This window comes from Emys orbicularis, chromosome 2 (genome assembly GCF_028017835.1).
Source record: "Emys orbicularis isolate rEmyOrb1 chromosome 2, rEmyOrb1.hap1, whole genome shotgun sequence".
NCBI lineage: Eukaryota > Metazoa > Chordata > Testudines > Emydidae > Emys > Emys orbicularis.
Genome location: NC_088684.1, coordinates 294,154,153 through 294,297,960, shown reverse-complemented (window position 1 = coordinate 294,297,960; position 143,808 = coordinate 294,154,153). Strand labels below are relative to the sequence as shown.

The 143,808-nt window shown below is 48.6% G+C and overlaps 1 protein-coding gene across 1 annotated transcript; it reads left to right on the top strand.

Annotated features, from left to right (window-relative positions):
* Positions 1 to 45,394: 45,394 nt before the first annotated feature.
* CCDC12 (coiled-coil domain containing 12) lies at positions 45,395 to 129,395 on the top strand. Its single transcript, XM_065398488.1, has 8 exons — positions 45,395 to 45,529; positions 92,810 to 92,880; positions 120,375 to 120,454; positions 124,228 to 124,289; positions 124,413 to 124,447; positions 125,968 to 126,044; positions 128,255 to 128,338; positions 129,038 to 129,395. Exons 1-7 carry the CDS (start codon positions 45,395 to 45,397, stop codon positions 128,332 to 128,334), a joined length of 540 nt encoding a protein of 179 aa, XP_065254560.1. The 3' UTR covers positions 128,335 to 128,338; positions 129,038 to 129,395.
* The last annotated feature ends 14,413 nt before the right edge of the window (positions 129,396 to 143,808 follow it).

The following is a 143,808-nucleotide window of genomic DNA, read 5'->3' as shown; positions in this document are numbered from 1 at the left end:
AGGGGAGCCCGGGCTGGGGACACCCAGAAGAGCAGAAGGAGAATGGTCAGGAGGTCCAGGCAATGGATCACGACTTGGAAGATCTGGGTTCAGCTGCCAGTAGCTGGTGTGTCACTTCCTCTCTCCAGGATTCGGTTCCTCCACTATAAAAATCTTCCATCCATCTTGTCTATGTAGCAGACGGTAAACAGTGAGGTAGGCTCAGTGTCTTACGAGGCGTACGTGCAGTGCCTTGCACACTGGGGCCCTGAGCATGGCAGAGGCCTCCAGTGCTACCAGAATACAAACCGTATTCAGAGAGGACACCTGTGAGAGGAAAGTGGGGGGCTCAGGTTTTCAGCCCATCTTAAAAGCAGGTGTACACCTGTGCACACCCACTCACTCTGCACCTGTATGGAATGTCCTTGTCTAGGGGGCAGGGCCCTCTTCTCCCCAGGTTACTAATCCAACAGCTGCATTTTGGACGGTGCCTTTCCAAGTGCTGCAGCAGCACCTAGGAGCTGCAGCCGTGGGCCACCGTGGGCTGCTGGACGGAGTTAGGAAGTTTGTGTCTAAGCAGATGAAGTTTTGAGGGCTGGTGTCACTTCACTGATAAAGTTACGCCCACGGCGTCCTTCATCCCTTTATGAGTTCTAGGTACAGCCACCCTGTGGCAGACACCGCGGGGCAGCCAACCCATGCACCGCCCCCCCCCCCAAAGGGAGTCCCACGCGAAGGAATTCTGGCTTCCGACCACTGGTGGTCCCCGCTCATCAGCCAGTGGGTCAGTAACCGCCCTGGGGCAGTGCTCCCAGCCCCCTGCTTTATCGTCCCCCAGAGCGGAACAGTTTCACTTACGCCTGGCAGGTAAGCCAGCTCCTTTCCCATCACCCCGGGGCCCTGGCAGGCCGCCCTGCTCTCCAGGTCTACCAGACAACCACTTGGGCTGAATCCCAAGAACTACCTCCTGTTTCCAGGCCTGCCCTTCCCTGAGCTGGGAGCACTCCTTCCCCATGCCCAGCAGGCAGCCATGGGACTCAGTCACTTGTCCTCCCCCCACAATATTTCCAGCTGGGTCGGATCCTCTCCCCAGTCTACCAGCTCCAAACACTGGTTCTTAAAGGGGCCACACCCCAAGCACCCACAGCCCTTAAAGGGGCAGACTGCCCTATTCCAGTCTTGAGATACTGTTCCCCAAAGGAAGGGTCAACCACTACAGACAAGCATGCCCCCTGCTCGCCCATCCACGGCGCTCTGATGAGCGGAATGAAGGGGTGGGGGTTACTTCATTTTAATTAACATACCGGGGGTGCCTCTGCTCTGCTGTCACGGCCGCACCGGGATCCTCATTTAGGGAGTCAAGACAGGGCTGCAGCCCCCTGGGTGCGCAGCGGGGATTCTAGCTGGCGCTCCAGGAAGTCTGCCCATTGCACAAAGCTGGCTGGAGGGCACTCCGAGGGGGAGAGCCAGGCAGGCACTCGGGAGGGTGTGTAGCACGTTTCTCGGTAAGTCTGGGCGGGCAGGGGAGAGGCAACGCCATGCCAACGCGCAGATACGAGTGTCCAAAGCAGTCATCCTTAGCGCTTACGGCGAGGATAGCAAAGACCGCTATCCACCCCCCATGTGTTTAGTTAACGGCGGCAGTGTTTATAGAGGAATGACATGGTCCATGGGTTTTTCCTGGGGACATTAGAATCTTTCCACTAATATTTGTGCTGCAGACTCAGAGAGCTAGTCCCAGGCAAACACTACCACCCCAGGATGGTTACCCCCTGTCCTTCAGCTGGCTGTAGAGTGGGACCTTTGCTATCTCCATGCAAGCAGCTGCCCTGGTACAGTTTAGCAAGCCAAAGGGATCCACCCACGGCTCACTGTAATGGGGACAGTTACCAGGAGCGGGATAAAGGGTGACCACAGTTTAGGTTGATGGTTTCCTGGATGGATGAAGATTGATGATTTATCAAGACAGGTGGATTTTATTTCAGTTTAAACCCCTATTTTTCTTTTTAAAAGAAAACCTCTACGTTTTTAAAATGTGGCACTCAACGCCGTTCTGAATGGGATGAAACCTTGTTATGGGTTGAGTTACATCCTCACGGCAATTAAATTAATGTAAATGTACAGTTAAGCCCCCATCTAAGACAAAGGACTCTCTGAACTGGGCCAGGAACTTTTGCTGAGGATTGTTTTGGGTAGGGATATGAGTGAGGGAAGGCAAAACGCAGAGGACAGAAGAGAAACAGACAGCCTGAAGGGGCAGCTGAAAGCCAGGTGTCTGACCCTGGAAGAAACCTGCAGAGAGGTTTCTGAGCGAGGGGCGTAGGCTGCTCGTGGTGCTGAGCGCAAAAGCAGCGGTTTTCCTGCTATTTGATTCCCTCCATATTCAGAGACACGGGAGTTTGTACATTCTTTGTAAATAAAGAAGATTGCAAAGAAATACCCAATTATCACCAATTTCTTTTCTAACTAGAACATCTCCAGGGCCCAAAACTTTGGCTAGCCACTTGGGTAACAGAAGGGAAACAATATTAAGGCCCATCTAAAATATTCAAGGAGGACATGAAAAAGTCAAGCCATCCAACTGGTGGAAGTCACTAGCTAAACCGATGGACCCAGAGTTTGCTGAAGGACTAAATGAACTTTTGACAGCAGTAGCCTCTTCTGCGGGTTCAGATGGAATATTTTCTTCATTTCCGTTTAAGTCATCTAGTTCAGTTCAATGATTGAACTCTGAAAGAACTAAAAACCAATTGGGAATTAAAGCAGGAAAGCTTGTTTTCCTCTTCCAATCTAGGAATAAAAACAAGGTGTAAAGATGAGATCTATTAGAGCTAAAACCTTACTGGACATATGACCAGAAACAACCTGTTCAATTCACTAGCTACAGATATTTCCTTTAATAATCAGCTTGAAATGCAATATGTTTGGATAAACCTTATTCTTATGTATCCAGCACATTTAAGATCGTTTTAAAATGCTGTGTGTTTACTTGAATTCCAGTTTCCATCCAAATGCAGCTTGACACAAGTCACTAGTAAAAATCTAGTCAATAGGAAGAGTCATTTGAAATTTTCTAAACATCGTAAATGTAAAAATTAAGAACCTGGACAAACAAATTAAGCTACATAACTGCTTAAATGTGTATAGATCTCCAGCGTATCCTCCTGTTTAGCAAGTCATAGTACCAAATTTAGCGTAAAAGCTATATTTAATTCCAAATTCACGTGTCACCAACCAAATGAGAATCAACATCTCTTTAGGAAAATCAAGTACAAATGCAAAACCAGATGAACTGCATGATTTAAATCAAGGTTTCCTACTTGCTGATTGAAGCCAGCATTTGAAGTCAATCCACCCGTGGGCTCTGACCTGCAATGTCTGATGAGGTGTCAACACTGTAATGAGTTGGCAAGTGGCTCAGCATTGCCCGTTGCTGGATGGAAGCAGCACTGATCAGTTGCGTGCCATGGGCCTTACACCAACAGCAATTATGCTTTAGCTCAAGTGGCAGGGACCTGGGCTTTTCCAACAGGAGGATGCAAATTCTAGACCCACTACTCCCATGCAGTTCCTGTGGCCATCAAGCACAGCCCAGTGATAATCCGACATCGCAGGTGGCCGGTGATTTCCAACACCAGTGGCACATGACATTTAAGAGCTGCCATTTTAGATGCCCATCTGTTTCACTCCAATGGCCGAGCCCCTCCCCCTCTGGGAGCAGGATCTGCCCGTTCACGTGCTGCTGTGACACCGCCTGATATAGATTTGGCTCACAGGCCTGACGCCGGGTCGCTTATCGGGCCTGGAACGACAGCATTGGCGTATACCCCGTCTGACTGCCCCCACCAGTGGGAGCAGGAGGCTGGGATCTGGACCCATTCAGTGGGGCAGGAACCAAAATGTTCCCAGGACAGACACTTCTCTTCCCATTAGCATCGCGGAGGGGACCAGAGGCGCCAGCCAACGCCTCCTTGCAATAGGCACTGTACAAATGTAAGGATACGACAGCTTGTCCCAGAGAGCTTACCGTCACCTTTGTTCTACTCCTGCCCCGCTGGCGTCCCCCCGCCTAGCCTGCTCCAGCCCTCAGCACCGAGACGGGATGCAGAGGTACCAGCCCGACCTGGCACCTAAGGAGCGAACTCAGGGGCCCAGGCTAGAAACCAAGCAGGAGAGCAGCAGCTGCTCCAGTCTGATGTTTTGTGTCCCCCTGTCTGGCGATACAGAGTGGGCTGGCGTGCATGGTGCAGAGCCGCTGCCCGGACTGAGGAGACCATCACACGAACAGGGGAGGCGGGTTGGGAAGAAGGGTGCCGCATCAGGTCCCACTAGGCCAGTGGTCCCCAACCTTTTTCGTCTGGCGGGTGCCAGACGACGAGCCACCGCGGACCGTGGCCAGTGGACGAGCATCCGCCGAAATGCCGCCGAGAAGCGGCAACGTCAATAGGCGTCGCCGCCGAAATGCCGCCGACAAGCAGCGTCATCCAGAGGCGTCGCCGCCGAAATGCTGCCGATTTTCAGCGGCGGCGGCGCCTCTGGATGACGCTGCTTGTCGGCGAATGCTCGTCCGCTGGCCAGTACACGGGCGCACATAGATGCCCCGGCGGGCGCCATGGCGCATTGGGGACCACTGCACTAGGCCATCTCATGAGGACCAGGAGGAGATTGGGCCAGGCAGCCTTTTCTCTAGTGCCTGGTCTGGTGCCACATTTCTCAAGGGTCTTTCTTGGGAGCTTGACTGTCAATCTGGCAGACACCACCGCTGGGACCTTTTTATAAAGCCGAGCTCTTCTTAATACCTCATCACTGCCACACTGCTTGGACAATCGCTCACCTCCTCAGCCTGTACAGGCTACAAGAGCCTAATGCTATACTGTCACCACCATGCTGGTTAGTTGTTTCCCTACAGGCCTTTACACAGCGCTTGACGCCCTGGTCCCATAACACCGTGCGGTCCAGCCAAGCCAGACTTGGATCTGTTAGTCTTCCCATGTCCCGGACGGTGCTTGAGTGTCCTGCAGCAGGGGCAGCTACTTAAAACCACTTATAAGCCAGGCCTGCTTCGCATCCGTGTCACTGGGAGCGCAGAGCAAGTCCTCTGCCTCGCTGCTATTTGCGGTATAAACGCCGGAAGCAGAAGAAGTGAATCAGTGTTGGGCCCTCACATGCCAAGAGGAGAGTGCAGATGAGCTTTTAAAGCAAGCGGAAAGAGGAGGACCAGGGGGATGACAGATGCAGCACCAACGTAAGAGGGGGGCAGCCGGCTCATGGGATGAGCACATGCAGTGGACTCCGGGGCGTTAAAAGGTGAATCAACTCCATGGAGACACGAAGTCAGGATAGCGATTGTGACCTGGACAGGTGTTTTACCAGCAGGCATATTCCACAGTCACCCCTTGGGGGAGAGGGGCTAAAACAGGTTGGGGGAGAATTAATGGACTGGCGTGGTTATGGGAACTTGGCTTTTAGTCTCATCCACCAGAACCGCCAGGCACCAGGAAACACGCTCCCTTAGCATTCTTCTAATTAAGTGTACTCTCCTGGCTGTTTCCCTAGCGTTTTGTCACAAGGCCCATTCCTAGAAAGCTACTGGGGACAGACAGGAACTTCTGGAGGAGGAGACCAATTCCCCAGTATCGTTATCAGAGCGGTGGCAGGAAAGACCGAGGGACAGGAAGCAGAGACTACTTGAGCATCATCAAAAACCCAAAGGGCAAGAGAGTCAGCAGCAGACAACTCAGGGATTCAGTCTTGCCCCTAAAACTAGCTTCCTGGTTTTCAGCATGAGTGACCTTCCTGGAGAAGCGGAACTTCAGAGAGCCGATGCCTACATAAACTCTAGGTAGCATGGACTTGAGGGGAAAGGCCACCGTGGAGTTTGGGCACTGGACTGGGACTCAGGAGATCTGGGTTCAAGTCCCAGCTCTGCTACAAACTTCCTGGGTGAGGCCTTGAGCCAGGTCACTTAGGGCTCGATGCTGCAACATGCTCTGGCTCTGACCCCACAAAGCACGTGTGCACTCCCATTGACTAGTCGAACGCTCGAGAGACATGCATGGGCTGAAGTCCAATGCTGGATCAGGCTCAGTGTGCTCAGCCCTCTGCAGGATTAAATCCTTGACCTCTGGGTCTCAGTCTCCCCATCTATAAAATGGGGATTACAATCCTCCCTTTGCCTGCCTTGTCTAGTCAGAGTAAGTTCCTTTGGGGCATGGATTGTCTCAATATGTTTGTACAGCGGCCGGAACAAGGGGGAACCCAATCTCAGCTAAACCATTAGGTGGAAGTACTGTAATACAAATGTGTGGCTAGATAACCCTGCATTTCAACATTCATAGCTGTTAAGACCAGCAGGGACCATTGCGATCATCTAGTCTGACCTGCTGTCTAACCCAGGCCAGAGGATTTCACCCAGCCTTTCCGGCAGCAGGCCCATCTCTTGAGGTCGAGCTAGAGCAGGTTTTTAAAAAAGGAAGCCAGCCTGGACTGAAAGGCTTAAGTGACAGGGAATCTACCACAGCACTCAGTAAGTTGCTCCAGTGGTTAATTACCCTCACTCTGACTGGAGCAAGGCGGATGTTAGAGAGCTGGAGAAGCGCTCGCTCAATGGACTGATAATGCTCTGCCCTCAGAGAAGCAGCACCAAGGACAGTCAGCATCCACGGGGCTCTCATCTAAAGAAGCAGGCAGAGTGCGTCTCTGAAGCAGAAAGCTAGAAAGAGCTGCCACCCCGTAGCTCAGGAGAAGGGGACAACCCTAGTGTTTACAGCACAGACAGCTTCCCACGCGCACACACAGGTTACACCTCTGTATGTGCACCACCATGGGCAGATGGGCGACACGTCAGCCATGGCGGCAGCCAGGCAGAAAAGTCACGGTGGTTTCCGCATACCAAAAAACTCAACAAGCCACGAAGGGTCCCCAGCCAGCTCACGTCATTTCATGGTGGGGGTCACCAGGCTCCCAGGCACTACCAACTGTCCTCTCTTCCCTGAAAAACAAATGGGCTGCGAGTGTGAACGGTGGAAGGAGTTTATTGCTAAGGCGCTGAGTTCGGGTTCTATTCCAAGCTTTGCCCGGCTCACCTACCCGGACACAGGCCAAGTCATTTCATCTCTGTGCCTCATTTCCCAGTCTCGGGCTGGTATGGCAGGCTCCCACTCTTTTGTCCACAGCTGTGTTATTCCTATCGTAGAGCTCCCGGCAGCCCTCGTCATGGACCAGAACCCCATTGCGCTAGGTGCTGTCCAGACACTAGCCAGACCTTCCTACACACTGTATGGTGGCATTGTTAGAGCAGTGACTTGCGTGGTCAGACAAGGTCTAAGGAACAGACCTGAAGAGTGTACAACGTGTAAATACTGCACCTAACAGGAGGCCCCAGTTCGGTTTGGATCTCTACTGCAATACAACTAAAAATAACCAGGTAAGAGAAACAAAAGTCCATAAAGTCAACTATGGGCTTCATTACACGATGATGCCATTTACGTGCGCAGCACGTCCTCACCAGTAGTAAAGAAAACCCTTAGGTAGAGAAAAGGCACAAAACATTGTTCCGTTTCCTGATTAAGGGTCACCTTTAACTCTTGAGATGGGGCTACACACTGCAGCCACTTTCTTGGCAACAGCCAGCCCCGTTCCACTCCCCGGCCACACACACGCCCAAAATCTCTGCTAATTCCCACAATTCTCTCCTGGTCAAATCTTTGTTTTCATACGCCACTTGCTTTGCCAATGACATAGTAACCTGGACAGCAGAACCCCGATTTTATGAACAGCAATCTAATGAATGACCTATCATATGAACCATTTTTCTGCCACCCAATGGGACTTCAATCCTTCAGCCAACTTTCAAGCAGCTGTACTGGTCTGAACAGATTGAGCAGTTTGGCAGCAAAGACTAACCAGACACTATACATGTGTAACTATTTGCTATGTACTCTGTCACTGAGCAATAAATTAACTTGTGCACTGTACCCACTGCAATTTTGAGATGTTCAATTTCATGTTGTTAGCACCTCAATCTCCAATTAGTTCCTAAAATAGGGATGCTGCTGTATTCCTAGTGCACAAAAAAATGGGGAAGCAGTTCTGTTATTGATCCAAATATCAAGTAGTAGCTGTCACTATTCAGAGGGAGCATAATTGAGACAAGCAAAGTGTGCAAAATCCCCATTGGATGTTTATGCTACATTTTCGTGCTAAATCTGTTCATTCAAAGCCTGCCTGTAGCCATTATGGTACAATTCCCTTACATTGTAAAGCTTTTTTAAGAACTACACCTGAGAAAGAAGTTTTAAACTCTTTGGTTCGGTACTTGACAAGTCTTTCTTGGAAGGATCTGAGACATGCGCATCCAGTGCTGATGAAGACCACCACATGATGAGGAGTTAGATATATGCCTAGACAGATCTGCAGGCTAAGTTCATCATAGGCTGCTAATCTGCAAGCTTCAGAACCACTGCACATTGGGACCCCAAATATCAGACCTAATTGGGACTGCAGTCAGATCAGATAACCGAAAATCTGGAGCCCCCAACCGCCTGGGGGCTGACAGCCGGAGCCCCCAACCGCTGCCAGCCCCAGGCAGCTGGTGATTCGGTAAATACGGAGAGCCAGATAATGGAGGCTCGTTAAACGGGGTTCTACTGTACTTCCATCCTGACCTAGGGGGGAACTTGAGGGCTAAATGGGCCTAGAGAATGGTCTCTGTTAAGCTTGACAAGGGGCCAATTAATGCCAGTTGTGAGACTTTTTTCCTGGTCTGTGGACAATTGTCCACTGGGGAGTAACCCAAGACTAAATGAACTTTGATTGGTTCATTATTCAAATGAGGTATTCAGCACTGACTTAAAATACACAGCATTTTGGGCAAGATTCTAGCTGATGGGGCTGCAACTCTCAGACATTAAATAAGTCTGGAAAATAACGCAAGCGGTACCAAAGTCAATGAATCGGTTTAAATAGACTTACAGAGTGATCAAAACAAAGCAAGTCCGGCAACACGAAATGGCATTTCATCAACAGATGAGAGACAGTGGTGATGGCTTACAAAAGCCGATGTAGTTTGCGGAGTTACAGAGCAGCTGCACATAGAAACCAGTTACAAGAAGGGCACTTACTAAAACACACCCACCTTGCTGGACATGTACAGTATTTGTCTAACCACGCTTACAGCACAAGCCGTAAGTTTAGACCAGGACTTACAGCAAGACCCCTTTACACTAGTTTGACAGCATGAGGGGATCTGTAAATGGGACGAAATGTAATTCACATGTACTAAGTCCTCTGTACACTGCTTGCTTTAGTTGCTACCATCATCTCTGGTAGCCTTGCAGAGACCCCATGGCACTAGCAGAGCACGTTCAGTGCCAGGCACAGCGCATTCGGCACTGTCCGTACAAACCGGAGCCTCTGGAGTGCTTCCTTTTTCAGCACCAGCCACGGCAGCAAACCAGTCCTTCACTGCTCCGTCGCAACACGGGACACGAGATCCAGTGTTGTTTGAAGGAGCCTTGGCATATCTGTATGACGCACGCACTTCGTCCCTGGTGCTTGCGTCCCTCTTCACCTGGAGGGACATGGGGCGGCCTCAGGTAACAGAAACCTCAGCTCCAGCCCCTGGGGTGGTGAGGAGATCCCAGGAGATGGCACAAGAATCTGCATCTCCTCTCCACTCCCCCAGAGCAAGAAGAGCTGTAGCTCAACTCCCACCTGTTGACATCACTAGACAGGTCCTCCAGAGACCTGGACCTAAAGCCTGCAACCAAGAGAGGAAAGCCAGGCTCGGGGGCTATTTTGCGTACATGAAGGGGGATTGCTGATGGTGGGAGAAAGGCCTAAGGAAGCACTCAAGTATACAAACTGTGGTTTTGAGCTGCAACTCATCTTGACGGTTTGCCAACGGGGCTGCTGCTGCTACAGCTCCAGCCGTACGTTTCTGTACTCTCCGGGCAAGGGAAAGGTTACCAAGTAAGGGTTCTTTGAAGCAAGGATCCCTTCCAAAGAGCAAGCACAAGACACCTGCACCCAACCCAGGAAGCTCTCCAGTTTACTTCGCCCAGCAAAGAGAGCAATGCTGGGAACACCTGCAGCAAGCTGGCCAGAGCTTACAGGTATGCTTATGCACAACACACTACAGTTGTGCCGCTGCAGCACATCCGTGTAGACACGCACTACAGCCATGGGAGGGCTTCTCCCATCACTGCAGTTAATCCACCGCCCCGAGAGGGGGGAGCTTGGAAGAATTCTTCCATTGGTCAGTACAGCTATGTCACGGGGGAAGGGGTGTGAGTATATTTTTCACACCCCCGAGAGATGTCGCTATGCCCATGTCCGTTCCCAGGATGGACCAGCCCTAAGTCCTGAGGCCACTGAGGCTGGTCTCCGCTGGCTTCTAACTGACATCACACAGCTGCACCTCCACTAACAGGAGGAACAAGCCAGCAACTCCAGCCAGTAGGAGCAGCTACACAAGCTGCTGATGCAGGCACTGCTGCACTAGGAGAAGGGGCCTAGCCAGGGTCACACCTCTCAAACCCAGGACTGAGTAGGGCAGACCAACCCCCCTGATCCCCCCTTCCCCCCAAACCATGCAGACTTAAGGAAAAAACGGCAGGAAGGCCCAGCCGGAAGGAACAGCTGCAGAAGCAGCCGGAGAAGGGACCTTCAGATAACTTTCTACAGCTTTGACTGGACTGACTTTGCCTTGTGCCGATTACCTGTTTGTACCACCTCAGCTTCAATCCAGGCCTTGCCTCTTAGTCCCTTCTCCTCTGCCCTGTCATCCTCACCCCCTTCCCATTTAGCTGATTTCTCCCTCTTTCCTGTAACTAAACCCACCCACAGAAATCTCAGAACTAGCATGCCATTTGTCACAGGTGTGTTCTACCCCTTCCCACACCCTGTGTCTGGAGCCCCGATCTGGGTTGGTTCTTCAGCACCGCTGTGATAAACATGATTATTACCACTACTAATAGACAAGCCACTTGAACTTTAACCAGTGCCACACTCAGGCCATGTCTATGCTACACAATGACGTCGACCTAACGTACATCGGCACACAGCCACCGCGGTTATTAAATCGCTTGTGCGCGTGCACGCTCGGCTCCTTGTGCCGGCGGTGTGCATCTCCTCGCCAGGAGTGCTTGTTCTGTCAGCGGGGGGCATTGCGGGACAGCTCCTGAAAGCCGGGAACAGTCGACGCAAGCAATGCGGTGTCTACACTGACACTGCGCCGACCCGACTACATCGAGCGGGACTCTCTGCCACTCAGGGAGGCGGTGTTGCTAAATCGGTGCAGAGAGGCACTTATGCCGGTGGGAGCCAAAGTTAACGAAGACATTTCCACAGCTAAGTTGACGCAGGGCAGCTTATGTCAACCTAACCATGTAATATAGGCCTAAGACTTCTCAGAGCTGGCCGAGGCGACGCGGTTAGACTGCCAGACACCACTAGCACCTTGTTCATGTTCGCCTTTACACATGCTACCGCCGGGGAGCTGCACTAGTGCACAGATGGGAAACCAGAAGGAAAATGCTTGTGCAAACGAGGCCTAGATGAAGGGGAGGGTGTCTGGGAAATGGGAGCCGTGATAAAATAGAAACACGCTCTGAAGACATTCAGAGGAGAGGGCTCGGCTGAGGATGCTGTCACCCCCTGAGCCCGCTTCAGCTGCCTGACATCCCCAGACATTGTGCACGCCGAGGCTTGTCTGTGCCTGCCTGTCCACTGTATTATTGTCAAAGCTGCATAGCTCCCTTGGTGGGTGGGGAAAACGAACAAAGCCAGCCCAGCCCTGCAGTGTCAACAGCAGCAGGAAAACTCCTTTAAAGAAGCAAGATCTGGTTACCAAGTTCTAAACAAACCCGGAGCAGACAGACCTGGCTGATCGGACACTTGATTGGCCCACCTTAACAGAAGGTACACGCATGCAGTCATTTAATAAGAGCTGCCAGTGGCTGCAACAGGCTGTGAAAAGGAAGAGTGGAGTTCTGCCATGAGCCACGGAGAGACCTGCAGCTCCAGAAAGGTTTCCTCTTTCAAAAGGAGACTGCATAGCCCCGCGCACCTCAAGGCTTTCAGCAACTCCCGACGCTCAGACTAGCTGGGAGCCAGAGGGGCATTCTAGGGTCCTAGTCAACGCCTTCTAGTCCATCACCAGAGTCTAGCAGCCCCACAAAGAGACACTTTGGATGTCCTCTTCTCACCATAAGCCTCCAGGCCAGCTGGTGCATGGAGATGGCCACACACCTAGTTCTAAATGGAAAAGGAAGCTTAGCTCAAGTTCTCCACGGTTCTTCAAAACGGGCAGGCCTTAGCCCAGTTCCAAGGCGTTCATAGGGCAAGCTGTTATACGAAGCCAGAGCCCTCTCCTCACCTAGAGTAAAGGCAGACCTGTGGTTAAGACACTGGACTGGGACTGAAAATCTGGATTCTATTCCTGGCTGTACCACGGACTCTGTGACCCCCGCCCCATGCCTCAGTTTCTCATCCGAAAGATGAGGCTAATACTTCCTTTCTGCTGGGAATGGGCGTCAGGGGGTGGATCACCTGTTCTGTTCATTCCCTCTGGGGCACCTGGCATTGGCTGCTGTCGGAAGACAGGATACTGGGCTAGATGGACCTTTGGGCTGACCCAATATGGCTGATCTTATGTTCTCTGTTTAGATGGAGATGCACTGTCTTTCTGTGCAGCACCTCGCACCATGGAGGTGCGAGGTGATCTCAATGCCTCTAGGCACTACTGTAATATTAGTCATGTCACTACAGAACATCAGAAGTTGGGGTTTTGTCAGGTGGTCAGCGGGCTGGAAGAAGCTCACATCCTCCCCAAAGGCCACTTACTTCTAGTCCCATTTCACTACGCTGCAGTGATGTGTTTAATTAATGGCATGATACAACATAAGTGATCATTTTTCGCTCCCCAGTACTTAACGTACTTAACAGAGAAAGCTCAGAGTGAGGATGATTAATAAGAATACTGAAGATCCATCATCTGCTCAATAAGGCTTTAGTATGATCGGTTAAAGAACTCACACAGCTCATGAACAAAGGCATTTTTACAAGCTGAGAAGCCATCAGCAACGTTAATTATTCTTTAACAGGAAAGAATCAATTTACTGGTGGGTTAGTAGACACACATGGCATCTTCGCTGATCTCCATCATCATGTTGATTTTGTCTCCCTAGCCTCCTAACCAGCCCCCTGGATTTTATTTTAAATTTTTCTGACACAATGAAGGACAATGCAAGAGAAACGGACTTCTGTGCTGCATTTGATATTCAGCCCAAATCGGATGATCAAAGCGAGCAAGCCATGCATTCCATTAGGATGTTAAAAGAGAGATAACGATATCTCTGCATGATTCTTGTCTTTGCCTTTCAAACGCAGTTGCCAGAAGACAGGGCCGGCTGTTGCACTGACCGGCCTACATTCCCAGCATTAGGTTCAGACCAGAGTCCTAGCCAAAAATAGCAGCCCCCAGAGATTTAGTAGGGGGATTTTTCACAGGGCACCGTGGCTGGAGTAAATCTTCACGATCAGAGGACTCCTGGTGGGGAAAGCAATGCTCCCAAGAAGAGCAGTTGGTGTTTTCACGTAGCAAACATCGTAGGAACAGGCAAAGGGGTCAGACACAGGTGTACAGACATTCTTAGAGACTTCAATTGCAGGTATTCGTAGACATAAAAAGCAGGTCATGCCGTAAAGTATGAAGGCTGTGGGTAGAGAAATCCAGTATTAACAGAACGAATGGCATAGCCTCCTGCAGGCCCTTGAAGAGTTGTATTTGCACATTAGTGACACCTCCACTGCAAACCGAAATAGCATTTTAAATTCAGTTTCCAGCTCTCCTTGTTATCCAGCATGAGGTCTCAGATGCCCGCAGGAAGAGCTGTTAATGCCTATTAACACAGTGCAGGGTAATGGTGACATATCCCGGTTAAGCAGAGATCCTACCCCCACGGGATATTGGTGCTTATCACGGAGAAGATGCCATTGCAACAATCTAGATTGATACTCCTCAACAAGATCCAACATAATCAATACATCTCCCCCAGTAAGGCACAGGTACCATACATCCCTCTGTCCCCAGACATCCAGGCCTTTACTTATTCACTTATCTCTCTGTCCATCTCCCTCCTCTCTTCCTCCATCAGGTACCCAAGTCAGATAACTCTGAATAGCGCGCACACACCCACACCACACACACTTCTGTGATTCATAACTACCTGGTCTCTTGAGATAGCATCCACTCCCCTTTGTTTACAAAGGACATTGTGTGCATCCTTCCAGAATGTTAAGTGTGATTTTTTGCTTGGAAGCAACTCTTATCACAGGGAATCTCTACTCATTTCTTAAAGGTTGTTGGTTGGGGGGGGGGGGGGAAGTGTTTGTTTGTTTTTAAGAAAAACTGAAGTCAACTGTAATATCCCTCCCTCTGACATTCTGCGGCATACACACATCACCCTCTTTTGGTTCTCGGGGACGAGCCTAAGCCCGCACACTTACCAGCGGTCAATTTACCTTCTCACTCCAGTTCAAGTGCAAGATTCAACACAGCAGGAAGAGACAGAACAATCCTCACAACGGGAAAGGCAGATACAGAATGAAGGCTTCAATCCTGCTGTTATACCGTAACTGTTCAGATGGGTGCAAGTGAACCACCAATCTTAGCTCTGGTTCATCAAGTTCTCAGGGTTAGAGGGTGGTAACTTTCCCCAAAGAATCAAGCTAGTGCACTACAATTCCTCTTTACAGTCAATGGACTCAGGATTAAATTCTACCTTTGGAAAAAATCGATTTCAGAACTGGGAATGTTTTGTTGTTGCTGCTCTCATCTCCCCAACTGGCTCAATCTTTTTATTCCATACAAGCCTGCGCCTTTAGAAAAGCAAGAGGCGGCAGAGGAAGGCAAAGGCCATATGATTTTGCATTACAAATGATTTCTTTGGATGACGAAGTGACAGTTTGTTATCCCGTGTTCCCCCATGACATTGAACTGACTTTATCAGTATGCTAAAAGCTGAGAAAACTTCCTTTTCAGAACAAAAGAGGAATTCCCCCAGCTGATGCCATATTTACGGCACTAAAACAAATCTCTGCTGTAAGGGGCCGGGTGTGCTTGTTGGAGCTGCACTAGCAGAATAAAATAAGGCACACATCAGATGTAATCATCAGTGCCAGCTAGTACCAAAACAAGAGAGTTCTGGGAAGACTCAGACATTAAACAAGAATATAACCCACATGCCTCTTGTTGACATGAACATACAATGCCTGTCTCCTCTTTACAAAACCGTGTTCTACAGGCAGAGATCAAAATTAATTTTAAAGAGACAGTTTAAGTGTCTCCTACTCCAAATGTCATTTAAAAGGACATCAGCAGCTCAAATCTGGACAGCACTGTGAAAAAGAATGTTTACAAAACAAGAGAGCAACAAAAACATTTCATCTTTTAAAAAAAAACTCTAAAAAGGAACCAGCTTAGCAAATAAGTATTCCTGTAGAGCACTTGCAACTCAAACATTATCAAAGCACAACCAGGATGCATGGTGCCTGGCAGACAAAAAGTCAAAGGGAAGTGCTAGCAAAAAGCAGTGAAACTGGCTAGCCACGTTTCATCGTCTAGCCTGGGTGAAGTGCAAAAAGCAAACAAATGTAAATAGCAAATTTAAGATCTTTTTAAGAAATTGCCCTTTTAATTTAGCAGGTTACTTGCAACCTACACGCTCAAACTTTGCAGTTAACCTCCCCAAGAAGCAAGCCTCCTGCTTTGAAAAAGTTTTACTCTGGTCAAAAGCACCATGACTGTAACTGGAGAGAGATTAGGACATTTCCCTCCCCCGTTTTCCTGTGTATCCGGCTGCACTGTGTGTCCACCCAGTTTCCCTTGTGTTTGCTTAGCGTCTTTCACACACAGCAACAGCAAAGCGTGCTGGTAAAACCACGCCAATTGGCAAGGCGAGTCAGAGGCAGGTGTAGCATCAAACAGCGTTCACCATGACAGTTTATAACTGAGGCACAAAAACAACAAGGAGTCCGGTGGCACTGAAGAAGTGAGGTTTTTTTACCCACGAAAGCTTATGCCCAAATAAATCTGTTAGTCTGTAAGGTGCCACCAGATTCCTGGTTGTTTTTGTGGATACAGACTAACACGGCTACCCCCTGATATTTAACTGAGACACGTTACCCCCCGGATTCCTTTTAAACCGATAACCCGAGGGTACTCTCCTTCCTTCTCCACCTGCAAAGGACCTCACACGTGCAAGGCTTTGCCAACGCCTGATTTCCCAGGCACTTGACCTGACCCTGCCTAAACTTCCCCGCGCTATTGTGTTACCAGGAGCTCGTCTCTCCTGCACACACACAAGGTAACAGTTGCTAGGGCCTGCGGCACAGGGGCCAAGAGTCCAGCGGCAGCCGAGGCAAAATAATCATTCCAAACAAACAAGCGCCCAGGAAGTGAGCGAACGGCTCCCACGGCCCCCCGGGCTGCCTGCTCCAGTCGGGGGCTGGCGCTGGGGGGCCTGCCCCGTTGTTAGCAAAGCACCGACACCAAACTATTGCCAAGCCGGGGGGGGGGGGGGGGAGGCTTCCTCCTCCAGGGCAGGGGGGCGGATTCTCCCCGCGGCCGGGGAGGCGAGCTCAGGGCAGGGGGATGCGCACACAGGCAGCGGGGGAGCCGGCACCTGCTGCTGCTCCGAGCCCATCCCGGGCGAGCTTGGGGGGGACAGGGGTGCGGCCGCGCCCCGGAGAGGAGGGCAGTTAACAGGTGCGCCCTGGGCAGGTGTGACAGGTGCCCCCCCGGGACAAACGGGCGGGGAGGGGGTGTTTGCAGGCGCCCCTCCCCAGGCAGCGGGAGGGGGTGGCAGGCGCCCCCAAGCGGGGGGGGGCTGGTGGCAGGCGCCCCCCGACCCACACCTACCTTGGCGAAGTAGAGCATCCACAGCTCGTAGAGCCGCTCCTTGGAAGCCATGCTGCTGCCGCCGCCGCCCCCGCCGGCTCCCTCCTTATCTCCGCCGGCCGCTGCCGCTGGCTGTGCCCGGCCCCCAGCCCGTGCGCCCGGCGGGCATGGCCCCGGGCAGGGCAACTTTCCGCGCCCCGCTCCTCCTCCTCCTCCGGCGGTGCGCGCTCCGCTGGCCGGCTGGCTCGCTACGCCTCCGCCATGGCTGCTGGGGGGCAGCGCAGCGCGGCTCGCCTGGCGGCCGGGCTCGGCCCCTCCTCCGCTCGAGCCTGATTAGAGAACAGCCCCGGGCCGGAGCACGGGAAGCCGCCCCCAGGTGCGCCCTGGCCCCGCACCCAGCCTGCACGCTGCGCTGCGCTCCCGCGGCCTGGGGAAGCGGAGCGGGACACGCCCCGCCCGGCCTCTCCTCCCCTCCCCTCCCACCCTGGGTGTTTGTTCAGCCCATCGGGATGGGTTAGCAAAGGCGGGGTGCGCAGCTCTGCCCGGGGGCGGCTGCTGGGCAATTCATCCCCACGGATTGAGCTGGCAAAGACACGTGGGTGACTTTAGGCGGGCAGGGGCCCCACTGGAGTCGGTGGCTTGACTTCCAACAGGTGCAGCCGGGGTCCTGGGCCCCACGAACAGCCCCTAAAACCGGGCTGAGAACGGCAGCGGCCGGGGGAATCCAAAGGGTTATGGGCCTTTGGGCCAAGGGTTTCAAAAGTGGCCCCTGATATTCAGTGCCTTGATTTTTGGAGGGACCCGGGGCCTCATTCACAGAGGCATCGAGCTCCCTCAGGGCTCCCATGTGACCAGACAGCAAGTGTGAAAAATCGGGACAGGGGGTGGGGGGGTAATAGGAGTCTATATAAGAAAAAGACCCAAAAATCGGGACTGTCCCTATAAAATCGGGACATCTGGTCATCCTACATTCAGCTGGATTCCTGGCTGCTCAACGCCTTCTGATCATCAGGCCCGGCCTGTTTCAATGGGACACCCCCCAAAGAAGCTAAAAAACATTTGCAGATGGCGGCCTTAGTGTGTAAAGCCTCAAGGGGCTGGATTTCTGAAAGAATGTTAGAAGGCACCTCGTGGGATTTTCAAAAGCAGCTAGACCTGCTTGCAAATCCCACTACGAGCCTAAATACCTTTTAAAAATCTGGCTAGAAGTACCTAGGCTACCACAGGATGGGCCTTTTATAAATATCTCTAGCAGGGCGCAAACATGCGGGTGCTTAGCTATAAGCATGGGGGTGGTCCCAGTTATGTGTGCCAAGTTAAGGTCATGCTTAAGCGATGGCAGATAGATGAGATTTGTAATTGACAGATAAATTGTCATGACAATCTTTAGGTATCTTTTATACAGCACTTTACAAGTCATGGCTCTGGTCCTGCATTAGGATCTGCTCCCTCCAACACCTGTGCCTCTGTGGTATTCCCATGGGTGAGGTTTAGGGCATGGGGAAATAGCAAATGCAATCAGGTTGGTCATTTTCGCTTTTGTTTACAATCCATTTTCCTTTCTGGTTCACATACTAGATGCTTCCAATGCCCATCCCCACCCTTAAAAAGAAATGAACAGCACAACCCACAAGAACACAATAAAAGGATTCAGAGTAGCAGCCGTGTTAGTCTGTATCCGCAAAAAGAACAGGAGTACTTGTGGCACCTTAGAGACTAACAAATTTATTAGAGCATAAGCTTTCGTGGGCTACAGCCCACTTCTTCGGATGCATCCGATGAAGTGGGTTGTAGCCCACGAAAGCTTATGCTCTAATAAATTTGTTAGTCTCTAAGGTGCCACAAGTACTCCTGTTCTTTTTACAATAAAAGGAGTAAATAAGAACTAGCACCATGAGGCCGTATGACAAATAATTTCGTGACCTTCTGTAAACCTTGTCCTTTCCTTACCAACCCTCTCCCCCAATCTGATGTTACTCTCCTCACTTTACCATGTCGAATGTATAGATCCCCATTCCACGGCTCCTTGCACGCAGCCGCAAAGTGTAGGGAAGGGGCAGTTACAGGTGTAAAATGCCATAATTCCCATCTGGTAGCATCTAAGGGCTTGTGTACAGGGGAGACTATTACTAGTTACATCAGTACAATGATACTGGTATATTAAACCGCTATAGTTATACCGGTATAACTACCCATGTAGACACTCCTGCAATAAGAAGGCTGTTTTCCAGTGTAGCTTAACCATCTGGGAGCATAATGTAATAAAATCTCATTCTGTGGGCAGGGTAGTGATAGAAATGTAAAGGAAGTGTCATTTTATTTGTAAAAATCTACAGAATCATAATTACAATGGTGTCACCCTCTGCAGTGTGGTGGGGGGATTCACTGACCTCCTCCCCCACCCCGCATGGTCCCAGCTCCAGGTCATCCTGTTGGTGAAAATATTGATAACCCAATGTCATTGGAAATGGATTGAGTTGGGTGTCATTAGAAAGCCTTTTCAGAAAGTGTTCAGTCAAATCGCGGCAGGTGTTCACAGTTTCTGGTTTGTCGAGAGCTTGTACATCAGCCATACCACCTATGATTGCTACGCTGAAAGGCGTCTGCTGGTGTAAGGTACCAGTCACGTTGTCAGTAGGTGCTGGTTTAGGAAGAGCATGCAAGATGTGCGTTAGTTTACTTTTCGCCTGCACGTATATCTTGTTCTGTCGCATTCAAACGTCCATCATGGTACCATGGAGAACCTGCACTTTCCCAAAGTCTCACATAAATCAACACTAAGCTGAGATCTGGACACTACCAGGAGATAAGCATCAGCTATGAAACTCCCACATCCTGCAGGACAATACGCTTTTACATAAAAATGTAGCAGCTGCAGACTGAGTCTCCATGTTACTGTTGACATCAGCGCTTTCTTCCTCTTTTGATAGTGCCACGTCTTTTGCAGCTTTTAAAGATATGGGCTGTGATTCATTTCTGCGGATAGGATTGCTAAAAACTATACCCATATCCAGCAGTACATCTTCAACACACGCTTTAAGAGCCTTTGTTCCTCTTTAATCCCATTCAATGCACATATTTCTCTGCTCTTTGCCTCTTCATCAGTCTTCACCACCACTTCCCATCCATTAGCGCCTCTGCAGGCAACTCACGAACTCCGGCTGAGTTCCCTTCACTCCCTTCACTCACCTACGGAATTACATCTGCTCCAGAACCAAAATCCCTTGCAAGGTGACGTCAGCAAAACTGAAAAAAAGGCACTCTTTGACTGGAATAAGAGTGTCCACATGACAGGTTGTAGTGGTATAAATTCACACCTTAGCTTGCACTGGTATCACCTTCCCATGTAGACAAGGTACAGGGCAACAAGAGTCTCCCATCTGTATCTTGTAACCAGGGCCGGTGCAAGGAAGTTTCGCGCCCTAGGCGAAACTTCCACCTTGCGCCCCCCCCGACCCCCCAGCCCTGCGGCAGCTCCCCGTGCCCCCCCCCCGCCCTGAGGCGCCCCCCGCGGCAGCTCCCCCCCCCGGGGAGCCGTGCGGCAGCTCCCCACCCCAGCTCACCTCTGCTCCGCCTCCTCCCCGAGCACGCCGCCCCTGCTCTAATTCTCCTCCCCTCCCAGACTTGCGGCACCAAACTGCTGATTGGCGCTGCAAGCCTGGGAGGCGGGAGAAGTGGAGCGGCGACCACGCGCTTGGGGAGGAGGGAGCGTAGGAACGCTGTAAAAAAAAAATTGGGGGCACCACTTTTTGGCACCCCCAAATCTTGGCGCCCTAGGCAACCGCCTAGTTTGCCTAAATGGTAGCACCGGCCCTGCTCGTAACCACTGGAAGCTCTCCCAGATCAGAAGGGCAGTGTTTCACACACCCCCTCTCACTCACTTCTCACAGCTGTATATGACAACACACAGTGGAGACTGGGGAGGTCAGGCGCATCATTCATAGCCAGGCAGCACCCCTGAAAATCCAAACGAAAGGCCATCTTTATTATCATATTAAAAATCAGTTTAAAGCCCATGATGTGGTTTTTCACTTTATTTAAACTCCCTGACAGCCCCCATTTAATTAAATAGGAGACACTTCCCCAGTGATTTGCTAAATATATTGGGCCAGATTCTCCGCAGCAGCACCACGAGTTTAATTTTCACTCATTAAGGTATACCGGCTGTCTCCTCCGCAGCTCGGAGTGCGTTTCCCCCCTCCCCTGGGAATTTCACCCTGGTCCTGCAAACACTTACACATGCGGGTAAATTTACACCCATGGATCATCTCAGGCTGTGTCTATGCTACAGACTTCTGCGCCTGTTGGTCAGGGGTGTGAAGGGGGGTGCCAAAGGCTAAATGATTCGGCCAAGGTCGCCTGTGGCTGGACCAAGAATCAAAGGCAGCTTTCCTGAAACCCAGCCCACTGGCTTAGCTGGGGGACAATACTTCTGCCAGTGCCTCACACCCTCTGCACCATTAGGTCACATCAGTGCACACCCCACTGCCAGAGGCTACCCACATTGACTAAGCTGAGTCAGGTGACTTGAAGCAGATTACTGATTGGACACCACTGAGCATAAAGCTTCCTGCTGCATGCTGTCCCACCCTCTTTTCTGAGCAGCTAGTTGCTAGGCTTGCTGCGGTTGAGACCCCTGTTCCTGCCTCCCCTTTTGCTGGGCTCTTGCTCCTCTTACTGCCCCTTGTTCCTAGCTCCTGCCACCATGCCTGGTTTCCATGAGTCGATCCTGCTACCGCTTCTGCTTCCTCACCCTAACCCCAGTGGCTGACTCCAGCTTGTCCCTTGGTTTGACTTCTGACTCCAATGCTGACTTAATCCTTGGTGTGGCTTCCAACTCTGGCACTGACCCTTGGCGTGACTTCCAGCTGTGACCCCGATTCCATCCCTGGCTCTAACTGCTAGGTCAGACTGCCTGTTATGGGCCCTGACAGCGACCCATAGGTCACTCAGTGTTCTAGCCCCACAATTGCCTACTGCTCTTTCCGCAGCCTGCAGGGCTCCAGGAAACCTCGTGGCTACCCAAAGTAATTGCAGATTCATTGGCCTGCCCCCCACTCCACAAATCCTCTGCATCCTGCCCAGAGAGCCTCTGGAAAGCACTGTTCCGTGGCACGCAGGGGGGAGTGTAGTGTACTGAAATCTGTATTAAAATTGTAAGCTACCACTTTAAATGCTCAGGAGTTTTTCCTGCTTGCAGGCTAGGGGGTTCTGTAGGGAAGCATGCAATCAGGGGCTAGCAGAGTCAGTTCTGCAGATAGGCAGCCTACAGTAAGGTGGGGTGAGTTGTGCCTTGCTGTTTTAAGGAGCAGGCTGTTTTGTCTCTTTCTGGTTTGGTTCTTGTGTGTTATTGGTCTGGATTCTAAGAAATAAAGTCATGCTACATTGCAACCTTCTGGCAAGAGTGTTTATGGGTTTTTTTAAATCTGGTGTCTGTGTGTGTGTGAGTTTGTGCTGTGAACATAACAGGGAGGAGATCCCAGGATCCTGCCACCTGGCTATTGAGCTGTGGAGCTGCTCTAACCCCGTTTCCATCAGGGATCTCCCAGGATACAGAAGGGGAGGGCAAGTCTTGACTTAAATATTGGCTTTCCTGGCCCCTGCTAGACTCATTCCCAAACTGTGCTTTATGCTGGGTTTGTAGAGCGCCTCTCCAGCCATCTGCTTCTGTGGGGCCAAAGCCTCCACTGGCGTAAATTGGCACATCCCCACTAAAGTCACCAGCTGAGCCTTGTTCTGCATGAGCAGGCCTGCACCTTGGCTGATGTATTATGAGTACTCCTTGTCATGCGCGCCCCTCCCTTCCTGTGACATCAGCCTGCCACACTCCCCTCTCTGGGAACGTGTTGCTTGGCACAGTGCGGTAAGACGCCTGCTCAGGAAGCATCTAGTCCTGGAGGTCAGGCCATCCAGATCCTTGCCAGGCAGAGAACCAAAGTTCATCTAAATGGGTTACATAAATAATCCAGTGCCTGGCAGGGGCCCTAGGGTAGACTACGAGTTCTTTGGCTCTCCCAGACAAAGGGAAGTATGTTTTATTTTGAGGTCACTCATCCTGTGCGGAGCTTGTAACTGTGTCTCTGGGCTGCCGCCTCCCTGTCCCAGGCAGCGCTTGGACTGGGGGGGGCAGCCAGAATTTTCTGGGGGGCGGGGGGGGGGGCAGGTTACCTGCCAAGTAGTGCTGGCCCAGAAATGGAAGAGGTGGAGGAGGCAGCCTGGAGTTCTGGGAAGCTGGGGGGAGAGAGACCGGCTGAAACCTCTCCCCCATATCCTACTGGGTAGTGTCTATGGGGGTGGGGGAGGCCTAGACCTCTTGAACCCCCCCACTGCACTGCTGGCTTGGACAGCAGCTAATTCAGGGTGGGTTTTGTACTGCTGACCACTGACAGCGCTGGAGAGTGACCTCTGCTCCCGGCTTGCCTGGAACTCAAGTGATGGGGGCTCTCTCTGTGTCTCTGCTCGGGCCGGTCCCTTCCCTTCTCTCAGCCTCAGTTCTGTACCTGTAAAATGGGGATGGTAATTCTGCCTTTGTCTCAGCTGTGTCTAATGGGCAGCTCTTTGAGGTAGGGACTGTCTCTTCCTCTTATAGCCCAGTGGGGCTCCAGTAGGGTGACCCGATGTCCCGATTTTATAGGGACAGTCCTGATATTCAGGGCTTTTTCTTATATAGGCGCCTATTACCCCCCACCTCCTGTCCCGATTTTTCACACTTTCTATCTGGTTACTTTAGGCTCCAATCCCAGGTGCTATTGTCATCCAAACAGGGACCCCAACTGCAGCAGCGCACATGGGAATATCCCCTCCAATTCCTCCCTAGGATTTTGGACCATCCAAAGAAGAGTCTGTTCTCCAAGAGGCGCATCCCTGGGTTTTCTGCAGAAACCTCTCCGTGGCCCCACTCACACCCCTCCTCTTCCCCCCGAGGCCCTGCCCCCGGCCAAGCCAGAAGCTGGAGTGGGGCCGGTGAGCCCGGGCCCCTCCACCTGCCCGGGGTCGGGAGGCCCAAGAGCAGTCCCCAGCCTGTGTCCCCGCTCCCCAGGCAGGTGGAGGGTCTGCGGCTCCCTGACCGGGCTCCAGTTGCCGGACTGGCCGGGGGGAGGGGGGAGAGGGTAAGAGGCGGGGCCAGGGCGGGGCCTGTGGTGAAAAGTGAACGGGCCAGGCCCGTCCACTATCAAAAAGTGGGAGGGCCATGGCCCCCTGGCTCACCCCGGTTCCGGCGCCCCTGCCTTAGGGGCTTGGTAAACGTTACCCAAAAAGTCAGGGGGAAGGACAGTCTCCTGGCTGGGCACTAGACTATGTGTCAGTCACCTGTACTCTATGGAGGTATCTTCCATACAGCTGTCATTGTGGTATCTGAGCCCAGCTAGACGGTGGCATGGGGTAGCTGTAGCTGGTAGGTCTCACGCGACACACGAGCTTTCAGCAGGGTTACCGTAAGTCTGGAAAGGCAGCAGGAAACAAAGGGAAGAGGGTAGGGGGGTAGATTATCCCACTTCTGCTGCTGCAGGGTTCTTACGGCTTCCTCTGGTGCCATCCGCTGGCAGAGACAGACTACGGGGCTAGATGGATCTCAGGTCTGATCCCATCTGGCAATTGCTGTGTTCCTAGCTGGGAGCGGGATTGTAGACAGCGAATACTGAAATACATAAAACAGAGCATGGTCTGGTATCCCCCACTCCCTGCATGAGAAATAAACAAGCCATAAAATGTGCTGTGATTGGTCCTCTTTTACCTGCCTCCGCATTGACACTTGCTGACCACTAGTGGAATAACTGCACTATCTCATGGTTAGTGCAGGGGAACTAGCCGCAGGACTCCCGTTATTATCTATATCACCAAAGTGCCTAGCGCTCCTAGCTGAGATCGGGGACCCATTGTGCCAGGGGCTGTATTGCCACCCAGAGAGAGACAGGCTCGGCCTCTAGGTGCAGACAAGGCAGGAGGGGAAAAGGGATTTGCTCGAGGCCTCACCGCAAAGGACACAACACCTGGCTCCAGACTCCCAGCGTGGTACCCTAGCCACTAGACCTTACTGCCTTCTACACTGGCCTCGGGGACTAATTCTGTGTTCCTCTGTGCAATCCATACAACTGCTCCGAGGCGACTCCTCCTCTCTTGGTTACCCTGAAATCGGTGGGGCTCACCCAGGGTGAGAGAGAGGAGAGTCCAGCCCATCGTGATGACAAACCAAAGGCAAGTGCTGATCACACCGAATAAAATCAACACTTGCCAGGAGCACGAGAGCACTGTCAATAGCGCGAGTGGGAACGGCACAGCCCTCGAAACCCAGGTGGGTGCCACATATCCCGCCCCACCTCCTCTTCTGCGATCGCGCCCACACACATCATGTTGTTATCCTTGTTTATTATTTCTATTATTCTTCTAGGAGCCGGTCGAGGGCAGGCCCCTATTGTGCTAGGCGCTGTACGAACATAGAATAAGAGCCAGTCCCTGCCCCAAATTGTGTACGACCCTAAGGACAGGACAGGGGAAAGGAAAGGGACAGAACATACAAGCAGCGTGGCGAGGGGGGAGGTTGAACCCACCTAGGGGAATCATCATGCCAGGTTGCAGCTGTTCCCAGCAGATCTCAGTTTCCATCATGTAATGTGACTTCATAGATTCATAGTGACCATTTGCTCATCTAGTCTGCTGGAGGACAGAGACCTGGTCCCGAGCCAGCTGCAGATCCTCAAAGGTAATTGGGTGAAATCAGTGGGAATTAGGTGTCTATCTTTGAGGATCTGGGCCCTCGCTCTCCTTGCTTGTTTCCCATGCTCCTTGTGTAACCCACGCTACACCACGAGTCTTTGGCCCTGTCTTCTGGCTGGTCCCCATCAGAAGCTATGAGTTTGCTTCAGGTCAGAGTTATTTCTGTAGCTTGGACTTATGCTTTTATGGCTGAGGGACCGAGGTTCTAACCTTGCCTTCGACCCAAGCAGGGCTGGGTATGCAGGGCCGGCTCCAGGCACCAGGCAACCAAGCACATGCTTGGGGCGGCACCTGGTAAGGGGCGGCCAATCTTGGGGTGGCGGGGGGCGGCGCGGCGCGGCATTCCACGGGGGGGGGCGCTCCGGCGGCGTGGCATTCCACGGGGGGGGGGGCGCTCCGGTGGCGCGGCGTGGCGCTCGGCGGGGGGGGGCGGCACGGGGCGCGGCGCTGGGGGGGGCGGGTTTCCGACGGCGCGGCGCTCGGCGGGGGGGCTCGGGGGGCGGCGCTTTTTTTTGCTGCTTGGGGCAGCAAAAAAGTTAGAGCCAGTCCTGTGGGTATGGGCACCCGTGCTAGATGTTTTAGCTTGTTTCCATTCTTCTAAGGGATCGTGTGTCACCCAGCCTCCTCGGGATGTGACCTCACAAGCTGAGCTGGGCCACTACCTGCATTCCTTCCAGGGAAACCCAACCCACGGAGGAGTTGCTATTGAGGATTCAGAAGGTGGAGCTCTTCCCTCTGGGGCAGTGCTGAACGGAAGCCCTAGGGAAAGACGTGCTGCTGGACGTGGTGTCTTTTGGAAAGGGTGGGAAGCCCAGGTCCCGAACGCTTCTACTCAAGATCCCCGGGCGCTATCTGGCCTTGTTTATATCTGCCTCGTTGGGAAGCTTTTTCTAAGCATGGAGCCTGGTTCTCAGTCATTCCTTTCCTGCGCATGGGGCAGGGACGGAGGGGGAGGTTAGGGTGGCTTTAATCACCTTTGTGCTCCCTGTACTTTGAATCCATGCAGCCGGTGGTGTAAGTTAGAGCAGCTTCAAGGCTGCTGTGGCTTAAACTTTCCCCTGTGGGCCGTGGGAAGCAAATAGCCCAGCCACATTCCTGTCGTCGCTCTGATCCATCCCCTACACCGGGCACTGGGAGAAGACATGTGTCCCTGCTGCACAAGTTGGCGAGCTCTCTGCGCAGGGGGTAGTCTCGTGGGGACATTCCCGCTCACTTGGAGGTCCCTATACACTGCCAGATCAGCCTACAGGTAACATAGCCTCAGGGACTGCAAGACCAGATGTGGTTTGTATACCCCTTGTCTGTTAACACTTTGGTGCTGGCCAGGGTAGCTAGGGCAGAAGTTTGTTAAAGCCAGTCTGGAGAGAAGGTAGCTATACTGTGCAGCTGCTGCATTCCACCCCAGAGCTGGCTGCATGTTAGTGGCGTGTGAAGTCCTTTCCTATTATTTTTGCTGAAATAATACTAAGGTCTTATCATAGCCTGACTCCTGACATCTGGTCATTACTATGTATTATCTGTATTAGAGTAATGCCCAGAGATCCGAAGCAAGATAACATCCTAGGGTGACCAGATGTCCCGATTTTATAGGGACAGTCTCGATATTTGGGGCTTTTTTTATATGGGCTCCTATTACCCCCCCACCCCATCCCGATTTTTCACACTTGCTATCTAGCCACCCTATAAGGTCCCATTGTGCTAGGCGCTGTACATATACACATGGAACAGGGGAGCTAGCCCATTACATGGACCTGGGCTCAACAGTCCTGTTCCAGTTCAGGCGCTCCTAGCTGGGCCAGTTAAGAGGGTGGTATGACCCTAAACACCCTGTATTCACACCCCACACACTACTTGTACAAAATATGCCTTGTGAGGTATCATTTGAAAATTAAGAGCACGCTGGTCATCGCTACCATTGTCAAATGCATGTGTTACCCTTAGACGCAAAGTTAGGAATTTCCTCTGTATAATGTGATTAGCGCAGTTACCTCAATGTACATATTAGCTATAAACAAAGCCATCAAGTAAAGCAGCGGGGGGTTGAACTCGAGAGACAGAGAATGAATATGGCTGCTGCCCCCCAGAGAGAGAAAGGAGACTGATGAGCCACAGGCCTTTCTGACTTTGAGAACAAAGACAATTCTTTGGGAATATAAGGGCCAGAGAGAGACTCCATCTTTAGCTGTCACCTATGAAGACAAGGGAAACCAGCAACTCATACTGCGGTGGAAGGACCTGACTGAGAGGCAGCGAGCTGGGCTGGACCAAGAGTAATTGGGGAGCGAAACCATCTTAAAGAAGGCTGTACCTTGCTAGATGAAGTGTTAGCCTTTCCGATGCACGTTCTCACTTTTCTTTTCACGTAACCAGCTCCGTCTTTGCTTCTTTCACTGGGCATCACTTAACCTATGTCCTCCTGCTAACAACCCTGTTTTATTTCAATCCAAACCAACCCAGTGCAGTGCTCGAATCGAAGTATTATTATTATTAACTCCAGTTCATGTGGTGAGCTGCTGGGTAGCATCTCTTTAAAGGAGCAAATAAACCTTATTATTTCTCCAAGTTGTCCGGGAGGGGGCTGGACACTTCAGGGCAGGCAGTCTGGGGGAAATTCGGGACTGGAAGTGGGCTGGTGCCATCTTGCCAGGTGTAACCAAAGCTGGTGGAGAGCAGGGTGGGGTTGTTGTGTAGAAGGCAGGCGGGCTCGGAAGCGCTGATCCTAGGCTGTGCAGCTCCCAGACACTCAGGATGCAACGTGCTTGTCTGCTGGTGTCTGGGCGTGAGCCACGCAGCAAAGCATTTAAGGCCCACAGGGCAGGCAGCGTCACAAGCCCTTGCAGGTCTGGGTTGCACTCCAGAACGTGACAGGCAGGGCATCACCTGGGAAGCTATAAAAGGGCAGTCAGGAAGAGAGCTGCTAGAGGCCGAAGGTGGTTCCTAGGAGAAGGTTGAAGGCAGCAGAGCAGTAAGAGGGGTTTCATTGCTGGCATCCCTGAGCCATGGCTAGAGGGCTGAAGGCAGGGGAACAGCGAGGCCAGCGTTTACCCTCTGATCTTTCCAGCTGAACCTAGAGGAACAGTGAGAGGGCCAGAGGGAGTGAGGGATGCTCCTAGCAGAGAGGCTGGGGCTGCACTCCAGAAGGAAGGGTAGGGGTGGATGTCCTGGCAGAGGGATGGAGGTGTGGCAGAAGACACTGGAGGATGGGGAGAAGGAAGCCAGGTTGAAGGACTACCTGTATGGGGGTGGTCTGGATTATGGCTTGAGAGACTTGGTTATGGACTGGCTGCGCTATGCTTTGTTAATAAACTATGTTGCTGGGCTAGAGGACAAACTGGCATAGATTTACCGGAGACCACAGAGGGAAACTGAGGCAAAGGGCCATTTGCAGACCTGCTCCGAGGGGGCTCCTGGGAAGATGCCACTGGTTTACATCACAGTGAACAGAGAGTCCCTGCCCAAGGATCTTGCAGTCTCAATAGGAAGGACAGACAAGGGTTGGAGGGGAAACAGCCAGGCTGTCCTCTGTGAAGGGCCACCGTTCCAGCGGGATGCTGCCACGGCAAAGCCAAGGCCACGCAGGCACAGCCGGTGGTGCTATCACAGCCCTGCCGGGAACCTCCTTAAAACGCACGCAGCACCTAACCAGGCCACAACAGTGTGGGCTGGCGTGGATGGACCCGACCAGCTGGGGTGATCATCACACTGAAGGACCCATTCTGAGCAGTGCTGAGAGGGGAAGGATGGCCTGATGGGTATGGCACAGGCCTGGGACCTAGGAGATTTGGCTCTGCCACTGACTCCATGAGCATCCTCAGGCAAATCACTTAACCTCCACTTCCCTACCTGTAAAACGGGGATAGTAATTCTCCCTTCCTCCCACCCTGCGCCTATCTTGTCTATTTAGACTGCAAGCTCTCTGGGGCAGGGACCGTCTCTGACGAGGTGTCCAGGCAGTGCCCAGCACAATGGGGCCCTGATCTCAGCTGGGCCTCTGGATCTTACTGCCACCTAAAGCAGCAGCAAGAATGAGAGCGGCACCTCGCCCAGCACGTACACCTCCTCCCCCAACGCCTGCTCGAGCGCCTGTGAACGTTCCTCTCTTGGCAGAGCCCTGATTCTGCAGAAAGTCCAGGGCCATCCTGTCAGACATTGCAATGCAAGGCAGCATTTGCTGGGCTAACAACGCAGGGGAAATGCCAGCCAGGGGATTAGTCAGGGATGTTTTCAACAGCAGGGTAGTATTTTTCCTCCCGGGCTTCATAAACTTTCCACCTTCCAGGAGGAAAGGAGGACGGGGGCGGGGGAGGGTGGGAGAGCAGTGAGTGGCCTCGGGGTTGAAGCAGCAAATTACCACCCACTCCTTCAGTAAAGGGTTTGGGGAGTGGGTGGGGGGGACAGCAGAACCAACTCCTCCCCCATCCGTTTGGTGCCTGACTGAACCTGCGTGTGTCAAATTCACAAATCGTTTCAGGTCCGCCAAACGGCTTTGCGGCAAATAAACGATGCGTCCAAAAAAAAATGTGGCCCAGCTCTACTCTCAAGCTGGCTGCAGCTCTCATGCATTTGCACCCCGGATTCCCTCCCCCCCACCCCCCCACGCTTGTTTTGTGTGTGTGGTTGTAGCTCTGTCTTTCGCACCCCAGCGAGCTTGCTCCACTGATCTGGCTCACCTCCCTCCGGACAGCCCCAGGGGCTATTCTTGGCAGGGCCGGCTCCAGGCACCAGCCCACCAAGCATGTGCTTGGGGCGGCGCCTGGAGGGGGGCGGCGCCTGGAGGGGGGCGGCATGGCGGGGCCCCGTCCGGGCTCGCGGCCCTCCCCCCGGCGCTCCGGCCGGTCGGGGAGAGCCCCAGCTGGGCTCTCCGCCCTCCTCCCGGAGCCCCGGCCGGGCTCGCCGCCCTCCCCCCGGTGCTCTGGCCGCCAGGGAGAGCAGAGAGCCCCGGCCGGGCTCTCCGCCCTCCCCCCGGCGCTCCGGCCGGGGATTGCGGGCCCGCGGCCGGGCTCGGCGCCCTCCCCTGCCGCGCTGGGGTGGGGGGGGCGGGCGGCGGGTGGCTTTTTTGCCTAGGGTGGCAAAAAAGCCAGAGCCGGCCCTAATTCTTGGGCCAATCCGTTAAGCTCAGGTTGCCAGGAAGCAGTGGTGGAGCTAGACGTGGACATTTTGGTGGGCCCCGACTTTCGGGTGGGCGGGTAATGACAGACGGTGCTAGCTCAACGTCTCCCCTGACGCCACACGCTCTTCTGAGCCCTGGTGCCCTCAGACACAGGGCCTCGCCTGCTGAGCTGGGCACACGCACGGGGCGGCTCAGACCGTGGCAAGGCAGAGCTGCCGGAGCGCACAGCTCCGTCCTGGATTTCAGTGGCCCGGGTGACGCTCTGGGCCACTGTGGTAGCACTACACCCCTGCTCAGATTTGGGTGGGCCACAGACCACCCTTGCTACACCCCTGCTAAGAAGGGGCATTTGACAGGCCCTGGAAAAGAAGAACGTGAAACTCTGGCCAATGAAAAGGGAGATAACTCTAATGCCGCCTGTCATAGGCCCCTGTGAGCAGTTGCACTTCCTACCAGAGCACCCCCTATTGTCAGAGCTTTGCATTGCAGGGGTTTGAACTCTAGTGCCCCCTGCTGGGCAAGGCCGGTGCAAGGAAGTTTCACACCCTAGGCGAAACTTCCACCTTGCGCCCGCCCCCCCAGCCCTGCAGCAGCTCCCCCCCCCGAGGCACACCCCCCCGCAGCAGCTCCCCCCCCTCTGCCCTGAGACGCCCCCCCCCCCCCCCCCCGCGGCAGTTCCCCACCCCAGCTTACCTCTGCTCCACCTCCTCCCTGAGCATGCCGCCCCTGCTCTAATTCTCTTCCCGTCCCAGGCTTGCGGCACCAAACAGCTGATTGGCGCCGCAAGCCTGGGAGGCGGGAGAATTGGAGCAGCGACGGCATGCCCGAGGAGGGGGCGTAGCAGAGGTGAGCTGGGGTGGGGAGCCCTGCGGCAGCTCCTCCCCCACACCCTGAGGCACCCCCGCGGCAGCTCCCCACCCCCTCGGCCCGGGGAGCCATGTGGCAGCTCCCCACCCCAGCTCACTAATTCTCCTCTCCTCCCAGGCTTGCGGCGCCAAACAGCTGATTTAGTTTGTCTAAAGGGTAGCTCCGGCCCTGCTGCTGGGCACCCCCCTTTGTGTACAATTCAGCCCTTCAGCAAAGCAGCTGCTAGTTCAGATCCCTTTTGGGGTAACCAAGAGTCACTAACAGCCAAAAATGTCTCTGTAAATCAGCCCTTCCCCCAGGCTCTGTCTTCCTTCCCCTTTCTCAGCTATCCTCTGGTCTCCTCCCCAGTGAGCAGTGGCCCCCCAGGCTCAGTCTTGCTGGGGTCTCCATTCCCCCTCTGGCTCAGGTCCAGTCACAGGGGTCCCTCCACCTCACAGCTGTAAGCTCATCCCCACAGCCCAGCCTCTCTCCCCTTTATGAGATCCATGCAGCCATTAAATTATCACCTGATACTTTAGTCCCACTCCTCTGGCTGAGGAGCACCTAATTGATTAATTACAGCACAGGTGTAGCAGATGAGACGAACTTTTAACCCTGTCTAGCCCAGGGTGGGTTTCACCCCATCAAAGACCCTAGTGCTCAGACGGGGCCCAATCCAAAGCCCACTGAAGGGACCAGAAAGACTCCTGTTGACTTCAGATCAGGACCAGATTCACTTAGTTTGAAGCCTCTGCAGCTGACAACTCAGTTGCTCTGTCAACCTATCTCGCCAATCCCAGCTGTTCAGAAACCACCTGATGGGCTTAGAAATCACATGCGAATTTTTTTTTTTTTTTTTTTTAAAGGAATGTTTGGATTCTGTTTATTTCCCTTCTGGTTTCTGAGCTATGAGATCAGCCTCAGGCCACATTTTCAAGTTTTTCTCCCAACACAAGGGCTCCAATCTTTCTCTTTTTAAGAAAATGCAAGTGGAGATCCTCAGCAAAGCTCATGGCTCCAGGAGCTGGAGCTTCAGGAAAACATCAAACATGGCAAGATCGAGGCGAACGCTGCTGTCAGGATCCCAACCAGGGCAGTCAGGACCCAGGGGCAAACCCGAGGCTGGGAGTAGTGCATAGTCAGGTTCCAGGTCAGGGTCAATACCAAGGGTCAGCGTCCCACTCAAGAGGCAAAATCCAAATCAAATCAAGGTCAAAGCCAGGACCAGAAATAACCATGGCTGCTACAGGAGAACTATATTGTTACCTGGATGCCCCTTAGGTTTATATGGGACGGAGCACCAATCAGAAGCCATGGGGCTGCTGCCTGTCAGACCCCTTAAGGCGGGACTTCCCATGGTCTGTGGCCACAGGGGATCAGGGGCAGTAGCACATAAGCTGGTTACAGCAGCTGGGAGATACCAGCTATCTTGCAGCTCTGCAGGCCTGGGTTCTAGACCTGTAGGGCTGTACCACGGTAATGCTCTGGCAAATCACATGCTCTGACTCCCCCGCCCCAACTCAGCCATCCCGTACATGAAACACAAGGTAGGATACAGATCAACATTAGCCACTGAGCACCCTTGCATTCATCACCCCTAGATAGCTGCTCCCTGTCTCCTCAGAGCTATCATCATCCCTGCACTGGCGCAAGGAGAGCAGAGAGACATTTGGCATCTTCCCTTTCAGGGACTGCAGGGGATGATGGGGGACCTGGCACAGGCTAAGGCACCTGGCCCCCAGGGCCGGCTCCAGGGTTTTGGCCGCCCCAAGCAGCCAAAAAAAAAAAAAAAAAAAAGCCGCGATCGCGATCTGCGGCAGCAATTCGGCGGGAGGTCCTTCGCTCCCAGGCGGAGTGAGGGACCGTCCGCCGAATTGCCGCCGAATACCTGGACGTGCCGCCCCTCTCCGGAGCTGCCGCCCCAAGCACCTGCTTGACAAGCTGGTGCCTGGAGCCGGCCCTGCTGGCCCCTCAGGGACCTGCCATTCCTGCTGCAGTGGCCCCATGGGGATTTTTGGGGTGAAGAGCATAAGAACGGCCCTACTGGGTCAGACCAAAGGTCCATCTAGCCCAGTGTCCTATCTTCCGACAGTGGCCAGTGCCAGGTGCCCCAGAGGGAATGAATAGAACAGGTCATCATCAAGTGATCCATCCCCTGTCGCCCATTCCCAGCTTCTGGCAACAGGAGCTAGGGACACCCTCCCTGCCCATCCTGGCTAATAGCCATTGATGGACCCATCCTCCAGGAACATATCTAATTCCTTTTTGAACCCTGTTATAGTCTTGGCCTTCACAACATCCTCTGGCAAAGAGTTCTACAGACTGACTGTACGTTGTGTGAAGAAATACTTCCTTTTGTTTGTTTTAGCCCTGCTGCCTATTAATTTCATTTGGTGGCCCCTAGTTCTTGTGTTATGTGAAGGAGTAAAGAACACTTCCTGATTTACTTTCTCCACACCAGTCATGATTTTATAGACCTCTATCATATCCCCCCTTAGTCGGCTCTTTTCCAGGCTGAAAAGTCCCAATCTTATTAATCTCTCCTCATACGGAAGCCGTTCCATACCCCTAATCATTGTTGTCCTTTTCTGTACCTTTTCCAATTCCAATCATAGGCGCCGACTCCGTGGGTGCTCCGGGGCTGGAGCACCCATAGGGGAAAAATTAGTGGGTGCTCTGCACCCACCAGCAGCCAAGCTCCCCTCCCCCCCCACCCCACCTCCTCCTCTTCCTCCCCCCCGAGCGCTCCATATCCCCGCTCTTCCACCTACCTCCCAGCGTGTCCTGCCTGGCCGCCGCCAAACAGCTGTTTGGCAGTGTTAGCACGCTCAGGGGGGGAGGGGAGGAAGTGGAAACGTGGCGTGCTCAAGGGAGGAGGCAGGGAAGAGGCGGGGATTTGGGGAAGGAGTTGGAATAGGGGCAGGGAGGGGGTGGAGTTGGAGCGGGGACTTTGGGGAAGGGGTTGGAATGGGGGCGGGGAAGGGGTGGGAAGAGGCGGGGCAGGGGCAGGGCCTCATGGAAGGGGTGGAATGGGGGCGGGTCTGGTGGCAGGGGTGGGGTCGAGCAACCACGGGAAAAAGGGGAAGTCGGCGCCTATGATTCCAATATAGCTTTTCTGAGATGGGGCGACCACATCTGCACACAGTATTCAAGATGTACCATGGATTTATATAGAGGCAACATGATATTTTCTGTCTCATTATCGATCCCTGTCCTAATGATTCCCGACATTCTGTTCGCTTTTTTGACTGCTGCTGCACATTGAGTGGATGTTTTCAGAGAACTAGCCACAATGACTCCAAGAGCTTTTTCTTGCATGGTAACAGTTAATTTAGACCCCATCATTTTCTAGGTATAGTTGGGATTATGTTTTCCAATGTGCATTACTTTGCATTTATCAACCTTGAATTTCATCTGCCATTTTGTTGCCCAGTCACCCAGAACTACCAGGGTGCCAGGCCTTGCTCCTACTTTGCCCCCACCCCCCGGGCCCTCTCCTGTTCTGCCCCGGCACATCCTGAAATGTCCCCTGTGCCCAGGGGTGCTGTGCAGGCCGGCCATACGATATCCCCCCATACCAGGGAGAGGCGCTTATCCCAGATCTATATGGTGTCTTTGAGGCAAAGGGCTGTGTGAGTCCCCAAGCATCAGCAACAGCCCTAGCAGTGGGACTCATCTCGCGGGGCCTGGACTCGCTCCCCTCTGCCCTCACTGCTGGGGAGAGCACAGCGCAGGCTCCGGCAATCAGCTGGCATCACAGTTTGATCCGGGAACCCCTCCGGGGGTGGAGGGGCCTGCTGGGAGCACCTGCGGCGGCTCAGGAACCACGGGTGCTAGGGAGCTGGTTGCAGCACGATAATCAGGGGGCTGAGTACCTGGTGGTATAATTAGCCCACAGGCAGGGATGCTGCTGCTTATTTTACAGCGCCAGCTGCCAAACAGCCTTCCTGACCCACTCCTCACACAGAGAGGGGCACAGTGGGCCCCTCCCTGATGCCCGTCAATGGGAGTTTTGCCATTAATTTCACTGGGAGCAGGACCAGGCACCTAAAAATCCAGAGGCGTGGGCAGGACCATCCCAATACGGGGTCCGATCCTGCAAACTTTATTTAAACAAGCAGCGTCGTGATGCCAATGGACCAACCCACTCAGGCTGCAGGACTGGGCCCCTGACTAAGGGTCACAGCAGTTCAGAAACCTTTGAACCGGAGACTGTGGGTTTATAGTAACATTCCTCCGCCTCTCTGCCTGGCTGAGCTACTTGGGGGGCCAGGTGGATAAACAGGGTAACAAGTCAGGGCCTCCAGAGCTGGCCTAATAACAGTGAAGACGTGATACTTAGCTCCCGACACACGTGCGCTGATTGTCTCCGTGGCTGGGTTGTTGCGCCGGGTGCCTGATGCTCAGGCTTGGTATTATTTTAAGGTCTGTACCCCGGTGCCTTTTTTAGCAATTGGGGCTGAAGCTGTTGAAACAAAGGAAAACATCCCATCCTACAGCCAGGCCAGTTTGGCTGGGTTCCCTTTTCTCTCTCACAAGCTAAGCAGGGTTGGGCAGGGTCAGCACTTGGAGGGGAGGCTGCCTCGGAAGAGCTGGGCACTGTAGGCTATGCTGTTGATCAGGGCCGGCTCCAGGATTTTGGCTGCCCCAAGCAGCCAAAAAAAAAAAAAAAAAAAAAAAAAAAGCCGTGATCGCGATCTGCGGCGGCAATTCGGCGGGAGGTCCTTCGCTCCGAGCGGGAGTGAGGGACCGTCCGCCGAATAGCTGGACGTGCCGCCCCTCTCCAGAGCGGCCTCCCCAAGCACCTGCTTGCCAGGCTGGTGCCTGGAGCCGGCCCTGCTGTTGATGGGTCAGTAGTTGGTGTGCTTTGCCCTGAACCAGTATTAAAATCCTGTCCTGGGAAGGGCACTGGCTGCACTATCGGCAGCGTTAAGTGTGGTCTAGTAGCTGGAACGTTTGACTGGAAGTTGTAAGACCTCGTTTGCTGTATGGCTTTGGGTAAGTCACTTCCTCTCCCTTTGTCGTGTCTGTTTAGACTGTAAGCTCCTCCGGGCAGGGAGCTTCTCTTCCGAAATGTCCGTACAATGCCTCGCACAACAGGGCCCTGAGCTCGGCTGGAGTCTCTAAGGGCTACTGCCATACAGCTAACAGCAAGCTGAAAACCTTGGGCCCGGCTGTGAAAGGCCCCATGGTGCTTCTGCAAGAGTTTCTATTCATTTTGTTTGTGCAGCACTAACAGCGTGTCCAGTGCAAATGGGAACGCAAGGTCCCCGCCCTGAGCAACTTACAGTCTCCACAGGGCCTTGTCTACGCTTGTGGCGGCATGCAGGGTATGAGCAGCTACACACAGCAGTGAAAGGCTGGCTGTGTCCACACGGCAGGGTGTAGCTACAGGTGGCAGTGAAAGGCTCTGGCAGAGAGGAGGCAGCGGGGAAAGGCTCCGGCACTGTTAGAAATAGCAGTGTAGACGTGGGAGGTGTAGGGTATGTACCCTGGGGGTTCTGGCGCGTCTGTATTCTACTCGCCTAAGCAGTAGTGTAGACCTACCCTAGGTCAGGTCTGGGGAAAGGGGTGTAACGCAACCAAAAAGCAAGTCAGTTCATCTGCCTCAGTTCCAGTGGAGGTCCTAATATTCTGCTGCACCTCCCTCACCCTGTGCCGTCAGCCTGCTACGTCATTCATTTTCACTTCTGGTCCTATCCTGTTGTCGAGCGTGACTGTTGGCTGCACCTCCTTGCTGGAGGGAGCAATCCCTGGAGAAGGTTGTCACTGCAGCGTGGGAAGTGTCCAAATTGCTTCGGGAGGAAAGCTGCTATGTAAATGTCGGATATTTTCCTCTTCTAAAAGCCAGACCATTTAAAACAGACAAGGGGAGTCCTACGGAGCGGGTCCGAGGAATTAAGATGGAGCATGCGCCACACCCCCCAACAAAAGCTGGGACCCTGGCGAGGGCCAGCACTGAACTGGAACGCTTAAAAAGTGGGGTAGTGTCCAGGTGCGGAGCCGGCTTAAGGAAAAGGCTGCTACAGTAGCGAGCTCAGATCCAGGAGGGAGTAGGGTCTAGTGATTAGAGCAAGGGACTGGAAGCCAAGCATCCTGTATTCTGTGTCTGGCTCTGCTACCTCCAGGCCGGGTAACCTCACCACTTAATCTCCCAGACCTCAGTTTTCTCAGCTGTAAAATGAGAATAAGACACATACCAGCTCCCAGGGCTGCTCGGCGGCTCCATTAATTAATGCCCATAAAGCTCTCGGAAGCCCGTGGTTGAGAAGCGCAAAGTATTCATCCATCATCATTTATTACGTGAATGGCAGATCTCAGTGCAGGCTCTGGGAGGCCACCAGCAAACACGGCAAGGGACAGCACCTGCCCGTCTTCATTTTGTCCTTTGGATCGTTGCAATGAAACACAGCCTGTGCTTGATTTATATTTTAGGGGAATTCATCCGCCCGCACTGTGAATTTCAAGAGGGGATGATTTGACCGACCCAGTGCTGCTCCAACTTCAGTGCCAGCTTCCCAGGAATGAGTTTCCTGAGACGGAAATGTACTGAGGTAGAGAGACCAGACTGCCCCCCACAACCCTACACACACTGGCCCAGGGCTGGAAGGGTGAGGGGTCTGTCCTGAAGCTAGTCCCACCCTGAAACATCTGTCAGTAATATCAAGCCTAGGGGGCAATCATAAGGGAGGAAGCAGACTTCAGAAGGTGGTTGTCCTAGTAGAGGGATTGGGAGTCTGAGGCTGTGTCTACACTGCAATTGAAGTGTGATTGCAGCTTGGGTAGACGTATCCACGCTAGCTTTAATTGAGCTAGTGTAGCTAAAAATAACGCAGAAATGTAGGCTGTACAAGCCTGCCCGGAACCGTGGGCACGTACTTGCATTGCTAGCCCGTGTTGAAGCCCTCACCACTGCATCTTCACCGCTCTTGGTACCTGCCCTAGCTAGATTAAAGCTAGCACAGGTATCACACCTCCAGCTGCAGAGTAGACATAGCCTGAGGCAGAGAGGACCAAGGGGGTGAGCTGAGCAGACCTAAACGAGGAACCCGAAGAGCAGCCAAGCCTGGGAAGAAGGGTTGGGCAGCACTCTGTGTTGTCTTGTGTGTTTGTTAACAGAGTCAAACCCCAGGAAGGGGGTAAGTTTTGACACAACACAGGGCATGTGGACTACATTTTAGAGCTGGGGGATGGAGAAAAGTCAGCTGTTCTCACAAACACTTTGGCTTTATTTAAACACCAGGAGGGTTTCATTGACTCAGCATGTTTTGAGGAATGATTTTATTAACATCTGTTCGGACCAATTACTCTCCACTCAGCATTACTGCTGGAAGAAAATGAACAGAATAAATTGCTGAGGCATTCGTGACAGCTTCAACGTTACAGCTTATTTAGTGGGGGACGGGGGCGGGGAGGAAATTGCAACTTGTGCCCTGGATATATTATTTTGAAGGCCTGATTTTCAACCAGAAAATTCTCATGCATTTGTGCATGTGTAATTGTGCGCCTATCGAGATGTGCACGATTGCATGTGCAGTTCTGTGTATGTGTAATCCACTGGTGAGTGTGTTACAGCTCCCGCTCTGTGCCAAACTGCAGAGGATAAGAGTTGTCACAGCCCTTACTATAACAGCTTGCCTTTTTAGCTCATGCTCTAGCTGCTCATATTTTTCACTCTGGAAGTCCCTGGTTCTATCCATAGGGTGTCGGGCAAGAGGGCGGTTGTCACATATGGAAAGATCGGTGCCGGCCTAGATTCCGGTTTGTATAAATCCCCAGCACACATGTGGTGATGTAGGTGCAATTGTGCGTACAACTAGCAACACTGACACACTAGTTCAGCAGTTCTCAAACCCAAAGTGGGTCACGACACCATTTTAATGGGGTTGCCAGGGCTGGATTAGACTTGCTGGGGCCAAAGCCGAAGCCCGAGGGCTTCAGCCCTGGGAGGTCAGGCTCAGGTTGCCGGACCCCTGCCTGGGATTAAAGCCCTTGGGCTTTGGATTTGGTCCCCCCTGCCCAGGGCGGTGTGGCTTGGGCTTCCCTCACCCCCCAAGGGGGCGGGGCTCAGGTGGGCTCAGGCTTCCGTCCCCTCTCCTGGGGTCGTGTAGTAATTTTTGTTGTCAGAAGGGGGTCACGGTGCAATGAAGTTTGAAAACACCTGTGCTAGTTGAATGCAGTGTTGTAGCTGCGTCAGTGCCAGGATCTATCAGTTCATGAGCAGGGCCCTACCAAATTCACAGTCCATTTTGGTCAATTTCACAGTCAGAGGATTTAAAAAATTGTAAATTTCATGATTTCAGCTATTTAAATCTGAAATTTCACGGTGTTGTAATTGTAGGGATCCTGACCCAAAAAGGAGTTGTGTGCGTGTGTATGTGTGTGTGGCTTGGGCTTCCCCCACCCCCCAGGGGGGCGGGGCTCAGGTGGGCTCAGGCTTCCGTCCCCTCTCCTGGGGTCGTGTAGTAATTTTTGTTGTCAGAAGGGGGTCACGGTGCAATGAAGTTTGAAAACACCTGTGCTAGTTGAATGCAGTGTTGTAGCTGCGTCAGTGCCAGGATCTATCAGTTCATGAGCAGGACCCTACCAAATTCACAGTCCATTTTGGTCAATTTCACAGTCAGAGGATTTAAAAAATTGTAAATTTCATGATTTCAGCTATTTAAATCTGAAATTTCACGGTGTTGTAATTGTAGGGATCCTGACCCAAAAAGGAGTTGTGTGCGTGTGTATGTGGAGGGGGGTTGCAAGGTTATTGTAAGAAGGGTTGTGGCATTGCTACCCTTACTTCTGTACTGCTGCTGGCAGCAACGCTGCCTTCAGAGCTGGGCAGCTGGAGAGCGGTGATTGGTGGCTGGGATCCCAGCTCTGAAGGCAAAGCCGCTGTCAGCAGCAGCCAGAAGTAAGAATGGCCTGGTATGGTATTGCCTCCCTTACTTCTGCGCCGCTGCCTTCAGAGCTGGGCCCTCAGTCAGCAGCCGCCACTCTCCGGCCACCCAGCTCTGAAGGAAGCAGCGCAGACGTATGGGTGGCATGATATAGTATTGTCACCCCTACTTCTGTGCTGCTGCTGGTGGGGCACTACCTTCAGAGCTGGGCGCCCGGCCAACAGCCACCGCTCTCCAGCTGCCCAACTCTCAAGGCAGCGCAGAAGTACGGGTGGCAATACCATGAGACCCTTAAAATAACCTTGCAAACCACCTGCAACTCCCTTTTCGGTCAGGACCCCCAATTGGAGAAACGCTGGTCTCCCCCGTGAAATCTGTATAGTATAGGGGAAAAGCACATAAAAGACCAGATTTCACGGTCAGTGATGCGTTTTTCATGGCTGTGAATTTAGTAGGGCCCTATTCATGAGTGTTTCACCTGAGGATCTTTAAACACTTTACAAATATTAATAAATTAACTGCTCTGGCAGGTAGGTGTTAGCTGCATTTTACATGTGGGGAAACTGAGGCACAAAGCTGTGACGCGATTTAGCTAAGATTGGCAAGCTGGGAGTAGAACCCAGAATCCTGGACGTCCCCTCTCAGGGCAGTGGGGCCTCTTGGACAACAAATGAAATGGGATGAAATTAAAAAAGAGATGTGTAGATTGCAGCTATGAAAATACAGTTTTATTATCTTTACATACACAATATAGTGCCTATAAAATCTCATTACACATCAGTTTAAAACAATGCGGGCACTTAGATGGCCCAAGTACAAATTCTGTAAAGAACTATACAGGTCATAACAAACAAGCATGTTTACAAAGGCATTCTATCAAATTTAAACTTAAAAATAGGTCCCCTCTCCTGCTGGATGTCTCTAAAAGACCTCTGAGCAGATAAGAAATATGCTAACGAGTTGCATTCGTTCCTGCCCTTCACCGGTTCTGACACTGACCTACAGATTCCTTTGTCTGATGTCTCATTATGCATGTTCTGGCTGCTGACAATTCTACTTCCATAGGTTTGCCTAGAGGTCTGCTTAATATAACCACTTTTCAATTCTTTAAAATGCAAACATCTGGCTTAAGTAAACCAGAAATGTTTGTGCAGATCTTGCAAACTGGAGCTTTGCAGTTTTTATACACTTTCAACAATACCTGATATATATTTGGCTTGATCCTGTTCCTTTTGCATGGCTGAATCAGACCAATGGACTCATCTAGTCTTGTATCCCCCCACTCTCTGCCACACTGGATCAGACCAGTGGGGCCACCTAGCCGAGTATTCCTCCTCCCACCCCCCCACTCCCTGTCCTGCTTAGGGTGACCAGACAGCAAGTGTGAAAAATCGGGACGGGGTGGGGGGTAATAGGAGCCCATATAAAAAAAAGCCCCAAATATCGGGACTGTGCCTATAAAATCGGGACATCTGGTCACCCTAGTCCTGCTGAGTCAGACCAATGGGCCCATCTAGCTTAGTATCATTCCCAAGGCCTTCTATTGTGCACAGTCAGTGCCCTCATACCTGAATCTATCTAAATAGCCTCACACTTTGTTTACATTTAGGCAGAAACCAGCTAAAATGTGGATTCAGGAGACCTTAACATAACAGTACTCTTTAATGCAGCATGTGAACCAGTTGTTTGGGTGTGATATTTTCCCTTCCAAAATGACCTGCCTAATACCTGTGGCATGGGGCTCTAGAAAGTTTTAACGGTGTAATTTACTGTATTTTAAACTGTTTAATTCTTCTTTGATTTTGTCTCTAGCTATTTTTAAAGCAGGATTTCCTGTTTAGTTAACTGACAGAGGCTGTTGTGGGACTGATTTTCTCTTGAAAACAGCTTGTGACACTAACGTAATTCTGACAAGCCCAGAAGCACATTTGTATTGTGCATAAAGAAATACTAACACCTAACTTGAGAGAGGTGTTTTCTAGTGGTCTGATTACGGGTCTGTGAGTCAGGAACCCTAGAGCTCTAACCCGTCTATTATAGTGACTCTGTATATATGCCCTTGGGGAAGTCACTTAACCACCCCGTGCCTCAGTTTCTCCATCTGTAAAATGGGGATAATGATACTTTCTTCCTATTGAATTTAATGGGCACTGGATCAGGGCCTAAAATGGTTACTCTAAAGCATGTGAGAATCTCTCTTAGTCAGACATAAGTGTCTGTCCTGAAACCTAGCCAAGTGTGCTTCTGTTCAGTCTGGCAGCCAAGAAGTTACAGCAGCTGCCACCCGAGAAATGCAAAGCTTGCAAACGTGCTTTATCACCAGCAGGCAAGGCAGCTTGCTGTATAATGTCACAGACTCAGTGCAGATGTAGCGGCTGTATAAACGGTTGAACGAGGGCTCCTCTCTGGGTTTGAAGGTTGTGCCGCACTGTGTCATCAGAAAGGTTATTTCCCCCTAGGGGTCCTGTTTGATCTTTGCTCAGTGCATTGAGTTGTTAAAGGTTCCCACACAGGTAACAAAAAAAGCAAAGCAGCTTCCAGTTTGTTGGCAGATTTGCTGGACAGTTATTAACTTAAAGGCTAAATTAAGTTAGTAGAACTTATTCGCTTCTAAGGTGTTACTTATTTACTAATATTTATTTACTTCCTGGTGGGTTCTTCGGTGAAATGAATTTGGTGGGTCTCAAATGTCCACATCTCAAAACCACTAGAATATTCAACACTAACTGGATTCACCGAGCCCAATTCTGCTCTGCTGCTGGCCTCGCCAAGGGACCTTATACCAGCAGTCAGTGAATCAGAGCTCTGGTCTGCCACGCCGCTGGAGTACCCACTACCCTGGAAGGGAAGAGTTGCAGCTGGTGCAGAAGTTGCCGCCGTTGGCACAAACCCAACAGGAAGGTCCCTTTCACAAGGGGAATTCTCCTCGGGCTGTTTTTGCCCATGTTTGTCACTCACCAGAGAGGCCAGGCACTGAAAGGGTCATGGGGATTCTGCTGTCCTCTGGTGGGTTAGGACCCAGCTACGTTCATGACCACACCTCTAGTCCCGATCCCTGAAGACAGCTGTGCCCCCTGGGTAGATGTCAAGCCCCAGGACGAGGTGTGTGAGTGACACAAACAAATCGTTCGCACTCAGAGGGCTGTGGGATGAGCATGAAGAAAACAAGGCGAAAAATGCTGGGATTCTGCCCTTTTAACTTTTTAAAAGCCATATAAAGGGCTGAAAGAGGGATTGTGTAAGGGCTATTTTCTTCTTGTTTTTATACATTAGAAAATCCATCTAAGCCAATTATACTCATGCCCCCTAAATCCATCTGTCGTTTCAATTGGACGTGGGACTGCTGTATAGCGCTGTCATATGCTGCAGCCTCCCAGCCCAGGAGTGGGTGAAATGAACCCAGTGTCCCGTTTGTGTCTCCATTCGTGCAGTGCTTTGGGATAGATGGGGATAGAGATTCCTAGGGCCAGACTGTCCTCCTGTGGCTGGAGAGACCTAGGGGCCAGGTGGAGTTTCCCAGTGACAAGAATCCTAGGTAGCACGTGGGGAGCCAGGGACAGTAGCCTACCAACCCCGGCAAGCCTAGAGACTAGCAGGGAAAGGGAGGCCTACTGCTGAGGGCAGCTGCTGCTGTCCTGTCCCTGACTCTCCCCTGCCCTGCCCTGCCCTCTCCCTTCTACTTCCTCACTCTCCCCCTCCTCCTTCTCATTCCTGTTACCCCCCTCCCACACCCTGCTCACTCCTCCTCTCCCATCCTCTATACCCCTCCCCACCTGCTCCCTCCTCCTGCCCCAGCCCCTCTGCTCCCCTCCCCCCTGCTCCCTCCTCCTGCCCCATCCCCTCTGCTCCCCTCCCCCACCCTGCTCACTCCTCCTCTCCTATCCTCTATACCCCTCCCCCCCCACTCCCTCCTCCTGCCCCAGCCCCTCTGCTCCCCTCCCCCACCCTGCTCCCTCCTCCTGCCCCAGTCCCTCTGCTCCCCTCCCCCCTGCTCCCTCCTCCTGCCCCAGCCCCTCCCCCCTGCTCCCTCCTCTTGCCCCAACCCCTCTGCTCCCCTCCCCCCTGCTCCCTCCTCCTGCCCCAGCCCCTCTGCTCCCCTCCCCCACCCTGCTCCCTCCTCCTGCCCCAGCCCTGCTCCCTCCTCCTGCCCCAGCCCCTCTGCTCCCCTCCCCGCTGCTCCCTCCTCCTGCCCCAGCCCCTCTGCTCCCCCCCGCTTCCTCCTCCCTCGTCCTGCCCCAGCCCCCCTGCTCCCTCCTCCTGCCCCAGCCTCTCTGCTCCCCTCCCCCCTGCTCACTCCTCCTGCCCCAGCCCCTCTGCTCCCCTCCCCCCTGCTCCCTCCTCTTGCCCCAGCCCCTCTGCTCCCCTCCCCACTGCTCCCTCCTCCTGCCCCAGCCCTGCTCCCTCCTCCTGCCCCAGCCCCTCTGCTCCCCTCCCCACTGCTCCCCCCCACCCTGCTCACTCCTCCCTCCTCCTGCCCCAGCCCCTCTGCTCCCTCCTCCTGCCCCAGCCCCTCTGCTCCCCCCCGCTCCCTCCTCCCTCGTCCTGCCCCAGCCCCGCTGCTCCCCTCCCCCCTGCTCCCTCCTCCTGCCCCAGCCTCTCTGCTCCCCTCCCCCCTGCTCCCTCCTCCTGCCCCAGCCCCTCTGCTCCCTCCTCCCTCGTCCTGCCCCAGCCCCTCTGCTCCCCCCCACCCTGCTCCCTCCTCCTGCCCCAGCCCCTCTGCTCCCCCCCCCCGCTCCCTCCTCCCTCGTCCTGCCCCAGCCCCTCTGCTCCCCTCCCCCCTGCTCACTCCTCCTGCCCCAGCCCCTCTGCTCCCCTCCCCCACCCTGCTCCCTCCTCCTGGCTCCCGCCCGAAGCGCTCAGGCTCCGATCGATGCGCTCGGGGCTCCCCCTGGCCCCGAGGAGGCCGCTCGATTGGCCGGGCCTCCCCCGCGCGGTGCCTGCCGGGCGTTGGGGAAGATGGCGGCCCCCGTTGCCAACTCAGGCCCCGGCCCCGCTCCCGTTGCCGGCTCCGGCGTGGGGCGGCTGCAGGAGGAGGCGCTGCGGCGGAGGGAGCGGCTCAAGGCCTTGCGGAGCCGGACAGGGGCGCACAAGGTGACCCGGTCGGACCCCGGGGTGGGAGCGCAGGGCCCTGGGGGAGGAGCTGGGGCGAGTTGGGAGCTGTGGGCGAGGGGGAGGAGATGGGGCGAGGGGGGAGCTGTGGGGGAGGGGGAGGAGATGGGGCGAGGGGGGAGCTGTGGGTGTAACGGGATTGGGGAGCACCAAGTGTCACCCAGGGGTGGGTGGCGTGGGGAGGACTGGGAGCTGCTGGTGTTGGGGAGAAGGGGGGGTCCTGTGGGGTGTGAGTGTACCGGGGGGGTGGAGTCTAAGGGGTGGCTGGGGGGGCAAGGGCAGCTGAGGCCACCCGGGGTGAGAGGAGTTGAGGGAGATAGGTGCACTCAGTATTTGTGCGGGGCATAAGGACGGTGGAGGGCACTGATGAATTGGTGGGGTGGCCATAGAGGAGCAGGGTATTGGGTAGTGGGGAGGTGTGCGTGGGAGTTGAGAGAAGCCTGTGGGGTGTCTGGGGGAACCTTTCAGGAGCGGCAGGAAGACCGTGTGCCCCAACCGGACCTGCCCGTGGTACTCAGCCAACCAGTAACCTGCTGATTGAGCCCCTGATCCATAATTGGATTTCTGTGGGCAGTCCCCTCCATCCCATTGACTTCATAAAAGCTCTGTAATGCTTGCGAGGGATCCCCTGGGTGGGTCCAATTGCGGAATCAGAGCCCTACTCTGCTACTTATTAATTCATTGTTATCTTTGCTCCATGGTGCTGTGTATTAGCCGTTGCTGAATAACCATGTACCCTTGCTGATGTACAACCTGTGTTCTTCCACCTCTACTCTTCCGTTCCTGCTCTTGGCTGTTGTCTTGTCATTAGGGTGACCAGACAGCAAGTGTGAAAAATTGGGATGGGGGTGGGGGGTAATAGGAGCCTATATAAGAAAAAGACCCCAAAATCAGGGCTGTCCCTATAAAATCGGGACATCTGGTCACCCTACTTGTCATCCACCTTGTTTGCCTTGTGTCTGTTTTAGCTTGTAAGCTCCATGGGATCATGTCTGCTGTCTGTATTGGATGGCACTTGGCTCATTTAGTTTTGAGTGGTGTTAAAATAATAAATAAGCCCCAATATGAAGTGCACAAATGGGGATCGGTGTTCAGAGTTAAGTATAAACTGGGGATTAATTCTATCATATTCAAATATTTTGTATTTTTATAGCAGTTTCTGATTTATTGGTTGGGGGGAGGAGTTTACAAATCTTAATTAATCCCCCAAACAGTCTATCAGGAAGGTGTTACCTGCATGGTACTGATGGGGAAACTGAGACATGGGGTGTGTGATTTGCTCAGACCATGCATGCGTCAGTCCCATGATTATGACTTGGGAGTTTCATGGCTTTCAGTCCTGCGTTCATTGCCTGTCACCTTGGTTTCCTAACGTTGTGCTTTGTGATGGTAAATTTGCAATGATAAAAGAGAGACTACCAGCCCCAGATCAGCTGTGTGGAAACACCTAGTAAGAGGACAGTAAATGAAAGAAGGGGTTGGGTTGGGTGAGTGGGGAAAGAGTCCCTTGAAGAAGGAGGAAAGATGAGCATGAGTCCTGTGGAGAGGTGAGAAGTTACTCAACAATCACTGGGGACAGGGCAATGAATGACTCAGATGGCTTGATCTTCATTACAGTGCCTGAACTCTGTGTGTAAAGTAGACAGAGTTACCACCTCATGGATTTTGTCCTTCAGGGAAAAACCATTTACTTCATGATGCTGAGATATGATATTGTCACATTGTGAGGTGACTGTACAGCGCTATAAGGCCTTGGCTACACTGGCACTGTACAGCGCTGCAACTTGCTGCGCTCAGGGGTGTGAAAACGCCCCCCCAGCGCAGCGAGTGCAGCGCTGTAAAGCGCCAGTGTAATCAGCGCCTGCAGCGCTGCACGCTCCCTCGCAGCGCTGCAAGTTACTCCCCTCGGAGAGGTGGAGTACATACAGTGCTGCGAGAGCTCTCTCGCAGCGCTGGCGGCGCGACTACACTCGTGCTTCGCAGTGCTGCCGCGGCAGCGCTGTGAATTCCCAAGTGTAGCCAAGGCCTAAGTGTACTTATTGCTGTACAGTAGATGATCTGTACCAAATGGATAACTGTTGTCAGCTACAAAAATCAGCCTAAAATCAGTAGCAGGTACACTACAGGGCAGTGCAAAACACAACAGAAAATAGTATGTACAGGGGAGTCGCATCTTACGCGGTAGGTTCTGAAGTCAGCACGTAAGGCGAAAATCGCGTATAGTCAAATGCTCATTGAGTGGAATGGCAGGCGGAATCGCCCACACTACAGGTACAGTATTTAAATTATTTTTCTTTTTTTTGTTTTGTTTTGCCGAGTGCGTATAGTTAAAATCGCGTAAGTTAAATGTGCCTATGATGCGACTCCACTGTAGTCAACATACCTGGAACCTTAGATTGTATGCCCTTTGGAATAGTAACTGCCCCTTTGTATAGTACCTAGCACAATGGGGTTCTGGTCCATGACTGCAACTTCTAGATCTATATTATTGTATTAATAATAATAATAATGTGGTGTTTTCCTACCCTGAAATTATTTCTGGGATAGTTAAAAATGGCCTTGCAATCACTGCTTGCTGCATCACTCTGGATTGATGTTTAGGTACTAAGGTGGTGGGGTTTGTATAAGTGTCTTGGCAGGTAAATTCAGGATGACCTTACAAAATGACTTAAGTCAATTTTGGTCAGGGCATTCTTTTTTCTCCCTCAAAGGTGGAACTGGAAGATTGTGGGAAGGAGGGTTTCAATTGTTGAGTTGCATTAGGACAGTTTTATAGTCATTCTGAAGACACATACAGAGTTTGTTTACCTGGGGCTTCTTGAAAACTATTAGTTCCACTTCTTTTATTATCCTTGGTCTTTAATGGGGGTTGCAGAAAATAAGACTCTCGTTTGTGGCCTATATGGATTGGCACATAAGATAAGGAACCAGGGAGCACAGAGCCTTTGTACTTTTTCTAGGTAGTTTCAAAAAGGTGATATATATTTTCCTTCCCTCTATTAAATCCCCTTCCTGTACATGGTACCATGTTTTGCCCTGTTCTTTTGTCTCTTTGCCTTTGGAGACAGATGAGGCTCAGCCTTCCCTAGTTAGCGGGAGACATTGCTTACACTATGGGAATCTTGTCATGTCTCTAGGACGGGGTGGTTAACCTGAGCCTGAGAAGGAGCCAGAATTTACCCATGTACATTGCCAAAGAGCCACAGTAATACATCAGCAGCCCCCCATCCACTCCCCAGCGCCTCTGCCCCACCAATCAGTGCCTACTCTCCCTCCCTCCGCCCACCACAATCAGCTGTTTCACGTGCACAGGAGGCTATGGGGAGAGGGGGGAGGAGCGAGGGCATGGCAGGCTCAGGGGAAGGGGCAGGGGCCTTAGGGGAAGGGGTGGAGTGGGGGCAGGGCTTGGGGCAAAGCAGGGAGTTGAGCAGCAAATTGGAAAGTTAGCATCTATAGCTCCAGCCCCGGAATCAGTGCCTCGGTAAGGAGCCGTATATTAACCTCTGAAGAGCTGCATGTGGCTCCGGAGCCACAGGTTGGCCACCCCTGCTCTAGGAGTTGAGTCAGCTACAACTGTAGTGTCCACCTAGCGAGAAAGAGGCTAATTCTCAGACTTCCACTCTGTTTCCTCAGGGGTATTGAGTCACTTCAGGCTGGTTAGAGTCTTTGGAAGTTCAGAAGAAATCCATGCAGTTAAGAATTTGGGCTTTTCTAGAAAAACCTGTATTACCCTACACATCTGTAGTGCCTTTGACGTCTAGGCTTTACACCATGTGTGAACTTGGCCCACTTTTTCATTCAGTTGCTGGCTTAGACTTCATGATGTAAATCCTTTTCTCAGGCGAACTACAGAGTGAAAGCTTCCATTGTTGTGCTGCTCACGAACATGCAAAATAAATGTGTTGACCTCTTTTTGGGTAGGAAACAGTTGCTTCATGCTGGGTGAGTGTAATGTGTGGCTTACTTTGTTTCTTCATTTGGGTAGTCTTCAAAATTAAGTAAACAAATGCAATGTGTGGCCAGATAATTTTTTGAGTTCCTGTTGGATCCCACTTAATCGTGGTGCTACACCTCAACAAGAGAGCCTTTCCTTGAAAAGTAAAGAGGGGTGCTCTTAAATTTACCTGTGTTGGTGTCCTTAAGAATTCCTGTAAGTTGGGTTGTATCAGTGCTTGACTTAGTTTCTGCAGTATGTTCATAATAGGTGTGAATCAAATGATGACTTATCACTGTCTTCATTATTGGGGCTTGACCAACAACTCAGCGTACATGGTGGATGCTTCTGAAGTAGCTCATAGGAGCATCAAAGTCATTAGCCAGAGCTTGAAACTGTTATTATTTGCCACTTTAAATAGTAAAATTGGAAAACATATTCCAAAACAAACTCCCTCTTAAAGAAAGGAATAACATTTGTTGAGCTACACAATAGAGGTGGTTGTGATTGGTGCAGTGCACAGCATAATTACCTTATCTAAACTTGGCCTGTACAACATTTGAAAAGCCCATAGTCATTGCTATGCAATCTGAAATTTGGTTTGAGCTCTTCTGACTCAATCCGTGCCACTGCTAAAGCTGATCTTATTCCTTGTGTGTTGCCATCAGCTGTCCCAGATTCCAAGTGTACTATATCGCAAAGATACTGTAGTACAAGGTTTCCATCCTACACAAAACTGATGTATGCAGACTCTTGGCTCAGCTACAGACCCGTCAGTGGATCCAGCAGCAAGTATGGTATTAAAACCTAGCTTTCTGACTGTATTTCTGAGACACTTTTCTCAGACCCTGTTTTTCTTTGTAAAGCATTTCCCTCTGTGGCTGTTAAATATAGCTTGCTCCAAGATTAAGGCCATCTTTGGCTTGCAAGTTGCAGTGTATTTCAAAATCTCAAACTGAAGTCGTGTTTAACAACTCTATAACTGGTGTTCAACAAGGTAGCCAAGTTTAAGGTCTTCTCATGGAGCATTTTATGGAGCAATCGGTAAGGGGAGCTTCTTGGGGACAAAGTGACACGTTTCCTGCTTCCGTGCATTTCACATGAGCAGCAGGGGTGGTTGTGTATGTTTAGGAAGCCAATTCTAACGGTCTTACACCCGCTTACAATCAGAGTGTCTTGATGACCCAGCTTCTCATGCTTCCTGCAAAGTACACAACATTTTATCTTTCTGACATGAAAATGATAGCCACTGTCCGACGGTGACCTTTCGCGTGCACGCTTTATTCTCCCTCTTAAGAGCAAATCAAAGTCTGCCTAGCCAAAGCTTCTGCTGGTAAACTGACCAGGCTCTAGAGGTTGTTATGCAGCCTGTTTCAACTTGGCTGGAAAATTAAACAGCTGCTTGCCTTTGAACTACCTGACTGTAGCTGAAAAGCCTAAACCACATCTCTTGGTTCTCCACTCACCATAGACCCCTGATCAGTGCACTAAAAAACACATTCAAGCTGAGGCCCACCAGAGGTTCTTTCCAGGATGCTCTCACCTTCTCCCAAAGTGTTGTATGTAGTTGGTACCAACGAGGCCCATTCATCACCCCTCTGACTGGCAACTCAGTAGTTATGCTCTGCTCAGCCCCTACTCCCCTTACCACTAAGTGCTTTGGTTCACTACCACTCAGGGCACGTCTTCACTACCCACCGGATTGGCGGGTAGCAATCGATCTATTGGGGATCGACTTATCACGTCTAGTGAAGACGCAATAAAATCGATCCCTGATCGCTCTGCTGTCGACTCCGGAAATCCACCGCGGCAAGAGGCGAAAGCGGAGTCGACGGTGGAGCGGCAGCGGTCGACTCGCCGCAGTCCTCACAGCCATGTAAGTCGACCTAAAATACTAGGATGCATGGAAGGTGCTTTTAACCCTGTATGATTATTTGTGTTGTGATGGTGCCTAAGGGAGCTGCAGTCACAGACCAGGACCTGATTATACTACACAATTTTCCTAAAAGCTGATGTATTTGTGAGTAACTGGAGAAGGTGTAAAACTGTTAAAAGCTCAAATAGCCTTTTATCTAGTATCAAACAGAAATCCATATGAAGGGACAACATGGGAACAGTGCTTTTTGAAGAATAAACTTCCCCTCTTTTTGTTTCTTTGTAGAAGAGGAAATGCGCAGGACAGTGTTGTAATGTTTAATATGGCCTTGCACATTTTTCTGCAGGCTTAGGATATTTAAATATCTTTGAAAGAGGTTGGTTATATAATTGGCACTTAGCTGATGTTTTTGGTGCCACGTCCAATTAAGAGGAAAGCAGCACCGGTTTTTCTGATGCCAGCCTTGGTCACACTCACATAATGATGTTGATCAGTCTTTTTAACTTTAAGAATTTTAATTTTGAAACGGAGAGTAAGAAGTACTTCCAGCTCTTGTGGGGGAAAAACAGGGGTTGTTCTCTTAAGTAACTGAGTGTACGTCATATTATATCTATAAGAGCAAGCCTCTCCTAAATGTGAACATAAGAGAGAATACTTGGGGAGAAGTTTATCACTTAGTCATTCGGCACAGCAGTGGGGTGGAAGAATCTAACACTGCGTGCATTTTATTCAAAGGTGTAAAACCGCATAATAAGTACTAGAAGCAGCTGCTGCGTTTGTACTGTAGCTGCATCATAATTTTCTCAACTTGCTTAAATCTTATGTTAATTCTAATTAATATACTAACGTTTCTCTTATAGTACCGTGTAGTCCAGACCGCTTATTGTCTGCTTCTTTCATATGACCTATCTTTTTTTCCATTAAACAGCTGAAAATCAAATCGTTAAACAGAATGCTGTTTTTCACCGTTTGTTAAGGTTATTATTGCTAAAGAATTAAGTTAGGCTCATTTTAAAGTTTAATACTACATGCCCGGTTGTTTTCAGTGGCCATCTCTTAGCTATTGAGTGCAGCATCACTATCTGATTATAAATCTTGGAACACAATTAGAGAATATGGTCTCTTAGATTTATTTAAAGCTTTTAGGCATGTGATTACCTGACTTCTAGTGACTCCTAGCTTGCCTAGGCTCCGGTCCTTCCAACACTTAAACACATGCCTAACTTCATGTACTTCAGCAGTCTCGTTGCCAGTGGGACTACTTGCATGTAAGTGTTTGCAGGATTGGGACCGTAAAGCATACGCCTCAACATCATTTGTTTACAGTAAATGAAAATAAGATGGAGGGTAGTTGTATCATTCCTCATGGAAAACTGAAAACCCACTTGCACTGCAGGATTCAGTTGACTCTTAGGTCCCAGGACTGCAGTTCCTAATTGAAGTTGTTGGGGAGCTTTGCCTACATAAGAAACGCAGGATTGGGTCCAAAGTGCTGTTTGGAGCAGGGAAAACTTTTACAATTAACCCCAAATCAGAAATTGGCCACTGGTTTTAAAGGGGCACACTTGCATGGAATCAACATCCAAACATTTAGGGTTGGACTTCCTAAGTGACTTAGGAGCACAAGCTCTGTTGAATGTCAATGGGACTTGTAAATCTAAATCACGTAAGCACTTAAAAATTCCACCCTTAGTACATAGAGAATCTTATTCCCACTTACCACAATTTTCCATTAAGCTAGTTGACATTGCAAACTGTTAGCATTATCTCTTTCTCCGTTGCAAATGTTTAAGAGGTTGTATGTAGTGATGTTGTTGTAACCATTTTGGTCCTGGGATATTAGCGAGACAAGGTGGGTGAGGTAATATCTTTTATTGGACCAAATTCTGTTGATGAGAGAGACAAACACAGAGCTCTTCTTCAGGCCTGGGAAATGGTACATGTCAGAGCTAAATACAAGGTGGAACAGATTGTTTAGCACAAGTAGTTAACACGTATTTCAAGGGACCATTCAAGGTGAAGTGGCCTGTTAACACTCCTCCAGTCATAGGGGGAAAGGAGGGTGGGAGGGGGAAAAAAGGCAGTTTGGGGGGTGATTGTTAGTGGATTACAGATTGTTGTAATAAGATGTAAATCCAGTGCCTCACTCTCTGTTAGTCTATGATTTTTAATGTCTAACCGAGTTATGAATTTAAGCTCCCAGCTTGTGTTTTGAAGGCATTGTGCAAGTTTCTGTGGAGATGGAGGACTCAGTGGTCAGCTCTAGAGTGATCATTTTGTGAAAGGTGTTCACCCACAAGTGACTGGGTGTTTTTGTCTTTTATCATTTTTCTGTGAGAGTTTATTCAAGGGTGTAGTGATTGTCTGGTTTCATTGACGTAGTTGTTACTGGGGTATTTAGTGCACTGGGTGAGATCTCACCTTCGGCTGTCCCTCGATGCAAGGATGATGTCTGCCAAGGAGTTTCATTGGTGGGTTTTTAAGTGGCTGAGGAGCCCAATACGCGCCCTGCAGATTTTCTCACAGAAGTGACAGGTGTGACCTTGGAGGAGACAGAGTTGCTGCCTGGATTGTTGTGCCCTTTCTTTCCTCCTTTGTCGCTTCTCTGTCTCATGAGCACGTCTGTTCTCCTCAAAGTGGGCTGTGGCTTGGTGTATGGTGTGACGCCGCCGTGTTCTGTTCCGCGCCGAATCCTCCCAGTTTGTTGGGCTGATGCCTCCCTTTTTAAGATGTACTTTCAGTATGTCTTTGAAACGCTTCCGCTGCCCTCTGCGAGCCCTTCTTCCCTGACTTAACTGAGAGAAGAGTCCTTGCTTTGGGGGGCGAGTGTCAGGCATACGTACAAGTGTCCAGCCCAGTGGAGTTGGTATTTCATGACCTGCGTTTCTACACTGCTGATGTTGGCTTCAGAGAGAACGCTGGTGTTACTGTGTCAGTCTTCGCAGCTGGTCCTGAGAATCCTCCTGAGGCAGCGCTGCTGGAACCACTCCAGCGGCTTGAGATGTCGTCTGTAGGTTACCCAGGTCACACACCCATAAAGAAGGGTGGGAATGACAACTGCCTTGTAAACCAAGATCTTGGTGCCAGTTTGTAGATCCCTATCATTGAAGACTTGTTTGAGTAGTCTCCCAAAGGATGTGCTGGCACAGTGGATCCTGTATTCAATTTCTGTGTCAATGCTGGCTGGTTGGGAAAGGTGGCTGCCAAGGTAAGGAAAATGGTCCACATTTTCCAGGGGTTCTCCGCTGATGGTGATTTGTAGAGTATGAAGAGTAGTTTGTGCAGGTGAGGGGTGATAGAATACCTTGGTATTCCCGATGTTGAGAGGGAGACCCAGGCTGTGATAGGCATCTGCAAAAAGGTTTAGGGTACTTTGCGGGTCGGCCTCTGTGTGTGCGAGAATGACACAGTCATCTTCATACTGAAGTCAGTGATGCCAAGCTCTGCTCGACACCAGTGCGAATGATGAATGGTTCGGTCTCTGAGCCGTTGCACAGAATGGTGGCAGTCCTCCCATCGTGGAGTAGGCTGATGATGGAAATGAATTTCTGTGGACAGCCAAACCTACACAGCACCTTCCATAGGGCATGACGGTTGATAGAGTCAAAGGCCTTGGTTAGGTCGATGAATGCCATGACAGTTCCTGGTGGTGCTCTCTGCACTTCTCCTGAATCTGTCGTGCCATGAAGATCATGTCAGTTGTGCCTCGGGATGGCCTGAAACCACACTGTGATTCAGGGAGGAGTTCCTCGGCCGAGGGGGAGGCGGTTTAGTAGAACCCGGGCAAGAATCTTCCCTGTGATGGAGCGGAGAGCAATACCTCTGTAGTTCCAGCACAAAGATTTGTCCCCTTTCTTAAATATTGTAACAATGTTGGCATTCCTAAAGTCAGGTGAAATTTCGTTGCAGATCCAGATTTTGTCGGGGAGTTGGCAAAGTTTTTGCTGGAGCATTGTTCCACCGGCTTTAAAAACCTCAGCTGGGATGCTATCTGGGCCTGGTGTCTTTGTGATTTTTTTTTTTTTTTTTTTGTCTCAGTGATGGCATGCCAGACTTCCTCAGAAGATGGGCATCAGCAAGGTGTTCCATTGCTGAGCGTTGTGGAATAGACTTGATGGTGTCTTCAGAGACCGTGGATTCGGGGTTTAGTAGGCTCTCAAAGTGCTCCTTCCAGCGTTGTTTAATGGCCGCATTGTTCTTGAGGAAGTTGGAGCCATCCTGGGAACGTAAGGGGCTTGGGCCTTTGGAGCTTGGCCCATATGTAGCTTTTCTTGCCTGAAGGAAGCTTCTCATGCCATCCTGGTATACAAAACCCTGGATCTCAGAGGCCTTCTCTTGCCACCACTTATTTTTGATGTCATGTAGCCGACTTTGGCTTTGAGCAAGCGGTAAGCCTCATGTTTTCGTTGCGTTTCAGAGTAGCAGCCGTGTTAGTCTGTATCCGTAAAAAGAACAGGAGTACTTGTGGCACCTTAGAGACTAACAAATTTATTAGAGCATAAGCTTTCGTGGGCTACAACCCACTTCTTCGGATGCATATAGAGTGAAACATATATTGAGGAGATATATATACACACCTACAGAGAGCATGAACAGGTGGGAGTTGTCTTACCAACTCTGAGAGGCCAATTAAGTAAGAGAAAAAAACTTTTGAAGTGATAATCAAGATAGCTCAGTACAGACAGTTGGTTAGAGGAATCATTTTGCCAGTTACAGAATGCAGTTCTTTTCTTTTGAATTAATGCTAGGATTTCCTCATTGTTTTCGTCAAACCAATCTTGGTGCTGATAAGTGGAATATCCTATAGTTTCAGCACATGCACTGTGAATGGTATTTTTAAGTTGGTGCCTGTGCTCTTGAATGTCAATGATGTTATCAGGCAAGTTAGAGAGTTTCCCAGACAGGTGTTGATGGAACGTCTTGCAGCTGGCTTGGTCTTGAAGTGCTTTGACGTTATACTGCTTTTGCTTAGTTTTGGGTGTTTGCAGTGTGGTGGAGTGAGCTGCAGGTACATGAGTGATCATACTAATCAATGGTCTGTCCAACAGTGATCTGTACCGCTCGTGTTACATGGAGTCAAATCTCAGGCGCTGACTATAACATAGTCAAGGAGATGCCAGTGTTTGGACTGAGGATGTTTCCAGGTGGTCTTAAATTTGTTACTCTGCCTAACGATGGTATTTGTGATGAGCAGGTCATGCTTCACACATTTGCTGAGGAGGAGAATACCATTGGGGCTTACATTTCCAACCCCTTCTTTGCCTATTGTGCTGCTCCAGAGTTGGGAGTCCTGTCCGATTCTGGCATTGAAATCTCCCAGGAGGATGAATTTGTCTGCTTTAGGTGTGGCTGTGAAGACTGCATCGAGAGCACTATAAAACTGCTCCTTGTTGTCTTCCTCATCATCAAGTGTTGGGGCGTATGCACTGATGACTGTGGCATACTGGTTGTTGCTGAGCTTGAGCTGAAGAGTCATGAGACGGTCATTGATCCCCACGGGAAGCTCCAAAAGCTGATTGGCGATCTTATTTTTGATGGCAAAGCCAATCCCGTGAATGCATCTTTCTTCAGGTGGCTTTCCTTTCCAAAAGAAGGTGGGTGAGGTGAGAGGCATGTGTAGGGCCTATGGATATTGAAAGGTGTGTTATGGCAGGTGTTGATCATCGTAGCAGTGGAGGTATGTCCACAGGTTTTGCATCTGTTGTTCTGGCAGGGTCTGGTTCTGTTTTGAGTTGGTATATCCTGATCTGTGGGGATCTTGCTTCTGATGATGAGCTTGGAGACGTTGGGGGTTGTTTGAAGACCAGAAGAGGGGGTTCAGGAAAGATTTCTTTTAGGATGTGGTTCCCATTAAGTATGGATTGCAGTTGTTTAATGATACCCCGTATAGATTCCAGTGTGGGGCGGTAGGTGACAACTAGGGGTGTGTGTTCAGAGGTGGTTTTATTTCTGTATTGAAGCAGGTTCTCTCAGGGTGTTTGGGTGGCCCATTCCGTGATGCAAACTACTTCTCTGGTGGAGTGTCCTTGTTTGGTAAAGGCAGTTTTAAGTGTGTTAAGGTGTATATATCCTGGATTTTCTACTCAGAGCATAGTCTGTTGTATCAGAGTGCCTGGCTGCGGATAATAAATTTCTTGATGTATTTTAGGTGGTTATTGGATCTGTCCAGGTAGGTGTGGTGGTCTGTGGGTTTCTTGTGTCACATGATGTGGATTCTTCAAAGGGCTACTTTATGGGCATGTACTGTGGTACATCTGTAAGTAGATGAAAACACTGTGTAAACTGGAGCATGCATTCATTAGAATTGTTGATGCCTCAATATATTCTAAACAGAGATTTTGGAATTTGGGTGACCAGATACCAACTGTGAAAAATCAGGACATGGGGTGGGGGTAATAGGAGCCCATATAAAAATAAGCCCCAAATATTGGGACTGTTCCTATAAAATCGGGACATATGGTCACCCTATTTGGAATCCATCTACCACATACTGTTTTGAAAACCGAGCACGTAAAATGGGGAAAACCTAGTTTTTCTTAGTTGCTGTTGGATACCACAGATGTGCCAATGTGTGGTCCAAATAGTTAGTTTTGCTGTAGGGAGACATTTTGATTTTAATTACAATACACAACGAAGTATTATTTAGTTCTTTCCTCACTGCTAGTACTATAGTGAAGCTGTGGGTCTGTGAATTATCCATATAAAAGAATCAACTGAGCCGTTTTGCCTTTCTTGTGAGCTGAGCCCTTTTCACACAACCAGTTACTTAGTAATATTTTTAGCAATATATTTTCGAACAGTGCAGTTGTCTTAAACACTGCTTCGTAACCTGGGGGTTGCTTCTTAATCTCTAATGTGGAAATAATTGTGTGTAACCTTTAGGTTTTGAAATGGGGGAGGAAATGTTCATTGCCCGCTGTTGGTGTGATAAAGTCTGTGGCTTGCTCTTGCTAGGGGAGGAAGCTGCTACCGTATTGTTAATTCAGACTACTTGAGAGAGGGAGGATGTTTATTTAACAACAAAATTTGAGCATTAAAATCAAGCATTGAAAATTGTGAGGCCTCACTGTGTGGTGAATTACTGAGTATTTGCATCTGCTTACTATTTGTTGGTTCCTTCTAAAAGATTTGGATGACAGGAGGGTTGGAATAGAGAGAAAAAGCTTTATAAGTGCAGAGATCAAACTCTCCATACGAATATACAGATACACCTCTACCCCTATATAACGCTGTCCTTGGGAGCCAAAAAATCTTACTGCATTATAGGTGAAACCGCGTTATATCAAACTTGTTTTGATCCACCGGAGTGCGCAGCCCTGCCTCCCCGGAGTGCTGCTTTACCGCGTTATATCGGGTCGCGTTATATCGGAGTAGAGGTGTACAAGGCACGTGCAGTGCAGCACAAATGCTAAGCACAAAAGTAGTAGATCTGTTTTAAAGGGATGCTGTTAACTTGTAAGCTGATCGGTTTAAAACAAAGCTAAAACCAGTCTTAGGTTCTACACTTGTCCTGTGTCCCCTGCCAGTCTTTGTGGTTTTTAATTTTTGTTTTCTATTTTCTAAAATGAGTTACTCTCTGCCTTTGCTGTATGAAAGACCCACACAAACGGGAAACTGACTATACAGGGGAAACAGTGAAAATGACTAGACACAGTGCTCCTAAATGCACAAAGTAAATAAATGGGGGATATTTTCCTGTGGTCTGTCAATTTATAATAGTTACTTTAACAAAAGTAGGTAAAATTTCAGACAGAAGTGGTTGTTTTTGATCTTTATGTACTTGTTTCTTTGTCTTTGAATCATATCTAGCTTGTATGTTGTGTTTTTTATATAGGAAGACATAGTCAAACTAGACCGAGGAACAGTGGGGCTTCCATCACTTCCTTTGAGAGACAGATGTGGTGTAGAGCAGTGGCTCTCAACCTTTCCGGACTACAAAACCCCTTTCAGGAGTCTGATTTGTCTTGCTTACCCTGAAGTTTCACCTTACTTAAAAACTACTTGCTAACACAATCAGACAAAAAAAAATACAAAAGTGTCACAGCACACTGTTACTGAAAAATTGCTTATTTTCTCATTTTTACAACATAATTATAAAATCAATTGGAATATAAATATTGTACTGACATCTCAGTGCATAGTATATAGAGCAATACATAAACAAGTCGTATGAAATTTTAGCTTGTACTGACTTCTCTAGTGCTTTTTTATGTAGCGTGTTGTAAACTAGGCAAATTTCTAGATGAGTTGCTGTACCCCCTGGAAGACCTCTGCATAACCCCAGGGGTATGCATACCCCGGTGGAGAACCACTGATATAGGGCATAGGAAAACCAAAGAGGCTGGTTTACATCCTCATTTCTTACTGATGGGCAAACTGAAGCTGAGAGGTTGTCACCTGCTTGTGGTCACATGACAAGTGAATGGCGAACTCAGAAGTCCCTGACTTCCTAGTTCTACGTTTAGACTACAAGTCCACACCTCTCCAATGTGGCTGTCTCCTTCCTTCTGTATGGCAGCACGTGACCGCATTTCATTCCTATTTCTTGCTATCTAGCTGTTTTCACGCTCTTTGCTTTTTAATATTTAAAGCAGCTTTGTTGTTGGTTGAGGTGAGTATTTAACAGAACTAGGTTGCTACAAATAGATGCTAATGGCAAACGAAACGTGACTGTCACTTTTTCCTGTGTTGTTGCTTTTTGCAATTTCCATAAGATGCTGCTTTCCATTTTTGAATAAAAGCAGCAAAGCAGTCTAACACACTGGCATTTAGAAGCAAATCTTTGAAACCTGCTGCAAACTCACTTGGACATCTTCCCTTTCCCCAGTATAAAAACATTGTAATATAATAAAACCCGGTGAGATCCCATATTTATCTTGTAAATGAGGATTAATTTTCACATGAGCAACTGGCAATAAGTTTATGGGTTCTGATTTTCACGATGCTCATTATCTTGACTTATTTTTGCATTGCCATGGTAATGGGCAGAGAGGTTTTACATAGTTTTTCCTTTTTTCCATCTGTACCCATAAAAAAGATTAACTGCTCCTTTTCAACACAAACTGTGCTGCGCTAAAACCTTGGCTCCTTTAATCTGCCGCTCGGTGGTCCCAGCTGTGCAGTCTGACTCTTCTTTCTGCTGGAGCTTTTGAGTAGGCTCCATGGAAATAGATGACTGACATGAGGCATCTTTTCATCTGTAGCTGGTCATATGCTCACAGTGAATGGATACAGAGGTAGTGCAAGCTCCAGAGGGTACTGCAAAGGCAGACAAGTTATTATACTAATACTAAACATGGGAAGGGGATGGGGGGGGGGGAAGAGGGTGTGACAGCTCTCCTATGGTACACATCCTCAGCACCTTTTTTCCACTGGAATTTAAACCACCATCTATTGTTTTTTGGAGGAAGTGAGCAATGAATCTGGGGGCAGCATCAACGTGGTCTTGAGCTCTTGCTCTTAAGCGCCTGAAGTTGACTCACTTGAATTGAATAGCTTGCTGTCTGTTGGAGAATAATGTGGCTAAAACGCGATCCAAGCCCCTCCCGCGCATGCACTTGTTTGACTCTTTTTCTAACACCTTCTTTGAAACTTGAAAGTGTGTTTGCCTTCGGATTTGGTTGGGTTCCATTTGACAGCCCACTATCTCTTTTTAACGGTGCTTGAAATTTGTTTTCTTTAAAATCTTAGTTCCCTAAATACAGCCAACGCACATCATTCTGCTATTCGAAATGTCTCACACACAGCATGAATGTTTCAAAGGTGATGTATTTACAGCCACTGAAAAATAATCTGAAACACAGATATTCAATGGCTGGAAGGTGTGTGTGTGTGTGTGTGTGTGTGTGTGTGTGTGTGTGTGTGTGAACTTTCAAAAGCCTCCTTCGCCTGTGAAAGTGGTACAGAAAATTGGGAACCAAAACTGATTATCATAAGCGGTGAATACCATCTGAATGGATTTAGGAAACTTACAGTGGGTGTTTCATAGAAGAATTACCCTCCTTGGATAGAGCGATGTGAGGGATATCATGGGCGGGCCAAGCAATATAACGAAGAGGTATATGTGGGGGGGGAGGGGGAGAGGAATAGCTCAGTGGTTTGAGCATTGGCCTTCTAAACCCAGTGTTGTGAGTTCAATCCTTGAGGGGGCCATTTAGGGATGTGGAGCAAAAATCTGTCTGGGGATTGGTCCTGCTTTGAGCAGGGGGTGGGACTAGATGACTAGGTCCCTTCCAACCCTGATATTCTATGATTCTATGACCACAGAGAGACACCATGAGCCTGACATGAGATGCCTGACGTGACAGGCTGGGTCTGAGACATACTGCTTTGCAAAGAGGTCATAGCAGAAGGGGCAAGCTGGAATAGGAGGTTACATTCTCTAGATTAGAAGTATAAGATTTTGTTTATTCACTGTAACACAAATGATACCTGTCTAGATCAGCTTTAGCAGCAGTTAAAATGAGATGTGTGTACTGGTTCTTTTGTTTTATCTACCATTGCTTTCGTTCCTTTTTTGCGTCATGTGCACTAATGGATTTATTCTTGCAACTCCTCTGTGAGGCATTACCCCGTTGTATAGATGGGGAATTGAGGCACAGAGAAAAGTCACACAAGAAGTCTATGGCAGAGCTGGTAATAAAACTTGGACCTGCTGAGTCCCAATCAATGCCTTAGCCACCAGACCTTCCTTCCTTCTAATAAGATTTTCTCTTATTAAATAAATCTTGTCTTACTAAACTCTGAGTGGTTTGGGGCTGTCTGGGAATTTCATGCTTGCTGTCTGAGATGAAACAACTGTCAAAGCCTCTAAGAAAAGATAGGGAAATAAGGCTGTTTGGGATTCTGTGTCAAAGGGCACAGACAAAGGATTCCTCTCCAGTAATGTCACTTCCGTGGTCATCTTCCACATGCACAGAGGATGTACTCAGTATCCACAGACCTGAGGTGAGTTTAAGGAAGTAAGGTGACAGGGGTATGGACAAGTAGGAGAAAGGGGAAAAGGGGGGCTTAATATTAGGGAAAAAATCTTCTGTACAATGCACTATTTTAAGTATTTACAAGAGGCTCATTGCTTTGGTATCTAATCACATCTCCATTGGCTGTGGAATACTCTTCCAAGAGAATGGTGGAATCCCCATTATTCGTCCAGTCTAGTTTTAAACATACTGTGACAGTAGCAAATAGTGCAAAAGGGAAGAATTCTGTACTGGCAGGGCAAAGGACTAGATAACTTATTAGATCCCGTCCATCTCCAGCATCTGATTCAGTTTCTGAGTTAGTGTGAGTGAGAGTATATAAAATGTGCATATATAAGCATAATATTTTAAGTCTTAAGAAACATGATCTAGTGAACTATGCATGTGAGCTGGGAATTTGTGGGTTCAAATTCCAGCTCTGGCTTGCTGCATGGCCTTAAGCAAACTGCCCAGCTCCAGTTTCCCCACCTGTAAAATGGAGATGAGAATGGTTTTTTCATAGTTATTGGGGGTATAGTTGTCTGGAAAATGCTGTGTAAATGCTACATATTACTGACACAACAGGATAGTGCATCATAAATAGACACTTCTTGTGCAGGGATATTCCAAATATAGCTTTTTCTTATATGTGCACCAACATTGCTCCCGTCTAACCCTCTGGGAGCAGCATTAAACTGCAGTTACAGAGCCAGCTGAATGCTAGAATGGGACTTTTTCCAAATTGTGTACAGTAAATAAACCCCATGCTCTGAACCTGTTCAGGGTAGAAGGAGCAGGTTTGCTGGGCGGGGAAGTCTCCCAGCTCCAGTCCAAAAGCAGCTGTCACCGGTATCCCAGACAGAGGGTGTGTTATCAAGGTGGGGCGAGAGTAGCAGGAACGTGTATGCTCTTTAACCGCTACTCACACCATGGCGATGGGCGTGGTGTTACATCCTGAGTAGAGCAGAACCAAATTCCCAGCACTGACTGTTGTAACGGAAGAATGCAAAGAGCACACGTGGTAGGAACATGAGGCTAGCTAGCATCATGGGGCTATCTTGTTTTTGGCCAGAAAATATCAACCAGCAAAGGGAACTAGGAGCTGTCCATGTGCTGTGACAGGTTCCTAGCTGAGTTCTCTTTCTCTAGCCACTTTATGTACTACATCACACTTTCACTGCAGCTCTAAACAGACAGCAAGTCTGCAGTAGTTGAAAACTCTAACTAAACCAACCTAAGCTCTAACCTGGGGATCTCTCCACATTGAAGAGAGATGCATAGCATGGTGACTGGCAGCATGCCTTCTTCAAATGTGTTTTTCCCCCCCTTAGTTTTATTTTAGAAGAAAGAGTGTAGCAGCAGCTTGTGTTCTTGAAAGCGGAGAACAAAGTGGCTGAGAAAATAGTTGCTGTGGTAACAACACAGCATAGTAAAGTTACATTACAAGGAGACAAAAATGTACACTTCAGAGCTAGCCAAGGCTCTTTCTATTTAGGGCTTATCAAGAAAATAATATGCTATCACTGCACAGCTCAAGTGTTTAGATGTGGAAACCTGCAGACAAAATTATTTCACCGGCAATGTACAAGACAATTCGCAATGAAAAATTGTTAGTCATCTAATCCATGAAGAAATGTTACTTAGCTGTTCTATCTCACTAGTCAATTTAGATAATGCCATTTGCAGGCTGAGTGTTTGTAGTAGTTAATCCTTTCAAGACTGGACATGTCTGCCAAAGCATTTATTTGACAGTTAAGCAAATGACCATATTCCAAGAGTCCAAACACAACCCAACCTGGCAAAAGAGCTAACGTAAAAAGGTCTATTCTAAGTAAATCATATTTTGCATATCTGTAGCACCTTTGACCTAAGGCTTTCAAAGTGCTTTGTAAATACTAAATTTCACGACTTCCCTGTGATGTAAGTAAGAAGCAGTCCCATTTATAGACTGGTAAACTGAGGCACAGGCAAGTTCTTTGGTCTCTTTAAGGTCATGCTACATAGGTAGAACCTAGGACCCCTTACTCCAAGTCCCTTGGAGTAACCGCAAGAGCAGTGGCTCTCAACCTTTCCTGACTACTGTAACCCTTTCAGGAGTCTGATTTGTCTTGCGTACTCCCAAATTTCACATCACTTAAAAACGACTTGCTTTACAAAATCAGACCTAAAGATACAAAAGTGTCCCAGCACACTATTATTGAAAATTTATTTACTTTCTCATTTTTAGCGTATAATTATCAAATAAATCAATTGGAATATAAATATTGTACTTACATTTCCGTGTATAGTATGTAGAGAAATATAAACAAGTCATTGTATGAAATTTTAGTTTGTACTGACTTTGCTAGTGCTTTTTATGTAGCGTGTAGTAAAATTAGGCAAATATCTAGATGAGTACTCCCTGGAAGCCCTCTGTGTACCCCCAGTGGTACGACCCCTGGTTGAGAACCACTGCACTAGACCACACTTCAGTGGTGGTGGCTGCACAGCCACGCAGGGCAAGTTCTAGGAAATGGAGCCAGACGAATAGAAGTGCACTACTTGCTGAGAGGTTTCAGAGGGGGCAGCCGTGTTAGTCTGTATCAGCAAAAACAACAAGGAGTCCTTGTGGCACCTTAGAGACTAACAAATTTATTTGGGCATAAGCTTTCGTGGGCTATAACCCACTTCATCAGATGCATGGAGTGGAAAATACAGTAGGCAGGTATAAATACACAGCACCTGAAAAGATGGGAGTTGCCTTACTGAGTGGGGGGTCAATGCTAACGAGGCCAATTCAGTTAGGGTGGATGTGGCCCATTTCCAACAGTTGACAAGAAGGTGTGAGTATCAACAGAGGGGAAAATAATTTTTTTGTAGCGACCCAGCCACTCCCAGACTTTATTCAGACCTAATTTGATGGTATCAAGTTTGGAAATTAATTCCAGTTCTGCAGTTTCTCGTTGAAGTCCGTTTTTGACGTGTTTTTGTTGAAGAATGGCCACTTTTAAGTCTGTTATTGAGTGTCCAGGGAGATTGAAGCGTTCTCCTACTGGTTTTTGAATGTTACAATTCTTGATGTCTGATTTGTGTCCATTTATTCTTTTGCGTAGAGACTGTCCGGTTTGTCCAATGTACGTGGCAGAGGGGCATTGCTGGCACATGATGGCATATATCACATTGGTAGATGTGCAGGTGAACAAGCCCCTGATGGTATGGCTGATGTGGTTAGGTCCTATGATGGTGTCCCTTGAATAGATATGCAGACAGAGTTGGCAATGCAGTTTGTTGTAGGGATTGGTTCCTATGCCAGCAATGCCCCTCTGCCATGTACAACAGAGGAAATGTTCTCCTCCTGAATCAGGCAATTCTGTGTCTAGCTACCAACTAACAAGAATTGCACAAAAGTAATTGAATCTTTCACCAGATGTTCTAGCCTCTCCAAAAGACAGCAGTAAGTGGATGGCATAATTGTTGTCTTATGCAAAACTTAAATATTCCAGAATTTAAAATAACTAGTGATAGTCTTACTCTGGATGGAAGCTGGATTCTTGGTTAATATGTCAGATACTGTAAAATAGTGGTCTTTTTTAAAAGCTTCTTTTAAATCTGCATAACAGTTGCAATGGATGCCTTATGGAGAAATATTAGTCAAATCTACTGCCACTTCCTTTTGAGAATACACACATACTGTTTACCAGTTCTTTCCCCTAAAATTCACATTTAGATTCCTTTCCCATCTGTTTTAACATTTGTAAAAATACAGCTATAAATCCTTTCCCCATTCCTTCCTGTTGTAATTTCTCTGGCTAGGAGTGTTGGCTAAAGATTTTTTTTTCTGTATTAGCCCTATCTTATTACCTAATTATTTCTTTTCAAATGGAACATACAAGTCTTCATCTTCATTCAGAACAAAGCTACGCTCACACCTTCCCTCCTCAAGACTTACATGTGGAAATTGTCCCCTATTCTGAGGAAATATGCTTAGCAAGGTCAGAACTGTAGAGGCTTCACCCAAACTTTGGTTTCTGCAGTCAGAGCCCTTCACAGTGTGATCTCATCCAGCTTCATAAGATAAGGTAGCATTGATCTGTACTTGATTAGGAGACCTAGAAAAAACCCAAATGCTGTAAGCAATGGCTTTGGGGATTCACAGAGGACACACTTCCCCTAGAAGTACTGTAGCAGTGCCCTAGCATATCAGGGAATGCTATGTTTGTGGGGGCTGGTCTTTCTGATGAGATGAAAAGCCTAATGTTCTTGCTGAGCTCTTGTGGTCTTTGCAGATCCCATGACAAGACAAGGAGTGCTAATTTCAGTATGTGGGCCAAATTCTGTGTTGTATAATTATACTCTGCCTCCCTAATTTTGCCCTACATTTGTTCATTGCATTATTCATTTTTGTCCTTAAAGTTGTGTGTTGTTGCTGTGTGCTGTTGCCACCAGGTCGCTACCGAAATGTAGCTGGCAAAGTAATGCTATCATGTGGTGTTTGAATATTTGATCATCTGTTCAGGATGTTAAGGTCTTTAGAGAATCACATCCAAATTTAGGAGAGTTCTCATTTTTGGCAGTTTTTACAAATGATAAGCAGCTTTGTAACGCTGAACTTTGAACTACTCTTCAACCCAAATTGTGCAATTTTGTATTTATATATAGCTCCTTTCATTTAATACTAATGCATTGTGCTTATGTAGCGGCTTTCATCAGTAAATCTCAAAGCACTTTGCAAAGGTGAGCAAGTATCATCCTTATAGATGTGTAAACTGAAGCACAGAAAACAACTTGTCCGAAGTCACAGAGCAAGGAATAGAACCCAGGTCTCCGGACTCCTTTGCCCTCCCTGTTACACTATGCTGACCTCAAGTTTTATTCGTTGCTGGGGTTGACAGAAGATTTTCCATCTATACTATTTTTTGACAGAAAGTTGGGCTTTTGACTAAATAGAATGTTCCATAAAAAGCATCTGCTTTCCGTGGAAGTCTTTTGATTTTTTTTTTTCCACTGAAAAATTGAACCCTGCAAAGTGAAGTTTTCAACCAAAATTCTAAATATTTTTGATTTAGATGGGGCTCATGGGAGGTGTTATTCAGTTCCTCATTTCCGCATTCTCCTCTGTTAGCTAGGCTTCCGCTGCCACGGCGCACTGTCCTATAAAGGAGAATGGGATCATGAGGCACTGCGGCAGTATTTCTGAATTTAACTATTTTGGTTTTTCATTTTTGCTGAAAAGTAGAAATTTTCTGCAGGGACCGGGGAACCCCATTTTCCAAACAGCTGTATTTCCTACCCTATTGCTGACTTGCACAGTGGCTTTGGGCAAGTCACTTAATGCTCAAGAGATGTACTGAGAGGCTGTATGATTAAAACATTGTTCTTCAGTAACATCCAATTACTAAAACGATTTAATCTTTCTAAACATATTGGATAAATGTCACGCCTTCCATCCAAGCACTTGATTTGCTTTTCAGGCATGGTGCTCATTTAGTCTCCCAACATTTCTGTCAGATAGATATGTACTCTCCCTATTTCACATACGGGGCACTGAGCAATCCTATTACTACTGGCATAGGAGTGCTAGGTGAACAGATATCCATGTGCAAAGATGAGTTATGATTGCAGACCTCTGAGCCCAAGATGAGTTTATCCCATTGATTTGTATGATGGGATGATGATTTATATGACAATATTTCGCTATTTCCTATCCCATTCACTAAGGCTATGTCTATACTACAGACCATACAGTGGCACAGCTGTACCGCTATAGCTGTGTCGCTGTAAGGTCTCCCATCTAGACGCTCTTTGCCTGTAGGAGAGAGCTCTCCTGTCAGCATAGCCTGTCCACACCAGCACTTTTGTTGGTGAAACTTACGTCAGTCAGGGGTGTGTTTTTTTTCACACCCTGACCTACAAAAGTGCTAGTGTAGACAAAGCCTAAGCATTCAATTGGTGAAATGATTTGAGATCCATTTAGCTAGATAACTGCTAGATGATTCTCACTGTAGGCTTTCCAATTTAAGTTTAGTTCCTGTATTGCTTCAGAGCTCATCGTCTTTTATAGATAATGACAAGATGAGAAGATCTTAACTCTCTTGGTGAACAAACAGGTTTCTCCAGAAATGTTCTGCCTGGAAGAACAAAATTGAATGCATACGAGCTTTTTTAAGGCAAAGAAAAACCCATGGCTGCGTAGCTGGGGAAGTAGGCTCATGTTCTTGCATGGCTGACTGGCACTGCCTTTCAACAGACTTTTTTGTTTAATTTATGAAGGGAAAAAGAAACTCCAGAAAATAGGTTAATCATCAGCTCCAAAAATGCAGAATTAGATCTGTCTTGCACCCAAGTGGCAATGCTTAATTAGTGTGTGCAGAGCTGTGAAATCCTTCCTGTATCGTTTGAGACCAACCTGTTTTGTAAATATAGGGGTGGGGATGGGGAAAGTTCATCTGCCGAGAGAAGTTTCTGCTTGGTTCTAGCTAAATTTTTATCTCTTAACAGGTCCTTGCATGTAAAAACAAACCTCCCTGGTTTTGTTTCCCATGGAGAAGTGAAACCGGCCATGTGTGGCGTTTATTTTTGTTTTTGTCCTAAGACAGCAAAGGTACCAGTCTAGCTGAAATGTTTCTAAAAACTGAACAAGCCATCTAGTCTTTTCCCCCAACCCTAGGAAAGAGAACAGTTCTCATTATCCAAGATCATTTAAAAATGGTCCCGGCTTTAGTAAAATTTGCTCTGGGGTTTTTGGCAACTAACAGTTTCTTGTTGTTTGTTTGCTCAGTGTGAAACACAAGGGAGAGTTTCTGTTCTGGGTGATAGAAAGGAAGTGTGCAGTCTGGATGGTAGAAAGTGATCTGGGACCACAGCAAGCAAATTGTTTCCAAGTTCTTTAAAATACAGCCCTGAGGATTATTTCTTGGTTTTATAAATTGTGTTGAACGATGCAGAGATTGTCGTAGAGCATGATGTACTGTACATTGGTTACCATATATTGGAAGGAATGCACCTTGCAAGCTATTAGTTTGTCAAACTCAGAAGATAAGTCTTCACTGTCTATATAACAAGTTACTTTCGTTTTGTCCTCCCACGGTGTCTATGCGCCACTGCCCTATTGGATGGAAGGTCAGGCCCACTCAAATGTGGGAACACATTGCTATGTAGTGGCTGCACCCTATAGAGAATATACGCTATGCTAGAATGAATGTATTTCAGGAACCGATACTGATTTACATTTTAAGAGAGCTGATGCACGTTCTTAATTGCATAAATCATTGTGAGATGATTGTTTGTATGTGCCAGGTTCTACTATTCATCCAGGTTAATTCATGGGATGTGGGATAGTTTTCTGCTATCTGCAGATGTCAAGAGCATTATGGGTGCTTGTTTCATTTAAGGCATTAGCCATGATAGAGGGGATTTCCTCAGGGAAAGTATCCAGACTCAGATGCAAGACCAACACCAGTTTACCTCTTAAATATTACACATTTGTTTTTTGATGCTCTTGCAAATTGGCAGCTGTGTCCATGTTCATGTGAGAGCATTTTCCTAACAGCAAAGACAAAGCTCCCTGCTGGCTCCTGCTGTGAAAGGGTGCATCACATTTCTCAGCAGCATTCTGTGTCGACCTAAACAAAGCTGTTTCATTATGGGATCATGATCCCCTCTGAAGATGTTGAAAAACCCCATGGGAACACTTCTTGCAGTAATAAGAAAAGAGAATACTAAAAACACCTGCCAAAGAGATTCTGTTAATGGAAGTCCTCTATCAACACATTTGAAGGAAGTGCCAACTTCTAATGCCACAGAATAATACAGTAGCATTGAGCAATACAAGTGAAATCTATACAAATCACTTGCTGGGAAAGGGAATTGTGTTAGAGTAGCATCCCACACACTCAGGAACTCTAGTGGTTACGTAATGACTGGACCTGGAGGCTTGGCATTTGGAAAAACATTTTGAAAAAGAATTTTAAGTAGTTAAAATAAAACAATAACAACCTGTCAAGGGATCATTAAGGACTTTACTTAAGGTGACAACGCAAGTTTGGAATTAAAATTGTGGATTGGTTCTCGGCTAACCCATTGTACCAAAGTCTTGGACTATTACAGAAAAAAGAACAGGAGTACTTGTGGCACCTTAGAGACTAACAACTTTATTAGAGCATAAGCTTTCGTGGGCTACAGCCCACTTCTTCGGATGCATATAGAGTGAAACATATATTGAGGAGATATATATACACACCTACAGAGAGCATGAACAGGTGGGAGTTGTCTTACCAACTCTGAGAGGCCAATTAAGTAAGAGAAAAAAACTTTTGAAGTGATAATCAAGATAGCTCAGTACAGACAGTTGTATTACTTGTAAGTATTCTCACACTTCTTATCAAACTGTACTGAGCTATCTTGATTATCACTTCAAAAGTTTTTTTCTCTTACTTAATTGGCCTCTCAGAGTTGGTAAGACAACTCCCACCTGTTCATGCTCTCTGTAGGTGTGTATATATATCTCCTCAATATATGTTTCACTCTATATGCATCCGAAGAAGTGGGTTGTAGCCCACGAAAGTTTATGCTCTAATAAATTTGTTAGTCTCTAAGGTGCCACAAGTACTCCTGTTCTTTTTGCGGATACAGACTAACATGGCTGCTACTCTGAAGACTATTACAGAGAGACTATAGCCTCTGCATAGTTAAGGTTGAACCATTGTAATGTGCTATTTTTACACCTTCCATCCTCTTATAACTTTGGTTTGGCCTAGATAATGCCACACTTTCTTGGATGGTAAAGGGTAATGTTTCTAGAGCATTGGTGGAAAGTTCACTCATCTATTTAAAAACAATAGAAGAACCCTGATTTAAAATCTTCATTTTTGTTTATCTCCCTCCGGCTCAAAAGTGGCTTGTTTTTGCCCCTTCAGATTTTTCAAATAGTTATGTCTCATTGAAAGCTCATGTGACTGCACCCTGGTTTCTGCAGCTATAGCTAGTAAATAAAACTATTAAGCTCTGTGTATAGCTTTGGTTTCTGAAGAACTTCTGTGCCATTAATTTCAGTTGTGCTAGCAACTGTATTGTTAATTGCAAAATACATCTACGGATACTTCACATTTAACAGTAGTTGTTGAAAGAAAATACTTAGGCACTGACATTTAGATAATACAAGTATATTTAAAATAGCAAACACACCATTTTATGAATTTAAGGTTATTGTGATGAAAAAATCTATTCCTTTATACATGAATGAGAAACGTGTTCACGCTGATTAGGTAGGACATGTAAGAATTGGTGCCTGTAGTTATTTGCTTAGGATTTTTAGAGGCATTGATGTGAAAGCAGGATATTTAGTTTTCAGAGCCTATTCCGCTCCTTCTGTTTGTTCCTTATGTGAAGTCACAATGTTTTGTCTGTGATTTAATCATTTCCATAGCAACCAACTGTGATTGAACAGGGTTTATGACTTCAATAAGGAATAAGCACCAGGAACACAGAGGTTCTTAAAAACAGTCATGTTTTCATACTTTAATAAATAGGGTGGGTATAAGAAAATTGTTTCTAAATAGTGGTTTGTCACAAAGTATCAATGGATCTTTAAGACCTGAATATGTAGTTATGAATTTTTATGTTTTCCTGGCTCTCCTCTGTAAATATTAAAATGAAGCTTTTTTAGTACTTGCTTTTATTCATACTAACTACCCAGTCAGGGAATTAAAACTGCTTGATCCTTTGGTATTTGTGTAAAAATTCACTGGTCACTAATGGAAACTCGGCTACCCAATGGTGTTGTAAAGTGGATGGCACTTAACGATCCTCTCGTGTTTTCCATTCGTGGTAGTATGAGAATTAAATGTCCCAAAACTTTTCTTAACACAGAATTAAGGTTACCTAGTGATGCCTCAGGATGTGGAGAGTGACTACGTTGCTGAAAACCAGGCAATACAAAGTTGGGGTACATGCCACCTGCTTCAATACAACCTTACCTCTGCCTTCTCTAAGTGAAGCCCCGCCATGCCAATAACACACAGACTAGTATTCTACCCTCACAGATGCTACCGAACACTCCAGGAACACAGCATATAAGCACTGTAGGACACAGTCGAACTGTAACACCTTCTCTTTGCTAAGGCAAAACTTGGGGTTAGGTCAGGTGTAACAAACAGGAGCTACCTACACCTGGCCTGCACTCAAACTTTGGCCTACTGCATACAAACCACCCCAGTCCTGCTAATTGTTACCAAATCTTCAGTCTTGGCCAGAGGATTTCTTCTGAGACATTGCCTTCCTTACCCCTCACTGTGCCCCGGAGACCTCTGTCGTCTGTGCCACCAGAATGCTGACAATTCCTATGGCAAGGAGACACCCTCATGCACCTCTAGTGACACAGCCTACAAAATTCAGCCCTGAAATAACATACTTGCTCTCTCAAGGTACACGTGCCCTTCTTCTCATATCATAGAGACAGCTCTGCCAAGCTCTTACAACTCATTCCTCCACTATTCAGTACAGCAGGGAATGCAGCTGGAACGCATGCAGAAATTCAAATCTGTGGAATAGAACCATAGAATATCAGGGTTGGAAGGGAACTCAGGAGGTCATCTAGTCCAACGCCCTGCTCAAAGCAGGACTAATCCCCAGACACATTTTTGCCCCAAATCCCTAAATGGCCACCTCAAGGATTGAACTCACAACCCTGGGTTTAGCAGGCTAATCTCAAACCACTGAGCTATTCCTCCCCCCAACAATGGCACATTCTCTTAGTCCTTCCTCAGAGCTACTTACTATAGATTCACATATTTTAATACCAGAAGGGAGCACTAGATCATGTAGTTTGACCTTTTGTATAACACAGACCAGAGAATTTCATCTAGTTACTCCTGTATTGAGCCTAATAACTTGTGATTGACTAGAGCATCTTCCAATAAGGCATCCAGTCTTGATTTGAAGATGACAAGAAATGGAGAACCTGCCACTTTTCTTGGTCGTTTAATATTTGCACCACCCTTGCTGAACTATTCCCAGCTCAGGGGGGCTGGGGTGGGGGCAGGGTTAAGGTTGCACTGAGGAGCTGGCATGTCCCTTATCTTTTTATTTCTTAGTTTTTAGACACTTAAAGTTAGGCATGCTTCACATTCGGGAAGAGCACGAGGCACCACTGGGCAACCTTAACTCCGTGTTAACGAAGTTTTAGAGCATTTAATTTCCTTCGTTTGTTAAAAACAAAATTTTTTCAGCATCCCCATGTACTATAGTTCTGCTTTCCCCCTCCACTGCTTGTGAGTTATAATATTCATTTTTGCTTATGATCTTCCTTTTTGCTTATTAACTTTAAGACACAAAGTTTTATCTTATGTTCCTAAGTCCTCATTGAAACGGCTTCTTGAATGTGTATATGACTGTGTCCAACAAGCTGCTGTTAGCCTTAAGCCAAGAACACTATCAAAATGGGGAAATCTACATTGATTGCTGCTGGACAAATGGCTCTGTGCATCTGGATAATACTCATGTCTGTGTATTTACCTAGATACTGCACCCTTCAAATTGGTGTCTGGTCACTAGCACCCTTCAAATTGTGCAAGCAAAATTTGACCTTGGGGATTTGTGTTCTCCACCATTCCACTGAGACTCCAAGGAAAGGAAGTTCATATTGATTCCTGGGAGACGGAGGAGGTGCCATCTGGCCCATTCTGAAGACACTGTCGGAAAGGAAGTAGTTGGTTGTCTAGGGACCAGTGATTATGACCTGATTGCAGTTAGGATGGGCAAACAATATGGTCCTAACCAGTAATACATATACCTGGTGCTTCAAAAGGGCTAATTTCTCAAAGCTGAAGAAACTTCTGAGTGGAATTGAGTGGGAGGAAATATTTAGTCAGAAAAATGTGAATGAAAATTGGTAGTTTATTACAGGGCAGCAAAGCCACAATTCCACAGTTAAGAAAGGGGACAACTCAGGGTAAAAGCCCAACTGGGTTTAGAGTGGAAGTAAAGGCTGCAATTAATAAAAAGAAGAAACAAAAAATAGAAAAAGGGGAGGCAGACAGCGATCAATCTAAATTATAAGTTATGAAGTGTAGAAAATTGGTAAGGGAAGCTAAAGACATCAGGTAAAAATCCATGGCTGGCAGAGCCAAAGACAAAAATGAGTTTTTTATTGGGAACATAAAAATCCTGAAAATTAAGAATAGTACAGAAAAGGAAAAATGTTCAATAAATCTATTTGGAAAGAAATGGTTATGCACTAGCATGACATGAGAATGAATTACTTTCCAGGACATTAGTAGCTAAGGAGAATGTTAGACAACACCTATTAAGGATAAACATTTTTAAATCTACCGGCCCAGATAACTTGCACCCAAATGTCCTAAAAGATTAAGCAAATCAGTGGCCTGCTGAAGTTAGATTTTAGTTTCAGAGTAGCAGCCGTGTTAGTCTGTATCCGCAAAAAGAACAGGAGTACTTGTGGCACCTTAGAGACTAACTCTTGGAATACTGGGGAAATTCTAGAAGACTGGAAGAAAGCTTTTATCATGCCAATATTCGAAAAGGGTTAGCAGGGTAATTACAGTCTGATTAGTCTGGCATCGATCCCAGCAAAATATTGGAAAAGCTGACTCAGTCAATAAAGAATCAAAGGATTGGAATATAATTGGTGCCAGTCATCATGCTTTTACAGAAAACAGGTCTTGTCAACCAAATCTGAGACCATTTTTTAAGATTACAAGCTTGGTTGATAAAGTTAACACTGTAGATCAGTGGTGGGCAACCTGCGGCCCGCCAGGGTAATCCGCTGGCAGGCCGCGAGACAGTTTGTTTACATTGACCGTCTGCAGGCATGGCCGCCCACAGCTCCCAGTGGCCGTGGTTCACTGTTCCCAGCCAATGGGTGCTGCGAGAAGCGGCACGGGCTCCGCAGCTTTCCGCAGCTCCCATTGGCCGGGAATAGTGTACCACGGCAACTGGGAGCTGTGGGTGGCCATGCCTGTGGAAGGTCAATGTAAACACTGTCTCGCGGCCTGCCAGCAGATTACCCTGACGGGCTGCAGGTTGCCCACCACTGGTGTAGATAGAACAGACTTAGACTTTTGTAAGGCATTTGACTTAGTACTGTACAACGTTCTCATTAGAAAATTAGCACAATACAATATCAAAGAAGCACACATTAAATGGATTTAAAACTGGCTAACTGACCTATCTCAAAGTAGTCCGTGGGGAATTATCGAATGGGGATGTTTCTAATGGGGTTCTGCAACAATCAGTATTAGGTCTGACACCATTCAATATTGTCGTCAGTGATATGGAAGTAAATATAAAATCACTGCTGATATTAAAAAAAATGACACAGAGATCGGTGGAGTGGTAAGTGAAGAGGACAGGGCAGTCATACAGAGTAATCTGGATTGCTTGGTAAAATGGGCCATTGAAATGAAATGTATTTTAATGTAGCCAAATGCAAAGTTACACATCCAGGAACAGGGGATGCAGGCCATACCTACAGAATGTTGGACTGTATCCTGGAAAGCAGGGACTCAAAGGAATTACGGGTCGTAGTAGACAAGAAAATCAACATGACCTTGCATTGGCAAAAAGGGCCAGTTTGAGCCTTGGATGTATAAACTGGGAGGAGTGAGGAAGAGGAGGGAGGTGAGTTTTCCTCTGTGTATGGCATTGGTGAGATCAGCAGGGCAGTACTCCATCCGGTTCTGGTGGCCACCTTTTAAAATGGAAGTTGAAAAATTGGAAAGGGTGCAGAAAAGAGCACGACAAAAATGAGTTGAGGACTGGAGAAAAAGCTTCACGGTGAGAGGCTTAGAGCTGTATCTGCTTAGTTTATCGAAAAGAAGACTGAGAGGTGACTTGACTGCAGCACATGAGTACCTTTGGGGAGAGAAAATACTGGGCACTAAAGGGCTCTTTAAGCCAACAGAGAAAGGCATATCAAGAAGTGACGTCTGGAAGTTTAAACCAGACAAATTCAGATTAAAAATTAGGCCCAAATGTTTAACAGGGAGGGTGATTAAGCGCTGGAACATGCTACCAAGAGAAGTGGTGGATTCTTCATTTCCTTATGTCTTCATGTCAAGACTAGATGTCTTTCTGGAAGATCTGCTTTAGTCATACACAAGTTATTGGGCTTAATACAGGGGTATCTGGATGAAATTCTATGTCCTGTGACTGACAGGTGGTCAGGCTAGATGACTTAAGTTCCTCTTGGCTTTATTGCATTTATCCATAAATGCAAATGCAAAGAGATGGCTCTTCTCTAGCTCTTAAGGGGATAGGATTGTATAGTTAATTGATAAGGTCCTGCTGTTGAAAAAGCCTAATAGCCTTGCCTTGGCTCTATTAATTTTGTATTTCTCATGACAGTGCCGGTCTGTACAAGCACAATATCCTCAGGTAGTCGAGGCCTGCTCCACTCAGGCCTTTGTAGATTGGGACCAAGACACTGAAGTACCTTGGTACTGAACAGTGGCCCAGGGAAACATGTGGAGCCCTGGGGTGATGTGCTCCTGTTACTTCGCTCTGGTTGGAAGGTGCACCGCTGCACGCTGAATTAAATGGAGCTGCTTTGCAGCCTTCACCATCCCCCAGTTTTAGGACTTTACAGTAATCCATCTGGGAGGTGATAAACCCACAGATCACTGCTGCATCTGACAGGATCGGGCCCAGCCTGCTGATCAGCTGAGAAGAAAGATACCTGTGTTGCATGGCACACGATCTCAGATGTAGTACTAAACTGTATAAAGGGGACAAACGGGAGGTTGAAATACCTTCTGTGACAAAGTTCCCTCCTGCTGACCAACAAGGCCTACTCTCCCATACCGTTCATGCCTGAATTCAGGAAGCTGCTGTGACGTTGTGCAGTCTATATGGTTTTATAAAAACTTGATAATAAGTCAATATAATGTAACTGGGATAGTTTTAGAGAAAATACGGTAATAAGTGAATGTAACGTAACTGGGATATGCTTCATGCAAAAGGTCTCTTGTAAGGTATCATTACAAAGCTTATACTCTACTGAGTATGATCATCTGATATGTATAAATGTACCACTCTTGTATCTAAAACTAGAACTATAAAATGTAACTCTGAGGGCCTATTGTAATTATGTAAAGTGTGGGCCATTAATGATGGTTTGGAATCTTGATGACTCCCATTGTCTGCAGATGGCTGTTTACCTGTGAGTCTCCCTGTATGTGTGTGTGCTGGCAAGTGAGTAATGAAGTCTTGCAGTGACATGTGATCATGTCACCTGAACTGGAATCCATCTTTAACCTGGTGCTTTTCCAGTGAGGGGGTGGGGAGGGGGTGGAAACCCAGAGGGACAAAGGGTTCCCGCCTTATGCAAAAGATATATAAAGGGGTGGAAGAGAACAGAGAGGGAGAGGAGCCATCATGGAGAATCCCCTAGCTAACACCTAAGCTGGAACAAGAGCTGTACCAGGGGAAAGAATTGTGCCCAGGCCTGGAAGGTGTCCAGTCTGAGAAAAACTTACTGAAGCATCTCTGAGGGTGAGATTATCTGTATTTAGTTTGATTAGGCATAGATTTGCGCATTTTATTTTATTTTGCTTGTGACTTACTTTGTTCTGTCTGTTACTACTTGGAACTACTTAAATCCTACTGTCTGTATTTAATAAAATCACTTTTTATTTAGTAATTTACTCAGAGTATGTATTAATACCTGGGGGAGCAAACAACTGTGCATATCTCTCTATCAGTGTTATAGAGGGCGAACAATTTATGAGTTTACTCTGCATAAGCATCAGATGGGCATCTGAGTACTAAAGACAAGCACACTTCTGTGAGCTGTTTTCAGGTAAACTTGCAGCTTTGGGACAAGTGATTCAGACCCTGAGTCTTTGTCAGAGCAGACTGGAGTGTCTGGCTCAGCAAGACAGGGTGCTGGAGTCCTGAGCTGGCAGGGAAAACAGAAGCAGGGGTAGTCTTTGCACATCAGGTGGCAGCTCCCAAGGGGGTTTCTGTGATCCAACCCGTCACAGCTGCTATAGTACATAACCTGGTGGTTTCCCCAAAAATGCTGCAGGCATTTGGGGGCATTGATACTGCAATGGAGGGTACAGACCTTGTGAGCTGAGCAAAGTCCTTTAGATGCTACCCATAATCCTTAGCATGGAAAGGAGGCAGCTCTTTGGGTATAGATGGTGAGTGCAATGGCCCAGAGGCTGGAAGAAAAGCAGGGGGCGGTTTCTTGCTGACAGTTGGTACACACCCACCACATGTATTTTTCTGCAGTGTCGCCATCTGGCATTTGCTTAGTGTACTGCGGCCAAATGTGTCTTGATCGCCATCTGGCACTTGCTAAGAGAATAAGAAGATAACACATGGACACTGATTATACCCTAACTTGCATCAAAGGTTCTTGCAGGGCGCAAATTCTGCAATCTTATGAGTTATAGAATCATAGAATATCAGGGTTGGAAGGGACCTCAGGAGGTCATCTAGTCCAACCCCCTGCTCAAAGCAGGACCAACACCAACTAAATCAAAGTCCACATATATTCTGTTAATAACTTGGGCTATTACCAGTTTGTTCTTTGTGAATCTTTGCCACTGACATTGCGTAGCATCGGGATGCTAGTCCTCTTGGAATAATTCAGTGTCAGCCTTTTGTGGAGGAGGGGGGAGTTGTGTCTATATCAGGAAATAGTCTAAGTCCCCCTTAGCGTTTTTGTAAAACAAAATCCTTTTAATCTTAAACCTCTTTGCTTTATTAACTCCCTACCTTATCCACCCAAAAGTCATTTTCATATTGGTGGCTTCAAGCCAAAAGTAATGGATGAGGATTGCGATGTTTGAGAACTAAGTAACTACCAGATTGTAAATGAGCAGCATATATATATATTTTTTACCCTGGCAGTTCATTCAAGGGCTATCTATGCCCAGCAGACTGAGATATGGGGAAGACTTTCATTTGCAGGCAGCTAGCATGCAGTTTTGTAGGCCTTAGCTATACAGCTACCTCCAGTGGTGTGACTTACTGTTGCTAATAACCAGCATTGTTGGAGTCTCACCACAGGGCATATCAGAAAGAGGATGTGCTAGAAATAAGAGCAGGGCAGAGCAATACAAGGGTTGTTTTCAGCTCCCCCTGCTGCTTTCACTTTAAATACAAGAAAACAAAGTTGAAGCCTATCTGGCTAGTGCCTTGAACTGACTTATTGCTCTGCAGACCTGTGGAAATTGACCACCTCCAAGGAGGGAAAATGACGGCAGCATTTGAAATGTGGAGCTATTACTGGAAATAGAAGCCAAAAGCTGGGCAGTGCAGTGTTGTGAAGAGAAATGTTTCCTCTCCTGGAGCTTGAGAAATGAAAGTTCCAGTATTGCACATGGCCACTAAGCAGAAGTGGAGACCATCTGGAGAAGATGATGGTGGAAGGCAGCTTGCCAAGGAAAAAGCTGAAGGGAAGGCAGAGTGGGGAAGTAGTGGACAACAGGGCTACAATGAATTATACTGTATTAATTGTATGATCGCTGTGTTAGAAAACGCACATGTTCAGATAGAAAGCAACAGAGGGTCCTGTGGCACCTTTAAGACTAACAGAAGTATTGGGAGCATAAGCTTTCGTGGGTAAGAACCTCACTTCTTCAGATGCAAGGCAAGTGAGGTTCTTACCCACGAAAGCTTATGCTCCCAATACTTCTGTTAGTCTTAAAGGTGCCACAGGACCCTCTGTTGCTTTTTACAGATTCAGACTAACACGGCTACCCCTCTGATACATGTTCAGATAGGAATCCCATATGGTTGGCAGAACTTAGAGTATGCTGGAAAGGATAGAGAGGTGGCTGCAGAAAACAGAACAGAACCATAAGCTGGGCTAAAATGGCACAACGAAGGGCCTCTTTCCCAGTATGAGTAACTGATCAGGATAGTGCTGTCTGGTGATTCTGGCACAGCACTGCTGGGAGTGAAGAGAGGCGTTCTGCTCCTCATTCCAATTCGCTGCATAGCCTTGGGCTCTCTCTGCCCTACTTTCCTTACCGGGAGAGTGGGGCTATTGCCACCCACTCCAGCACTTGAGATCCTCAGATAGACAAAGTATCATTACTGTAAACTCTCCATCCTACATACAGATTCTGTCTTCCTGTGCATCTTAGCCCTGCTGGAATAGCTCAGAGGAAAATTCTCCTACACAGTCTCATAGTCTGCAGGAGACTCCAGCAGTGCTAACTAGAAATGCTGATTAGGTAGCTCCTGCTAGTACACAAGCAGCAGCCCAATGGGTTACAGGTTTAACCGGCCGAAGGAAGCGTATTTTGGAAGCAAACATTGCCTTAGTTTGAAAGGACAGCAGCTAACACCTTCAGAAATGTGAAAGGTTTCAGAGGGGTAGCCGTGTTAGTCTGTATCAGCAAAAACAACGAGGAGTCTTTGTGGCACCTTAGAGACTAACAAATTTATTTGGGCATAAGCTTTTGTGGGCTATAACCCACTTCATCAGATGCATGGAGTGGAAAATACAGTAGGCAGGTATAAATACACAGCACCTGAAAAGACGGGAGTTGTCTTACTGAGGGGGGGGGGGGGGGGGGGTCAGTGCTAACGAGGCCAATTCAGTTAGGGTGGATGTGGCCCATTTCCAGCAGTTGACAAGAAGGTGTGAGTATCAACAGAGGGAAAATAATTTTTTGTAGCGACCCAGCCACTCCGAGTCTTTATTCAGGCCTAATTTGATGGTATCATGTTTGCAAATTAATTCCAGTTCTGCAGTTTCTTGTTGAAGTCTGTTTTTGACGTGTTTTTGTTGAAGAATGGCCACTTTTAAGTCTGTTTTTGAGTGTCCAGGGAGATTGAAGCGCTCTCCTACTGGTTTTTGAATATTACAATTCTTGATGTCTGATTTGTGTCCATTTATTCTTTTGCGTAGAGACTGTCCGGTTTGTCCAATGTACGTGGCAGAGGGGCATTGCTGGCACATGATGGCATATATCACATTGGTAGATGTGCAGATGAACAAGCCCCTGATGGTGTGGCTGAAGTGGTTAGGTCCTATGATGGTGTCTCTTGAATAGATATGTGGACTCAGTTGGCAACGTGGTTTGTTGCAGGGATAGGTTCCTGGGTTAGTATTTCTGTTGTGTGGTATGTAGTTGCTGGTGAGTATTTGCTTCAGGTTGGGGGGCTGTCTCCCAAGGTCTGTGAGAGTGAGGGATCGTCCTTCAGGATAGGTTGTAGATCCTTGATGATGTGCTGGAGGGGTTTTAGTTGGGGGCTGTAGGTGATGGCTAGTGGCGTTCTGTTACTTTCTTTGTTGGGCCGGTCCTGTAGTAGGTGACTTCTGGGTACCCTTCTGGCTCTGTCAGTCTGTTTCATCACTTCCCCAGGTGGGCATTGTAGTTTTAAGAATGCTTGATAGAGATCCTGAAGGTGTTTGTCTCTGTCTGAGGGTTGTAGCAAATGTGGATGTATCTTAGGGCTTGGCTATAGACAACGGATTGTGTGATGTGGTCTGGATGAAAGCTGGAGGCATGTAGGTAAGTATAGTGGTCAGTAGTTTCCGGTATAGGGTGGTGGTTATGTGACCATTGTTTATTTGCACAGTAGTATCCAGGAAGTGGATCTCTTGTGTGGACTGGTCCAGGCTGAGGTTGATGGTGGGGTGGAAATTGTTGAAATCCTGGTGGAATTCCTCAAGGGCCTCCTTCCCATGGGTCCAGATGATGAAGATGTCATCAATGTAGCACAAGTAGAGTAGGGGCGCTAGGGGACGAGAGCTAAGGAAGCGTTGTTCTAAGTCAGCCATAAAAATGTTGGCATACTGTGGGGCCATGCGGGTACCCATAGCAGTGCCGCTGACTTGAAGATATAAATCGTCCCCAAATCTGAAATAGAATTCCTGCAAGAATCTGCTGGTGTTTCACCTTCTGATCTAAGCTGTTGTGTAGGTAGGTCCCAGCTTGTACTGTGTGTCTGAAGTGATTTTCTCTTGTGGGGAGTCTGTGTAAAGAGCCATGGTGTTCCAAGAGGTTGCTGTCCGCAGGCAAAGATGATGGTTATTGACATTATATCCAGTGCATCCTACCTTCTTCAGAGGGGAAAAATAGCTGAGGCAAACTACTCATTTACATCACGCTCTTCTGTGAGTGATTGTTTACCCTTCCCCTCTGTGCTGTTGTCTTTGTGCACAATTATTCTATGGGGCTACAGGCATTTTCAAGGCTCTTTTCTGTTGCACTGATCCAATATTTTGCTTTCCTGTGGAACAGAGTCATGAAGCTCCAGTGCTGAGGGGGTGGGAGGTGGGTGGGGAAATAAATATGAAGTGTCTTCAAAGGCATTACTCAATAGGCAGTCCTCTTGCTGCCAACCTTGTGACATGCTCCAGTATGAAATTGACTAGGAGCACTATGATATGAATCAGCTGCACATTGGAAGACAGAGTTTATATTTTTTAGAAACACATAACCCTCTCCCACCGCCCCTCCGTAACCCACTACTAACTTGTAACTTTGCTTTTCTCAGCTAGCATGTATTGCTAAACTGTTCAAGACCAACCCTGAAAGCCCTGGTTTATAATTTGTAGGGTAACTGGAAATGGAATTGAGGGAAATACAAGGATTTCTCCCAGCAGTCTCAGAAGGAAGTATGAGCCACACATTGATCTATTGATTAAGCAACCATGGTGCTGTGAGAAAACACACTGAACAAAGGCCCTTCTGTAAAAGACTCAGTGACAAAAGAACACTTCACTGTAAAGCCATGACTATTTCTTACCTAGTTTGGTTTCAGAGAGGCTGTGCTGCTCAGCATTTCCTGGCTTTGCAGGCTGACTCCGGGAACTGGAAAAATTAGCACTTGGTTTGAATGATCCTGCTAATGAAACCTGAAATCTTGTTTAACAGCCATTGTTGCAAAGAAGGAACCAGCATTAATTTCTCTTGGGAGAGAGGGACCTAAATGTTAAGACATTGGTTTCAAACCTCCGCTGTTTTTGTTCTGTTTGGTGCAGCCATATTAGCAGCAGATAGTCAGAAGGAAGGGAATGCAGTTTACAGGTATTCATGCTACTGATGGGCAACTTGTAGCTGCTTACACGCAGGTTCTGAGGCTTACCACCTCTTCTGTAACCCATAACTCCACGGTAGCGTTCTCTGAAATGTTTCCAATTCCACGCGCAGTCAGGAAGGCAGGCAGAACTGCAGGATCTCAATGTGTGGATGAGATGATGGTGTAGGGAGGAGTGTTTTACGTTTATTAGTAACTGAGGAACCTTTTGGGAAAGGAGGAGCCTATACATGAAGGATGGGCTCCACATAAACCAAAATGGAGCCAGATTTCTGGAATTTAAAATTAAAAAGGATGTAGAGGATTTTTTGAACTAAGCACTGGGGGAAAGCTGACCAGTGTGGAGGAGCGCACAGTTTCGTGGAAACATCGGGATGAATTTATTAAAAGGGAAACTCTATATCCTAGTAAAGATAGGAAAGAAGTTGGTAAAGTACAGGTAGGAGGTAGTGAGGAACAGTCAAATGTAAGAGTCTCACTGAAATATAACATATGAAGACAAGCAACTGAATATTGAGAAACTGTACAAGTGCTTATATACAAATGCTTGAAATCTAAATACTACGATGGGTGAACTAGAGTGCCTGGCATTGATATAAGAGGCATCAGGGAAAGTTGGTGGAATGAGGATAATCCGTGGGACACAGTGATACTGGGGTACAAAGTATATAGGAATGACAGAGTAGGTTGTGCTGGTGGGGGAGTGGCACTATATGTGAAAGAGAGCAGAAAGTCAAATAAAGTAAAAATCTTAAATGAATCAAACTGTGCCATGGAATCTCTATGGAGAGAAATCCCATGGTTGAATAATAAGAATATAGCAGTAGTAGTATACCACCTGACCAGGATGGTGACAGTGATTGTGAAATGCCCCAGGAGATTAGAGAGGCTACAAAGGCAGAAAATGCAATCATAATGGGGGATTTCAACTTTCTTCATGTGGACTGGGCATGTGTCACCTCAGAAAGTGATGCAGTGATAGGATTTCTAGACACCATGAATGACTGCTTCTTGGAGCAGCCAGTCCTGGAACTCACAATGGGAGAAGCAATTCTTGATTTAGTCCTAAGTCGAACGTAGGATCTGGTCCAAGAGGTGAATATAGCTGAACCGCTTGGTAATAGGAGTCATAATGTAATTAAAATTAAGATCTTCGTAGGGGGGAAAATGCTAAAGAAACCCACCACAGTAGCATTTAACTTCAAAAAGGGGAACTACACAAAAATGAGGAAACTAGTTAAATGGAAATTAAAAGGAACTGTCACCAGGGTAAAATGCCTGGAGACTATTGAAAAACACCATAATAGAGATCAAACTAAATGTATACTTCTGCACCCCAGAAAGTATGAGGACCAAAAAAAAAAAAGCCACCATGGCTAAACAGCAGAGTAAAAGAGGCAGTTGAGAGGCAAAAAGGCATTTTTTAAAAATTGAAAGTCAAATTCTACTGAGGAAAATAGAAAGGAGCATAAACTCTGGTAAGTCAAGTGTAAAAGTATAATAAGGCAGGCCAGGAATGAATTTGAAGAGCAACTAGCTAAGGACACAAAACTAACAGCAAAACATTATTTAAGTACATCAGAAGCAGGAAGCCTGCCAAACATTCAGTGGGGCTGCTGGACAATGGAGGTGCTTAAGGAGCACTCAGGGAAGACAAGGCCGTTGTGGAAAAGCTAAAAGAATTCTTTGCATCATTTTTCACCAGAGGACATGAGGGCGATCCCCACATCTGAGCCATTCTTTTTAGGTGACATGTCTGAGGGACTATCCCAGCTTGGTGTCAATAGAGGAGATTTTGGAACAAATGGATAAATTAGTACTAAGTCACCAGGACCAGTTGGTATTCACCCGGTAATTCTGAAGGAACTCGGATATGAAATGGCAAAACTACTAACTATGGTATGCAATCTATCACTTAAATCGGGATTTGTACCAGTTGACTGGAGGGTAGCTAATACAATGCCTATTTTAAAAAAAGTCTTCAGAAATGATCCTGGGATTTACAGGCTGGTAAGCTTAACTTCAGTACCAGGCAAATTGGCTGAAACTATAGTAAAGAACACAATTATCAGATACGTAGGTGAACATGCTGTGTTGGGGAAGAGTCAACATGGCTTTTGTAAAGAGAAATCATGCCTCTCCAATATATTAGGGTTCTTTGAGGGAGTCAACAAGCATGTGGAAAAGGATGATCAAGTTAATATATGTATTTGGACTTTCAGAAAGCCTTTGACAAGATCCCTTACCAAAGGCTCTTAAGCAAACTAAACAGTCTTGGGCTAAGAGGGAAGGTGCTCTCATGGATCTGTGACTGGGTAAAAGATAGGACACACAGGGTAGGAATAAATGGTTAGTTTTCACAATGGAAAGAGGTAAAAAGAAGGGTCCCCCAGGGATCTACTGGGACTTCAGCATATTCATGAATGATCTGGAAAAGGGGGTAAACAGTGATGTGTCAAAATTTGCAGATGATACAATGTTACTCATCATAGTTAAGTCCAAAGCTGACTGTGAAGAGGTACAAAGGGGTCTCACAAAACTGGGTGACAAAATGGTAGATGAAGTTCAGTGTTGATAAATGCAAAGTAATGCACTTTGAAAAAAATAATTCCAACTATATGTACAAAATGATGGGGTTTAAATGAGCTGTTATCACTCAAGAAAGAGATCTTGGAGTCATTGGGATAATTCTCTGAAAGCATCCTCTCAATGTGCAGCGGCAGTCAAAAAAAGTTAACAGAATGTTAGGAACCATTAGGAAAGGGATATATAATAAAACAGAAATATCATAATGCCATATCAATACTGCATGCATTTCTGGTTGCCCCATCTAAAACATATATATTTGAATTGGAAAAGGCACAGAGAAGGGCAACCGTAATGATTATGCATATGGAAAAGGTTCCAAACAAGGAAAAATTAAGAAGACAGGCATTGTTCAGCTTAGAAAAGAGACGACTTGGGGGGGATATGATAGAGGTCTAAAAAATCATGAGTGGTGTGGAGAAAGTGAATAATGAAGTGTTATTTATCCTTTCACATAACATAAGAATCAGGGGTCACCCAATGAAATTAATAGGCAGCAGGTTTAAAACAAACAAAAGGAAGTACTTCTTCCCATAACACACATCAGCCTGTGGAACTCTTTGCCAGGGGATGTTGTGAAGGCCAAAAGTATAACTGGGTTCAAAAAAGCATTAGATAAGTTCATGGAGGGTAGGTGCATCAATGGCTATTAGCCAAGATAGTCAGGTATGCAACCCCATGCTCTGGGTGTCCCTAAAGCTGCAGCTGCCAGAAGCTGGGCCTGGATGATGGGATGGATCACTTGAAATTGCCCTGTTCTGTTCATTCCTTCTGAAGCATCTGGAACTGGCCACTGCCAGAGGACAGGATACTGGTCTAGGTGGACCATTGACCTGACCCAGTGTGGCCGTTCTTATGCTCCCTACTTGCCACAATCCCTATTATCTCTTTTACTCTACTCACTCTCACCCAGAAAAGGGACAATGCCTCATTCACTCTCCCTCCCGTCAAGGAAGACACCAGGGAGAGAGATTCTATTGCACCCATTGTCGTACTCTCTCAGCACATTGTATCTAATCATTGACCATAGTAGAAGGGGGTATGGCTAGGTATTTGCAGTGGGAGCTCTAGTGTAGATAGGATGCCAATGGCCACAAATGTTCTGAGGCCTGGTCTACACCTAAAACTTAGGTCAATCTAGCTACATCGCTCAGGGCTGTGAAACATTTCATGCCTTGCATGATGTAGTTAGGTTGACCTAACCTGCACTGTAGACTCAGCTTAGTTGATGGATGAATTCTTCTATCAGCTTAGCTACCGCCTCTGAAAGAGGTGGGTTAATTACAGGGACAGAAAAACCCGTCCGTCGATGTGAGGAACAACTGCACTACAGTAGCACAGCTGCAGCACTCGAGTTGTGCCGCTGTAGGGTACACACGCCTTAAGAACTGTCACGTAAAGCTGCTGTGAGCTGGGTCAGACATCACTATGCGTAACTTTCCAGATACAGAGACGTTGTCCCTCCAGAAAACCATTGGGTGCAAGTGGGCAACAAATTCCATAAGATACTTTGGAATTAAATCTCAAACAACCTGAAACAGCTGTAAGATGTCAAATTTTGTGCTGGAACTACAGAGGTATTGCTCTCTTCGCCATCACAGGGAAGATTCTTGGCTGGATCCTACTAAACTGCCTCCCCACTCCCCCACCCCCCCCTTGCCGAGGAAGTCCTCCCTGAATCACAGCGAGACTTCAGGTCATCCCGAGGCACAACCGACATGATCTTCGTGGCATGACCGATTCAGGAAAAGTGCAGAGAGCAACACCCGGAACTGTTATGACATTCATCGACCTAACCAAGGCCTTTGACTCTATCAACTGTGATGCCCTATGGAAGGTGCTGTGTAGGTTTGGCTGTCCACAGAAATTCATTTCCATCATCCGACTACTCCATGATGGGGTGACTGCCACCATTCTGTGCAACGGCTCAGAGACCGAACCATTCATAATTTGCACCGGTGTCAAGCAGGGCTGTGTCATTGCTCCAACACTCTTCTCCATTTACCTTGCTGTGATCCTGATTCTCATTCGCGACCACCTTCATGATGGACTTGGGATTGAGTATCGTATGGATGGCCAACTCCTCAATCTTCAATGTCGCCAAACAAAATCCAAGATCACGAGAATTGGCATCACTGACCTTCAGTATGCAGATGACTGTGTCATTCTTGCACACACAGAGGCCGACCTGTAAAGCACCCTAAATCTTTTTGCAGATGCCTGTCACAGCCTGGGTCACAGCCATTTTCTGTACCTTGGTTGCCACCTCTCCCAAACAGCCAGCATTGACACAGAAATTTAATACAGGATCCACTGTGCCAGCACATCCTTTGGAAGACTACTCCAATGAGTCTTTAATGATAGGGATCTACAAACAGGTACTAAGATCTTGGTTTACAAGGCAGTTGTCATCCCCACCCTTCTCTATGGGCGTGAGACCTGGGTAACCTACAGACGACATCTCAAGTGGCTGGAGCGGTTCCAGGAGCACTGCCTCAGGAGGATTCTCAGGACCAGCTCGGAAGACTGACGCAGTAACACCAGCGTTCTCTCTGCAGCCAACATCAGCAGAAACGCAGGTCATGAAATACCAACTCCGCTGGGCTCGCCACTGTGTATGTATGCTGGACACTCTCCTCCCGAATCAAGGACTCTTCTCTCAGTTAAATCAGGGAAGAAGGGCTTGCAGAGGGCATCCAAAGCGCTTCAAAGACATACTGAAAGTACAACTTAAAAAGGGAGGCATCAGCCCAACAAACTGGGAGGACTCGGCGTGGAACAGAACATAGTGGCACCACACCATACACCAAGCCACAGCCCACTTTGAGGAGAACAGACGTGCTCATGAGACAGAGAAGCGACAAAGGAGGAAAGAAAGGGCACAACAGTCCAGCCAACAACTGTGTCTCTTCCAAGATTACACCTGTCACTTCTGTGGGAAAATCTGCAGGGCACGAATTCGGTTCCTCTGCCACTTAAATACTCACCAATGAACCCCCTTGGCAGACGTCATCCTTGCATCGAGGGATAGCAGAAGAAGATGTCAAACCTCTACTTCAGCAAATGAACAAAGGTTGCGTGCTGAGGGAAATACACAGTTTCTTGGTGAGGAAGAATATTTACAGTCAAATTGAATATTTTGCCAACGATATCTTTCTTGTTTCAAAATCTTCTGGGAAAGCTCTAGCAAGAATACAAAGAATGTTAGAATTCATATAGAATAAGAAAAGAGAGAGAGTGCAGATACTCTACAGTTCCATTAAACAGGGTGAACTAGTTCTAAATGTTACATGGTACTATCAAGCCAGCCAGCTCAAGCAAACACTGGGTCTTTATTGAACAGGAAAATTGTGGCAATCTAAATATTGCTAGGATAGCATGGATTAAAACAAATCAAATCTACCTATGTGCATGTCTTTGTGCAATTTATATAAATCCTTTAGCAAAGGCTACTGTATGGGTTGGGGGATAGAACCAGAGATAATACGTTCATTTTCTTTGCTAATTACACCCATTGCAAATAATCCAAATTTTAACCCAAATCATACAGCAGAGTTTTAAAGTTTTGGAGAGCCATGAAATACATATGTTTGGCCAACTGTTCAAAGAAACTTTTCTAACTCATTTAGAAACCAAAACCTGCTTTAACTGGCCCACTCTCCTTTGGTACCAGTACTTTCAAGTTAGGCATTATGTTTCCCAATTTCCTAGAAAACTTTTCCACAGAAAGCCAACTTTAGTAGAAGTGATGGCTTCTTGTTGATTAGAAAATAAAAAATTATAACTAATTTATGTCAATCTTTGCTGACAACTTTCCTAACAAAGAAACATCCACATATTCACAAAGGAAAAAAGGATTGGATAGACAAATTACCCCAGAGGAATTGGCTTTGGTCTGGGAAAAAAGTCTGCAACCTCAGTCTGTAGCAAAATAAAAGAAAATTCCTTAATATCTATTTCAATGGTACCTCCCATCAGACAGGTTTAAAATATATATAGAGAGAGTGAATTGGGATAAAAGTTGGTGAAATTGTGGTGAAAGAGGTATGGTACACGTGTCCGGTTATTAGAGAATTTTGGGATATGCTTCATAATGAAATATTATAAATTGTTGGATATTTATTACTGTGGCCGGAGTCCCAGGGGAGCCAACTGAGGTCACTCAGTTAGGGTGACCTGCAAAGAATGGGGCAGACAATCTCCAAAGCTGGTGGATTTTCCAATACTTAGATTTACCAAACCAGCATAAAACTGCTTCTATAATACCTCAATGGTTACCCAGAAGTCAATAACACAGTTCCCGTAAAGCAACCCGCCTTAGGCCTCCACCCAAAAACCCAAGTCAGATATGATGAGGATTACTGAAAATCTTATTTATCATGTAAGAAAGTTCTACCGATCCCCAAGGATCGGACACATTACCTCCCAGGTTGATAAATATTCCAGATCTTACCCAAATACACCCTTACAGCCAGTCCTTATTAACTAAACTAAAATTTATTAAAAAAGAAAGGAGAGATAGTATTGGTTAAAAGATCAGTGTACATACAGACATGAGCACAGTTCTTGAGATTGAATTCATAGCAGAGATGGTGAGCTTTGTAGTTGCAAAGAGTTCTTTCAGAAATAGTTCATGGGTTATAGTCCAAATGTTCACAGTCAGGGTGGTCCAGTCAGGATTGGGATCTCAGCCTTACGACTTAAGCTTCCCCTGCACGAAGCATCAAGCAGGTCTGAGATAAAAAGGATTGGGACCCAAGTCATCTTTATACAGTTCGGAGTCCTTAGGCGAACAATAGGCAATCACGGATACTTTGAAGTGCACATGTTTCCCAAGCATCATCGGTAATTAGCTACACTGATTTACATAAGGCAATTTATCTATTAGGCAGTCTATCAGAAACTTTAAAGTGATATATAGACAATGACATTATTTCACCCAAGATTCATCTAAATGTCAATATTCCCTTTTGAGCTCTGAATTAATAGCTATAGTGACAGACAGGAACTGTCTGTTTACATGGCTAATCATTAAACAAGATATAAGTAAACACGTGCAATTAGTATCCCCTTTAATTTCTAACAATATAGGTTTGCATTTCAAAGTTCTAGCCTGTCTAACATGGAATGGCCCTAATTACCATTTACATACCTTTCTAATATGTCTCTAAAGGTTGAACCTGGGTCAATTATCCTGCAGGATGCTTAACCCTTTCTGGCCATGCGTCACACTTTAAGATTCGTTGCAATTATATAACAGTGGCAGCAGCAATGATTTGCATCATAATATTTTAATTAGATAACGTTGCAATTACCAAATGATTACCAAAAAGCCCCAGGAGGATTACCAAATGATCCTTCGATAATCCTGCTGGTGGAATTGGTCAGGTTCAAAGAATTAATTTCACATCTGCTAATAGCTGCTGGGTTACTGATAGCGCCTCATTGGAGGGGGCGGGGAAAGCTCCACGTTAGAGGAATGGCTCCGAAAATATGGGGCATTGTTATGGAAAGAATAATGCTTCAATTACATACTCAACAGAACAGAGGGCCAATAAATGCTTAGATGTTTGGTTACCATTTATTGATTATTCAAAGTACATTCCCCTGCAAATAAATCCTAGCACACGTATCTGATTTTTTTAATATTAAGGTGGATGGACATGGCTGGTTTAATAAATATGAGTAGAGTCAGTAGTCGCACTCACTACAATCACAAGAAAACACAGCATGGCTAGTGGAAAGTGACTCACTCTAATATGGTAACACCCTACTAAATAGAGATTTGATTATTCTATTACTGCGTAATGTTGCTCTAAAAAAGATAAGCTCAGTGTTGTAATCATTAATGCTTTCAAGTATCAGAGGGATAGCCGTGTTAGTCTGGATCTGTAAAAAGCAACAGAGAGTCCTGTGGCACCTTTAAGACTAACAGATGTATTGGAGCATAAGCTTTCGTGGGTGAATGCCCACTTCGTCGGATGCATCTGACGAAGTGGGTATTCACCCACGAAAGCTTATGCTCCAATACATCTGTTAGTCTTAAAGGTGCCACAGGACTCTCCATCAATGGTTTGTTTCTGATTTACGTAGTAATGATTTGTAAACCTGTTAAAACTTCCTCCGTAGTTATTTTGAATGATAAAGAAGTCAGCGGCTGCCTGGAGCCCTGTCTAAAAGCAGCGCGGGGCTCCCATTGTTGCTGTCACTGGTGTAGCTGACCCATTGCTAGCAAACGTGGGATATGTTTCAGAAAGCAGGCTAGTGTAAACACAACCTGGTTGTGTGCTAGGGAATAATCCTGCACTCAGAGAGATGGACGTAATAGGACTCTTCATATCAACATGTAGCTCCCTTCGGATCCAGTCACTATCACTTCAGTTATTGGCCAGAATAGAGTTCTGCCTTCCCTCCTAGCCAGGGGAGCTCAGGATCTAAACTCTGATCTCCTCCCCAACCTGGTGAAGCTGTACACAGCTGTTACCAATCTACTGCATTGTTCTTCGCCCTACAGTGCCCTACTATCAACATTACTCTGTTGTTTAAAACACGGTTGGAATTATACTGCAGACCGGGTCTCTTAGCTTAGAATTTACCATGGCTTGTTGTTCGCTCGCTGAATTGGCTTGGACATCCAGAAATAAGGAGAATATTCGTTCTGAGTGTCATGGCTGCCTCTAAGGAGAAGATAATTTAATTGTCCTTGTCTTTGGTGCAAACTAGACGCAGTGAAAATTGCAGCTATCTTTGCCTAAAAGCAAGTCAGGTTTAAATTGTACAGAACACTGGTGTTCATATCGGTCCTGTGTCCTCTTTTCAATGTGGCTTTGGTGCCGCTCCATTCTTTTGTTACTGTGCATAATTCGGGAAAGTAGAAGCCTGACAGAAACTTTTTTGTTTTGCAGAATAAGGACAATGGTGAACCTGAGAATAAGCAGTTTAGAGAAGATGACGAAGAGGATGCCACCAAACACAAGTAATTTGTTTATTTTTCAGACAGCTGTCTCTGACTGTGTGTTGTGTTAGTGCTGCTTTCCATGGTTTGCTAATTAGGATCTTTCCTTGGCTTCCAGTGCCCAGATATCTTACTGTGAAGATTATCTGACATTGAGGGAATACAGTGAAAAACCACAGACAGTGTAGCCCTAGCAAAAAGGAAATTATCAGTAAGAAAGTTTCCATTTCAGACACTTTAGGAAATGCAAACAGCCCTTCTGTTTGGGAGTAATTCTCGGGGTATGTCTGCACACCGAAGGAAAACCCGTGGCTGGCCAGTGCCAGCTGGCTCGGTTGCGACTCTGTATCATGGCTGTGTAGACTTCCGGCTCCAGCAGGAGCTCTGAGACCCTCCCGCTTCGCATGGTCCTAGTGTCTGGGCGCCAGCCTGAGCCCAGACATCTCCTCGGCAATGGAAAGCCCCGCAGCCCGAGCTTTGCAAGCCCGAGTTGGTTGGCACGGGCCAGCCCTGGGTGTCTAGTTGCTGTGTAGACATACTCTTAGGGCCTGACGCACAAGGGGAAGGATTATCAGAATCATTATTATCAGAATCTGAACACAATCAGAGGATTATCAGAATCTGAACCCAATTTAGCCTTCTTCCATGGTTATATCTTTGTCTCCTCCTGCCGTGCCTTAAGCATGGAGTTATTTTTGGCACTCATGAGTGAAGGCCCAAAGGCCAAATGGGGCTCACATTAATTGTGGCCTGCTGCTGTGCTTTCCTTGTAACTGCATGGTGTAAAGACAAAGTTGATCAACTACAGGCTTTTCTTGATGGCAAAATCTGCTGACTCTTTAGTTGGTTTTGCCACCCATAAGTATTTGCAGGTCCCAAGAGAGGCCTCAGGGGCTTTGAATTTAGTGTGCGATCAAGGGAATTTCACGTTCTTCCTCACCATCTGGCAGTGTAGAAATCCCCCTGCTGGAGAGCTGCATTTGAACGGCTGCTTCTGCACATGAACACTTGCTCAATGATGCTGACAGGAGCAGAGTGACACTATTGTGTCCCTGGTCTATTTCAATTCTGCTGCGGAAGTGCTGTGTGCAAGGACTGCCCGGGTGTCATTCTCCACTGGTGGGATGGAGCAGGGTGAAGAGGCAAACTCGGGTATCAAACTGTTCTTGTACCTGAAAGGGTAGCGGGGCCCTGCAGAAGGTAAGTGAGCTGACATGCCAAGAGTTGCAAGTATAGAGCCTGGTGAATAATGAATGAGCTGCTATTAGATTCCAGCCCTCTGCCACTTGATATACTGAGTGAGCAACAAGATGATGCATATTGTGACGCTGTGACTAGACGTGGCAGACCTGTGGCATCTCTGCCATAAGAGATGGCATTATTATGCCATCGGGGATGCGTTCGTACATCCACACCCTGGTTTATAATGATATTAGCCATGTTCTCTTTGGAGAGCCCTAACAGTGACGTAAAAACAGCCTCTATTGACTTTCAGCCCTATAGTTCCTCCCTTTTAAATGTCTTGTCAGGCAGCACAATGAGGAGCTCGAACTGTGCCAGAAGTCGCATTGTTTCATACCAAATCTTCAGCCTGTGTACTCTGGAATTGGCAAACCACCTTCTCCTCCAGGGACTATTGGAAACTCTCATAATCTCCTGACCTCTGGCTGGTGCCATAAAGGCCAAAGGGTCTTTCCACTTGTGTACAGTGTCCTTGAAACTTCAGAGCAGCTGTACGAGAGAAGAAAGCTTTAAGCGTGACACCAGCTGCTCCCTGTCAGAAGTCAGTTTTGTGTCAATGGGCCTAACTCTGCCCACAGATGCATGCTCAGGGCTAGGTCAGGGGGAGTCGCATGCTTTTGAAAGCACAATTTGTTGTAAAAAGAGTAAAGTTTGCTTTCTATAGCAATTACACAAGGGTCTTGCGATCTATTGGGTAGTATGTCTGTCCAACTATCTGTGTTGTCAGGATCCAAATGTAACTTTGCAAGGCAAATTAGAACAGTCTCTTCTCTGTAGTGGATGTTTGAATCTCAAATTTAGTTTTAACTGTTCAGCTGATAGAGATATTAGCGTTGCAATTAAACTTCTTTGATGTACTTAGGAATTTCACTATTAGCTCACTCCTTTACCAGACAAAAATTCTTTTAAAAATAAGGGGTGGCCTGCAACTCCAGGAAACTGATAACTTGCTTTCATTCTAGATTTGCATCTTCCAGTAGTGTCTCTGAACTACCACAGCCCCTTGAAACAGGGACTAGTGCTTGTGAGTCTGGCTAGTCACTAAAGGGAGGCTGATCAGGTTGATCCTGAACTTGAGAAGCAGTAGGCTCTAGATAGAAATCAAAGCTTATGGGACAGCTGCTAGCTGTCCCATAGTTAAGGTTGCAGCAGTATTTCTGTAGCACTGCAGAGGCTATGCAGCAGGCTAAGAAAAACCCTGTTGTCTGGAGTTGAAGACAACCAAAAACTTGATCCAGGCAAGTGAATTGTAATTGTCCACTAAATAATCTTGTGACCTACACTTACACCCTGGATGTATCATCTAACCAACGTGACTGATCTGAGTCTGTAAAAAGAGAACCGAGCCGCCAGCTTTGGTTTCTTGTGGAAACCATCAGAAGAAAATTATTTAGTTGCCTGCGTCCTCACCAGCTTTGCTAAGCTCCTTCTGGCTGTCTTTGGCCAGGTGTACCTCCTGCTGCACTTGAGATTGGGAGAGAGGATTACACGTTGCCAACAGTGTAGCTACCAGGTTGCTATGTGGCTGAATTAATAAATGCAAAGTAATGCACATTGGACAGCATAATCCCAATGATGCACACAAAATGATAGGGTCTAAATTAGCTGTAAACACTCAAGAAAGAGATCTTGGAGTCATTGTGGATAATTCTCGGAAAACATCGCCTCCATGAGCAGTAGCAGTCAAAAAAAAAAAAGGTAACAAAGTGTTAGGAGCCGTTAGGAAAGGGCTACATAATAAAACAGAAAATATCATAATGCCACTATATAAATCCATGATATACCCACACCTTGAATACTGCATGCAGTTCTGGTTGCCTCATCTGAAATAAGATATTTTAGAATTGGGAAAAGTACAGAGAAGAGCAACAAAACTGATTAGGGGTATGGAACAGATTAAAAAGACTGGGACTGCTCAGATTGGCAAAGAGATGACTAAGAAGGGATGTGTTAGAGGTCTATAAAACCATGAATGGTCTGCAGAAAGTAAATAAGGAAATATTATTTACCCCTTCACACAACACAAGAACCAGGGGTCACCGGATGAAATTAATGGGCAGCAGGTCTAAAACAAACATAAGGCAGTACTACTTCACACACCACATAGTCAACCTCTAGAACTCGTTGCCAGGAGACGTTGTGAAGGCCAAAAGTTATAACTGGGTTCAAAAAAGAATTAGATTAGTTCATGGAGGATAGGTCCATCAATGGCTATTAGCCAAGATGGTCAGGGATGCAACCCAGTGCTCTGGGTGTCCCTAAGCCTCTGACTGCCAGAAGCTGGGACTGGATGACAGGGGATGGATCACTTGTTAATTGACCTGTTCTGTTCATTTCCTTTGAAGCATCTGTCATTGGCCACGGTCGGAAGACAGGATCCTGGGCTAGATGGACCATTGGTCTGACCAGTATGGTCATTCTTATATACGACAAAGAATGTGACAATCATCTTTTTGTTGAATAACTCCGTTTAAGATCCAGGTGATCATTAGATAAGTTGCTTTAAAGAGAAGTTTTCTAGCCCTTTGGATAACTGTTGCACAGAAGTTCTCCCTGTGTTGTCAAGTATCAGAGGGGTAGCCGTGTTAGTCTGAATCTGTAAAAAGCAACAGAGGGTCCTGTGGCACCTTTAAGACTAACAGAAGTATTGGGAGCATAAGCTTTCGTGGGTAAGAACCTCACTTCTTCAGATGCAAGTCAGATGCAAGACTTGCATCTGAAGAAGTGAGGTTCTTACCCACGAAAGCTTATGCTCCCAATACTTCTGTTAGTCTTAAAGGTGCCACAGGACCCTCTGTTGCCTTTTCCCTGTGTTGTCTGTCTTGATGTGCTACAAGCCTTGGAGAGCCTGAACTGAGAAGATGGTTCCCGGGTTACAAGGCACTAGCCTAGGACTTGGGTGACCCAGGTTCAAGTCCCTCCTTTGCCACAGACTTCCTTCCTTGTGACCGTGGGCAAGCCATTTAGTTTCTGTGCCTCAGTTCCCCATCTATAAAATTGGAGATGACAGCACTGCCCTACCACATGGGTGCTGTGCGGATAAATGCATTAAAGATACTGAGGTGCTCAGATGGTACTGGGGTCAGATGAGTACCAAAAGAAAAAAGATACTTCTGTGTTAGTCTACAAATCCCACCAAGCTGACCCACCTGGCTGGGACCATTCTGGAGTTGTCACTATGGTTTAAAGACTTTTTTAAAGCCACACATATAGTGCTTCAAACCCTGGTGAATTCTTGATGGGTTTTCTTACCTTATTAATGGGGCCACTTTCTAAGAATCTCTTCTTTGGATATCCCTCGATGCGAGGATGTCTGCCAAAGGGGTTTATTGATGGGTTTTAGGTGGCTGAGGAGCCCAATTCGTGCCCTGCAGATTTTCCCACTGAAGTGACAGGTGTAATCTTGGAGGAGACATAGTTGTTGGCTGGACTGTTGTGCCCTTTCTTTCCTCCTTTGTCGCTTCTCTGTCTCATGAGCACGGTTTGGTGGGCTCTAGTTTGGTGTCTGGTGTGACACCGCTGTGTTCTGTTCCGCGCCAAGTCCTCCCAGTGTGTTGGGTCGATGCCTCCCTTTTTAAGGTGTACTTTCAGAGTGTCCTCGAAGCGCTTCTGCTGCCCTAGATTTTTGAGAATTTCCGAGCCCTGGTCTACACTGTGGGGGGGAGGAGGGGATCGATCTAAGTTACGCAACTTCAGTTATGTGAATAACGTAGCTGAAGTTGACGTACTTAGAGCGACTTACCGTGGTGTCTTCACCGCGGTGAGTCGACAGCTGCCGCTCCCCTGTTGACTCCGCCTGCACCTCTCGCGGTGCTGGAGTACAGGAGTCAACAGGAGAGCGCTCGGGGGTTGATTTATCACGTCTAGACTAGACGCGATAAATCGATCCCCACTGGATCGATGGCTGCCCGGCGATCCAGCGAGCAGTGAAGACATACCCCGAGAATTCTGATTTCCAAGAATCTATGCTGCTGGTTGACACTTCTGAGCCAGTCTGGTAATTGGGGCAATTCCCCTTCTTCTGTGGTAAGTCTGTTTAAACAGTTATGCTTTAAAGAGTTCTTAACCATAAACTTCAGCAGCTTTATTTTAAACCATAGAGTATAGACAGAAAAGCACTCAACATGCACTGTTCTCATATTTGCTAGTTGTCAGTGGCCAAATCAATTGGGTGTTTTTCCATTTTCCTGACAAACTCTAGGCTAAGGCCTTGTCTACACTTGCAGATGTAGAGCGCTGGGAGTTAAACCAGCCCTTGGAGACATCAGCAGGGAAAGCGCTGCTGTGGGTTCACACTCAGCTGCAAGCGCAGTGGCGTGACCACATTTGCGGCACTTGCAGCGGCATTTGGAGCGGCGCATTATGGGCAGCTATCCCACAGAGCACCTCTTCCCACAAGCCTCATCACTGGAATGGGAAGGGGGAGGAAGGGCGCGGGGCATCCTGGGTCCTGTCCCAATGCCCCTTGATGCATCGCTTCGCATCCCAGCAATCCCTGTGCTTTCGTCCACGTTTGGCGCCATCTTTCAACGTTTTTTGTACTGCATGCTCTGTCTTCCCTTTCGGTCTGTGGGAATGGATCCCGAACTGCTGAGGAATATGCTGATGGGTCTCGCCAGCACGTCACGAATTGCAGTCGAGTTATTCCTTAAGCTACAAAGTGACAGTGAGGAGTCCCACGATGACGTCGACACGCATATGGCATGAAATTGCTTGTGGCATTCACAGACATGTTCATAGAGTGACCAGACAGCACGTGTGAAAAATCGGGACGGGTGTGGCGGGTAATAGCCTAATTATGAAAAAGACCCCAAAATCAGGACTGTCCCTATAAAATTGGGACATCTGGTCACCCTACATGCTCACCACCGTGGAACATTTTTGGGCTTGGGAAACAAGCACTGAGTGGTGGGATCACATCATCATCCAAGTCTTGGATGATAAGCAGTGGCTGCAAAACTTTCGGATGAGGAAAGCCACTTTTATGGGACTGTGTGCTGAGCTCGTCCCCACCCTGCGACACAAGGACACGAGATTGAGAGCTACTCTGCCGGTGGAGAAGCGCGTGGTGCTTGCAGTCTGGAAGCTGGCTACTCCAGACAGCTACCAATCGGTTGCTAACCAGTTTGGAGTGGGCAAGTCTACCGTTGGAATTGTGTTGATGCAAGTTTGCAGGGCCATTAATCGTATCCTGCTCAGAAGAACCGTAACACTGGGCAACGTGCGTGACATTGTGGATGGCTTTGCACAAATGGGTTTCCCTAACTGCGGAGGGGCGATAGATGGGACGCATATTCCAATTCTGGCACCAGATCACCTAGCCTCCGAGCACATAAATTGGAAGGGGAATTTCTCGATGGTTCTCCAGGCGCTTGTGGATCACCGTGGACATTTCACATACATTAATGCAGGCTGGTCTGGAAAGGTGCATGACGCACGCATCTTTCAGAACACAGGCCTGTTCAGGAAACTGCAAGGCGTGACTTTCTTCCCGGACCAGAAGATCACTGTAGGAGAAGTCAAAATGCCCATTGTGATCCTTGGAGACCCCGCTTACCCTTTAATGCCATGGCTCACGAAACCCTACACAGGTAGCCTTGACAGCAGCTAGGAGCGGTTCAACAACAGGCTGAGTTGGTGCAGAATGACTGTGACTGTGGAGTGTGCTTTTGGCTGTTTAAAGGCCCACTGGCACTGTCTGTATGGGAAGCTGGACCTGGCCGATGACAACATCCCTACGGTTATAGTTGCGTGCTGTACCCTGCATAACATTTGTGAAGGGAAGGGTGAAAGCTTCACTCAGGCATGGACCGCTGAGGTTCAACACCTGGAGGCTGAATTTGAACAGCCAGAGACCAGGGCTATTAGAGGGGCCCAGCACGGGGCCGTAAGGATTAGGGATGCCTTGAGGGAGCCATTTGATGCTGAAAACCACCAGTAATGTTTGGTGAAGTGCAGTGGTTCCAATGCTAGCATGCATCTGTGTTTGCTACATATGATGCACTGACGAGCGGTGCCTGTTGCTTTCGTGTGCTACGGTATCTTTTACTTAATGCAATAAAGAATGTTTCCAAAACCAGAAAAATCATTTATTGAAAAGAACCACAACTGCTGGAGAAACACACATGGCATGACACATCTGTGCTGTGTGGGAGGAGGGAAGGGGGCGGGGTGGGGAATGGAACAATCACAGATTTACGTATGTCCTGTTATCATATTCAGCCTTTCTGTCTGGAGTGCCGTGCAATGAGTGCTGCACTTCAGGCTGGCTAAAATGCATGGTGATGGGAGTTGAGTGCAGTGGGCAAGGGTCGTAGCTTGCAGGGCTGGGTGGTGAAGCTACAGGTGTTGGAGGCAGCTGGTGGTGATAAGAAACCGGATGTTGGGGAAAGTGGGTTGGCGGTGACATGGGGGCGCAAGGGAAAGAGTTTTGGGACAAGGGCTGCGGGGGGGGGGGGCGGATCTGCTCCATATGCAGTGCTACGAGCGCCTGCGTCAAGTCCTCTTGGCGCTCCATAATGCTTAGGATCCGCTCCATGGTTTGTTGCCGGCGAGCCACATTCTCCTGGCGGAGCCTCCTTTCGGTCTCCCGCCACTCCTGTAGCTTTTGATTTTTCAGTAAGGGACTGCTGCATGACTTCATGCAGAAGGTCCTCCTTGCTTCTTCGTGGCCGCTTCCTGAGTCTGTGCAGCCTTTCAGCCGTTGATAACAAGGACGGCTGGGATCTCAAGATTGCATCTGTAAAGCCAAAATGCAACATTTAACAGAGGCAGCATTGTTCACACTAGACAGAGCAACGATTCGGCTGATCTTAAAGACAAGTACATTGCACACAATAGCACAAACTGCCTGTCCCAAGCGCACATAACCACAAGAGCCCCGAAATGGTGAGTAACCACAGGGGCAGGAGGGACTGATTGTTCCAGGGCCGTACTGTCCTCTGGGGTCCTGTGTCTTGGGGAGAGCCAACAGCTGCAGGGGGCCACTATACTCAACACTGTCCCCACATTTTCCACAGAATGGGTTCGTCCTGGAAGATAACTTGCTGCTGAGGGTGACCTGGGAAACAAGGGAGGGTCTTCTGCAACAATGCGGCTTCCGCCCTGGCCCCTATGTGGCTTGCCTGTGTGCAGCAATGGTCCCCCCGCCCCTCACGGCACAGTGGTGCGGACATGTTAGCCTGACTGGGACAAGGAGCACAGTAGCTCTGCCAAGGAACCTGCGCAAGCGGATTGCCCAGCTTCTGCATGAGATCTTCGATGAGTTCACTGAGGCCGACTACTGCGATGTGAGAGAGCGCATCAACACCCTATTCCGCATCTAGGCATGCACGCAGCCCTAACCCTTCTTTCTACAACCCTCCTTGCCCCAACGGCCTGCACCGAACAACTCCCTTCTCAAAATAAAAGCCGCTTATCAGGCACCTCTGCTGTTTGTTCTTCCTCAAGCACTGTCCGCTGCGACTGGCTACCTTCCTCCTGGCTTGAAAACAGCTCCTGGCTGCATGCATCTAGGGATGCCGTGCCGTCCTCTGGCTCTGGACCCCCCTCCTCCTCAGCACCCTCGCTCCCGCTTTCCTCCTCCTACCTTGTTGCACTCTGGGCTGCCACGGCCTCTGAAGTGTCCATGGTGCTCTTCGGAGTGGAGGTGGGGTCACTCCCAAGTATCTCGTCCAGCTCTTTGTGGAACTGGCAGGTCGTGGGGGCAGCACCAGAGTGGTGGTTTGCCTCCCACGCTTTGTGGTAGGCACTCCGCATCTCCTTCACTTTAACCCTGCACTGCAGTGCGTCCCAGTCATGGCCCCTTTCTATCCTGGCCCCTTTCTATCCTGGCCCTTGATATCTGCCCATAGGTATTGTGATTCCTACGGCTGGAGCGCAGCTGGGACTGGACAGCTTCCTCCCCCCAAACACTGATGAGGTCAGTACCTCTCCATTGCTCCATACTGGGGATCGCCTGGCGCGTGGAGGCATGGTCACCTAGAACGATGCGCTGAGAGCACTTCATGCCTTGCTAAGCAAACAGGAAGGGGATTTTCAAAATTCCCAGAGAATTTAAAGGGCGGGTCTGACAGTTGGTCACCTGAGGGCAGGGCAGTAGACGTCAAAGTGATGACCAGAGTGGCTAGAACAGGCATTGTGGGACACTTCCTGGAGGCAGATCAGAGCGCATTAATAGACCAGGGCGTCCACACTGGCACCGCGGCGCTCCAGCCCAGGTCCAGCAAGCTCTATGCTTCTCGTGGAGGTGGAGTACCGGGGTGCTCCAGCTGCAGAGTCCAGGCGCTCTACGTGCCTTGCCAGTGTGGACACCTCAGGAGTTAGGGCGCCCGGGGCTGATTTAATGCGCCCCAACTCGCAAGTGTAGCCAAGGCCTAAGAAACCTTCTATTCCTACTCTTTCCTCAAGCTTTTGTGCTGCAAGATACCAACACAAAAGTGAGTGCTGAATAGGCCTCTCTACAAAAGTGTCAAACCCATGGCAATTCTTGCTCCCATGCATCTTTAATCATCGAACTTGACTCTGATTTACCTTGAACATAGTGGCAAGGAGCTTGTGTGCTTTATCTATAAATAGTCTGTCTTTCTCCAGACTCTTGATCAGGAAACAACCATTAGGATCAATCGTGTGCTGTCACTCCCGTGGTCGATGTCCTGCAATTGCAAAGGATGGGTGTGGGTGGACTCTGGCCCTTTCTATGATTTGGAGAAAGCAGGTTACTTATGTAAGGTAGGGCTGTTCTTGCGACTATTGATCTCATGCCTCAGATTCCCGTAAACCATCGTTCACTGATGATTTAAACCTCCACCCCATGAAGGAAATGCTCTGAGCTTGGAAATTATGCTGTAGCTCTACAAACCGGGCTTGTGGCTCGTGAGGAATGTCAAAGAATGCATGGCAAGGGTGGAGGAGAGTGAAAGGCGTGACCTGTGACTTAACCAGCCATGCTAGCAATTAAACTTCACAAGGCTGTAATTAATCCGCTGCTGGCATTTCAGCACTTAGTCATCCTTAAGAATTACAACTCCACACAGTGCTGCTTGCAGAGAATTATTTCCTGGGAGGAGTTGCAGGAAGCCAGGGCTGTGAAGTGCACTCTCCCCTGCTTTATGGCAGGATGTCACGGGTCAGGTTGAAACAACCAGTCTTCAGATTCCATACACAAAAAATAAGATGGCAAACCGGCCTAGCAATAGATTGGAAAGGAGGAACAACAAGGGTGATACCGGGAACAACTTCTATGCAAATACAGTTCCTTTGTGCTTTGGAAGGTGGTACCTATTTCTTGGCTATTGTAGCTACTTTTCTACAGGAGAGACCACTGTTGCTATATGCAGGGATGACATCTGACCCTTAATGATGGTCTGTGTTTGTTTACCCCTGTGGACACATTGTTAGTGGCCCATTGTCCTGGTAGTGAGAGTTGAGTCTGTTAATGTCATCCTGATGTGCCGAGTGTGGGGCCCTTGACTGACATCTTGATGACATCTTCATCCTTTTGTTGCCAGGGTCCGAGCATGTGCCACCTCCTCAGTGCTCTCACCTGCTGCCATTCCTGGAAGTGAGGACAGACTCCAGTCTAAATTCCACTTAAGCAATTGTCCCAGTGCCCGAGTGGCTAGATAGGGGGATAAAAAGCGGTTGACTCTTCCCAACCTGGGTAAAACCAAAGTGAGGCTGGTAGAGAGGAGAAGCACTTTTAGTAACTGTCAGGAGCTTTGATCTCTCCCTCTGAGGACGCCTATCCTCCGATGGTCAAGGTGGTGCTTGGACTTCGTGTCCTACAGGATTCAGTGCTACTCCTTGATGCTCCAGTAGCAGTAACCAGCAGTAGTGCTTCACTTCTGAGGCTAGCTAGATGTGCCCCCTTCCTTCAGCTGAGCACCAAGTGATAGCGATACAGGCCTCCGTCCAGGATAGACTGTTGCAACAGGCTCTACCTGGGTTTTATGGTGAAGGCCCCACAGAAGTATTAGCTGGTCCAACACACAGTGGTTCACCTGCTAAACAGCGATTGACTGCACATTGCGCTGGTGCTTCGCACTGCATTAGCTCCCTCCCTGTGCAATTCCAAACCTGTCCTTGCTGTGCCAAGGCAGTCCGTCTTAGAGCCCTATCCCCATATCCACCACGACAGCTGCAATCAGCAGGGACAGTGCAGCTGAAAGACCCTAGCGTGAAAGCGTTCTCGGCCAGCCCTGCAAATTCTTGACAGCAGACTTTTGGCTGTGGCATTCCCTAGCAGCACAGTTCATGATCTGCCTGTCTTGTCACTGCTGGGGTGCTACTCGAGTTCGACGGGGGCAGTCTCTTTGCACAAAGGTTCCCTCCATGCCTGCAGAACGGTTGGTAGCATGTGTCTGAGACAACCAAGTAAGGAAGTCGTTGTAAGGGATGGAGGATATGTGGTCCTTTCCAGATAGAATTGCGGCAATTCGTAACTTGGGAATATGGCTCCTAGATGCAGTGCCAATGCATGCCTTAGCAGGTTTTGGATTTTGTCTATCAGGGCAGCTCATTCTGTTGTGCTGCCATGAAGCTGCCAGGCTGGCCCCAGGTTCTGCGATTCTTTGGCTAGTTCTAAATCTGTTTTGTAATTGGTGGATAGATTTGTATCCAGTTAGAATGTGTCAAATAATCTGGCCAGGCATCATGTGAGACTTGATGGGCAGGTGGCACCTGCATGTGCTTGAAGCTCTTCTACTTCAGCCGTGCTCAGCGGCATCCAGAATTGGCCATCTCCCCCTTGCTCACGTGGTCCCTGAGGAATCCCTCCTGAGAAACCAGACACCTCTCCAGCCTGTGTTGTTTTGGGGTCTGACAGGCTAATGATGTGTTTGTTTTTTTGACATTCCACAGGTGCCTAAAGGAGCCCTAGGCAGCGGCTTGGGGAAGAGAGAATGTGCTTCAACACGCTCAGTTATTTTAGTGAAAGCAGCCAACCTACAATGCATGGCAATACACTGATTCTGAAGATAAATTGTCTTTGAGAAGAAGGCGATGGGGAGCTACTCTTCCACCTCTTTGTTTCTCGTTCCCTTTCTGCCCTTCATTGGGTAAGGAATCCAGGCATGATGGGAAAGAACTGCACCATTTTAAGCAGACAATAGTTTCTGGACTTCTGTGTTGGCAATCCTTTAGAGATGCATTTGCCTCCTGCCCCAGGAGGTGGTACTGTGGTATAGCTCTTCTCTTTGTGATTGGACAAGAGGTGATCTCAGCCAGATGAGAGATCTTTTATTTTATTTTTAACAGTGGGGTAATATACTCTCAGAAAAAAATTCTTGGTTGCTATGTCAACAACAGAGCAAATACAGCAAATTCCCTGCATGACAATATGAAGGATGATAAATAGAGTAGCTTGAAAATGTAAGAACCCTTCATAACAAGCCAGTCCACTGAGAATGAGGGTCAAGAATGGATGGATGGCTGCTAGACCCAGAAATACCAAAGGAAGTAGATGGTGGTAGATTATGAAAGGGTAATCTTGAAAACTATGTGGGAAATGGGTTATAAAAACATGGGAAAGTTCAACAACGTGTAGGGAGGAAAATCTTAGCACCTTCCATACTATGACTTACAAACAGCACCCCAAGAGATAGGAACATAGTACGTGGGTGAACTGAACCAGAGAGAGGTAAATTGACTTGCCCAAGATCACACACAGCAGGTTAGTGGTGGAACTGTCTGTAGAAATAGACAAAAGCAGAAAAGTTCAAGAATGTAAGGCTGCAAATTCTTCTTTCAGAAATACAGAAATCTTTGTCCAAATGCCAGGGACATATTAAACAAATGTGCCTGTAAAGGTTCAAATTGGAAGTGTAAAAAAAAAAAAAAAAGGGGGGGGGGCAAAGAGACTCCAGGAGAACCAGGTAAAAAGATCGAGGTAACGTACATAAATTCTTTACATGTTGAAGCAAAGAGTCTGCGTGTGTGACTGTGGGCTACCTAGACCAGAGGTTCTCAAGCTCTTTCTTTCTGAGCCCCCTGCAATATCCTATAAAAACTCCATGGCCCATCTGCCACAATAGCTGATTTTCTGCATATAAAAGCCAGGGCCGGTGTTAGGGGGTAGAAGCAGGGCAGTTGCCTGGGACCCCATGCCACAGGGGCCCCCACGAAGCTACATTGCTCAGGCTTCAGCCCCGGGTGGTGAGGATAGGGGACCTGGGCTTCAGCCCCATGTGGTGGGGCTTCGGCTTTCTCCCCTGGGTCCCAGCAAGTCTAATGCCGCTTGGAGGCCTCCCCTGAAATCTGCTTGAGGGCCCCTAAGGGGCCCCAGACCCCTGGTTGAGAACTACTGGCCTAGACCACCCAGCAATAAGTGGACGTTGAAGTAGCAGAGGAGTATTCTTTTATATCAGTCTCTCTTTAGAGGACAGTGAGGAGTTTCCATTTCAAGGGCACTTTTTTTTAAAGCAAATTGGAGTGGCTATAACAGAAATTGAAGACTATAAAAATGAAGCTATGGAGCAGCTTGGGAAGTTAAAGTGCAGTGAATAATCAAAACCAGATGGTATTTCTCTGAGGCTTCTGACGGAAATGACCAGAAACAGCTGAGATACTTAGGAGGACATGCAGGACTTCCTTAAACATAGCAACCGTTTCCCAAGAACAGAAAACCACTAAGGGCTTGTCTACACTACAAAATTAGGTCGGATTTATAGAAGCCGGTTTTATAGAAACCGGTTTTATGCAGCCGACTGTGTGTGTCCCCACATAAAATGCTCTAAGTGCATGAAGTCGGCGGACCGCGTCCACAGTACCGAGGCTAGCGTCGACTTCCGGCGCATTGCACTATGGGTGCCTATGGGTACCTATCCCACAGTTCCCAGAGTCTCCGGCGCCCATTGGAATTATGGGTTGAGATCGCAATGCCCGAATGATGCAAAGCAGTGCCGCGGGGGGTTCTGGGTACATTGCGTCACGCCCCTCCCCCGCCGTCACAGCAACGGCAGACAATAGATTCGCGCCTTTTTACCTGGGTTACCTGTGCAGACAACATACCACGCCAAGCATGGAGCCCGCTCAGCTCAGCTCACCGTCACCATATGTCTTCCGGGTGCCGGCAAACGTGGGACTGCATTGCTAAACAGCAGCAGCAGATTACTGCCTTTTGGCGGTAGACGGTGCAGCATGAGTAGTAGCCTTCATCGGCGCTCGGGATGCTGGTAGCTGTGGGGCTGGCAGCCATAGGGCTGCATTGCACCAGCCCCTTGCCTTTTGGCAGTAGATGGTTTATTACGACTGGTAACCGTCCTGTCAGTATTGTCTGCTGAGCATCCAGAAGAGGCCGAGGGCGATCTGGGTGCTCAGCAGATCTGCAAGAAGAGCTTTCCTCAGGTCTGAAAGCAAGTAAATTTACAGGTTGCCTGAAATGCTCATAGATGTCCTCGTTGGACAATGATGGTTACCAGTCGTAGTATACTATTTGCTGCCAAGTATTGTCTGCTAAGCACCCAGAAAAGGCCGAGGGCGATCTGGGTGCTGGCAGACATGTGGCTGGCACACGTGGGGCTACATTGCTACACAGCAGCAACCCCTTGCCTTTAACCGTCCTCGTTGGACAATGATGGTTACCAGTCGTAGTATACTATTTGCTGCCAAGTATTGGCTGCCAAGCACCCAGAAAGTGCCGAGGGCTATCAGTCATGCTGCACTGTCGTCTTAAGATGTAAAAAATAGATTTGTGTTTTATTCATTTCCTTCCCCCCTCCCTCCGTCAAATCAACGGCCCGCTAAACCCAGGCTTAGGAGTTCAATCTCTGGGGGGGGGGGGGCATTCTGTGTGACAGTTGTTTGTATTTCTCCCTGATGCACAGCCACCTTTCTTGATTTTAATTCCCTGTACCTGTACGCCATGTCGTCAGTCGCCCGCCCCTCCCTCCCTCCCTCCCTCCCTCCCTCCCTTCTTCCCCTGGTCTTTAGATACTAGTTTCGCGCCTTTTTTCAGACCAGACGCCATAGCTAGCACTGGGATCATGGAGCCCGCTCAGATCACCGCGGCAATTATGAGCACTATGAACACCACGCGCATTGTCCTGGAGTATATGCAGAGCCTGGACATGCCAAAGCAAAACCAGGAGGACCAGCTGAGGAGGAGGAGGCGATTGCAGCGCGGCGACGATAGTGATGAGGAAATTGACATGGACCTCTCACAAGGCACAGGCCCCAGCAATGTGGAAATCATGGTGTTACTGGGGCAGGTTCATGCCATGGAACGCCGATTCTGGGCCCGGGAAACAAGCACAGACTGGTGGGACCGCATCGTGTTGCAGGTCTGGGACGATTCCCAGTGGCTGCGAAACTTTCGCATGCGTAAGGGCACTTTCATGGAACTTTGTGACTTGCTTTCCCCTGCCCTGAAGCGCCAGAATACCAGGATGAGAGCAGCCCTCACAGTTGAGAAGCGAGTGGCGATAGCCCTGTGGAAGCTTGCAACGCCAGACAGCTACCGGTCAGTCGGGAATCAATTTGGAGTGGGCAAATCTACTGTGGGGGCTGCTGTGATCCAAGTTGCCAGGGCAATGAGAGGCCTGGTGATATCAAGGGTAGTGACTCTGGGAAACGTGCAGGACATAGTGGATGGCTTTGCTGCAATGGGATTCCCAAACTGTGGTGGGGCGATAGACGGAACCCATATCCCTATCTTGGCACCGGCGCACCAAGCCACCGAGTACATAAACCGCAAGGGGTACTTTTCAATGCTGCTGCAAGCCCTGGTGGATCACAAGGGACGTTTCACCGACATCAACGTGGGCTGGCCGGGAAGGGTACATGATGCTCGCGTCTTCAGGCACTCTCTTCTGTTTCGAAAGCTGGAGGAAGGGACTTTCTTCCCGGACCAGAAAATAACCATTGGGGATGTTGAAATGCCTATCGTGATCCTTGGGGACCCAGCCTACCCCTTAATGCCATGGCTCATGAAGCCATACACAGGCAGCCTGGACAGGAGTCAGGACCTGTTCAACTACAGGCTGAGCAAGTGCCGAATGGTGGTGGAATGTGCATTTGGGCGTTTAAAAGCGCGCTGGCGCAGCTTACTGACTCGCTGTGACCTCAGCGAAAAGAATATCCCCATTGTTATTGCTACTTGCTGTGCGCTCCACAATATCTGTGAGAGTAAGGGGGAGACATTTATGGCGGGGTGGGAGGTAGAGGCAAATCGCCTGGCCGCTGATTACGCGCAGCCAGACACCAGGTCGGTTAGAGCAGCACAGCAGGGCGCGGTGCGCATCAGAGAGGCTTTGAAAACTAGTTTTGTGACTGGGCAGGATTTGGTGTGAAACTTCTGTTTGTTTCTCCTTGATGAAATCGCAGCCCCCCCCACGCACCCGGTTAACTCTACTACCCTGTAAACCAAGCACCCCAACCTCCCCTACCCTCCCCTCTTCAAGCACCACTTGCAGAGGCAATAAAGTCATTGTTACTTCACATTCATGCATTCTTTATTAATTGAGCACACAACTAGGGGGATAATTGCAAAGGTAGCCCGGGATGGGTGGGGGAGGAGGGAAGCAGCACACAACTAGGGGGATAATTGCAAAGGTAGCCCGGGATGGGTGGGGGAGGAGGGAAGGAAAAGGACACACTGCACTTTAAAACTTTAAAACTTATTGCTGTGGAAATCATCTAGGGTGGAGTGATTGGGTGGCCGGAGGCCCCCCCACCGTGTTCTTGGGCGTCTGGGTGAGGAGGCAATGGGACTTGGGGAGGAGGGCTGGTGGTTACAGAGGGGCTGTAGCGGCGGTCTCTGCTCCTGCTGTTGGTTACAGAGGGGCTGTAGCGGCGGTCTCTGCTCCTGCTGTTGGTTACAGAGGGGCTGTAGCGGCGGTCTCTGCTCCTGCTGTTGGTTACAGAGGGGCTGTAGCGGCGGTCTCTGCTCCTGCTGCCTTTCCTGCAGCTCAACCATACGCAGGAGCATATCACTTTGATGCTCCAGCAGCCGGAGCATTGACTCTTGCTTTCTGAGTACAAGCTGACGCCACTTCTCCTCTTCAGCCCGCGTTTCAGCACGCACCCTCTGCTCTTCAGCCAGCGATTCAGCTCGCCACCTCTCCTCTCGCTCATACTGGGCTTTTCTAAAATCAGTCATTGACTGCCTCCACGCATTCTGCTGTGCTCTGTCAGCGTGGGAGGCAGTCTGTAGTTCAGTGAACATTTCGTCACGCGTCCTTCGCTTCCTTCTTCGAATATTCACTAGCCTCTGTGAAGGTGAAACATTTGCAGCTGGTGGAGGAGAAGGGAGAGTTGTTTAAAAAAGATACATTTTTGAGAACAATGGGTACACTCTTTCACTTTAGATTTTGCCGTGCATCACACAGCACATGTGCTTTCGTTACAAGGTCGCATTTTTCCTCTTATATTGAGGGCCTGCCTGTTTGGTGTGAGAGATCACTCACGCAGTTCCAGGCCACAGATTTCAGCTTGCAGGCAGCCATGGTAAGACACAGTCTTTTGGCTTTTTTAACCTTGGTAACAAGTGGGGATGGTTTAAAACAGTACTGCTCTCATTAACCATACCAAGCACCCGTTGGGGTGGGTTGGCCATTTAAAATGGGTTTGCAATGTAAAAGGAGGGGCTGAGGTTTCAGGTTTAACATGCAGCACAAACCCAACTAACTCCCCTCCCCCACACACCCAATTCTCTGGGATGGTCACTTCACCCCTCCCCCCCACCGCGTGGTTAGCAGCGGGGAATATTTCTGTTCAGCAGAGCAGGAAGGGGCACCTCTGAATGTCCCCTTAATAAAATCGCCCCATTTCAACCAGGTGACCGTGAATGATATCACTCTCCTGAGGATAACAAAGAGCGATAAGGAATGGATGTTGTCTGCATGCCAGCAAACACCGGGACCATACGCTGCCATGCTTTGTTATGCAATGATTCCAGACTACGTGCTACTGGCCTGGCGTGGTAAAGTGTCCTACCATGGCGGACGGGATAAGGCAGCCCTCCCCAGAAACCTTTTGCAAAGGCTTTGGGAGTACATGAAGGAGAGCTTTCTGGAGATGTCCCTGGAGGATTTCCGCTCCATCCCCATACACGTTAACAGACTTTTCCAGTAGCTGTACTGGCCGCGATTGCCAGGGCAAATTAATCATTAATCATTAAACACGCTTGTTTTTAAACCATGTGTAATATTTACAAAGGTACACTCACCAGAGGTCCCCTGTGTGCCCACAGGGTCTTGGGTGAGTTCGGGGGTTACTGGTTCCAGGTCCAGGGTGACAAACATATCCTGGCTGTTGGGGAAACTGGTTTCTCCGCTTCCTTGCTGCTGTGAGCTATCTATGATGTTCTCTCCATCCTCATCTTCCTCGTCCGCCGAACCCGCTTCCCTGTCTCCAGAGAGGGACTGATAGCACACGCTTGGGCTACTGGTGGCTGCACCCCCTAGAATGGCATGCAGCTCCTCGTAGTAGCGGCATGTTTGCGGCTCAGCCCCGGACCTTCCGTTTGCGTCTCTGGCTTTGTGGTAGGCTTGCCTTAGCTCCTTAATTTTCACGCGGCACTGCTGTGCGTCCCTGTTATGGCCTCTGTCCTTCATGGCCTTGGAGATCTTTTCTAATGTTTTGCCATTTCTTTTACTGTTTCGGAGTTCGGCCAGCACTGCTTCATCTCCCCAGATGGCGATCAGATCCCGTACCTCCCGTTCGGTCCAGGCTGGAGCTCTTTTGCGATCCTGGGACTGGGACTGGGACACCATCACGGTTACCTGTGCTGATGAGCTCTGCATGGTCACCTGTGCTCTCCACGCTGAGCAAACAGGAAATGAAATTCAAACGTTCGCGGGGCTTTTCCTGTCTACCTGGCCAGTGCATCTGAGATGAGAGTGCTGTCCAGAGCGGTCACAATGAAGCACTGTGGGATAGCTCCCGGAGGCCACTAATGTCGAATTCCGTCCTCACTACCCAATTCCGACCCCCATAAGGCCGATTTTATCGCTAATCCCCTCGTCGAGGTGGTGTAAAGAAACCGGTTTAAAGGGCCCTTTAAGTCGAAAGAAAGGGCTTCGTCGTGTAAACGTGTCCAGGCTTAAGTCGACTTAACGCAGCTAAAGTCGACCTAAACTCGTAGTGTAGACCAGGCCTAACATGGCACTTGTGCTTCAGAATAGGAGCCAGCTGGCTTCTTGGGCATTATGAACCATTGAGCTTTGGCTGTGGCTTGGGGCAGACGATGCACCATCTTGTTTGTAGTCTTCAGCTGGCATCTAGAGCAGTAAGACTTGAGGGAATGAGTGTGTGGAAAGAATCTAGAAATGTCTAAAGTTTTGTGAGCTTTCAGAATTGGAGGAGGATGGGTGGTTGGTGGGAAGACGAGCCAGTGGGGGATGGCTTCTAAACTCTGCAGGAGCAGAGCCCTTGCAATATTTACAAGGTCCATATAACTGCTACCTCCTACTGCAAGCTTCCCCTTGCCTTCCCTTCAGTAAAAAGTGCTTCAGCGCCTTCTGCCCGTTCTGCCTTTCAAAACGCTAACAAAAATTACTCTTCACCTAAAAGCATGCACTTGAGTGTTCTAGACAGTTGTTCCTCGCTACTAACCTCGTCCTCACCAAGATGCGAATGTATTGCCTTTTTAAGCATTCTAGTTAATGAGAGTTCAAGTGGCTGCTTTGTGATAGCAGCTGGAGCATGTGATGGGCTCAGCATCTGAGGAAGTTGCTCTCAGAAGATTTCCTGGCAAATTACAGCACACTTCAGACAGGCATGAGGAGACGGTGTGCAAAAGCATCACCGAAAGACTTTGAAAGCCCATTTATTAATTGGGAAACAATGTTCGCTGCGCGGAACACTCAACACTGTTAGAGTGAAAACCAAACAAGCTGGAGAAAGCTTTAAGCACCTTGTAAGTATCCTCTGTTTTGCATCAAGCTAGTTCTTCACATCTTATAGGAATTACTCTTCAAACTCTGTATTGGTTGCAAATGTCAACTGCATTCAGCAGTTCCAAGTACCAGCTGCATCACACCTGGGTGATGCCTGATTGATGCCTCAAAATGAGGTTTTGACCCCTTAAGGAAATCCTTCCCCAGTGGAGGTGCCAGTAGAACTGATGCTAGATGTAGTACAATGAGAGTCAAAAAGGGGACTTGTAGTGGAAAGGCTTAACTGCGGTTCCATGACTGTGCTCTATAATGCAGATAAATGTAATGAGCGTATTTGTTGCCTGGAACCAAATGATCTAGACCTGTGCTTTCAGAAATACCATGTCGTGTGCTATTGCCCCATTAGTTACTGAGCTGGTCATTCGGATGCTCAATTACTGCAGTTGTGCATGCAGTCGTAGTAGCGCTCCTCGCATTCCCAAATGTGGGGTTTATGAAGTCGTGAGGTAGGAAGCTGCGTTCTCTGGATAATGCTGTATTTCTGTTGAACTACAAAAGCATTTGTACAAAAAATGGTAAAAGATTAAAAACAGAGAGAGATGTAGTTAAAAGGACACTACTCCACTGTGGATTCATTAGACCCCAGGTGACAGTCATGCCGTAAATTCAGTAAGAGCTTGCCTTACCCAGCTGCACCTTGTTTAGTGTGAGTGATGGAGGACCTGGGCCAGTCTTGCCGATAGGCCTCCACTCTGGTGCTGAGGTGTCTTATGTTGTATGTGAGAAATACGTGATCACATTTATTAAATGTATCACAGTGCATGGGCCTGTGAGGGAAGGGGCAAAGATAAGGTAAATGGGGAAAAGGTAAGGCCATTAATTCAGTCTAAACATCCTTATTGTCTGACTTTGATTCCTTAACACTGCGGCCTTAACATTGCATTAACAGGGTTTTTTTTTTTTTTTTAGTAACTGGCAGAATGAATAAGTTTTTTTGTAGCATCTAAATGGCCATGTAGCATTGCTGTGTGCTCTTAAATCGGTGTTGCCTTTCACCCCAGAAGAGACTGCAGTGCATTGGAGGGCTCCTAAATATAGGGCGTGATCCCAATCCTACTGAGGTCAGTGGGCGTCTTTCTGTTGACTTCAGCCAGATTTGGATCAAACTCATCGTCTGTGAAATGCTTTGTAATCTGTTTTTGGGGATGAAACAGTGCTAGAGAAATCAGTTACCTTGACTTCACTCTCTCCAGCCTCTGTAAGCCTTTGCTTTTCAAGATAGCACATTTAATCCCTCCTCTCCTAGTCTATTCATGTCCTACAATAAATTACTAGGTTTGATTTGGCATCACACTACCTCTTTGCCATAAAACATTACAGATCATCAACAAGGAACCACGGGGTGAGGGTGGGCAAGAAGTCAGAGAGTGGGAAAGACTAACATAAACCAGCTCTGTCTCTTCCTAATGAGCGCTGGAGCCTTGGGAATTAACTCCATAATCCATGAGCACCTCAGGGAGGCAGCTACCAGGAACAGTGGGCACTGATAATTACGGGAGGCAGGTGCATGGCATTGTCTTATATTGAACAATTAAAGGGATCCTTTTTTGTTTGTTTCAAACAGTCGTGCGTGAATTTAGTGAGGGACAAAAAGCAGTGGCTGGAACCGGGTGTAGTACATCTAGGCACTGAATAGTTTTCTGCACCTGCAGCATCATTGCTATCCTTATCCCAGGCCCCTTACATGGCTCTGCTGGTGCACCTCAGTCCTGGCCCTCAGCATTGCTGCTATCTCAGCACCAAACAAATTCTGCTCTTGCTGTTTTGTCTCAGGGATAAATCTCCATCGGAGGCTAACGGTGATAAAACCCCCATGTTTTTGTTTGTAGTCTGACATGGGATTTGAATTCAGCTTAGCATCAATGGGCAAAAAGCTATGTTATTACTAAACTGCATTACTAAACTGAGAAAGTGAATAAGGAAAAGTTATTTACTTGTTCCCATAATATAAGAACGAGGGGCCACCAAATGAAATTAATAGGCAGCAGGTTTAAAACAAATAAAAGGAAGTTCTTCTCCACACAGAGCACAGTCAACCTGTGGAACTCCTTGCCTGAGGAGGTTGTGAAGGCTAGGACTATAACAGGGTTTAAAAGAGAACTAGATACATTCATGGAGGTAATGTCCATTAATGGCTATTAGCCAGGATGGGTAAGGAATGGTGTCCCTAGCCTCTGTTTGTCAGAGGGTGGAGATGGATGGCAGGAGAGAGATCACATGATCATTACCTGTTAGGTTCACTCCCTCTGGGGCACCTGGCATTGGCCACTGTTGGAAGACAGGATACTGGGCTGGATGGACCTTTGGTCTGACCCACACACACGACCCAGTGTGGCCGTTCTTATGTTCTTATCCCTGCCTGTTGGGGAATCAGATTTAAACCTTATTCTCTTTACTGGGCTAGAGCCTCCTCCCTACCTGGTCCATATGCTGCGTATCCCCAGATGGAGAGTGGGTTTAGGGGTGCCAAAGACTTGCAACACCAAGGGCTGCAGGGGCAACTTGCCAGGAGCCCAATTGGCTCTGCCTTGTCAGCAGATCAGTTCACTAACACACAACCCTGCGGCCCTGGGTTGCTCTCGGTATTAATAGAAATGATTTGTGTAAACTTCACCAGCAGTAAAACCCTACAGGCTGATCACCTTGGTCCTCACAAGGCATGGGGCAGCCATAGGCCAGGCTGAAATTCTCCTGGACACGGTTGGGAAAGGTCTGTTTTTCTCCAGGATTCCCCTTCTTACTTCAAATTAGGGTTTTAACTCTGTTAAGTGGGAGGTGGGCCTACAAAATGAGGGTCGCAGAGGCTTCTCGAAATCTAGCAGCGAATAGGAGGTTTGCCCAAGGACCATAGAACGTGGCCTTCATGTATCTTCTGCAAGTGGCTCCGCGTGGGCTGACCCTTTTGCTTGCCTAGAGAAGCTTGCAGAGCCTTAGGAAGTGAAGCGCGGGGGGAAATACTATGCGGAGTGCTTTTAGGACCGTGCTGTTTTCTGCCCTTTGTTTGGCCACTTGTCCAAGCAGTTTCCCAGTCTGAGCACCCGGCTGTGGCAGCTGCATACGCACCTAGGCACAAAATTCCACATGGTGATTTGGCAATCCGGCTTGCCAAGTGTCACAGTTAGGCTTAATGGTACCACCCCATTGACTTGTTTGCTCTGAGCTATTGTTTTGGAGTGGCAGACCTCCGGAAGTCTGCATTGGCTTACACTCCGGTCACAGGAAAACCTTCTTGACATGAACTAAAGTGACTAGAAACTTTTAAATGAATGCTTCCATTCTGCTGCGTCTGACTCTACTGGGTTAGCGAGAGAAACCCCTTCAGCGTACTAGATCCAGCCTGCCGGCCAAGTGTCTAACAGCACTGCCTGACATCCAATTACCTTCTGGATGAATTAGTTACTGATGTTTTCTCCAGGCTGGCAACTGAATTCTGCTTAGTGGGGACGGTTAATAAAAACATAAATAACCCGGAGATGTTTATGTGAACAGCACTGGGGCCTTGTTCCGAAAAAAAATAAAAAAAAATTGATCAATCATTTGGGACCAGAAGGAATGAAAGGAGCAGTTGCTGAAAGGAATTGGCTCTCCTGGTAGGACTCGAGGATAGTAAATTAACTTCTATTGATTAAATTACTCTTCCCACGTAGGCACAAAAAGATACATTGCAATGGAGAGAGATGTGGTTCAGTGGGCTGAGAATAAGAAGGAAGCTAGGTGCTCTCGATCCCTATTCCGATGTCTGACCCCCCCCTTGGGTAATTCATTTCACCTCTCTGCTTCGGTTTCCCCACCTATACACAGTCTACTCCCGTTTATCTGAAACCCTATTATCTGAACCTCTTCCTTGTCTGCACCCCCCAGAACAACTGCCCATGTGCTACCCTGCCCAGCTGCTGGCATGAACCCCCTAGTGAAACCCCCTGCCCAGCTGCGGCTGTGAACCCCCCTGCCACCTGTGTGTGCACATCCCCACTCACTGCTCCCTCGCCTCCTCCCCACCCCTCTGCCATGGAGTTGCTCTTCACCTGGTCAGTGTTGTAGCTCTCGCCCTAGCTTATGCAGAACCGAGGTGCCCAGCTCCCTCTTTGACACGGCCTCCATGCCGCCCGAGGGAGCCAATGCTGGGGCATGCGCGCGCCGAGCAGCCGCAGGAGCCGGGGAGTCGGCTGCCGGGCCGTAGTGACAACAGTGAAGTCTGTATCCTGTCCAGCTGTTTCTGACTGGGGTGAAGGGCTGCTCTCTCCATTATCCAAACAGAATCCATGTTCCCCGTGCTATTTGGATAAATAGCAGTATATTGTAATGGGACTAAAATTCCCCTGGCCCCGGGGAGGGAATTGAAGATTGGCAAGCCCTCTGGGAGGTGATCAGTCAACCATGATAAGCCACTACTGTTAGTGATTGCTACTCTGCAGCACAAGGTTCTTGTGAGGCATGGGGCACCTGGCTACTCCCGCTGACTTCAGTAGGTATTGAGTATCCTGACCCTCCTGGACGAGAGCAATCGGCCAATGCTGCCTTCATTTTAACCTTAGAAATCTTGGCAAACCCACTAATCACACCAGGCCCTGGGACTGCACCCTTGGGAGTCCCCAAGATGCTGCCCAGGGGAGCAGTTCTTGTCATCATAACACACCTGGTCCCGTAAGGTTAATCAGTCGCTTCCCATCCCCCCTCAGTCTTTCCTTTACAAGCCCAGCTTCGTGAAAGATTTCTCCCCAGCAGCTCTCCCAGCGCCAAGCGCACTACACAACAAGCACAATTGTCGTGTTTAAAGGTGAATCCCATGAACTCTGACCTGCATTTGACACAAAGGGAGAAATGTTGGGCCTCCATTTGTATTTCAGGCCCATGCTAATCTCTGCTGGAATCTGTTTCTTTTAATCACCCTTGTTCTACCAGTGTCTGCCCAATGGTGGGAAAGTTGGTCTGGTTCTTGGTGTTATGTTAGAGTGGGGGGGACTTGAGATGTGGGCTCAGTTCCAGGCTCTATCACAAACTTCTTAGGTAAGTCACTAACTCGCCCTGGGGCTTGGTTCCCGCTCTTCTGCTTATTTTAGATATTTATGTGGCCCCCTCATTATAGTATCTGAGCACCGCAAACTTTCATTTATTCCCCCAGTCCACTTGCAAGTACTGTGATCCCCAAGCAGTTGGGGAACTGAGGCGTGGAAAGACCAAGCGGCACACATGGAGTCTGTGGCAGAGCTAGGAATTTAACCTGAGTCTCCTAAGTCCCAGGCTAGCACCCTAAACACTGGACTATCTTTCCTGTCGCTGTGGGGGAAGGGGGTAGATTCTGTCCCTTTCTCTTGCCCTCTGCCTGCTTTGTTTACGTAGACTTGGTTTCCAGTATCAGAACTGACAGACCAACACCGCTGACCGACGGCTGGGTGGAGGAATTCATACAGCAGCAAGTGAAATGCTGCCCCTTTTTGTGTGACAAGAATGATTTCAGATTAAAACAGGCAATGGTGGCATACCTCACATAGAACTTGCCTTTAAAGACAGAGGCCCTAGGATCCAGTGGGAAGCGGCCTCTTGTGTTAAAACTGGCCATTAAAAGTTGCAAAATCCCAAATTGCTCCATCACTGATTTTTTTTTTTTTTTTAAAGGAAAAAGTACTATTCAGTATTTACGCAGGATCTAGATGAAAATGTTTTGTCATCCAATATGCGGAACAGCAGCAGTCAAATGCTCTTCCAGGGCAGTTCTGACTGACGCGAGTGCCTAACCAAGAAGTGAGTTAATTTCAAGGTTCATTACAAATAGAAGAGCCCACAGCCCCTTAGGTATTGCAGGGTACGTAGGAATTTCTAGGTATGAATTACTCTCCGGTGCATCATTTAAGAAATGGTTTTTAGAACAGCGTGATTGGCTCCTACCCCTTGGTTTTTTCTCTAACCCGCTTGTCCATTTCCCCTCCCCCACAATTTTTAATGTATTTTGCTGTTTAAACTGAGGGCCTTAAAGGTGCATTAACAATTTAAACCAATTGAAAGCTTTAGAGCATCTTGAACAGATAAACCAATCTAAAGTGTTAGATTAGTTTAATCTTCTTAATTTGCCTTATGGGCTAAAATACTATTATATAGCACCAGCTGTTGCTTAGCATTGTTCACAAGCACATGAGCCAAGGTCCCTGCTCGGAGATCTTGCCTTCCAAGGCCCTGGTCGTGCAAAAGCATATGCAGATTCTTATTTATTGTTGTTATTTGTCTGACTGTGGCACCAGGGAGCCCCAGTCATGGACCTCTACTGTGCGAGATGATGTACAAGTAATCCCACTGAAGTAATGAGGTTACACACATGAGTAGAGCTACATATATGCAGGGTCAGGACTTCCATTAGCATTGAAACACCTAAAAACAATAGACTTAAACCAGAGAAAGATTATGAAAAGGACCCAAAAATGGACCCAAAAGGAGAGGGGCTTGGTAGCATCTCTGGAACTCTTTGGGGGCAGATAGCTCAGTGGTTTGAGCATTGGCCTGCTAAACCCAGGGTTGTGAGTTCAGTCCTTGAGGGGGCCACTTAGGGATCTGGGGCAAAATCAGTACTTGGTCCTGCTAGTGAAGGCAGGGGGCTGGACTCGATGACCTTTCAAGGTCCCTTCCAGTTCTAGGAGATGGGATATCACCATTAATTTATTTATTTTATTTATTTTATTTCACATCCTGGCCTGGAAAGGGTTAATGAACACCTATCTCTGTGCTGAGCATAGTTTCCCTCTGCCTGCCCACCAGCTCCACGCAGCCCGAGTGGAAGAACTCGGCCCAGAAATCCACACTGCGTTCTCTTTGCATGTTGCTTTGCAGCTCACCTTCCATAAATAGCTGGGTCTAAACACCCTGGATATGAGGCAAACAAGGGCTGTTCAATTCCAATTAACCTTTAAATTATCTGACCTTGAAATATGCCATTACCTTCTTGCACCTTGACCAGCTGCCAGTGCTGTGGCTCTATTGGCTTCAGTCACGTCAGCAGTGGCATTACGCCACAGGCGAATGGACCCCATTGTGGCTTTCCTGCTGGGAGAATCAAACCCACTTGTTTCAGTGAAATCCCATGTGTATCGAAGCAGTGAAATATGGGCCCCTGCACAGCCAGGACTTCCCTATTGAAGTATTGTTTGCCACAGAGAAAATAATTGAGCAGGTGGCTGGTCTGTCGAATTTGCCTCACTTTACGGGTCAACCAGCCTGAATTGTGTCCATCTAGTTCAAAGTCTCTCTTCTTATTTATTGATTAGAGAAAGTGAGAACTTTGGCGTCTGCATCTCTGTTCTTGTGCATGTTAGTTAAGATGGTGGCAGCCCGTTGAGGGGGAATGTGCATGTGTTTACACGTCTCCTGTTTTCTCCCCTTACTTTCTAGGGAGCTCAAGCTGCGAAATTATGTTCCTGAGGATGAAGATCTCAAGAAAAGGAAGGTGCCTCAGGCCAAGCCGGCCTCAGGTAGGCGCCGGAGAGGGAGTTTTTGAGAGCTTGGGAATGATGCCTCCCCCCATTTAAAAAACAAAACAAAAAGATGCTGGATTGATCACCCTGGAGAGTGAAGTCCTCTGCCTATAGGACAGGGTCAGCAACAGGTCCAATTTCCTCCACGTTGCCCTATCTGGAGAGACCATCTCTGCTAGTGCTGTAGCAGGAATGCGTCAATCCTTGGCCTCTGCTGCCAACAAGGGCCCAGTTATAGTTTTCATCTAGATCCTTTCCACTAGGCACTGGAGGGAGATCCACCATAGTCATTTGATGCTGGCTGCCAAACAGCTGTCCATCAGTTTAGCCACTGACCTTCGCTGCCTTTGACCCGGTGACCTTGAGCTGAAAGATTGCATATCACCAGTCCTTTCTTTTTCAATTCAAACCAACTATTGGAAACCTGCCTGATTTTTTTTTTCTGTCCAGTTTATTATTATAAACTAGATGGTGAGGGGCATGTGCCTGCCACTCTGGGAATTTAGAACAAGCTGCACTCCCTGCTCTGAAGAGATTAGTCTAAACGAGTCTCTTTTCAGTATTTACACTGTTATTGCGCCTCCCACGGTCTGTCAGTCTTAGTGTCGAACTTGGTCCAACTCAGCTGTGTGGTACCCGGTGCCCAGTTGGGGAACCTCGAATGGCTCGGAGGATGAATTAAATGCTCGTTCCCAGCAGTATCAGAGAAATGAGCAAATAGTCCCTATATCCTAGAAGCCATCTGAGTGCGACAGTGGATTGGTCCTATATAGACTAGACTAGAGTGGTTCAGTGCTCATGTCCCGGGTTTTTACACTTCATATAAACGTCTCCCACAGGCCATGGCCATTACTAGCGGGAAATGAGCAGGAGTAGGGACTGCATCGGCAGGAACAACACCGCGGCTTCCCCTCCCAGCAGATGTAACTACCAAGTCATTTATGCTTATGTCTCCAAAGAATGGGCCAGAGGCTTCTCAACAGGGCAATCGATCCTTTCTTCTCTAGCTCATGGGTTTGACTCCAGCTCGGGTTAGAAGTGATGGAAAGGGCTTTCCTACTTATCGGCAGTCGGATGGCCTGCGCGAAATGAGTCTGTGAGGTTCAGAGCCAATTCTGTTAAGCCGGAGTCTGTGTCTGTCACGAACAGCCTCCCTTGAGTGACTCGGGAGATGTGCCAAGGATTGAAGGAGCATGGAGACCGCCCTCCAGTGGTGGCTCCCTTGTGGTCGGGGTTGAGGCATATCAATGTGGCAGCGTGGAGGAGATTGCATGGCGACGGCCCACACCAAACCTTTTCTGTGGGCAGACAACATCGGGCCAAAGGTTCCCAACGTGGGTGCCTAAAGTGAGGTCTGGAAAGCCAAATTCAGGCCTGTAAATTAGTCATTTGATTTTCAGAGGAGCAGAGTTCTCCTGGAAGTCAGTGAGAGCTGATGGGTACTCAGCACCCTCCGAGAACCAGGCCACTTTTATTCAGGCACCTAACTTTAAGCAACCACGTTTGAAAATATTAGCCATAACTTCAGGGCTTTCAATCTGGCACCGTTCTCCAGCTTGAAAACCCACTTACCCTTAATTAATGTAAAACAAAAATCCCTATTTGTCTTGCTGCTAGCATGGCGGTGTTAAACCCTCACACAAGAGAGCTCTTTAAAATGGGTGCCAAATAATGAGAGTGTCAGGAATTAGTTGGGAAAGGATGAAGAAGAATACCTTGGAGTGCGGGAGCGGTGGCTATAATTAGAAATACTGGGGCCTCTGTGGATCTCAGCTGTGGGCAGAATCTCACAGTTTGCCCTCCTGTTAAACAATAATGGCATTTCCCCACAATTATAATAGTGGGAAGTGGGCATAGCTGCCTCGATTGTTTCCAGTGATGTCTGAGAACCGGTCATCTTTACCAGCCCCTCGACAGAGCTATGATCTCCTTTAAAGAGAACGCCAGTGGCTTGTAATAGCCCAACGCGGCCTTCAGGAGCCTTGCCTCTGGAAGTGTTGTGTGGTGCTGTATGCCTTGGGAGGGGAGTTGCTCTGGAGCTGAAACATGGAAATCTGGGGTGTAGGCGTGTTTAAAATCAGTGATTGTTGGGGGAGGGCAGAGATAAGTCAGGAATCCTGATATGTATCAAAACAGGGTGTATTCATTTAAAACCACATAAGAAGTAAATTAGTTTGACGTAGAGGTCAGGTAACAAAATGGAGAGGATCTCTCCACTGCAAGTCATCCCTTCTCATGGCCTGGTCTTACAGTATAGAGCCGTGATTCTCAACCTGTTTACCATTGTGGGCTGCATATGCAGCTCTCTGTGTTATGTGGGCCGTATCCACACACTGTATATACATCCTGTATGGCCCTGAGGATGTCACATTGGCTGCAGCTGTGTGCTGATTGGGCTGCAGGCAGCTCGTGGGCCCCAGGTTGAGAACCACTGGTATAGAGAGAGCTCCTTCCTGTAGCCTGAACTGAACCACGCTCTAAGCAGAATTGGGCTCTAACCATATTGTAGTCCTAGCCTGAGTTTGCCAAAGGAGTAGAGTCTGCCCTACCCTTGATTTCTGCCAGACAGCACCCTTCACTAATCATACTGCATCTTTTCCATGTTTCTTTTTGTGTTTTTGTTTTCATCATTCAAAGCCGGTTCCTCTCTGGCCAGGAGCATCCATGAAAGCACAAAACAGACACAAATTAAACCAGCGGGCTAGAGTTTCCCCACTCCTCAATGGATTTCTAACACCGGGGGGAGGGGGCATGTGATAGAAATAGCTTTCTCAAGTGCAGAGTCGTGCCCTCCAGTAAATATTGCTGTGCTCGTAGTGTCCGGGCCTCTCCCTCTTGCAATGTCTGGGCAGAAAGAAAGATGGAACTCTGCCGTCGATTTCTCCTTGTCGCTTGTTCCACTTGGGGCTTTACATTGGTTTTGAAGCAGGGATTTTAATCTAGTTCGGGTACTTTTCTGAGTTCAGAGCTCTCCCGGTCGGGGTGTTTCATTCCCAGTGGTGGATGTGCCCATTGCAGGACGGAAGGGGGTATCATATGCTGTGTGTAAGTCGGAGTTCTGGGATGGATAATGTAAAGAATTACGATAAGGAGTTTAAAAGTAACTTGCCACAGAGCTATGGAGTGGGAAGTCTCCCATGATTACTCTAAATACAGTAATAGTTGGGAATAAAGTTTACCAATCATCTTATCAATTCTTCAGATTGTGGGGCTCCGTCCTTCCTCTAAGACAGTGTTTCTCAACAACCGGTCTGTGAATCGGTGCCAGTCCCTGTGATCCCCCTACTGTAGTCTAGGAAGGCAGCAAGCCAGTCCCTGGTATCAAAAAGATTGAGAGACAGGGCTCTAGAAATGCTACTTCTGCAGGAACGCTCACTCCTGTGCATCATTGCTTGCTTTAGATTGACATTGTCAACTCAAGTCACATGTTATAAGCAAATCCATTTCCTTTCCAATATTACAGCAGCAGAGGTTATATTCAAACACAGTTTGAGTCCAATTGACTTCAGTGCTGCTGCTGTTCACTTCTCGCATTTCTCTCAGTTCAGACAATGGGCATCAGTTTCACGTGGTTTATGGTCAGTTTTGCTTCTGGAGTGCAATGTTTGGGTTGCAAAAGTTGCAGGGGAATGTTTTTGTACAGAAGTAGTTTCCAAAGCATGTTTGTTGGGGTTCGGTTTTGTAAAAGCTTCTTAAATACCAAAGTGAAGCATCGTCTTCATGCTTATGAGACACTCTGTTAACATTTGTTGTTCTATTGTTCCCTCTAGTGGAAGATAAGGTGAAAGACCAACTAGAAGCCGCGAAGCCAGAGCCTATCATTGAAGAAGTGGTATGTGTCTTGATCTTCAATACCTGGTCTGAAATATAATTGTGCACACTTGTAAACTCACTCTTTTCCATTACATTGGTTTGGCTGCTCCTAATGAGAATTCCTTTGTTCCTTTTCCCCTAGGATTTGGCAAACCTTGCCCCCAGAAAGCCAGACTGGTAAGCGCTATCTTAGGAATCAGCTTGCATAGATTCAGTCCTTTTAGTCCTAAGCATCCGCGTGTGTGTTCATGGTAGCAGGGACGCTCTCCAGCTATTTCCATAACTTTAACCCTGTTAAGGTTGTACCAGCTGGGACGACAAGAAATTGGGAAACTTATGTTCAGCATCAAGAGAAACTGCCCAGTAGTGAGATCTGAGTACAGAACAGTCTCCCAAGGGGAGAACTAAAATCCCCGTCCCTGGACACCATTAAAGCTAGACTGCAGAAAACCCTAGTAAATGTCCTGTAGAGACTGAACAGGCTCTGGCTCTTGGGGGATTGGCTAGATGGGACAGATAAGTGGTGCTGATCTCCACCTTCTGGGAGTTTCTAGGATGGATACAATTGGTTTTGTTTCTATTTGCCTAATGATGAAGAGATCTGGTGAAGCTTGTTCTTTGCACTGCGGTTGCATGTGGAGGCTCAATTGGGATCAAGGCCCTGGTGTGCTAGGTACTGTACAAACACATAGTGAGCGATGGTCCCACAGCATGACAGCACCTTGATTTCAGCATGTGGGCAGGCACAGGCACCAGGCTTCACGCACCCAGCTGGAACAGTGTGCGCAGGATAACAAGCAAAGGAATATGTTACTGACAGGGGCCTCCGAAGCCAAGAGCATCTGTGTTCAAAGAGTGTGTGACAGGTTCCTGATGGAAATGAGGGGCACAGAAGGGCCTGGTCCAATGTGCTCCTCAGCTGGGTTTTCACATCCTCCTGTTCAGATACATCACAAATCACACAGGCCTGGGAGGTGGCCTGTGCAGCGGCTTAGCAGCTGGTGCATTAGACCTTTTCTCCTCGTTGGTTGAGTGTTGGTGTTTTGTGCTTGGCTGGTGAGTTGGCTTCTCTTGGAGTGTGACTGTTGGGCCACATGGATCACTGGGCACGGGCGTTGAGGAGGGGCTAATGTGAGTTGTGGGTCTTGCATAGTGTCAGTAGTTCAGAGACACTTGTGGCCACCAGGAATGTCATGGAGTTCTCGGTCTTGTAGATGGTGCTTGTCTTCTCACACTTAGGAAGGGCAAGAATTGCCCTGTGGGGAGGGGCAGAGGCCGAGGATTTCTTCATTCCCCTTCTTCCCCCAGTGAGGTGACACTCAGCCCCCCCCCCCCCCCCCCCCCCCCATGAAGCTGGCACTTTTCTTACCCTTTCCATCTAATTCCTGTTTTAAGGGAATGCCGCTGCTCCCCTGTTCTGGCGGTGGTATTTAGGGAACACCAGTGGCAGGGGTATTCCATCCGACTGGTCTGCGTGGCCCTTGCATTGGCTCTGATGATGATTAAAGTGCTGGCAGCTTGCTCTGTAAGACACAATCTCTGCCCCAAGGAGCTTACAGTGTTTCTGTGGCTGTTCTTAATCTAAGACCCCAGACTGGCCCTGAATAGACGCATGGATGCTAGCTGGTGGGCTAGCTTTGTGTCTGTGTGTGCTTGTGTCTTGGGCTTTTTTGCTAAATGACCATCCTCTCCCCCAGGGATTTAAAGCGAGACGTAGCCAAGAAACTGGAAAAACTGGAGAAGAGAACGCAAAGGGCAATCGCTGAATTGATAAGTAAGTGCACTGCTGCTGTTGAGCTAACGAACGGGAGCTGAGGAAATGGTGATAGACTAGGAAGGACTGGGGCCAAGATTTTTCAAAGGCAGGAGACAAAAATGAGGCTCTTTAATTGATCTGTATGCATCTGAATAAGTGATCCCAGCAGTTGCTCCTGAGCTCAGAGGGATCTGCGGCGGAGCTCAGCCCTTTGAGAAGCACGCTACTTACTTAGGTGCCTACGTATTTATCTTTGAAAATCGTGGCCTCATTTTCAGGCAATAAATATTGTTGATCGTCAGTGTCACACTTCAGGGTGCAATTCAGACCAGTGGGAGGTTGGGTCACTGCTTGTATTATAACTCTGAGTGCCCCAAAATGCTTCCACTCCCTGCCTGGGAGGCACACGCAGCCAGCTTGCACGCCGCGTTCTGTGTGCTCTACAGCTCTGATTCAACCACTCTGAATCCAAGAGCCTGCCTCAGTTATCACAGACACACTCTTGTCTTTACCAGACTTGGTTCATGTTAGCAGGTGACCGCAAACCCGTGCCCTCTGCCATTTCCAGCCCTCTCCTGCAGCGTTCACAGAAATAATCTGGGTCGTTTGTTCCTTTTAAAGAGACAAAATCAAACAGCTTGCCACATTAACTGCAGTTAACATTCACTTGAATCAAACAGCACTGTGGGTTTAGATTAAAAGTAAAACAAGTTGATGAACAAAAGAAGATAGGATTTTAAGTGAGTTCAAGTGCAAGAGAGAAAGTTAGAATTGATTTCAAGCAACAAGTGAAAACATGCATCTAAAAGTCTAAACCTTAAGGTGTACAGGCTTTGTTCAAGATGGCTTTTCTCGCCCCGTCTTTGGCAAGATGGGGGCTGCCACCCCCCTCGCTCCTCCCATCAGGATCTCTTCCAAAACCCAAAGTGCTGGTTCCTTTGTCATGTTAGGTGAGAGAGAGCATTTGGGTTTTCTGCCCCTTTCTTTTATAGTCCAGTGACTCTTTGAAATGGATTCTTCTGAAGGTTACCCTCCAAGTACAGTTCCTTCAAGCTATGAGAAAGGTAACGTTGAGTCTGGTGGAGAAGGAAGCTCCCCGCTCTTTCTTCCCTCCCAGGTGTTTGCTAAAATGCAAAGTGTTCTCTTCCCTGTGATCTCCTCCCCTTGTTAGTTTGATGGCCCCATTTACTGCTTATATGTCAATTGGGGTAAAAGCCCATTCCTTTGTTTAGGACAGACCTGTTTACCAACTCCCCCGGACATGCCTGGTTTAAACACACTTTAGTCATAATTCCAGCATGTATCCAGAACTCTTCATATACCCCGTGTACATTCGCCACACAAGCCTATTAATGATCAGTGAGTGATTAGTTTTCAAATGATACTGCACAAGGCGTGTTTTGTACAAAGCATATTACAGTGGTGTGTAGAGTGAACAGAGCGGTGCGTAGGGTCACAGCCAGTTTCTCACTCAGTCTAGAAAGCAACAGAAAAGACTTTCCAACATGAGTGGAAATGAACAGAGAGGGCGTTTTAAACATGCTGGACTAGTAGAGAGCTGGCGCTCTCTTGCCAGTTCTCTCTGGACAACGCTTAGCACCGATGCTGTACCTTTATTTCCGGTTCTGCGCTGAATCCTGACTCCTCCAGCAATTTCACGGCTGAGAGCGATCTCCAGTGCAAGCTCAGTGGAGCTCGGTCGAACTTTTTAAAACAAAAGGCTGTGGAATAGTGTCAGGAATGAGCCCCCACAGGTGCCCTCTCTCTAGGGGCATTGAGGAGGACTCTGGAGTGGAGAGTGATGCTGCCTGCCTCTGGCAGTCAGCCAGCCAGAACGTGTTGGTCCTCAGAGCACTGGATATGTCTAAACTATTGTTAGTTCCCCTTGATTGCTTCCCTGATGGGCGGGTGGCTGATTTGGGGAGGGGTAATATTGCTGCCCACTGTGGGCAGATAAACATGTCTATGGGATGTGCCCAGAGCCTACAGTGGTACAGGTTGTCCAGTAGAATCCAGATTCGCCCAGCCATTTGGGTGACACTCACATCCACTCCAGAAATAACTGGGACCTGAGCCAATCCAGAATCAATGGAGCAGGGAAACTTGCTGGCAAGGTTGATGGATATCCTGGAAGTTTGGGTAGCACAGTTCAGATCACCCCCTTCACATACCGTTCTAAACTCTGGTTACACAGTGATCACTGACTGGCTTTTCTGTTGCCCACACAGGAGAGCGATTGAGAGGCCAAGAGGAAGAACTAGCATCAGCTGTTGGATCAGCAAAGCAGGAAGGAAGTGATTCTGATTAAGGAGGTCCGGTTGGCTGCCTCAGAGCACAGACTCATTGGGGCTTGTCAGATTGGTCTTGTCACTCTTTTTGCTAACGGAATCCTTAACTCCCTTGGACTTGGGTAGAGGGGAATCTCTCTCTGAGACCTGACTGCTTTAGCCACGGCACAGCAGCTCCTAAAGGGGCAGATATGGGGAGCTCATTCCGTTCTAGACCCACAGGGCTTGCTGTGTGTGAGCATTTCACACGGGAATGCTCCATGCAATGTGCATGCTGTCTACTGCGTTCTCATCCCCAGGAGAGCGTGCCTGGCTCTCTGGCTCAGCCTCGCAGGGGGTGATCGTTGCAGTATGTGGTTTAGGATGTGTGTGTGTGGGGGGGTGTCCAATGGAGCTTTTCTGGACTTTTGATGAAGTAAAAGTTCTCGGATAAAGCACTGGATCAGATTAAAGGAGCAAATGGCGCGTGAGTGGCATGCGGAACGCCACACAGCCCTGTGCTTAGCGATCACCCCTGGGAACTTCTCGTGAAAATTGTGGCCCCTACGTGCACTGGTCAGGGAATGATGTAGGATCTTTCTAGCTCAAGCCGTGTTTCAGAGCAGTGTGCTAGAGAGGTGCGGACGCTTTCTTTGGCCAGTGCAGACAGCGTGTTTCTATGCAGAGGGGGGTGGGTGCCTATAGAGCCAACTCCTTTGCTGACCCCTTTTATCTCTCCTGCAGTACAGCTGAGCCCATGGCATAACTGTGTAATAGACAAGAGGGGCTGGTGAGCTGTCGTCACTTAAACAGAGGAGGGGTGGAGCCTCCCGTTGCATGGAGACTTTGCTGAGGGCAAGAAGAAACCAATGACTGTACAAAAGAATCCCGAAATGGCTTTGCAGCCGGAGAGCTTTCTGCATGGTCACTAAAAACGGCCTCGCCTGCATTCTAGCAGACAGATTCATGTACGATTCATATTGTTCCCTTTTGCTTTCAGATCCCCCCCCACGTACAGGAGCTGGTGCTGTATCAGTGGGTTTTGTTACGGATAAAACTGGGCTGCAACCAGTATTTTTTTTCATAATAAAATGATCCAGCAACGGTGCAAAATGTCCCTTTCCTGTGCTGGGTGCATCACCTCAGCGGGGAGGCCACGAGAGCATGTGCTGCAGAGGTAGTTAATTTCACATAGGGATTAGTCTGTGGGCCGGCTGCATCCGCTTTGGGGGGGAGGGAGTGGTGCCCGGGCAGCATCAGCTCAGGCGCACACAGGTGAGGAGCAGCAGCGGTGAACATACCCTATTCAGTGTCAGATTATCACTGTGGCTTTCTAAAACCTGTGTCGATACTCACAGCTCGGCAGGAGCTTGGGGCTTTGGCTCTTTTTGAATAATGAATCCTTTTCAGTGGCCCCCACAGCATCAAAACTTCCCGGAGAACGTCCGGGTGCGTTCCTAGGTGCCCTTTGTGAGCATGGTGAGCTGTTTGCCCTGGGATCTGGACCAGGCTAGCCAACTCCTGGTTGAATCACGGTTGTGGTAGCAGCATTCCCATAAATATGGGATTTATTTAAAAGCTCACTTTGTGTGGTAGAAATGCGGATCACTTTGAAGACATTGTCAAGGACAGAGCTATCCTAGAGAGCAGCTAGTGATGAAGGTTGTAAACACTTGGAGGAAGACCGACGTGAAAAACGGGGCCAAGTGTCATGCCAACTTTCCTATATGACATCTGTTTGTGACCTTGCTGTTCACTGATCAGACTATACAGCCACAAGAGAACAGACAAGATGCCGTGACATCATTCTGGGATATGCTGGACAGCCTATATACATTTAAACGCATTGGAGTTCCTCAGATGCAACATCTGGTGTGAAAGAATTGGACAGGGATCTTTAGAACAGAGTTTACACAGGATACAAATAAATGTCCCTGCTAGCACCTGGGGAAAGGTGCAGGGTTAAAAATCTCTGGATCAGTCTTCTGTCCGCAGTTCAGGTACAGAACGGGCCGCAGGGATTCACGCTTCTTCCAGGCTGTCCCATGGACGGGCCTCGGCACTGACCAGCAGGCACCTTTATTTGCAAGAGGCTCAGCATTCATGCCCACTGCAGCCCTGATTACTCTGAGCCCCGTCACCGAACTTTGTGCTGTGGTCCTGTCTCCGTTCACAAGCGAACCGGAGTTGGGTCAGTGCCGGCTCGGAGGGCAAACCTCCACGGAACACGCAGGGTCCGCAGAAAGCGGCTCTGGTTCAGTCGGTGGGGCTCCTTCTCTTTTCAGTCGTGGCAATGCCACGCTTGGTGGTGAGAGGCTGCAGTGCTGGTGGAGGCGCTGGCTTTCCAATGAGGATTAAAACCAAGTTCTTGACCATTTGGGGCCACTCAAATTCCCATGACGCTGTAGAAAAGATGGAGCGTGTGAATCCAAAATCCTGGCTAACTTCCCAAACTGGTAAATTCACTCTAGCTACCTACATTCCCCCTGCGATAAGGATATGGTGTGCTCCATGTCCTGGCTGGACCTGTTGTTTGGTGCTGCTCTGCATACCAGAGGGGACTGGTTCAGTACTGGGAGGTGTCACCTACCTCGCAGATGGTTGATGTTTGTCAAACACTGAGGCGCTTCTTGGGGCTTTTGATCCAAGGATATTGAAGTACTTCTGTCCCTTCTTCTGACACCAGGGCTGCCCCTCAGCCGAGCGATAGCAGCTGTGTGGGGCTTTGCAGGTTGGCTTCCCAGTGGAGGAGAAATCAGTGACAATCTGGGTATATTCTAAGTGTAACTTGCTTTATTTACATGCACACACCAATCCTGAAATGGAGATGGCCAAATAGCCACTCTATCTCCAGAATTGACTCTAATCAGAGTCCAAGGCAGAGAGCAAATTCTCCTGCTGCTATCACAGCTCCCTTTTACACCAAAACCTAGCATAACACAAAACTCACACACAGCATGTCTTCCCAAGGCTGAAAACTTGCTCGCACACTAAGAAAAGAATCTTAGAAGACTGACAGTGCCACCCGGTGACACCTGCCAAACAGAATTACCAAGAGTGTTATTGGGATGTGGCCATTTGATCTTGGGGAAACTGGACTGGGCCCCCCCAACTCAGTTCACTTAGGCTACCTCAGAGTCAGCTATCCGCTGGTAACTTCTGGTCACTTGAGCTTGACCATACGTGGGCTGGTGGTGTGGATATAAAAGGCCCGTGTCTCATTCTCAAGCGATGTCTTAATGGTTGACCCGGGTGTTCTTACTGCCCACTCATGCCTTTCAGTGGACAAAAAGGGAAGATCTCAGAACAGAGGTGCTGGGGGGGGGGGGGTGTAGGGTCAGACACAGGCCAGTTGGAAAGGCAGGATCCAGTGTAACCGCATGTGCATGTTGCCTGTCCTGCTACCCTTCGTGCCCCTCTTGTGCCATACACAAAACCCCACAAAGGGCAGTTCTGGGCAGAGGCCAGGGTCAGTGCTGGTAACTGACTATTGCTTCAGGCTTCTGTGGGGTGAGGAAACCCAGAAGGGATTTCAGCATATTGCACCAAGGCCCTTCCTGTTTCCCATGGGGAGGGAGGAATTTCTGAGTAGAGAAGGCCTGGTTAAAATCCTCACACTCACACAAACCCCAGCCCCACATGAGGCCGAGGCCCCTCTCCCAGGGGAATTGGTAGCAGAGCTCGACAGTCCTGCGAGGAGACACAGCCCGAGGGGAGGATGAGGCGTCTGGCTGGTTCTGGCGCTGCCGGGGCTGCCCTGGCTGGGCCCGTCCTGCAGCAGCCGCTGGACGTTGAGGGTCTCGGCGCGGTGGCAGTGCGTGATGGGGCATCAGCCCAGGTGGACAGAGCCCAGCAGCAGCCGCTGGTGAGTCCTGCGCATGGGGCCCTGAGTACGTCCCTGCAGGGAGGCTCTTTACCTCGTGCCACTTCCTGGGAATACCCAGGGGGTGGGATGGGATCGGATACAGGGTCACTCTGGCAGGGACCCTCCCTCCCCCCGTCCCCACTGTGGGAATTACATCTCCCCACCCAGGGGATCCACGGCCTCCCCAGGGAGATTCTCACTGACCACTGCCCTGACCAGCCGAACCTTCTGTATGGGGCAGACCCGGCCCCTGCACCCAGCCTCCCCCCACCCTCTCCCCCGGTGGAGCCGCTGTAGCTGGGGAGGGCTGAGCCGCTGGATCAGCTGCCAGCTCCTCATCAGCTCAGGGCAAAGAGGCTCCCTGCAGAGCAGGAATCGCGAGCCGGGCCCCATGGCCAGACTCCGATTCAGGGCTGAGCGTTAGGGGGCAGGAGGCAAACGGATGACAGAGGGAGAACAATGGGGAGAAGCCTGCCCAGAAAAGCCAGGGGGAGTGTGAGAGGTCCCGGCTGCAGAGCGCCCCCTGCTGGATGTGCGGTGAGTGTCACCCCACCACAGGGGTAATTCGTTCTCGGCCCCTGTGGAGCATCAGCGCCCGGCCTGAATCCCCACCTCCTCAGCCAATGAGAGTTTGCCGTGGTGAGGTAAGGCCCCGTCACTCTCCCTGCAGGGAGTTGGGGCGGCTCCTGCTCATGTCTCTCTTGCCCAGCCCCAGCTCGGAGGTTCCTACTTTGCCCCCAGACTCTTAAACGCTGGGAGACCAGACACTGCCCAGGGCCCCGTCACGCCTTCAGGGGACAGAGGCCGAGCAGGGCCCATGGCTGAGCCAGGCAGGGCAGGGCCCACTTTGGACACCCTTCCCACTGCAATACAGACAGGGCCAGGGCACAGCAGATCACTGGGCGCGGCCCCCCGGGGCTGACGAGTCTCGTGGGGAGGACACGGGGCTCGGCTGGCACCATTGCAAAGGGGATTCTGGGCTGAGACTGCCGGACACTGACAGTCCCTGGGCTTCTCCCAGACTTGCTGCCTCGCAGCCTAGTCAGGCTGGGACCCACACCCAGGGTCCCTAGTGCCAGCCTGGAGTGGGCAGCCATGGAGCGGGCCAGTGCCTCCAGCTCCTCCAGCCCCTAGCGCTGTCTCTCGCCCGTGTGTGTTTCAGGTAGTGAGAGGGAGACGGGACGTGCGGCCGCAGAAATGCCGAAGGAAGTGCAAGCCAGGGTTGCCGGGCAGCACCAGACTCATAGGCTTCCTCAAGCCTTTCAGATGTGGAGTCCAGAAAGGCCGAACAGACGCCGCGGCTGGGGAGGGGACGGCACCTTCGCTCTAGCTGGGCCCAGCCGGCCTCCCCTCCCCCACCTGTTCCCCAGCGCTGCTGAGCTTTCGGCGAAGGTTACACGTCAGGAGTGAGCTTGCTGCGGGGTACAGAAACTCCCAGCCCCTGCTGAGCGCTGCGGGCGGAGGCCAGGACTGGGGCCCTGTCGGTCGTGGGATTCTCAGTCCCTCCGTGCCGGGCGATGAACCCGCTTTGCTGAGCCTGGAGCATCTCGTGTCTTTTCCATTTATTCACTTGCACCAATAAAAGCAGGAACCTCTGAGCCTGGCTCCCTCATTCCCAACGGCCTTGGCTCGAAGGGGCGCAGGGCAGGGTCCTGTAGGCAGCCCAGAGCTCCCAGCCACTGCAGTACCCCCATCCCCACCCCTCTCCAGCGGGGAGTAAGGCCCCGTCCCCAGCACAGCTGGAGTAGGCCCATGTACCCGGGCGCCTCCCACCTGCCCATGGGTAGCACTAGGCCCTGCCCCGGACTCCACTCTCACAGCTGGGACCTGGCCTGTCGAGAATGGCTGGTTCCCAGCCAGGCCACGAGGCAGTGCACTGCCGGGAAGGGGCTGTGCTCACAGGGACATGGGGCTGGATGAAGACTCCACGGGCTGGCATAGCCTGTGGTGGGGGGGAACAGCCTGTGCCCTGTCCACCTGCCCGGGGCAGAGAACCCCCCTCCTCCCAGGTGTGACTCTCAGCGTGACCCAGCCTCCCCCACCCCACCGCACCCCACCCCCACCCGCCGCCTGTCCTTCCTCAGCCCCTGGGCCGGGGGGAGGCAGCAAGCGGGAGGAGATAGCATTACAAAGGCTATCTGGAGCAGCTCATTACAGTGAGTGCCCGACTCCGGGACGACTGTCAAAAGCAGGGCAGACACCCCCCCCCCCCCCCGGTGGTATTGTCTATAATTAGATTTCACCAACCCAGTGCCAAATGCGAATTCCCAAAGTGCTACAATCGTCAAACTGTTGCCAGCCCAAAAGGGCCCAAGGAGGCAAACAGCGGGGTTCGTTGCCCGGTGTGCTTTGCACCAATGAAGACACCGAGGTGGAGAAACAAAGCAAATTTATTCGAGATCTCTGAATAGGCACTAGGAGACCACCATGTCTCAAATCAAGCGCAGCGCATACAAGCAAATGTTCCCTTTTATATTCCAAGCAGTTTCTGTGCAAGCCTTTGTCTATTTCTCCCCCTTACCCCTCCCTTCCAGACAACAGTTACAGCAGGTACACATTGTGCATGTTAGAAACTTTCCCATTCACATGCTTATCTTTGACCTTGCAAGGCCTGTGCAGCAGTCTTCCCCCGTCTTATCACTACGTTTCTGTTAGTGCGAGCAAAACAGCAGCTGTCTGCTAGAGAAAAGCTGACCAGTACATTTCTGCTTCAACATGTAAGCAGTTAGCATAGAAGTAGGTGAAAGTTCACAAAATGGAGTCACAAAATGGAGTCACTTAGGCTTGGTCTACACTTACCCCCCCCAAGTCGAAGTAAGGTACGCAAATTCAGCTACGTGAATAACGTAGCTGAATTCGACATACCTTACTTCGAACTTACCGCGGTTCAGACGCGGTCCACACGCGGCAGGCAGGCTCCCCCGTCGACTCCGCGGTACTCCTCTCGTCTAGCTGGAGTACCGCAGTCGACGGCGAGCACTTCCTGGTTCGATTTATCGCGTCCACACCAGACGCGATAAATCGAACCCGGAACTTCGATCCCCAGCCGCCGAACTAGCGCGGCAGTGTAGACATACCCTTAGACCCAGAGCAGAAGAGCTTCATCGGCATGTATGGCCTTCCACTCTCCCGAGTTACCTGGTAGCTATGCCTAGTGACACCAACATTACCATGGCGTCACAGACAGGCTGGAGTGTCTGAGGGGACTGTCTTGCGACCCAGGCAAACAACTATGTGATAAATGGTCACGGACACCAAAAATCACAAATATTCCAGGTGACTCCAAGGCCCAAGAGCCCAGTCACTCATCCAGGCCAAGCTGCATCCTCGATCTCAGACCAAAGACAACGCTGGCAGCCAGTTCTGTAATAATCTAACTAAGGGTTTATTAGCTTAAAAAAAAAAAAGAAAGAGTTCTTGAGAGGTCAAAGCAGGTCAAATCTATGTACAGGTGAGTCACAGTTTGTAATTCCAAATGGGAGCAGAGAGGTTGTCATCTGCTATTTTCCCAATAGTCTCTCAGGGCTACCCACACTAAGTCTGGGGCTCTCCATCTTCTCATTCAGTTATTCTGCCCTGATAGAGTCCAAACCGTCCCGAGATGCAGGGTTTTCCTTTGTATCTATCTATCTATCTAGGACAATCGGACAGGACAGCTATCATGTGGTTTCTGGTTTGATGGCCGTGAGAGAGAGATGTGTTGGGAGTCTTTGAACTCAGAATGTCCTGTACCATGACCACTCGCTTCGAAGTACTCAGGATGTGTAACCTTTCTGCAAAGAGTCCTTCGTTTGCATTGCACAAGGCTTCCCTCACGTTGGGAGGGGTATTTAGAGAGAGGATGTGGGGGGTCAGACTATGCAAAATAGTAACAAGATACAGATAAGTGAAAACGATCCATGCAAAATCTTGTTAATGTTATGAAGTTTAAAACCAAATACATTCATATAAATCTAGCAGCCTCTTTTGATCCTCTGCTAATACACAAGTGAATTGGCCTGACACCCAGCCGTGAGTTTGTCAGGTCTCAGCTCAGCCCACTGTTTTGATCAGAGCTGGCAGCAGTGTCACAGCCTGCCCTGGGCTGGGGAGGTGCACAGTGGAGCTGCCGTGTGAGGCTCTCAGCCTGCTGGGCAGGGGTGAGGCACCCAGCCCCAGGGGCTGTGCCAGGGGCTCCTCTGGGAGAGGGAGGAGAGGTGGGAGCTGCCCCAGCTCAGGGCCCTCTGGACAATGCTTGTTCCAAAGGGTCTGTGTCCCTTCTTGCTGCCTCCACCCCAGAGGAGAGCGCAGCATCTGTGTCCCTTTGGTCCCGCCCCCCGACCCTCAGCAGCTGCTTCCTCCCACCCTCCCCCCATGCTGCTGTCTGCAAAGCGACGGGGATCTCTGAGCCCAGGACACTCAGTGCCAGGGACCCCCCCCCCCCCACAGGTGTCCTCCTCCCGGCAGATGGGGTGGCTGGGTCCAGCCCTGAGGCAGGCGACGGTCTCTCCTGTGCTCTCAATGCCCCCAGCTGCTGCTCAGGCAGCCTGGGGCAAACGGAGGGAGCAGTCTGACAGCCCCAGTGACTGGTTGTGGGGGGAGCGGAGTGGGGGAGATGGAGCAATGTGCGGGGGCTGGGTAGGCTGAGGGAATGGGGGTGAAAGGGGTGGGCAGGGCGGCGAAAGGGGGCTGAAGGGGCAGGATGGCTGGGGCTGTGGGGGGAAGGAGCAGATGGGAAATAATGGGAAGTGGGGGTCGAATAGGGGGCTGCCCCAGGCTTCGTCTGACCCAGAACAGCACCCCCAGGCTCTACCCCTGCCCCAAATAAACCTCAGGCTCCCCACTGCTCAGCCACCCCCTAACCCCCTGATCCCTCCGTCCACACTGGCTTCTCCATGCTCCCAGTCACTCCAGCTCCCCAAGTGCCCGGCTCAGCCCAAACCCCTGCCTGAGACTTTAAAGGTCTCCGTGATCTGTGAAAAGACTCTCCCATTTCTGGCAGGAAAACACGGTTCAATTCCATTCCTGAGACGAAAGCACCAGTTCTCAGCAGCGTCGCCAGTTCTCACGCTTTTATCACGACTCCTGTGATATTTGGCATTTTTCTTAAAGTGACAGCTCCTGGAGGCCTGTGATGAGGTGACAAGATTTTTTGGAGCCTGACGCGTAATTTTTGAATGTTTGGGGTTGACAAGTCGGTCTCAGTTTCTTGTTGGCATCATCGTTTGTTCTCAGCCTCTGTCAGGCCTGAGGGTCAGAGAATGTGGGGGTCTTTCCCCCCCCCACCCTTGGAGAGCCCCTTTCTGGGGATTTTGGCTACAAAAATAGAGGCCACTAGGGAATCAGTGCCCCTGGAGGTGCCAGCTGGGGGCTGATGCTACAGCACTAAGGAACGGTATCTTAGTAGTTGAAGAAAAGATGTGTCAAGCACCCAAGAAGCTCCTACGGATCCCAACGTGGGAAACTAAAGTCCCAGTTTCCATCCCATGGCAGCTGCAGCCAGTGTCGATATTTTGGAGGTTTAGTGATTCATTGGTGTGGATAAATCTCTGACTGCGCAGTCCGTCACACAGACACAGCCAACAGCACCGCTGAGCAATTATCCGCCTCCCCAGGCACATGTGGCACTTGGGGTGGGGAGGGCGCTTGAAATTGTTACTGTGCTTGTTTCATTTAAATTAAGATGGTTAAAATTAAGATGCAATATTTTTTCTGCATAGTAAAGTTTCAAAGCTGTATTAAGTCCATGTTCAGTTGTAAACTTTTGAAAGAACCACCATAACGTTTTGTTCAGAGTTATGAACGTTTCAGAGGTACGAACAACCTGCATTCCCGAGGTGTTCGGAACGCTGAGCTTCTATTGTATCTCTGAAAATATGTTTTAAATCTGTCACCAACCAAAGAGAAAATTGGGTTTCTTCCAGACAGGAGGTTACCGGTCTCCAGCCCCTGTCAGCTACTGTGTAGAGAGACATTTTAAAGTCAATGGCGCCCACTGGTAGAAAACCCATTTTCCAAGGAGGGGAGCATCATTCAGTGATGATGGCCCTTGAGGGCTTCATCCTAACTTTTTTTTTTTTTTTAAAAAAAAGAATATCAGGGTTGGAAGGGACTTCAGAAGGTCATCTAGTCCAACCCCCTGCTCAAAGCAGGACCAATCCCCAGACAGATTTTTACCCCAGTTCCCTAAATGGCCCCCTCAAGGATTGAACTCATAACGCTGGGTTTAGCAGGCCAATGCTCAAACCACTGAGCTATCCCTTCTCCAGATACAGGTAGTCTTACCGCTAGGTATCAAGACTTGCCACAAAATGGAGGCTGTTGACCATAAAGGAGGGTGCAATCCAGCGTGAAGGTCACATTCCAAAATGAAGGTTACAGTGTAGGGTAGAGCTCCGGAAACCAAACAGGGTTCACAGAACACGATGGAGGTCACAGTCTAACACAGACATACCCCCCACTCGGTCGCCCTGTTCATTCCCTACAGCTTGCCCATTGTCAGCTGGGTTCTTCAAGCGTCGAGCAGTTTTTAAAAAGTACGTTTTGATTCGTTGTAACTTTAGTTCGCTAGTAGGTCAGTTGCCTGGCAATTCCTCCCAGTAATGGCCATGGGGGTAACCATCTGGTTACAGAAAACTTTTGTGCTTGTTAAAAGTCTGCCTGCGATTTCCCTGTTGTTTTCAGTTTCATGGAGAGGAATCTTGTTTGAACCAATTCACTGGGGGAGCGTCATCAAAATTTCTAAAGGGTTCCTCTGGTGTGATGTTGATTGCTATCAAGAATGTCATAAATACGATGTTTCCTATTCTGCGTCCAGGGTGTAAAACTGTTATTTTCAATGTGGATTTCCCATAAGCACTTGCTAGATAGTCCGCTAAGATTTTCTCTCTCTGGGGGACTGGTAGAGGGATGCCTGCATGTCAGGGGCTGGCAGAAATGGGGTGCTCTGTTTCTGAAGCCAGCAAAGGGCTTCCTCCTTCCTTCCTGCTTCATTGTTCTGACTATAAGTTAATTACATTGTTATATGCCTTAAGCATTGGAGACTCCCTGTCCTGAGTGTGCTAAACAGAATTAAATCTGTGCACAACACAGGGAAGGTCTGCTAGCCCTCTCCTCAATCCAGCTGACAACAATTACTGCCTTTGTTTTCTTTTGTGTCCCCGCTCCAAAGCAAGACAACCAAAGACACCAGGAGCTCTGATTCCATCCAGGAGAGAGCAGTGGAGCATGTTACTTGCTATTTTAGCACAACTTCTGACAGTGAGGGAGTGGGTGCATCAGCAAATGATTTCACATTCGGTTCGTATCCGAGTAGCTATGCTCATAACGTCCCTGCTACGACTGAGTATGATGCATGAACCAGATGTTTGCAGAGGCCTGAGGAGACTCTGTAAGAAATAACAAAGTTTGTGACTTCTCTCCAACCTTCTGATCTGCCTCCCAAGTGCCTGCTAAAGGTTACACAGCCCCCAGTAGATAATCTGCCAGACATCACGGCTGGGGGTCTTGTTCTTGATCTGTTTGTTTTTAGCATTACACAATGCACATTGTGTGGGCTGGGGGGTGGGGAAATGATTGGTCAGATGGAGCCTCTCTGGGATGGGGCCAAAGAAGGTCTTTGTGTAAAGAAACCCTTTCAATTGGATCATCTGTTCAAACAACCCTGCTTCCCAGTTACAGCCAGCAGAAGAGACTCCTGTGATTCCTCCCAGACCAACTGAGATTGCGAGCAGAGAGTCTGTGCATTCCCCAAGGGGAGACTAAGACCATGATGAGACGCCTGCTGCTTCTATTGGCTTTTGCGGTGCTGGCTGCGGCCACCATGGCTAGACCCACCACGCAGGAGTTGCTGGCTGTGGAAGATCTGGGTGCAGTCGGACCACATGCCAGAATAATAACCCAGGAGAATGGATTCCAGACACAGCTGAAGGTATGTTTTGCAGGAGGGATAAGGAATGGAGGGGAAGTTGTTTGCATTGTGTCTGTCCTTTCTTGGGATCTGCTGGGAGATGCGGGAGGGGGGACATCCAGAATGAGATCCACTATGTAATCCTCGCTGATGAAAAGTTGAGCTTGGAGAAGAAAGTGGAGTGGGTCATTCCCCTGCTCCTGTCCTTGCTGTAGGGTTGTGTGGTCTAAGCATGGGACTGGGAGCCAGGAACTATATTCCTGGCTCTGCCAGTGTCATCTTGTGTGACCTTGGGCATGTCACTTCCCTTCTCTTTGCCTCAGTTTCCCTATCTGCAAAACAGGGATAATGACTGGGACTTGCCTCAGGGTGGTCAGGCGGCTATATCACTCCCATTTCTGCGAAGGGCTATTGTGAAATGCTAGTGAAGCTTTGCTGGCAAAATCCCATTCACTGAAAGGCTTTTCCCCCAAGATCTCTGGTGGTGTGAGGATTCCCGTGCTGCTCACCAGAGCACAGAACACCCATCAGATTACTGTACCTGTGGAGATGCAGGTCACCTGGCAAGCGAATGCAGGGATCACACAGGGTTTCTAGCAGGAAGGAGGTGGGACTCCCTCTGGGTAAAAGTTGTGATCTCCTGCTGCCAGACACGCTACCCTATTCCCAGACTAACATCTCCAGACTTCCCAGCATCCAAGCTCTCTGCCTGCCCCTGGAGCATCAGCAGCATGGCTCGGCTCCTGGTGTCAGACTGACCCACAGGTAACTGCACAGACAGGCTTCTTGGGCAGCGCCAAAGAATAATCTCCTGTGGCATCTCTGTCAGAGCATTGTCCGGTGACTTCAGTGGAGGCTGGCCTGGCCTGCTCCAAAGCTGAATTGTGTCCAGTAGATAGGCATTGTCTTCCTATTCCTAGTGATTAAAGGCAAGGAGAGAAGGAGTCTGGTGTCATGGGTTCTGTTCCCGCCTCTGCCTCGCTGTGTTATCTTAGCTGGGTTAACCTCTCTGTGCCTCAGTTTGCAGTTGGGTGAAGTGGGGAAATATCACCTGTCTACCCCAGAGGGCTGTTTTGAAGCTTAATTCATTCATGTTGGATGGTATAGACCAGCCATCCAGCCATGAGTGCAGGGGACTGGACTAGAAGACCTCTCGAGGTCCCTTCCAGTCCTATGATTCTATGATTCTGTTTGTAAAGTGCTTTGAGATCCCTGGTAACAACAAGGCACTATATAATGTAGGGGTAGGGGATTACATGATAGCAGTCTGTACAGTGGCTCTAGACCCATTAAAGGCCACACCAGACCATAAACGAATACAGTCTCTTCCTTGGTCTTTGCTAGGACACGTCACGGGTCAGCCCAGCCACGTAGAGGAAAGAGTGGGGCAGGTAATGCCGAAGATGCAAACAGGGGAACATCTCAGCCCTCTAGTCAGTTGGCTCCGGTCTTATCTCCAGTGCAAACATTTAACTCTTAGCTGGTAGCCAAGTAAGCCATTAAGGGTCAAGCAGCTTGCACTATATTTCTAATGTCAAGATTAATTTATCCTATGCTAAGATTTACAAATATTAACTAAGCCTGTGAAATAGGTTAGTGCCGTCTCTGTTTTACAGATAGGAAAACAGAGGCACGGAGGAATTAAGTGACTTGCCCAAGGTCACTGAGGAAATCCGTGCCCTGGTGCTTCGAACTGGCTCACAGAGTTGAGTTGAATCCATGACACCGGGCTGGCCCGCAAATTAGAAATTGACTAAAAGTGTAACACGGGATGGGGAGAGGCCTGGGCTATGGCCTAGGAGCCAGGAACTCCCAAGTTCTAATATCATCTCTTTCACTGGCTCCTTCTGGAGCCTGCTAATTTTGGATGCCTCAATTTGTGTGTGTCCTTCAGACCCCTAGGGCCAGTTTTTAATGGTAGTTAGGTGCCTAAAGACGCACCTAGGGCCTAACTCCCACTAGGTGTCTCTCTGCATCGTTAGGTGCCTAAATACCTTTACAAATCTGACCCCTGCAGCTTGATTTTCTGAAGTACTCAACACCCATAACTCCAGCTGACCTCACCCGGAGCGGTGGGCGATTCGCCCAGCCGACCACCAAGCCATAGGTGTCTGCAATTTTGGGTGCCCAATTTTAGACCCGTTTTGAAAACTTGGGCTTTAACCTCTTTGTCTTGGGAGCAGCGATCCCTGCCTCAGGGGTGCTGTCAGCATTGATTATGTAGGTCCCAGGCCTGCCGCCCTCTGTTCCGTGAGTTCAGTGATCCACTTCATTAAATCAGGGTGGCAGAATCAGGCCCTTCATGTTTATCAAGATGTCTAAGTGATTTTTATGGAGTTAAGATTGAAGTAGAACGGATCACGCTACAACAGGGTCTGCATTACTGTCGCAGGCTGGCCGGCCCTGTCAATGAAGCAGGTCTGGTGGCCTTGTGCCAGAACCAGTGCGCCCAGTTTGGCCAATTAAGAGGGCAGGGCAGCACCTGGGGTTGTAAAGGATGAAGGAGAAGGCGAGGGGGAAGAGACCTGGTGAATCAGGACTGCCTGAGAGCACTGGCTGGAGGATTAAGGAAAGGGGCAGGTGTAGGGTGACCAGACAGCAAGTGTGAAAAATCAGGACGGAGGGTGGGGGGTAATAGACACCTATATAAGACAAAACCCCAAATATCGGGACTGTCCCTATAAAATCAGGACATCTGGTCACCCTAGGCAGGTGAGAGACAGTCTACAGAAAGTGGAAGGCTCTGTAGGCCCAGTCTGGGAAGAGGGAGGAATTGGGTAGGAGGCCAGGCAGAGGGGCTAGTCAGCAAACTAGAGCGAGAGAACCAGTGTTGGGAGGGTGAAAGGGGTTGAGTGGTTGGATTGTGTTTGAGCAGAGGAAAGGAACCGGGGACTGAGTGCTGGTGGACTCACGGGCGAGGAGCTTGGAAAATTGCCATGTGTTTTACTGTGGGGATGGGGGGGAACCAGGCCGCTGTGCCTGTCATGCTGGGGCCTGCTGCAGTTTGATGACAATTACAAAATCTTGGGAGCTGTAAAAGTAGGAGAAGTTGTACAGCCCTGCATTTCCTGTGCCCTGGGCTCAGGCAATTTGCTGTCATTGGTGAGCTTGGGACTTCAAAACTGTACCTTGTGGCACCCTCGCTCTGCTCCCGTGAGATAAGGACCATGTCCCCGGGAGTGACGTGATGGCTGATTAAACAGGGCAGCCGCTCTTCCCACTCACCGCAGCTCCACCCCTGACCTGCTTAACAAACACTCTGTTAACTACAAGAAACCCCCTGAAAGAACTAATTTAGAGTCCCTTCCTGGTGCCTTCAGCCAGCCCAGGACAACCCAGCTCTCCTTGCCCCCCTGCTGGAATTTGAATGAACGCTCCATGGTGCCTCCTAGCGATCAAAAGGCCCTCTGTGCAGGATCCTCACCTGTTACGTCACAGCCTCACGACCAACCCCAGGTTTTACTTCCTATAACCCCCATTGGACACACTAACGATCTCCACAAGAAGTTTGAAAATGAAGGAACCTCCCCCCATAAAAACACAATTCAGATCTGGTGGGTTTTTTTTTTTATCATTTTCTCCCCTCACCTTGAATTAACCTTTTGGTTCCTTATCTCCTGCCAATGGTGCTGAGGAACTGAAGATGGGGTATAGTCATTCTTTGCTCCAATATCTCCCCCTCGCGTCTACCTCTGGCTCCGCGTCTTTCTACAAGAGACCTGACCCCTCTCCCTGCTCTTTTACTCTCCTCAAAACACCCAG

What these genes read in the sequence shown, in the direction of transcription:
- CCDC12 (XM_065398488.1), top strand. Translation starts at nt 45,395, where the DNA reads ATGGCGGCCCCCGTTGCCAACTCAGGCCCCGGCCCCGCTCCCGTTGCC. An exon ending in TCAGGCCAAGCCGGCCTCAG is followed by an intron (nt 120,455 to 124,227) that starts GTAGGCGCCGGA and finishes TGTTCCCTCTAG; the next exon opens with TGGAAGATAAGGTGAAAGAC. An exon ending in AGCCTATCATTGAAGAAGTG is followed by an intron (nt 124,290 to 124,412) that starts GTATGTGTCTTG and finishes CTTTTCCCCTAG; the next exon opens with GATTTGGCAAACCTTGCCCC.